Below are 144,179 nucleotides of genomic sequence, written 5' to 3'. Positions count from 1 at the left end.
ATAAATTTATTTTAAATAATAATAATAATTAAATAATGAAATAAAATAAAACATCTATTAAAATCTAAATAATGAAATTAAATAAAATATAAACAAAATTTTAAAATAAAACATCAATAAAATATTTATAAAAAATTATTTTAAAAAATTAAATAAATAAAAAAAATAAAAATTAAATAAAATTATTTTATTTTTAAATTGAGACATTTAAATTTTATTAAATTTTACTAAATCTAATACATAATTAAATATCAGAGGGCAAAAATATAATTTTATTAGCTAATCCCATGGGATGAGTTATCCCATGATTTTTATCCCACCCCCTCCCATGGGATACTATAGTCCCACAAATATGGGACTAATAGTCCGAAGCAAAACTTTTGAAACAAATAACGGATAGTCCAATCCCATGCCCAATCCTTCCAAAACAAACACCCCCTTAGTGTAAATAATTTAGATTTGAACATGATACCCCTTCTTCAAAAAGGTAAATGTCACGACCTAAACTCGTCTCTATAGATTTAGCATCATGACCGACCAGTAATCCTAAGATTACCGAAGGCCTCTTAAATAAATACATAATATTAGGGGCTAAAGGAAACAAAATACAAACATACATTATCTATTGAGCTGTGCAGACTTACATGAGACATAATATTTGAACTTTATTTATTTATTTATATACATATATTATCATATCATTCCTGCGCCATCATATATATACAGATGAGACAAAAGGGACTTAGCCCTATATATAGAATAAACAAAAACTTAAACTTTAATCAAATAGTCTTGGCAGTTGACATATCCAGAATCTCCACAGGAGGCGCATAGGTTGGCTGATAAGAATAGATTCCGAGCAAATACCTCTAAGCCTGGTCACGCGCTTGATCACTTACATACATAAACATATACAGTGAGTTAGAACCCAGTGAATAGGAACAATGTAAAGGGGTTATGAATGATATCCTTACAATATTTAAAACAGTCCATTATCATCAACAAATCAGTTTTTCATTTCAGAATTATACAGTAATCATAGCAGTTATATGTGGTACATCCAACAGTAGAACAGTACAGTAGGTCATAAAGACCGAACAGTTAGAATTGATGGTCATGCCATTAATACAATGAATAGAAGTTTCAAGAATTGGAACTGACAGAAATCTCTGTAACAGTAGTAGTAAATAGTAACAGTAACAGATGCTAAAGATGCCATGAATACAGTTCATAAAACAAGACAATCATTCAATTAGTCAGAAAGTATCATTTAAGAAACAAAACATTTTATAATTAAGAAAATACTCACATATAGCTTTAGAGACAGATTAGACGGACCGTAGCGCGTGACCTACACAAACACATAACAGATACACATTGAAACACAATATCACTACCTTGATCAAACTTAACTTCTCTTGTCCTTTCTGTTAGTTAATTTGTAGTTCTGCTATGCTTATACTTACTTTTTCAATAAACAGGGTTCCCATCTCACGTATTCTTTCATTACTAAATCTTTCTTTTCCAGATAGACTGATTTCTTATTTGTCTTCTTGATCAATATTACTACTAAATCAATGGTTTATTCTTTAACAAACTAATTTATGTTGATTGTTAGCTTATTAATCTTCATTGAGTCATAATTCTTGCTTAGAATTGTTTAGGAGGAGATGAGATAAAAATATGAACACATGACTCAAAAACCTTCTTAATTTGTCCAAAATTAAATTTAATTCATTTTCTTCATATCAAATCCAATTTCAAACTCATAAATTCTAAAACATAAATTAAGTTTTCAAAACCCAATTTCATACTCAAAACTCATGCAAAACTTCATCAAACACATGAAAATAAATATGAACCATGATCAATCTTTAACTAAATTAAATCAAAACTTCCTTTAATTTCAAAATCAAATTGTCAAATTTCATGAACTCATGATTTTCAAAACTTTTTTTTCAAAGTCATTTATATACTCCATTATATGGATCAAATCTTCAAACAATTCTTGTTGCATGTAATTTGTAAAACTCAATTTAAGAATAGTTCTCAAAATTGAACCAAAACTTAACAAATTTAAAGAATTGTTGGTCCATTTTAATATCTTTTATTTATTTATTGATATATCTTGTTCATGAATGGAGTTTCATTACTTTGGTAACCTCTTATCTTGTTCATGAATGGAGAGTAAATAGAATTCATGAATTTGGTAGTGAGTTAGTTTTTGGAGTTACTTCATTTTCTCTAGTTTAACGATCATCTGTATTTTTGGTGTAACTTGTAAGGTCCTAGTGGCCTATAAATAGTCCCTTTCATCTACTCTTTTCTACACCAACACACACCAACTATTTTCTATACAAGAGAGATTACTAGCAAAGAATGGTGTTTTTCTTGGTGGAGCTTTGGGTTCACCATCTTGTGCAGAGTTGGCCTGAACCATATGACAAGTGGTCGGGCTGTTGTATCCTAGAGGGGACAAGTCATAGTTTTGTAACTGATGCATCGATTTTTGGATTTTTCCTACCGCAGTGGGCTTCCTTAAAGAAAACGAGATATCCGTGCCTCAGCCTAATCTATTTATATTTCATTTTCTTTGCATTACTTATCAATAAAATATAATTTTTTCTGGTATTGTCTCTAACAATTTTAAGGAGATCAAACATGGAACAAGTGCCAGAAAAAACCAATAATGGAATTGGAGATCTCAACAAGCCTTTCAAGTTCAAGGGCGTTCATTTTAAGAGGTGGAAAGGAAAAGTTCTTTTTTACCTCATCCTTTTGAAAGTTGCATATGTTCTTACCGAGAAGAACCTAAACAAAATCCCAACCGAGGAGATGAATGATGAAGACTACGAGGCACATGAAGCAAAAGTGGCTTCCTATAATACAGATGAGTATAAATGTCACTTTTATCTCTTAAATTGCTTTGCTGATCAATTTTATGATTACTATGACACCACTTACACTTCTGCAAAGAAAATTTGGAAAGCTTTACAGATTAAGTATGATACTGAAGAGGCAGGAGAAAAAAAGTATGCAACTAGCCGCTTTTTTCGTTTCTAAATGGTAGATGGAAAATCTGTTGTGGAGCAAGCATAAGATTTCCAAATGATAGTTGCAGAAGTAAGATCTGAAGGCATCAAGATTATGACAACTTGATAGTTGCAGGACTTGTTGACAAGCTACCGCCATCTTGGAGAGAATTCCAAAAGAGCATGCGCCACAAACAAAAGGAAACTTCCTTAGAGGCGTTGGTCACTTGCATCTGAGTAGAAAAGGAGGCAAGAGGCCAAGATGCATTAATAACACAAGCGGGTAATGACAATTCTACCACAAAGGTAAACTTTGCTTCAGCAAATAATAACTTACCCAAAGGTCACAATTCCAAGAATGCTTATTTAAAGCCTTATAAAAAGAATATGAAGAATTATGATAAACCTCACAATAAATGGATTAATCCAAATAAAAACCAAGGTCCATCACCTTCCCAAAATTTTACATGCTTTGTCTGTGGCAAAAGTGGGCATATTGCTCGAATTTGTAAATTCAGAAAACGTGCACCTGCCCCAAAGGCTAACATTATCGAGGAGCCATTTGTTGCGATGATTACAGACATTTGCATGGTTAATTATGTGGATGGTTGGTGGGCAAATTCTAGTACCAGTAGACATGTTTGTTATGATCAAGTTTGGTTCAAGGTGTATACTCCCTTTAATGATGAGAAAACAATTATGCTTGGTGACTCTAGTCAAACCAAGATACTTGGGAGTGGTGAGGTTGACCTTAAGTTCATCTTTGGACGTGTGCTTACTTTAAAAGATGTGCTTTATACACCGTCCATGAGGAAGAATTTGATGTCAAGTTATTTGTTAAATAAGGCTAGTTTTAAGCAAACTATGGAATCTGATCAATATGTGATTACCAAGAAGGGTATTTTTGTGGGTAAGGGTTATGCTTGTGATGGAATGTTCAAATTGAATGTTGAGATTAATAAACCATCTACCAATTCAGTTTACATGTTGTCTTCTATTAATTTTTGGCATACTCGCTTGTGTCATATTAACAGTAAATATGTGAAAATCATGAGTAGTTTAGGATTAATTCCTAAAGTGACAAAAAATTTTGAGAAATGTGAAGTTTGCAGTAAAGAAAAAATTACTAAGAGGCCTCATAAAAGTGTTGAAAAAAATACCGAATTGCTAGAATTATTTCATACTGATTTGTGTGAGTTTGAAGGAATTTTAACTCGAGGTGATAACCAATATTTTATCGCTTTTATTGATGATTTTTCAAAATACACAAACGTAGATTTATTAAAAAAATAAAAGTGATGCTTTTGAGAAATTTAAAGAATTCCTTCTTGAAGTGGAAAATCAATTTGGTAAAAAGATTAAAAGAATTAGAAGTGATAGAAGTCGGGAGTATGAATCTCTAGGATTCAACTCTTTTGTTCAGTCATTGGGAATTATTCATGAGACTACTCCACCATATTCACCTTCATCTAATGGTGTAGTTGAAAGAAAAAATAGAACGTTAATTGACTTGACGAATGCTATGCTTATTGATTTAGGTGCTCCCTCAAATCTTTGGGGCGAGGCTATTTTGACAGCTTGCCATGTGATAAATAGAGTGCCACACAAAAAGACTTAAATTGTACCTTATGAGTTGTGGCGGGGGCATAAACCAAATCTAGGTTATTTGACGGTTTGGGGTTGTTTAGTTTTTGTGAGGCTTGCAGATCCTAAACGACCTAAATTGGGTGAATGAGCTACCACCTGTGCTTTTCTTGGTTATGCGTTGCATAGTACAACTAATAGATTTTGTGATATGGAAAATAGTATTATTTTTGAATCAGGTGATGCTATTTTTCATGAAAATAAATTTTCTTTCAAATCTAGAAATAATGCGGGTCAAATAATTTCTGAAAATATTTTATCCATGCCTAGCTCTTCTACTCATTCTCAAGTTTTTCAAGAACAAGAAAATTCTCAAATCCAACCAAGGAGGAGTAAACGAGCTAGAGTTGAAAAAGATTTTGGCCCTGACTATTATCTTTACAATGTAGAAGAAATTTCCCTTACGGTGCAAGAAGTTTTATCATTACCTGATGCTATTTTCTGGAGAGAGGCTGTAAATGATGAGATAGATTCACTACTTTCAAATAAAACATGGAAGCTAGTGGATTTACCTCCAAGTTGTAAAACTATTAGGTGTAAATGGGTCCTTCGTAAAGAACTTAAACCGGATGGAACTATAGATAAATATAAAGCGAGGCTTGTCGCTAAAAGTTTTAAGTAACAAGTTGATCTTGATTTCTTTGATACTTTTTCTCCGGTTTCTAGAGTTACATCCATTAGATTGTTGATTGCAGTGGCTGCAATTCATGATTTAAAAATTCATTAAATGGATGTAAAAATAGCATTTTTAAATGGAGATCTAGATGATGAGATTTACATGGACCAACCCAAAGGCTTTGTGGAGCCTGGCCAAGAAAGCAAGGTGTGTAAGCTAACTAAATCCCTTTATGGTTTAAAACAAGCTCCTAAACAGTGGCATGAGAAATTTGATTCCTGCATACTTGACAATGGCTATAAGACTAATGAATGTGATAAGTGCATATATTATAAAACTTGTGAGAATGCACATGTGATTATTAGCCTATATGTGGATGATTTACTTATCTTTGGCTCTAATTTGCATATCATAAATGAGACTAAAAATATGCTTAATAGCCAATTTGATATGAAAGATCTCGGTGAAGCCAATTTATTTTTGGGAATTAAAATTACCAAGGCTAAGGATGGCATTTTTTTTGATCAGTCGCATTATGTTGAGAAAGTTTTAAAGAAATATAACTTTCTAGACTGTAAACATGCTGCTACTCCTTTTGATGCAAGCATACATTTATCTATTGTAACAAATGAAAAAGAAGTGATTAATCAAAAGGAATATGCTAGCATGATTGGTAGTTTGAGATATGCTACTGACTGTACTAGACCCGACATTGCATATGCTGTTGGAGTGCTTAGCAGGTTTACTAGCAAACCAAGGCAAGATCATTGGCTAGCCATGGGAAGAATTATGAAATATTTATCTGGTACCAAAAATTATGGTTTGTTTTATAACAAGTATCCTGCGGTACTTAAGGGATATAGTGATGCCGATTGGAACACTTTGTCAGGTGATTCTCTCTCTACCTCGAGTTTTATTTTTACCTTGGGTGGTGGTGCTATATGTTGAAAGTCTAAAAAACAAACTATAATTGCTAATTCTACAATGGAAGCTGAGCTTATAGTGTTAGCGTCAGCATGTGAGGAATCGAATTGGTTGAGAGATTTGTTACATGAAATTCCTTTTTGGGAAAAATCAATTCCTCTTGTGTTAATTCGTTGTGATAGCACTGTTTCTATTGGTAGAGTGAACAACCATTTTTATAATGGTAAATCCAGACCTATTCGAAGGAAACACAGTAATGTGAGATCCTATTTGAGTAATGGCATCATAACTGAGAATTATGTAAAATCTTGTGATAATCTTGCGGATCTGTTAACCAAGGCCTTGGCGAGAGATAGGGTCTGGAATACATCAAGGGAGATGGGTTTAAAGCCTATAAAATCATAAACCATGTATGAGGATACTCAACCTAGGGACCAGAGATCATGTAACTAGGTTCAATGGGAAGAACGAATCATATGGTGGTTGTAAAAATGCACTATTTAATATTTTGTTATCCATTCCTATGATGTAAGTGCATTTGTCTTGTAATGTTGGAGGGTTGAGTTTTTATACTCTTAATGAAATTCTGTAGCTCTTGTTGAGTGGGGTGTGTCAATTACAGGAGCATCCTTGACAGATTTCACCTATGTGAGCATGAAATTGGGTCGCTTTCTATGAGAACAAAGCTTATTCTCAAATATGCTAATGAAAACTAGGATTAGCACAAGGCCGTAATGTGCTGGCTAGCAAAGCTCATGTCAACACCTGGACTATTACGTGTGAGCAATAATACTTTATTTCCCCTAAGCAGTCATACTTCAAGTCTGAAACCACTACTGACTCTGGAGTAGAGGTTGTTGTTTCACTAATGAAGGTTCAATGTAGAGCATACCTTCATAATGCATACTAGTCTATCTTTGTTTGGTAATCTCTCTTGTCCTTGTTGATATTAAAATGAGTGGAGGATTGTTGGTCCATTTTAATATCTTTTATTTATTTATTAATATATCTTGTTCATGAATGGAGTTTCATTACTTTGGTAACCTCTTATCTTGTTCATGAATGGAAAGTAATTAGAATTCATGAATTTGGTGGTGAGTTAGTTTTTGGAGTTACTCCATTTTCTCTAGTCTAATGATCATTTTTATTTTTGGTGTAACTTGTAAGGTCCTAGTGGCCTATAAATAGTCTCTCTCATCTACTTTTTTCTACACCAACACACACCAACTATTTTCTATACAAGAGAGATTACTAGCAAAGAAATGTGTTTTTCTTGGTGGAGCTTTGAGTTCACTATCTTGTGCAGAGTTGGCCTGAACCATATGACAAGTGGTTGGGCTGTTGTATCTTGGAGAGGACAAGTCATAGTTTTGTAACTGCTGCATCGGCATTTGGGTTCTTCCTACCGCAGTGGGCTTGATCTCCTTAAAGAAAACGAGATATCTGTGCCTCAGCCTGATCTATTTATATCTCATTTTCTTTGCATTATTTATTAATAAAATATAATTTTTTCTGGTATTGTCTCTAACAAGAATCATTATTCATGTTGTTCAACCTAGATTAATTTAACATCCAAAATCCAATTTCCTATCAATTTATATAATTCATCTTCAAATTACTTCTTAATTTCAACTTTTAGCTAAATTATCTATCAAGTCTAAACTTCAATTTCTTACCTTAAGTCTTCAACGGTCGAATTTCTTGAGTCTCCTTAATGTTAGGATTATATCTAGTCAATAAATAATAAAATTTAATACTTTATACAAGGAACCTTTAAAATTTAAAAAGAAATTTTATTATAATAATATAATACATGTCAAATTTATTAGTTGAAAACATTTATAACATTTTATTTATTTATAGATATTACTATGATTATGAAAAAAAAACTCTAGAATCCACGTATTCATGTTATTGTGCCTGTTTGGCAGAAATTATAATCAGCTTATTTCAGTTTTTAGCTTAATTTAAGCTATTTTGATGTGTTTGGTTTAGCTTATAGCTTATAGCTTATAGCTTTTTGGAAGTCAGAAATCAGCTTATTCTTTGAGTGGGGCAGGAGATGCTTTAAGAATAAGTCAAAATTCAGCTTATGTTAATATTTATAAGCTATAAGCTGTTTAGGCATAAGCTATAAGCACTTTCCCACAGCTCTACCAAACAGGGCTATTGTAAAAAATGCGGAACAATATTCTATTGGGGTGGGTTTGAATTTATTCCTTTTGACATTATCTAACAATATTGTACATAAAAGTACCAAATTATGTTTTCCTCCATCTCCTTATACCGTTTTTAATTTAATGATTTATTTTGAATTATTGCCACATTAATTCAATGCATTTAAGAATCATATAATTATATTAATTTATTCTTGGAGAGTCATATCTAATTTATGATTGTGATATGTTTTTTTTTTTTTTTTGACAGATGTTATGATAATACATTAAAAAAAACATGTATAATTTTTATTGCCAAGATTATATAGAAAGAATCATGTGGGTTTAGGCATTGCCAAGTGGCATAGTTATGGATTAGAGAAATTTTTGGGATACATTTTTTTTGGAGGTTCATGATCCCCAATTTGATTTTAGCCCTTGATGTGTGTGTGGGGTACGCTCATGTATGTATAGGCCCCACATTATGAGTGGTTGGGATGATAGTGGGGGTTGTGGGGGTCATGTATGTATGGGGTTCTGTATCACAATTGTATGGATTATCAGATATATGACAATTGTCAAATTCTTATCAAACACTGCATTAGTGTTTTATGTTATTGTAGACGTCCCCGAACGCCCCGGGAGGGTTGGCTCCCGTTCTGTTCATTTGGGGTCACTACAGCTCGGACTCTTGAAATGTCACGGTTCCTAATCTGAACCAAAGAGTCCAAATCCGGCAAATCATTTTGAGAAACTGATTTTTGAAAAAGTAGTGCCAAACATGGACTGCTTTGCCAGATACAGAGTCGCCACCTAAATATTTTATTTTGGGAAATTTAGGAAACCCTGACTCGGTGCCAAAAGGCCACGTGTCCGTCATCACCAAAGTTGCCTCGGCTCGGGAACTTGGGTACGATTGGGGAAGGTCACTTCGTGAGCACCCCCGCTCGCCCGGTCATAGACCGGCCTCTACTAACCATGATATCAATTTTTGAAAACATTGTGAGTTCTTATTCCGGTTTATTAGCCTAGGTTACTATATGATGCGCACAACATACAAATGTAGACCTGGTCGCCTGAATTGGAACGAAACATTTCATGTTTGTTTTTGAAAATGGTTTGCTACCCGCAGGCAGGCTTGAAACATTTGCTGATTTATTCCAATTTAAGTAACCCAACCTTCACCCACTGGCATTCAGGCAGATATATCAGATAAGCACATAGCCTCATGGTAAGCATGCTATTCATGGCAGTCACTCACACACGTGTAAGGATGCTAAAGCATAAAACTTACCGAGTACTCCAAGCCAAAATAGGAATTTATTAGAAATCATGCATGATCCTAAATATACAGAAATGCCTAATGTGACACATGCAGAATGCAACTATAGCAGGCTCGGCTATTCTAAGATGGTATATGAAATGCTACAACTATCATGTATTCAACTTTGAAATTGAAAGTACAATGCAGTTAGTATGATGCGTCGAGCTCGGTGCATGCAATACAAATGAATGAATGCAAACATGCTGTCGTACTGTATGCTAATTTAAACATGCCCTAATCTAACCATCAAAAGCGGATAAATAAAAGGGAGAAAGACGTGGGGTTGGAAGACATACAACATACACACGCACACTTATTACAGTTGTGGCCCTCGCGCAGAGGGTCCGAATAAATATACAGTCCCAAATAAAAGAATATTACAGTCCAAATATTACAGTCCGAATATGAGAATATTACAGAATCCTAATTAATTAATGAATTAACTAAGAAAGCAAATAAAACTGGCGTGCAAGCCAGGGACTGCCTTGCTTCTGATGGATGATGCATGTCCGGATTGTCTTGCGCGGAAATCCACCGGAATGCCCCAATTAGCCTCTGTTTACACCTGTTCTTGAAATGCGTGCCAAGCCCCAAAAGGTTGCTGATTCCTGATTTTGCTGCAACAGAGAGCAGGAAAGGGGCATAGCAATGTATTTGCACAGATATATGCATGTCTCGATCCTCGTGCCACCAATCACGCATACCGAGGCATAACGGCCGAGGAGTCGAAATGCACAACTCAATATAGGATGAATGCACATGAAACTACAGCTAAAACCTAACTTCATCATGGATAATTCAGAGTGTCGGTGACTAGGGAATTGAGACACATTTCGTCACTCGGAGTACGAAATGTACCTCGCTTCCCGTGCCCGGGCTAACTCCTATCCCGGATACGATGCGATATGCATGATATGCATGAAATGTAACTAAGATACAATCCTAACATACATAATGCTATGGAAATGAAATGCCTCAAAATACGTGCACACGGGCACGCAAACCGAGAAAATGACAGAATGCTGTCTAAGATACAACCTAGTATGCACTATGCTATGAAAATGAGATGCCTCGAAATGCGTGCACACGGGCACACAAACCGAGATGTCTCAAAATGCGTGCACACAGGCACGCAAACTGAGAAAATGCAGAATATGATGAAAATGAGATGTCTCGAAATGCGTGTACACGGGCACGCAAACCGAGGCGATGATAGGTGTCTCGAAATACGTGCACGCGGGCACGCAAACCGAGGCGATGATAGGTGTCTCGAAATGCATGCACGCGGGCACGCAAACCGAGGCGATGATAGGTGTCTCGAAATACGTGCACGCGGGCACGCAAACCGAGGCGATGATAGGTGTCTCGAAATGCGTGCATGCAGGCACGCAAACCGAGGCGATGATAGGTGCAATGAAAACGAGATGCCTCGAAATGCGTGCACACAGGCACGCAAACTGAGGCAATGGTAAATGTAATGAAAACGAGATGCCTCGAAGTGCGTGCACACGGGCACGCAAACTGAGGCAATGGTAAATGCTATGAAAATAAGGTGCCTCGAAATGCGTGCACACGGGCACGCAAACCGAGGCAATGGTAAATGCTATGAAAATGAGGTGCCTCGAAATGCGTGCACACGGGCACGCAAACCGAGGCAATGGTAAATGCTATGAAAATGAGGTGCCTCGAAATGCGTACACACGGGCACGCAAACCGAGGCAATGGTAAAATATGATGAAATGACATGAAAATGACAAATGGGCTTATACCAACATGAGTGAGCCTCAGCCACACTCACATAGGATGCCGGCGGGTGAAAATGAAGTGCCTCAAAATGCGTGCACACGGGCACGCAAACCGAGGCAATGCATACGCAATGCAAATGACATGGAAAATGAAGTATGGACTTATACTAACATGAGAGAGCCTCAGCCGCACTCACATAAGATGCCGATGGCAGAAAATGAAGTGCCTCAAAATGCGTGCACACGGGCACGCAAACCGAGGCAATGCATACGCAATGCGATGAAATGACATGGAATGGATAGCAATCATTCTAATGGAATTTCAGCAGTAAAATATGGGGGAAAACAGTCCCGAAATGAGGCGAAATGACATGAAATGCATGGAATTGTCCCGAAAGGAGAATTTAGGCACCCGAAATGGCCTATAGCTATGCCAAACATGCACAATATGGACATGCAATGCAAAGACAGAAGCTAGACAGTCCCAAAAGATGCACTTTCACAGTTATAAACATGGCCAAACAGCAAGCATAGGTATGGCAAAAATGGCATGCAAGAATAGGGGCCAAAAGAAGGGTAATGAAGCAAGTGATATAAGCAAAACCCAAACTGAAAAATTTCCTTCTACAACATTGAAGAAGGACCAAAAATATGAATATTTACAGTATATGGCAGACCTCAAATCAGTATACAAACATGATAGAAATGTGATGCAAAATAAGGCCCAAAAGTGGCTATAACATGAGGTATACAAAATAATCACCAAACAGCCAAAGACCCTCAATAAAACATGTAGAATGGACCAAAATAAGCACTTTTCCAGAACTGTAAAATGGCCAAAAACAAAAGCATGGTAGGCTAACTAAACATGCAAGAATAGGGAATAAAAGAGAGATATAACATGAAGTGACCTATGGAGACCCCAAACCATGAAAGGACCTAAATGAAACATGAAGTATGGACCAAAATAAGAACTTTTACAGAACTGTAAAATGGCCAAAAACAAAAGCATGGTAGGCTGCCATTGCATGCAAGAATGGGGAAGAAAAGAGGAGTATAAAGGTAGGTATAACATGGAAACCCCAAATGGGGTTGAGCCCTTCTTAAATGTTGAAGAGGGACTCAAAATAAGCCTAATATCAGTTTACAACATGCTCGAAAATAAATTTCTCATGGGCCAAAAATAGTATGCAAAATCATGACATATAAGAGGATCAATGAAGCAAGTGTATTATGGAGGGCTCAAACAGGGTTGAGCCCTTAATGAAAAGTGAAGATGAGCTCAAAATAGGCCCCTTTTCAGTTTTGGTCGGAGCTCAAATTAATAAGCATGTATGGCTTAGAGATGGTGCAAGAATGAGCTAGAAAAGAGGGAAATTGGACTTACCGTTGAAGACCAACACTTTTGTTGCTTCTTGGACCAGATTTGGTGACTCTAAGCTGCTGGAATTCTTCCCCTTGCTGCTGGAATGGAAGGGTGGTGGTAGAGCTTGAAGATGATGAAGAAATGGAACCCAAAACTTGAAGGAAATGGGGTGCTATGTATGTATCTCCTCCAAGCAAGCCTTGTAACCCCTTTTTTTGAGTTGGGAGGCCAGCAAAATGTAAGAGAGAGAGAGAAGAGCCTCCTCTAAAGTCTAGTGAAAAACGAGCCTTTTTCTTCTTTCAAAAGGGGCCCCGGATGTAGATATTTTTTGGGGGAAAACCAAGGCACAGCTGGAATGCACTCAACCTGAAGAAGCAGGCCGGCCAGTTACTTTTTCTGCAGATGGCCGGCCAGCCACTTAACATAGCCGGCCGGCTAGGTCAAAGAAAAAACCGGCCGGCCAGTCACCCGCTAGGATGAAGCCCCAGAAGTTAGATTTCCAATGGCGCAAACCTTGCATTAAAATTCCTCCTGTAGAAAACGTTATGCCCTTTTCCGTGAAGCCGCGCAGATTCAGTCCAAGCGGACTTCAACCAACCACATCTCTCCCCCCCGGACTTGGACTTGGGAGATTCTTGAGTGCAAAATGAAGCCCCGGAAGTAAGCTTTCCAATGGTGGTGGCCTCATATCTTAATTCCTCTTGTGCAAAGAGTTACGCCCGTTTCGGTGAAGCCGCGCAGCTTTTTCTCCTTCCCGGATTCATGCTGAACCACTTTTGACCAAAAAGAAGTTGGCTTTTCGGCAAAATTACTGGCCTCCCACCAACTTTTGGTGTCCTCCCATGTGTGTAGATCACATATATGTGGTTTGGGGTTGGCAACAGTGACTCCAGGGTGTTCAACATTGGCCCAGAAGAGGAGGGGCAAAAATGGAAAGAAAAATTAATGGCCGGCCATAAACTTTTAGGATCCTCCCAAGTGTGTAGATCACAAATATGTGGTTGAAAATTGGCAACACTAACCCCAGGGTGTTCAACATTGGCCCGGAAGAGAGGGGTAAAAAAGTAATTTTACAATTACTGGCCGGCCATGGGTTTTTAGGGTCCTCCCAGGTGTGTAGATCACAAATATGTGGTTGAAAGTTGGCAACACTAACCCCAGGGTGTTCAACATTAGCCCGGAAGTTGGAAAAACGGGCGCCGGGAGGCTCCGGAGGAGAGATAACTGGTTGCTGCAACAATTACTAGCCTCCCACCCTTCAGTGACCTTCCTGGTGATAAAACAGAGGTACCTGCCAAAAATGAACGAAAACCGATGCAAAACGAATGTTCGGGGACCAAAACACGCAGTTCGGGGCCTCGGAAACTGCCCGTTAAACACCGAAAGTGGCGTTCGGCCACGAAGTGGGTTTCTCAGACCCCAGTGTCCCTCAAAAGGGAGAAAATAAGATGTATGCCAAAAATCAGAGCAAACGGAGATGGTTAGGCGGTCCCGAACCGAGGCACACGGCCTGACGGCTCCGAAAACTGGGAACCGGACTCCGAAATGGGCAAAATGGCCTACGGCCACCAAATGTAGCCCACGGCCACTGAGAGATGGTCTACGGGACCTCTCCCTCCCCTCAGGAAAAGAAACAGAGAAAACCGAGTCTGGTTCGCAAACCGAGGCAAGGCACCGAAGAAGGTCCGGAAGTCCGGAGGCGGGGCTCGCAGCCGCGACTCTGAAACTTCTGAACGAGCACATTATGCAATATCACCAAGTGCTCAACTGGTGACGTTTGAGTCTCAAGGTCGGTCAAAAATGGGGTGTCTACAGTTGCCCCTCTTTGACAGAACTCGGAAGTCACAAGTGACGGGAGTGAATGTCAAAGCCCAGAGACGACCCATTTTTGACAAGGCCGAAGACTTAGACAAACATACAAGATAAACAGAGACGTGCCCGCAGGCAGGGGGCAAAATGCAAATGATATGCAAGAAGATTTCGAAGATTGGACTTATACGCTACGTGAAGCCGGTTTGACGAGTGGACTTATACGCTACGCGAAGCCGGTTTGAAAGTTGGACTTATACGCTACGCGAAGCCGATTTTGAAAGTTGGACTTATACGCTACGCGAAGCCGATTTTGAAAGTTGGACTTATACGCTACGCGAAGCCGATTTAACGAGTGGACTTATACGCTACGCGAAGCCAGTTTGAAAGTTGGACTTATACACTAAGCGAAGCCGGTTTGAAGAGTGGACTTATACGCTACGCGAAGCCGGTTTGACGAGTGGACTTATACGCTACGCGAAGCCGGTTTGACGAGTGGACTTATACGCTACGCGAAGCTGGTTTGACGAGTGGACTTATACGCTACGCGAAGCCGGTTTGAAAGTTGGACTTATACGCTACGCGAAGCCGATTTGACGAGTGGACTTATACGCTACGCGAAGCCGGTTTGACGAGTGGACTTATACGCTACGCGAAGCCGGTTTGAAAGTTGGACTTATACGCTACGCGAAGCCGATTTGACGAGTGGACTTATACGCTACGCGAAGCCAAGTTGAAGAGTGGACTTATACGCTACGCGAAGCCAAGTTGAAGAGTGGACTTATACGCTACGCGAAGCCAAATTGAAGAGTGGACTTATACGCTACGCGAAGCCAAGTTGAAGAGTGGACTTATACGCTACGCGAAGCCAAGTTGAAGAGTGGACTTATACGCTACGCGAAGCCAAGTTGAAGAGTGGACTTATACGCTACGCGAAGCCAATTGAAGAGTGGACTTGTACGCTACGCGAAGCCAAGTTGAAGAGTGGACTTATACGTTACGCGAAGCCAAGTTGAAGAGTGGACTTATACGCTACGCGAAGCCAAGTTGAAGAGTGGACTTATACGCTACGCGAAGCCAAGTTGAAGAGTGGACTTATACGCTACGCGAAGCCAAGTTGAAGAGTGGACTTATACGCTACGCGAAGCCAAATTGAAGAGTGGACTTATACGCTACGCGAAGCCAAGTTGAAGAGTGGACTTATACGCTACGCGAAGCCAAATTGAAGAGTGGACTTATACGCTACGCGAAGCCAAGTTGAAGAGTGGACTTATACGCTACGCGAAGCCAAGCTGAACTCATGATTATGCAAAGAGAGCTGTAATGAAGCAATTATGCGAAATAAATGCAACATTTTAAGCGAATGCTAGGCAAGCAAGTAAACTCGAGCCAAACTACACCTCGTGCAGAAAGGATGTAAGAAAATTATGGAATTCTCACTGCGAATACAGTGTGCATGTGTGATAGATACACAGAGCGAACATGTGATTGATACACAAAAAGGTGAGCACAAAGTGTGATAGATGCACTAAGTGAACAAAGTATGATTGATATACTAAATGAATGAAGTGTGATTGATACACTAAATAAATGATCTTAAAACGGAACTTCTTTGAATGAACCGTACATACAATATTGTGCATGAAATGAGAAAGAAACTTGATAGGTACAATGCATTACAATGCATGATGCTTAAGGAAAGCAATAAATGGACAAACCAACACTTTCGAAAGCGCCTCAAGAGGTGAGTGGCGGTGAACCGCTCTGCTCCGATAGGGATTTTCCCCTGTGCTCTTCGAACACTTACCTTCATCTCACAGTACAAAGGTTCTGAAATACTGACAAGGGTTCTTCACGTAGAACACTTTAGATGTTGCCTTTCTTCCTGATCACATTCACAACTTTCCCTATTCTCCAACGGGGTGACAGACTAGGTTGGTTCAGTATCCAGAATTGAGGTGCATACATGCTATCTCAACCTATGGGGCTTCCATACAGATTTCAAGCCGAGGACATGCCTCTGGGTATTTAAACCAGACTTTAGTCTCGGAAATCCCGAACCTTTACGTTCTAGGCATCAGCCATTCGAACTCTAGTTTCCACCGTCGCAGTTGGTCTCCTAGGAACTTATTGCGAACACAGCCAAGATGCCTCTGGCAGGGAATGGTACTCAGGGAGAGCACTTAATCGCCATTCTGGCTTGAAGCAGACTTGATCTTGAGCTTGAGGTAGAGGCACACTCATACTTCGGAGCTTTGGCAAGACTTAAAGAGGTATACATCACGGAATGTAGTCTCGGAACTTACTGAAGTTGAAACAAACTCAGATGCTCGACATTTCCACTTTTGCTTTTGCTTTGCAGTCCGGAACCATATATAGCTTCAGATAGGTCCTGGTTCTACTGTTCTCACATGACCTAGGTTGAACCCTGCGATTTTATGAAAAAATGAATCTTGTTTTGTACACATGTGGAGAATGGCATGGCACTCGGAGCACAAAACGATTTTGTTCTTGAAATTCAGAGATGAGCTTTCGACCAAGTATTGAGCCTATGACTGAACGCAGCAAAACAACTCAACAAGGAAATAAAAGGCACACAACCTAGACACATCGAGTAACACTCGAAACGACTCAAAACAAGAATCGAGATAAAACAAAAAGACACGACACTCAGACGCGCACAGGGAGCCTGTTTCACCGGGTAGTGTTCCCCACCCTCTCTCATTTGTGATCCTCGCATCACTCGGCCCTCAAGCTCTATTTTTCTGAAAAAGCCCTTTTCTCACTTTTTCTCTCATCACACATCTCTCTATTCTTCAATCTCTCATTTTTCATCCCTCCCCTGGGTGGTTGATGGATGAACAGGAAGTTGCGGGCTCATGCCCAACATAATCAGCTCGCGGCTATTTCCTTCGGTGACCTCTGTCGATGCGCCGGATGAGGGAATGGAGCATCTCGATCCATTCCAATTCGTGCTTTGCACTCGGCTTGATACCTCGCTGCTTGGAGGATGAAAGAACTTTCAGCCATTCGTTGTTAACTTCGGTTATCCCCTTTTTTGGCGGGTAGAGTGGCCTTTCTGGCAAGTATGTTGACAATGGGGAAAAGACAGGAAGCCTGACTCAACTGTGCCCGTAGTTCATCATTTTGACCATTTTTTAGTTTTAGTTTTCTCCTAAAAAAAAAAATTTTTTTGACCAAAATGAGAGTTAGATCAACATACTTGTTCAATTTTCTGATTTAAAATCATGCAAGTTAGGCAGTGAGCACTGAGAGTTTTCCTTTTTTGGGTCCAAGAAATGGTCCAGTTTTGAAAATGGAATACTTTTCGAGAAGATTAGTCAACCTCAGTAAAAATTCTCAAAAACTATTTTCGCAAACGACCACTGCTCAACGAGCATGGGACCTACTCTTGAGATGCGCAACCTCGGATCCATGGCAATGGAAAATTGCCCCTTGTCTGAAGGACACTGCATGGCAACGGAATGTTGCCCCTTGTTTGAAATGACACTGCGGCGTTCTGAATGGCAACGGAAAGTTGCCCCTTGTTTGGATAGCACCGCAGCGCATTGAATGGCAACGGAAAGTTGCCCCTTGTTTGAATGACACCGCGGTGCATTGAATGGCAACGGAAAGTTGCCCCTTGTCTGAATGGCACCGTAGTGTATTGTAGTCAGTCCTCAGAGCGACGAACGCAACCAGACTCTCAGATATAGAGAAGGCAAAGATTATCAGAACCATTACATGGACATGATTGAGTTTGAAGTGTTTTACGGCTGGACTTCAGAATGAAGTTGCCTACGTATCCCAAAGATGGGAATCAAGCCTCACGTAGTTCAGGGTTAAGGTACACTCGGGTATTAACCTCTCCTTTTTAGGCTCTAACTTTTGCCAAGGCGCCCGTTGCGGGTTTTCGACCTTACGAGCTTTGTTCTTCTTTTCTTTTCAATTCTTTTCATTTCTTTTTCCTTTTTTGATTTTTTCATTATTTTCTTTGCATCTTTCTTTTTTGTTCTCTTTTTTTTTTTTTGCATTTTTTGCTTCTTTTTTTTTTTGTATTTTTCTCTTGCTCTAACTTTTGCCTGGGTCGCCCTTCCGGGTTTTCGGCCCAGCGAGCCTCTCAAGGGTAAAAGTATAACAAGTCCATGCCAAATGGTTTTGAGATCCTGGAGTCATCTGAATCCAGGAGAATGGCTGCTGCTTTGCTTTGTAAGCTTCTTCTGATGAGATCTGATCTTCTTGACCTGACTTTGGTGCCTCTTGTTGGAGAGCTGCTTCAAATCTAGCCACACAGGCCTCACATCGTAGTTGACCGTCGAACCTTCTGATTTCAAGTTCAAGGTTTGGAAGCGAAGGGGTTGAGTCTCGAGGCTGAGAGCAATCCTAGGCTGCACAATCTCAAGAGCGATTCCATACAGGTCTTCGCAAGACCGCGCAAAACATTTTGTTTTTGAAAGTTTTTAAGAAAGCGACAAATCGCTCGCGCTGAAGGTAGTGTGAAACCAGTCTGGATCAAGCCAGGGTCCTTCTCAGTACTCACGCTAACAGGCATGATTTCATTCATTAAGGGCTTAGCATGCCTCTCTTTCTCTCAAATGATCAAAGTTTTGCAAATCCCGAGGAATTCCTTCCTTTTCGTTTTCACTGCAGCGTTCAAAAAGTTTTGGAAAACTTAGGTCGATGCAATGATTCTGGGGCACAAGAGAGCATGTGGAATGTACTGCCATTTCATTCAGATTCCGTCACAACTAGCACACGGCAGAAGCGAACATAGAAGTGCAAAAATTACTGCTGTTTCATTCAAATCTGTTGGTACAACTGGCTCCCTGGCAGAAACAGACTCAAAACAAAATGAAAAGACAAACACAAAACAAAATGGTGACGCTCGAGGTAACACCCCCCGGAATCACCCGACTCCTGTACAACAGGACTGACTCGATACAACAAGACAGATCCAAAATAAAAAAGAAACTGACTCAAAAAAAAAAAAAAAAAAAGACTCAAAACAGAGCAACAAGACTGACCCAATACCCGAGTCGAAAACCGGCATTCGCCAATGCTCAAAACAGTGCATGCCATCCACCATATCTGGAGTAAACTGAGCGCTGCTCGCAGGTGGTTCATCCCTCCAATCACATCACATTATCCCCTCACAAATTCACTGATCAAGTGCCGATAGGCTTTGCAGGACTTGGTGCGGGGATGACCCCGTTGTCAAACAAATCTTGTACATCATGGCGAAGACGGAAGCAGGCGTTGGTAGTATGGCCAGTTTGTTGATGGTACGGGCAGTACTGGGTAGTATCATGTGTAGCCGGAAGAAGGTTCGGGAGAGGCCGAGGCTCAAGGGGTTTGAGATGGCCTTGTCCAACAAGGATTTGGAGAGCTTTGGACAAAGGCATATAGAGAGCATGGAAGACTCTTTGACCTCGGGGTAGATACATCGAGGTTTGTGGATTTTTGCTGGACGCACCAGTAAAGGGATTGGCAGGTGCTTGCCTGGTTTGTTGATCTCTCCCGAGTGCAGGATTATAACTGAAAGGAACGTTTCTGATACAAAGACCCTTCTCCCGGCTTGCCCCTTGATTCAAAATGCTCTCATTCTGAGTGGCAAAAGTGTCGTCCACAGTTTTTGCAACAACCGCGAGCACTTGCTCTTTGTTCAGTCCCTCGGCTTTCAAAGCCTCAACAGCCAACAGAAGATGTTCATGGGGATCCATGTCCGTCCCTATCTTGTTTTCACCACTTCCCCCCGCTTGGTCAAGGGATCGGCCTTCTTCAAATGCAGCCCGTCCCAAGATTGGGGAGCTTTTTGTCATGAAACTCCTGGCATGTGCTGTGGTCGATGATGGAGCCAATGTCCCAGAAGCTAGATCCGTCACAGTTCTTTGAAGGTCTTCGATCATTCTTTTTAGCTCAGAAGTAGTGGGTTCACGGGTTTGAAATAACTGGGGTTCCCAGATCGGATGTGCGGCAAGTGACCTGGGTGGGTGTGGCACTCCAACATCGGTATCACCCCGCAATGTGATTCCTTGGTCTGATGCGGCTGCCATAACCATAATTTCTTCCGAATTTTGCGTCATCGCGAGTCTGCTGATGATGTGACTGGTGACTGTCGGATCAGATGAACAAAATGAACCCTATCTGGCCCTCATTTGTCTTACCTCAGCGAAGGAACACTGATTTGCCTTTGAACTGAATTTCCGACCTGACAAAGTCTATCAACACGGATCCAATGTACCCGGGGGATATCGGAGCCTTCTGAAGCTATAGTTCCAGGATTACCCTAGCAAAAGAGAAAACGTGCAGCATCTCAGCCTGATTTCACCTGAACAGATATGAGCATAGTTGAATGAGTGTGCTCTCTATTGAATTCTGCCCAAAATTCTGCCGGTGAATTGATACCCTCAGGCAAAACTGATTCCCAGATACTGATTGATGCCTGCAGGCCTGATGCCCAAACTCATACACTGATACGTGCATTCCTGTAGAGACGCACTCTAAAGCACATAACAGATGAGTGAGAGCCAAAACACCCCTATGTTGGGGTAGGGTTTCCCTGTCCTATTTTGTCAGGAGCTAGGGTTTCATTACGCACGCAGCAGTTTCAAACAACCTATAAACGGGTAAGCAACCTGTCCTAGTTTGGAATGGTCACTATGGATCCGAATATGCACTAGGTCGAATGGTCAAAGAGGGTGCCCCGGTAAAATCGGGGTTTGTGTTCCCATACTGGCAGAGCCCACAACCGGTCAACCTTATGGTCATGCCTTGACAAGACAAGCCTCCGGCAAACCGTTCAGGAATAGCAGATGGCAAACACGGTGTCCTAGGCGCACCAATGCAAATGCAATGCAAAGAAGCACACAAGTGTAGTCAAAAACAGATATCATGAGTTCGAGTCAAGTTCTCTAAATCCCCAGCAGAGTCGCCAGAAACTGTAGACGTCCCCGAACGCCCCGGGAGGGTTGGCTCCCGTTCTGTTCACTTGGGGTCACTACAGCTCGGACTCTTGAAATGTCACGGTTCCTAATCTGAACCAAAGAGTCCAAATCCGGCAAATCATTTTGAGAAACTGATTTTTGAAAAAGTAGTGCCAAACATGGACTGCTTTGCCAGATACAGAGTCGCCACCTAAATATTTTATTTTGGGAAATTTAGGAAACCCTGACTCGGTGCCAAAAGGCCACGTGTCCGTCATCACCAAAGTTGCCTCGGCTCGGGAACTTGGGTACGATTGGGGAAGGTCACTTCGTGAGCACCCCCGCTCGCCCGGTCATAGATCGGCCTCTACTAACCATGATATCAATTTTTGAAAACATTGTGAGTTCTTATTCCGGTTTATTAGCCTAGGTTACTATATGATGCGCACAGCATACAAATGTAGACCGGGTCGCCTGAATTGGAACGAAACATTTCATGTTTGTTTTTGAAAATGGTTTGCTACCCGCAGGCAGGCTTGAAACATTTGATGATTTATTCCAATTTAAGTAACCCAACCTTCACCCACTGGCATTCAGGCAGATATATCAGATAAGCACATAGCCTCATGGTAAGCATGCTATTCATGGCAGTCACTCACACACGTGTAAGGATGCTAAAGCATAAAACTTACCGAGTACTCCAAGCCAAAATAGGAATTTATTAGAAATCATGCATGATCCTAAATATACAGAAATGCCTAATGTGACACATGCAGAATGCAACTATAGCAGGCTCGGCTATTCTAAGATGGTATATGAAATGCTACAACTATCATGTATTCAACTTTGAAATTGAAAGTACAATGCAGTTAGTATGATGCGTCGAGCCCGGTGCATGCAATACAAATGAATGAATGCAAACATGCTGTCGTACTGTATGCTAATTTAAACATGCCCTAATCTAACCATCAAAAGCGGATAAATAAAAGGGAGAAAGACGTGGGGTTGGAAGACATACAACATACACACGCACACTTATTACAGTTGTGGCCCTCGCGCAGAGGGTCCGAATAAATATACAGTCCCAAATAAAAGAATATTACAGTCCAAATATTACAGTCCGAATATGAGAATATTACAGAATCCTAATTAATTAATGAATTAACTAAGAAAGCAAATAAAACTGGCGTGCAAGCCAGGGACTGCCTTGCTTCTGATGGATGATGCATGTCCGGATTGTCTTGCGCGGAAATCCACCGGAATGCCCCAATTAGCCTCTGTTTACACCTGTTCTTAAAATGCGTGCCAAGCCCCAAAAGGTTGCTGATTCCTGGTTTTGCTGCAACAGAGAGCAGGAAAGGGGCATAGCAATGTATTTGCACAGATATATGCATGTCTCGATCCTCGTGCCACCAATCACGCATACGGAGACATGATGGCCGAGGAGTCGAAATGCACAACTTAATATAGGATGAATGCACATGAAACTACAGCTAAAACCTAACTTCATCATGGATAATTCAGAGTGTCGGTGACTAGGGAATTGAGACACATTTCGTCACTCGGAGTACGAAATGTACCTCGCTTCCCGTGCCCGGGCTAACTCCTATCCCGGATACGATGCGATATGCATGATATGCATGAAATGTAACTAAGATACAATCCTAACATACACAATGCTATGGAAATGAAATGCCTCGAAATACGTGCACACGGGCACGCAAACCGAGAAAATGACAGAATGCTGTCTAAGATACAACCTAGTATGCACTATGCTATGAAAATGAGATGCCTCGAAATGCGTGCACACGGGCACGCAAACCGAGATGTCTCAAAATGTGTGCACACAGGCACGCAAACTGAGAAAATACAGAATATGATGAAAATGAGATGTCTCGAAATGCGTGCACACGGGCACGCAAACCGAGGCGATGATAGGTGTGTCGAAATGCGTGCACGCGGGTACGTAAACCGAGGCGATGATAGGTGTCTCGAAATATGTGCACGCAGGCACACAAACCGAGGCGATGATAGGTGTAATGAAAACGAGATGCCTCGAAATGCGTGCACACGGGCACGCAAACCGAGGCAATGGTAAATGCAATGAAAACGAGATGCCTCGAAATGCGTGCACACGGGCACGCAAACCGAGGCAATGGTAAATGCTATGAAAATGAGGTGCCTCGAAATGCGTGCACACGGGCACGCAAACCGAGGCAATGGTAAAATATGATGAAATGACATGGAAATGACAAATGGGCTTATACCAACATGAGTGAGCCTCAGCCACACTCACATAGGATGCCGACGGGTGAAAATGAAGTGCCTCGAAATGCGTGCACACGGGCACGCAAACCGAGGCAATGCATACGCAATGCAAATGACATGGAAAATGAAGTATGGACTTATACTAACATGAGAGAGCCTCAGCCGTACTCACATAAGATGCCGATGGCAGAAAATGAAGTGCCTCGAAATGCGTGCACACGGGCACGCAAACCGAGGCAATGCATACGCAATGCAAATGACATGGAAAATGATGTATGGACTTATACTAACATGAGAGAGCCTCAGCCGCACTCACATAAGATGCCGATGGCAGAAAATGAAGTGCCTCGAAATGCGTGCACACGGGCACGCAAACCGAGGCAATGCATACGCAATGCAAATGACATGGAAAATGAAGTATGGACTTATACTAACATGAGAGAGCCTCAGCCGCACTCACATAAGATGCCAATGGCAGAAAATGAAGTGCCTCAAAATGCGTGCACACGGGCACGCAAACCGAGGCAATGCATACGCAATGCAAATGACATGGAAAATGAAGTATGGACTTATACTAACATGAGAGAGCCTCAGCCGCACTCACATAAGATGCCGATGGCAGAAAATGAAGTGCCTCGAAATGCGTGCACACGGGCACGCAAATCGAGGCAATGCATACGCAATGCAAATGACATGGAAAATGAAGTATGGACTTATACTAACATGAGAGAGCCTCAGCCGCACTCACATAAGATGCCGATGGCGGAAAATGAAGTGCCTCGAAATGCGTTCACACGGGCACGCAAACCGAGGCAATGACGGAATGCGATGAAATGACATGGAATGGAGTATGGACTTATACTAACATGAGAGAGCCTCAGCCGCACTCACATAAGATGCCGATGGCAGAAAATGAAGTGCCTCGAAATGCGTGCACACGGGCACGCAAACCGAGGCAATGCATACGCAATGCAAATGACATGGAAAATGAAGTATGGACTTATACTAACATGAGAGAGCCTCAGCCGCACTCACATAAGATGCCGATGGCAGAAAATGAAGTGCCTCAAAATGCGTGCACACGGGCACGCAAACCGAGGCAATGCATACGCAATGCGATGAAATGACATGGAATGGATAGCAATCATTCTAATGGAATTTCAGCAGTAAAATATGGGGGAAAACAGTCCCGAAATGAGGCGAAATGACATGAAATGCATGGAATTGTCCCGAAAGGCGAATTTAGGCACCCGAAATGGCCTATAGCTATGCCAAACATGCACAATATGGACATGCAATGCAAAGACAGAAGCTAGAAAGTCCCAAAAGATGCACTTTCACAGTTATAAACATGGCCAAACAGCAAGTATAGGTATGGCAAAAATGGCATGCAAGAATAGGGGCCAAAAGAAGGGTAATGAAGCAAGTGATATAAGCAAAACCCAAACTGAAAAATTTCCTTCTACAACATTGAAGAAGGACCAAAAATATGAATATTTACAGTATATGGCAGACCTCAAATCAGTATACAAACATGATAGAAATGTGATGCAAAATAAGGCCCAAAAGTGGCTATAACATGAGGTATACAAAATAATCACCAAACAGCCAAAGACCCTTAATAAAACATGTAGAATGGACCAAAATAAGCACTTTTTCAGAACTGTAAAATGGCCAAAAACAAAAGCATGGTAGGCTAACTAAACATGCAAGAATGGGGAATAAAAGAGAGATATAACATGAAGTGACCTATGGAGACCCCAAACCATGAAAGGACCTAAATGAAACATGAAGTATGGACCAAAATAAGAACTTTTACAGAACTGTAAAATGGCCAAAAACAAAAGCATGGTAGGCTGCCATTGCATGCAAGAATGGGGAAGAAAAGAGGAGTATAAAGGTAGGTATAACATGGAAACCCCAAATGGGGTTGAGCCCTTCTTAAATGTTGAAGAGGGGCTCAAAATAAGCCTAATATCAGTTTACAACATGCTCGAAAATAAATTTCTCATGGGCCAAAAATAGTATGCAAAATCATGACATATAAGAGGATCAATGAAGCAAGTGTATTATGGAGGGCTCAAACAGGGTTGAGCCCTTAATGAAAAGTGAAGATGAGCTCAAAATAGGCCCCTTTTCAGTTTTGGTCGGAGCTCAAATTAATAAGCATGTATGGCTTAGAGATGGTGCAAGAATGAGCTAGAAAAGAGGGAAATTGGACTTACCGTTGAAGACCAACACTTTTGTTGCTTCTTGGACCAGATTTGGTGACTCTAAGCTGCTGGAATTCTTCCCCTTGCTGCTGGAATGGAAGGGTGGTGGTAGAGCTTGAAGATGATGAAGAAATGGAACCCAAAACTTGAAGGAAATGGGGTGCTATGTATGTATCTCCTCCAAGCAAGCCTTGTAACCCCTTTTTTTGAGTTGGGAGGCCAGCAAAATGTAAGAGAGAGAGAGAAGAGCCTCCTCTAAAGTCTAGTGAAAAACGAGCCTTTTTCTTCTTTCAAAAGGGGCCCCGGATGTAGATATTTTTTGGGGGAAAACCAAGGCACAGCTGGAATGCACTCAACCTGAAGAAGCAGGCCGGCCAGTTACTTTTTCTGCAGATGGCCGGCCAGCCACTTAACATAGCCGGCCGGCTAGGTCAAAGAAAAAAACGGCCGGCCGGCCAGAAAAAATGGCCGGTCACCCGCTAGGATGAAGCCCCAGAAGTTAGCTTTCCAATGGCGCAAACCTTGCATTAAAATTCCTCCTGTAGAAAACGTTATGCCCTTTTCCGTGAAGCCGCGCAGATTCAGTCCAAGCGGACTTCAACCAACCACATCTCTCCCCCCCGGACTTGGACTTGGGAGATTCTTGAGTGCAAAATGAAGCCCCGGAAGTAAGCTTTCCAATGGTGGTGGCCTCATATCTTAATTCCTCTTGTGCAAAGAGTTACGCCCGTTTCGGTGAAGCCGCGCAGCTTTTTCTCCTTCCCGGATTCATGCTGAACCACTTTTGACCAAAAAGAAGTTGGCTTTTCGGCAAAATTACTGGCCTCCCACCAACTTTTGGTGTCCTCCCATGTGTGTAGATCACATATATGTGGTTTGGGGTTGGCAACAGTGACTCCAGGGTGTTCAACATTGGCCCAGAAGAGGAGGGGCAAAAATGGAAAGAAAAATTAATGGCCGGCCATAAACTTTTAGGATCCTCCCAAGTGTGTAGATCACAAATATGTGGTTGAAAATTGGCAACACTAACCCCAGGGTGTTCAACATTGGCCCGGAAGAGAGGGGTAAAAAAGTAATTTTACAATTACTGGCCGGCCATGGGTTTTTAGGGTCCTCCCAGGTGTGTAGATCACAAATATGTGGTTGAAAGTTGGCAACACTAACCCCAGGGTGTTCAACATTAGCCCGGAAGTTGGAAAAACGGGCGCCGGGAGGCTCCGGAGGAGAGATAACTGGTTGCTGCAACAATTACTAGCCTCCCACCCTTCAGTGACCTTCCTGGTGATAAAACAGAGGTACCTGCCAAAAATGAACGAAAACCGATGCAAAACGAATGTTCGGGGACCAAAACACGCAGTTCGGGGCCTCGGAAACTGCCCGTTAAACACCGAAAGTGGCGTTCGGCCACGAAGTGGGTTTCTCAGACCCCAGTGTCCCTCAAAAGGGAGAAAATAAGATGTATGCCAAAAATCAGAGCAAACGGAGATGGTTAGGCGGTCCCGAACCGAGGCACACGGCCTGACGGCTCCGAAAACTGGGAACCGGACTCCGAAATGGGCAAAATGGCCTACGGCCACCAAATGTAGCCCACGGCCACTGAGAGATGGTCTACGGGACCTCTCCCTCCCCTCAGGAAAAGAAACAGAGAAAACCGAGTCTGGTTCGCAAACCGAGGCAAGGCACCGAAGAAGGTCCGGAAGTCCGGAGGCGGGGCTCGCAGCCGCGACTCTGAAACTTCTGAACGAGCACATTATGCAATATCACCAAGTGCTCAACTGGTGACGTCTGAGTCTCAAGGTCGGTCAAAAATGGGGTGTCTACAGTTATACAAAACTCATCAGGATATGAAATCTTATCGATATAGAAGTCTTAAACAACTGAAGATTGTTTGGGATAGAACTTTTGGAACATTAAAACTAATTGTGAGGTAAATCACTGGACATTATAAATAGGCAACACCCCATGGCTTAAGGTACGTAATTTCTCTATATGAATAAGTCCATTAAATATTTTGATAATATTGGAGGACTGACTTGGGCGTCGGAGGGCCCCTAGCTACGGCTGGGGGTATTTTGTCTTGCAGATAACGATCTCATGGTGGTGCTGATTATTTTCTTCGTTGAATTTTTTTATCATCAAATACAGTATTTTTTTATGTTTATACAATTGACGTCATCTGTAAAAACGAAAAAAAGAACTCCATAAAGAATATGACATCACCAATTTGGAGTCAATCAACTCGTTGGCATTGAGATTATCTGATGCAAAAGAATATATATATATATATATATGAATTTTGTTTATAGTGCATCTGGCAGCAAGTTTCTTAACATAATTTTACATATGCATTAGTATATTATTGAATTATAATTGATGGGATGATATCAACAAGAGGCGTGTCTACTCGTCTCGCATTTCTCTACACAAGATGATCAACAGGATGAACTTTGTCGCAAGATGGTCGATCATAACTGTGGGGACATATTTTGAGAGTGACAACACGTGACTAAGGTGATACTGAAGTATCAGCCGAGGTGCCACGTGGCCTGGTCACGTTGTTGAGATGATCTTGGCTAGGCCGAGGTTTTCTATGGAGATACCGGAATTCGAGATGAGCGGATAAGGGACAAGAGTCTTAGAATATGGAGGATCTCAGTTTGGATAAAGATAAGGCTCAAAAAGAGTTTATCTCTATCTAGATGAAGGTCCAGAATAAACATTGAGCTTGAGTCCATTGACGTGAGGCTTCTAATGAGATCAGGTCACTACTGGTTATAAAAACAAGGCACTCCCGTGGGTCTGAGGTATGTGTGATATACTGTGAGCAGTAAGTTCTTTCTTGTGAGCTTAAGCGTAATTTGTTATCTTTGAGGGATATTGATTACTAACTTGATCGTTGGAGTGCCCCCGAGTGGACGAACCACTTTCGAATTCTCATCTTCTTGTACAGGTTGTTGGGTTTAATCTATTCTTCCGATGCTTTCCAGCTGAGTTCCTCATTTGGTTGTGTGGTCAGAAATCAACACCCATAATTTGGCGTCGTTTGTGAGAAATTAAGGAGAATAGATGGCCAACATCGGGCAGGGAGAAAAGATTAGGGACGATGTCCCAAGCGGGAGTGGTAAACATGCCGATCCTAACATCGAGAGAGAAAACCATACTGAAGGAGCACGGGATCAGAATCCCGGGGATAAGGACATCGGCAAAGAGGGAAACGCCCCAAAGAAATCAAGTCGAGATGAATGTTACAACGATAGCGACCTCCAGGTATGGAAGGATAGATGCCTGAGGTAAGCAGGTGAGATGAAGGAAATGGCTAACAAGTTGGCAGATCTACAATCGGTTGTCAACTTCATGATGCAGAACAACGTCATGCAACCATCGTTTCCGTTGCAAGACATGCCGATGTTAGGGCCCAAGACTGATGCCCAGAAAGGGGGGCAAAAAACAATCCTAGCAGTCTCGCAGCATGGCAGGGAAAATGAGCCCTCACATCAGCCTTCACAGGATGTCGGGTGAGGAGAGTCGATCAAAGGTGACTTGCAGAGAACGTCTCATACTAGGGGAACTTATGTCAAAGAACCCCGTCATATCCAGGGAAAGGGCCTGTGTTTTGATACGGTGAATGACGAGAAGTCTAAAATGACATATAATGACACCGGGAGCAGTGTACCAAAAAGATTGAAATCTGTTGACAACCGAGTTCCTGGTCGGACTAAGAAGGATTTGAGCGACTACCTCCAGAGGAAGCAGCAGAATGCCGAGGTCACATCACATGTCAAGCCGAGAACGCCTTTCTCAGTAGAGTTTGATAGGTTTGAGGCCTCAAAGAGGTTCTATATGTCGAGGTTCCAGATTTATGATCGTAAGTCTGATCTAAACTTTCACGTTGGCTTATATCTGAATTCAATGACTTTGTATACCAGGAACGAACAGTTGCTGTGCAAGTTGTTCCCTTCATCGTTTGGGGAAATCACATCGGATTGGTTTCACAAGTTGCCGAAAGGAACTGTGAAGAGTTGGGAAGGCCTGACCGAGATGTTTGTGGCCAGGTTTTGTTACAAACAAGTTGCAGCCACTAAAGGTAGACTCCCTATTGGCTCTGAAAATTGGCGTGGGTGAAAGCCTCAGGGCATATGCCAAAAGGTATTATAAGGTGTTTAACCGAATACCGGGATGCAACTAAGAGCTAGCGGTCATTTTTTTTAAGAACGACCTGGAGAATGAATGCCCCCTCCGGAAGTCATTGGCGAAGACTTTACCAAAAGTATGAAGGAGCTTATGGCTCGGATTGAAAAACACGCTAGAGCAGAAGAGGACACGCTGAGAACAAAGGCGCCAAAGCAAGAGAAGAGAAATGGTTTACTGAAGCGAGACCGAGGTAACACTATTTTTAACAAGTAGGAGACAGGGTTGAGGGCTGCACAGGCAGTCACCACTGTGTTCCGGATCCCAGTTTACAAAGTTCTAGAAAGGATCAAGAAGCAGCCGTACTATAGAGCGCCGGAGAAGGTCTTTGGCGAGTTTATGTGAAGGAGCTTTGGGAAACACTGTGCCTACCACAATGAGGATAGACACCTGACTTGGGGGTGTAGAGCCCTGAGATGCACTTGGAAGACCTGGTCAGACAGAGTCACTTGAGGGACCTAGTAGATGAGGCCAGAACGAGGGAAGAGCATGCAAGGATTTCCCCGGCACTAGCGGCACCACCACTGCCACAACCGGTGATCAATGTGATTCATTCAAAGGTTAATGAGAATGATATGCGATGAGAGACCTAAAAGGTGAGGCACTTGCAGCATGTGTATCAGGTCTAGGACAAACGAGTACCAGGGACCAATGGTGTCTTTTACCGAGGCGGACCTAGACATGGTACAGTATCCACACAACGATGCTCTAGTAGTAACCCTTAAGATTGAAGAATGACAGGTAAGGCGCATTCTGATCAACCAAGACAGCTCTTGTGACATTATGTATGTCAGATGTTACAAGGAGCTTGGCCTTTACCGAGATGATTTGGAGTAGTCGGACAGCCTAATGGTCGAGTTCAATGGAATGCCGACATAGCCTCTAGGGGCAATAAATTAGGAGGTGCTGGCAAGCACGAGGAATGCTAGCACAAAATTTATGGTAATTGATACCCCTTCCCCTTACAATGCTATATTGGGAAGGCCATGGTTGCACGCAATGAGGGCTGCTCCCTCAACACTGCACTAGTTGTTATGATTTCCAACTGAAGAGGGGATTGAGGAAGTTATAGGGGATCAAGTGCAGGCAAAGAATTGATCCATGGCAGCAATGAAATCCAACTGCAATATGCAAGAGGCAGAAAAAGTGGAAATCAAGGATGAGGAGATGGAAGTCCTAGATGATGTCGGCAAAGAACTGGTCGAAAAAGCGAGGAAGCCTTGAAGAAAATTCTGGTCCAAGAAGAGGATGAAGAGCGCTTCTTCCTTTTCGACTCAGGCTTGGCCGAGGAGGAAGAAAGGGAGTTAGAGGCTTTCTTACGAGCCAACATAAAAGTATTTGCCTGGACACCATATGAGCTGCCAAGCATTGACCCTGAGGTCACATGCCATATGCTCAATGTAGATAGTTCGGCTAAACCTGTCATTCAGCGGGCAAGAAGGCCGACGTTGATTCATGTGGAGACAGTAGAGGAGGAAGTGGACAAGCTGTTGGAAGCCAAGGCTTTTCGGGGAGGTGAACTACCCAACCTGGCTGTCTAACACAGTAGTTGTGAAAAAGAAAAATGAAAAGTGAAGGGTCTGTGTGGACTTCACCAGTTTGAATAAGACTTGTCCTAAAGACAGCTTCCTTCTACCTAAAATTGATCATCTGGTGGATCCCACTTCAGGGCATGGTAAGTTCCTGGGATGCTTATAGAGGATACCGCCAGATAGCAATGTATCCCCTTGACAAGGAGAAGACTGCATTTATCACCCCAAAAGGGCTGTACTGCTACAGAGTGATGCCTTTTGGGTTGAAAAATACAGGAGCAACCTACCAGAGGTTGGTGACCAAGATATTCAAACATCTGATTGGTAAAACAGTAGAAGTGTACATTGATGACATGGTCGTGAAGACCAAAGAACCTAGGATTCATCTGGCCGACTTGAAGGTAGTTTTTGATATCCTTAGAATATATCGGCTTCGACTCAATGCTATAAAATGCGCAGTTGGAGTTGGGTCTGGTAAGTTCCTGGGATACTTGGTTACTAGAAGGGGCATTGAGGCAAGCTCAGATCAAATCAAGGCCATTCTTGACTTAAAGAGCTCGACGTCAGCCAAGCAAATCCAGATTTTGACCGGCAAGGCGGTAGCCCTGAATAGGTTTATCAGCCGAAGTTCTGATAAATGTAAACCATTTTTTAGTTTGTTAAAGAAGGCCAAAGATTTTTTGTGGACGAAAAAGTGCGTCTTGGTTGACTTGAAAAAGTAGTTGACGACAGCTCCAGTTCTATCAAATCCAGTACCTGGAGAATAATTGCTCCTATACTTGGCACTTTCAGAACACGCAATAAGTGTGGTAGTAATTCGAGAGGAAGAAGGAGAACAAAAAGCGGTATACTATATAAGTAAAACCCTAGCAGGTGCAGAAACCAGGTACTTGCTCTTAGAGAAACTAACACTAGCCCTGGTGATGGCTTCGAAAAAACTGAATCACTACTTCCAAGCCCACAAGATTGTGGTGTTGACGGAGCATCCTTTGAAGTCCCTGTTGCAACAAGGAGATCGGACAGGCAGGGTAGCGAGATGGGCAGTAGTACTGGGCCAATATAACTTGGAATTTAGGCCTAGAACAACAATTAAGGGTCAGTTTCTGGTCGACTTTGTGGCCGAGTTCACCCCTGGTGCCCTCCTGCATCGGACTCCAGTGAGCCGCGGCTTGGGATGACCATGAGAGCAGAAAGAAACCCAACTGGGGCCCAAGAACCCCACTCTAGTAAAACAGAAGAAAGCAGAGAAACCAAAACCCTACGATATTTACATCGGCGACTCCTTCCGCGTGTTTGTTGATAGAAGTTCAAACCGTCAATGAGCGAGGGCAGAAGTAGTTTTAGCATCGCCAGATGGGCGAATGTTGGAGCAATCCATTTGTTTGGGGTTCGAGGCTTTAAACAATGAAGTAGAGTATGAGGCACTGATTGTAGGTTGAAGTTAGAAGCATCAATGGAAGCCGATGAGGTAGTAGTCTTCTGTGACTCCCAACTTATTGTGAATCAGGCAATAGGCGAGTATACAGCCCAAGATGAAAGAATAATAACATATGTTAAATAAGTTGTTAGACTGCTAGCATTGTTCCAGGAGTTCCGGCTACAGTAGGTTAGCCAGGATAATAACAGTCATGCCAATGCCTTGGCTAACCTAGCTAGTGCAATGAAATCAGGGGAGGCAAGGACAATAATGGTCGATTATTTTTCAGGCCCAAGTGTAGAACCATTGATCACAGAGTGCGAAGCAATATGTGTGGAGATGGGACCAAGTTGGATGGATGCAATAGTAATGTTCCTTGGGGATGACAAGCTGTCAAATGACCGAAAAGTGGCGCATAAGACAAGAATGAAGTCGATCAGGTTTAGCCTAATAGCAGAAGGCCATCTCTATAGAAGGTTCTTTACCGGGCCCCTTTTGAGATGTGTACATCCCTCCCAGGTTGAGGACTTATTGTATGAAATTCATGAAGGTGTATGTGAAAGCCATGCTGGGGGCAGATCACTTACTCATAGGGCCATTACTCAAGGGTACTGGTGGCCCTACATGCAAAAGGATACTAAAGCCTACGTCAGAAAGTGCGAGAAGTGTCAAAGGTTTGCACCTTTGATGCATCAACCAGTAGCAGATTCGAATCCAGTATGCAGCCCTTGGCCATTTGCCCAGTGGGGCATGGATCTTGTTGGGCAACTACCCCAAGTAACTGGGCAAATGAAGTTTCTATTGGTAGCAACTAACTACTTGACGAAGTGGGTAGATACTAAACCCCTTGCGAAGATACGAGATATTGATGTGAAGAACTTCATAGGAAAGAACATTATCACCAGGTTTGGGATCCTAAGGGTAATAATGGCAGATAATGGTACATAGTTTGACAGTAAGTTAATCAAAAGCTTCTGTGCAAAGGACAAAATTAAGAACTATTACTCTACTCCAAGTTTTCCTCAGAGCAATGGTGAGATAGAAGTATCTAATAAGACTTTCTTGGATGGGATCAAGAAGAGACTGGAAGCAACAAAAGGGAGGTGGGTGAAAAAGTTTCCCAATGTGCTCTGGGCATATCAGACTACGCCAAGAAGATCAACTAGAGAGTCTTCTTTTGCCATGACTTATGGCACTAAAGCAGTTATCCCACTAGAAGTTGACATCCTTAGAATCAGAACCCAGGGAGTGGAAGATGGGACCAATGAGGCATTCTTAGCCCGAGATCTGAATCTATTAGAAGAAAGAAGGGAGAGAGCAGCAGTTCGGCTGGGGGCATACCAGCAACAACTTACTTGGGCTTACAACAAGAAGGTCAACCCAAAAGAGTTCAAGGTTGGGGACCTCGTCCTAAGAAAAGTTATTGGCAACAAGAAGGATCCTAGGGAGGGCAAAGTTGGCCCAAACTGGGAGGGGCCTTATAGAATCATCTCGATTGCAAGCAATGTGATATATCGGCTTGAAGACACTAATGGCAAGGAGTTGCCAAGACTCTGGAACACTTGCAATTTAAAGTTTTTTTATCATTAGTTTTTTTTTTTCTTCCAAGTTTATGTCATAATTTTATTAGCCGAAGTAATAATAAAATGTTAGTTTGTTTTATTAGTCGAAGTAATAATAAAATGCTAGTTTGATTTTTATGAATTTGAAATTTGTGCGATAGGACTGACCAGTCCTATGGCGATGTTTCCGAATGAAGCAGGATGAATAACTTAGACCTATTATATGGCAGAGTTGAATTATACTTGCATATAATAGAGTTGAACTAAGTTGACGATGTTTCTGAATGAAGCAAGACAAATAACTTAGACTTATTATATGGCAGAGTTGAATTATACTTGCATATAATAGAGTTGAACTAAGTTGGTGATGTTTCGAAATGAAACATGAAGAATAACTTAGACTTATTATATGGAAGAGTTGAATTATACTTGCATATGATCAAGTTGAACTAAGTTGAATTAACTTAAACTTTCCATATCGGTAGAGTTGAACTTAGTTGAATAAAACCAAACTTGCTTAATATGTCGACAGAATGGAACTAAGTTTGCTTTAGTTAGATTAACAGAGAAACCAAGGTCGAACACCTCGGCTAATCTTTGTTTGAATCTGCCTTTGACAAAAGACCATAAACGCATAATGTGAATTTAAGTGGAACTTAGGTTCATATTAGGGGGCAGGGAGTAGGAATGATAAATAAGCTTGAGAGCTTGGCACTTGTTGAAATTTTTAGAAGAAATTTACAAGTTAGACTAAGCTTGACACTTGTTGAAAATTCAGCACAATTTACAAGTTGAAGTTAATCGAGGTAATAAAGGAAGGGGTATCCGAGGTATTCATTACCCAAGATAACCAACAAAGCTGTTAGGGTGAAGTCCTGCTAGAAGATAGCAAGTACAAGTAATAGAAGAACACTTGTAAAAATGTTTTACAAATGTTTGAATCAAATATTTATAAGTGTTGTTTGACCAAGGTCACAATAAAAGGTGAATTCCGAGGAAGTTTGGTCCGAGGTAACCAACTATGGGTGGATCCGATATAATACTTGTCCAAGGTGTTCTAAGCCGAAATAATCAGTCAAAGAAAGTTGTAGAAGTGCAAAAATATTCTAAGTATGGAAGCGTACAATGCACAAAAGAAAAGCAGTAAAACATAAAAAAAACAAGCATGCATTCAACACTTATAAAAAAAGAAGGCATGCATTTAAAGAAGAAACTTGTTCAGATACAAAAAGGCACTTCGGCTTGGTATAAGAGATTACTTGTCCAAGTTACAAAGAAAAATAATAATTGAAAGAGAAAAGTTCAGAGTAAAGAAAAAATCGTAAGTGTTGGAAACATTGGCATTTATGTCCGATTGCTCAACCTCAATTGTTGGCATTGTGTCAGCCTCGGTTGGCAGTAAGGCTTCCTTCTCCGCCGCTATCTCAGTATCTATCTCGAGCAGGGTCTGATCCAAGCTCTTCGTGGCCGCCTGGACTTCGGCCTCAGAGGATGTCTTCTTGGGGGAGGAGATCTTGGGAACCTCGTCCTCCTCATTCTGATTCAGGTCCAGGACCTGATCATTCAGAGTAGGGGACTTGGCCTCAGTCGCAACTTCAGTTTCATCATCAGCCTCTTCTTCAACATCCTCTTCCTTGGCATCAGAGGCTGAGAGAAAGGCACTTGGAGTTGGTTGATATTTCGAAGAGGTGAGTCCATTAAGACAAATAATTAATTAAGTGTCACCGTCTAGCCAAGGTAATAACCTCAGTTACAAGCCTGATTGACTTGTTCTTGTACTGATCTCGGATGGTGGCCTGGCCTTCTTTGAAAGCCTTCTTGTCGGCTGCTTTTACCTCGGCATCTTGGGATTCAACAGCCTCCTTGAGCTTGGCCTCTAACTCAGCTGCCTTGACTTTGGCAGCCTCAACGTCGGCTTTGGCGGCTTCGGCAGTGGCCTCGACTTGGTCTTACGCTGCCTTGGCTTGATCTAGCAGGCTTTTGTTGTTGGCCTCGGTGTGGTTTATTGAGGACAGTAGCTTGGTAGCCTCGTGGATTTTCTTAACCAACTCCTTCCTCGTTATCTTGGTCTTAACTGCATACAAATGCACATGATGGATAGCCTGTAAGGAGTTAAACAGATTAGTGAAATTTGACTAAGTATTGAAAAACCTTAAAACGATAAAGGAAGAGACTTACCAATACAAAGTGCTGCATTATCAGGCCGAAGTTTTCATACTCATGGAGGTCGACCATGTGATTCATGTCTTCAGGTAGGAGCACAACCGCTGACAATGCGACATTGACCTCGATCTCTTGGATCGCGCTGTCGTCGGCTGTCAAAGGTCTGTCCCCTACCATGACTTCGGGCACCCAGATCATGTTACGAGGAAAGCTGCTGCTACTTTCGGTGCGGTTTGACCTCGACTTTTTTTGTTAGGAGAAATTGGGCGTTGTGGCCTCGACTAGCCTCTTCTCGGTAATGGGCGTATTCTTTTCGATCTCGGCCAGTTTGGAGGTTAGCATAGTGTCCTCAGAATCAACCTAAGTCACTACAGCCTTGGCCTTGGCCTTAGCCTTCTTCACTCTCTTAGGCTTTGGTTTGGACTGGGATGGAGAAGAGGAGGACTGGATAGTCACAACCCCAGGAATGTTGGCGAGAAGATCTTCAACGATGGCTGGTTTATGTCCTATCTCGTCGGCTGTTGTTGCAACAGTAACCTTGGTGCCAAAACGAATTGCTAGAAAAGCAATTGGCGGATTTGATGGGTCGGACTTTGAAAGCTCAAGATCTCAGCGTCTCCTATTTCGAGTTCTGTCGGCGGGAGTGTTTACAAGAGCTCGGCCTTGGCGACGGCGCTGGTGCTGGGCTGGAGGAATTAGCTGGGGAGCAGAAGTGGACGACTGGTTTGTAAGATAGGATGTGGAGGCCTGATCTGGCCTAGGAGATGAAGCAACTGGGGGATTTATGGCAGAAAGAGGAGATTTACTTTTAAAAGAAACGTCTGGCAGAGGGCTCCGATATGTTGGTATGTAATTGAGAATGAGTGGGGCTTTGTGGTTGTCGATGGGAAGGCTGTAGACACCCCATCTTTGACGGCCCTTACGACTTAGATGTCCTTGCAGGTACAACCGATGATGAGTCTGTTTGCTCGTCGAGTGCTCGAAGTCCTTAGCGGAACACTACAACTTTGAAATTTTCAAACCTTGCATCCTTTTTGTCTTATTTTTGGACCATGCGCTGGTTTTTCTAGCCTGCAATCTTTGGTGGCCTGCCGGCCATCCTTAGAGGCTGCAGACCATCATTTTTTGTCTGTCGGCCATTGATGTGCCTTGCCGGCCACCAATGATGCCTTGTCGGCCACCAGTGTTTTCTGTAGATATTTTATGCCAGTTGTGCCAGCTGTTTGCATAGATGCATGCATTTGTCTACACGTGGAGGGCAGGATCTCCTTGTAGGAATTTCATGTTTTATATATATAGAGACCCCCTCTCCTTTGTAGAAGGGTTAGAAAATTTTAGTCTAAAAAATTTTCCTCTCTCTCTCTCTCTTTGTGTATAAATTCTCTACACTTTAGCCTACTTACACTACACTTTTGCCTACACTTCCTTAACCAAAGCTGACCACCTTTGAGCTAAGGTTCCTTGAGGCCTTCTTGGAGCTCTTGAAGTTGGTTTTGGCTTGAATTGTTGCCTAGAATCACTCTTCTCTTCAAGAGGTATAATACTAGCATGGTTAGCTTGTTTTGCATGCTTGTTTTTTTACCTTTTCCTACTCTTTTTAGGCTGTTTTTAGGCTATAAAAAACTTTGTTTTTATGGGCTGAAATTGGTGTTTTACGCTATTTAAGGTTAGGGGGGTGGCTCACCTTCTTGATTCTTTGTGTGTAAAGCCTTTTCACCTTTGTTTCCCCTTTTCAAACCATCTTTTTTTGACCTTTAAACACTGAATTTCAGAGTATTTTCAATGGTGAAAATTATGTTTTGAAGTCCAAATTTGGAGGGTTGGCCTCCCCTTCTTGTGTCTTGTTTGCTAGCCTAGTTGGTACCATGCTTTAGTTTATTTTTCTAGCTTGTTGTAGCTTAATTCCAGCATGTTTTAGCCTCTTATTTAGACTGTTTTAACTCTGTTTTGGATTGGTTAAGTCATTTGACTCTCGTTTTGCACGCTTGTAGTGTAATAGTCCTCACAAGCTTGGTGTTTTAGGCCATTAAACATCACTTGTTTGAGTTGATTGTATGTTTTTAGTGCTTTTCACACTTAATTTTAGCACTAATCATCTTTGCAACCTCCCTCATTTTTGGCTTTTACTTTTGCCTTGAAAGTGGTTTCAAGTCACTTGCTTGCCTAAGTGTGAAATTAAGGTTTCATACTTAATGGTTTAATTCCTTAAGGGATTCATTACCAATGGTATGATGCTTTTTTCATCCCCAAAGCAACTTGTATTTTGAGCCCTCTTTCCATTAGAGGACTTTAATTCACCTTTAGGCTTAATTGGATTAAAGGATGATTGGTAAGTTAAAATGAGTAACTAAAATTTGGGATTAAAAAATGAGCAAGATAATAACTTGTGTGTTCAGTCGGACATTAATTGAACACAAGGAAGCTTGGGCCATTTCATACTTACTAGTGATGAAATGATCCAAGTCTCCAAGGTCTACTTCTTCCCTTGATCTTTCATGAAAGGGAGAAGGTTTGTGTCTTATTTTGCATTCATTGAACTTGCACATATTGAATCACAAGCCATCATGCAATGAAATTGCTTGAGTTGGTGGTTTGTGACTTAAGTTCATCACTCCTTGGATTTGCTCATGAAAAGGAGCAGTCAGTTGTTTAGACAACCCTTGAAAATACCCTATATATGCTTTGTTTGTCCTCTATTACAGCAAGATAAACTAGTGCATCAGTGGCCGACATGCCATTTTCCATGGCCGGCAGGTGGCCGACAATATTCACCAGTGGCTGACTGGCCACTGATGCAAGTCTCAACAGAATGTTGGTAAGGTGAAGCAAAATGGTTCTGGAAGTGTTCACCTGTGCAAAAAAAGGCTTTCAGGAGCAAAATGGAGGTCTTTTGGGGTGGAAACCGAGCATGCACATGCACATCTTTCATTTCCAGAGGCAGAATAGTTAATTACTTAGTTTCATTATTAGTTGCAATTGCCTTGTAATTATTTAATTAATTAGTTCATTAGCTAGTTAATTCAAGTATTGTAATAATTAGTTAGTTAGTTTAGCTAGTTATTAATTTTGGTTTGTAATAGTTTGCTTAATTAGCTTAGTTGTTAGTTAGCTTTATCCATTCGGACTTTTCTTCGTGAGAGCGTAATGTAATAATGTGTATGTCTTCCAACCCCACGTCTTTCTTCCTTTTATTTATCCGCTTACGATGGTTAGATTAGGAGCATCACATTTCAATTAGCATTCCTTATGCTTGTATACATTCATCTTGTCTTGCATGCACTGAGGCTCGGCGCATCATTCAAACTGCATTGTCATTTCAATACTTTCTTTGAATAAGTGTTTAACTGCATGTTATCAAATTGCCTTATATGTCGTATTAGTAGCCGAGCCTATTAATTGCACATCGCATGTGTTGCATTAGTCATCTTGTATAGTTAGGAATCATGCATTTTTCTAACTCTTTTGTTTTATCTTGGCTTTGAATACTAGGTGAGCTTTAGTGCTTTAGTACACTTGTATAAGTGTAAGTGATTACCATGTGTAGCATGTTTGCCATGAGGCTAAGTGCTTAATTGCTATAATTTCTTGAATGCGTGTGGATGAAGGCTTGTTGCTTGAATTGAAACAATTTAATGAATGTATGTTTTAAGCCCACTTTGCTGAGTGGCAAATTCAAACCCCTTTCGAAAAACAAACATGAAATTGAATTGTTCCAATTCGGGCAAACTAATCTATACTTGCTTGTGCGCATCACATAATAATGCTAGCTTAATAAACCGGAACAAGAGCATATAATGTACACAAAAAAATCATATCATGATTAGTAGAGGCCGATCTTTGATCAGGCAAGCGGGGGTGCTCGATTCATGACCTTTCCCTCTCGTACCTAAGTTCCTGAGCCGAGGTAACTTTAGTGATGATGGACACGTGGCCTTTGGCACGAGTCATGGGTTTCCTAGATTTCTCAAAAATGTTTAGGTGGCGACTCTGTATCTGGCAAAGCAGTCCATTTTTGGCAATTTGATTCAAAATCGATTTTCCAAAAGATTTGCCGAATTTGGACACTTTGGTATTTATCAATTTCACATTGCACTTGTGAGATTAGATTTAGAACCACGGGAGTCCGAACTGTAGGGCTTCTTTCAAACCTCCAAAAGGGGGCGCAAAAAAGCTGAGCTACAAAGGCGGAGAAGTCGAATCAGGTCTTTACTTGGCACATAGGATTGGCGAAAGTTTTTCTCTGACTGAGGAATAGCTGCAAGGATAAAGAGAGAGTGTTAGAATATACAAAGCAGAAAGATGCCTAAGTAAAGTAATAGAAAGAGGGACTTTGGGGTGGAGGAAACTAAGTCATTACCCTTGTCATCCCTAAAAACTTCTCGAACCAGTGGGTGAAGATGGAGCTCATCATTAGGCATGAACTCCCAATTGCCTGAGACAATTAGGTAGTATGTCAACTATCAACTTGTACTGTGTCATTCTCGCTTTAGGTAGTACGTATAGCTGAAATTAGTTTTTAGGCCACATATAGTGTAGCAGTATTGGATGTCGAATAGTGTAATTCTAGCATTCTGTCGGCGTGCCAGCTCGGCAATGCCGTTGGTGATTCTAAAGGAGTTTATGGCCAGTTGCATGGGGTTAAGCTTGTAGTAATTGAGTACTTCCCTAAAAAGAATGTCTAGAGGAAACCTGACTCGGCCCTTAACTATGGAGACTATGGGAAAGGGCATGTAGTTCGTCCCAGGCATGATAGAGTCATCCTTTCCAGCCAGCTGGAGTTGAACGTCGGCTGCAATGGAAAACTCTTGCCTAAATTACTCAAGTTTGGAATGGGTGTCTACTCTCCACCTAAACATGCCCATTATCTCGGCTAAAGTGGGTTCGGTAAATAGAATTTTGATAAAACGGCTTGACAAAGGGTTAAAGACCTCGGCTAAATCCTAAAGGCACAGGGGCAAGGATTCTGAAGATCTAAAGGAAAACTTGTTTCAGTTTTTCCTAAGTGTGTGGGTTCTAAAGAAAACCCTAATCCTAGAACTACAAAAAACAAGAATTGAAGGCAAAAATCTAGAAAACAAGTCAAAGAGAAATAGAAAAGAACATCATTCAGACTGAAGAAAGAAATAGAGATTCAAGAACACTGAGTAGGTGTGTGTGAATGTGCAAAAGTCAAGAGCAGCGATAAATTGTTAAAGCATCAAACTTATGAACAGTGAGTATGTGTGTGCAAGAACCATGAACAGTGAATATAGACACAGAGATAGATTGAACAGCACAAATCGCAAACAAGCATGTTTGACAATCTAAATGATGAAATTCAAAGCACAGTGAAGATTCAAGAAACCAGAAATGACTCATGATGACCAGAACATGAGAATAGATGAAAAACCTAAAGTGGATTCAATGGAAACATGTGAGGCATTTAAACAGACACAATTTAAAACAATATGACGAAGAACAGTACAAGTTATTCAAAAATATGAACAGAAATACGAATAGAAATCAGAGACTTATCGACTGGAGCTGAAGAAGGAGATGCCGAAGTGAGATACGCCGGAGTCAAACGACTTGAACAAATAGAGTCAAATGATGAGAGGCGTGCCGGTAGTGCCGGAAGAGGCAGTTGTAGAGCTTCGAGGGTATGAAAATGGCGGTTTGGGAAATTTTTAAAGAGAGAGAACTTGAACAGAGAGAATGTGAGAATACAAAGTGAGAAGACGAAGAGAGATAAATAGAGTTTTGTTAAAAACTGAAAAGGCATTAAAACATAATGAATTAGCCTTGGACGACGTGCTTGTTAGGCGGCGTGCGCAGAACCAACGTGACTTGATAGCGCTTGTCAGGTATGATCTAGCGAGGAAGTGACGAGTGGAGGAAACGGTTGGGAAGACTGTGCGTGACAGCTCATGTGCAGTCAAGACTCTTGGAATTCTTGATTAATGAAGCAAAAACCTCGGCTAGAGGAGCGATCTCGGTTAAGATACTCAAAGAACTTGACTCTTGGTTCTTGATCCTAGATAAAGATGGAAAGTTGAGTCTTGGGTACTTGAAACCGACGAGTCATGACCTCGATCGAATAGAAAAATGAAGTTTTGAGCTGACGTATTGGTTAGATAAACGATGTAGGTTCAATCACCTCAGATTACCGAGGTAATAGAACCTGGGGGGCAGATGTGGGGACATATTTTGAGAGTGACAGCACGTGGCTAAGGTGATGTCGAAGTATCAGTTGAGGTGCCACGTGGCCTGGTCACATTGCTAAGATGATCTCGGCTAGGCCGAGGTTTTCTACGGAGGTACTGGAATCCGAGATGAGTGGATAAGGGACAAGAGTTCTAGAACATGGATGATCTCAGTCTAGATAAAAATAAGGCTCAAGAAGAGTTTATCTCTATCTAGATGAAGGTCTAGGATGAGCATTGAGCTCGAGTCCATTGAAGTGAGGCTTTTAATAAGATTAGGTCACTGCTAGTTATAAAAGTAGAGTACCCCCGTAGGTCTGAGGTATATGTGATGTACTGTGAGCAATAAGTTCTTTCTTGTGAGTTTAAGCACAATTTGCTATCTTTTAGAGATATTGATTACTGACTTAATCGTCGGAGTGCCCCGGGTGGACGAACTACCGTTGGATTCTCATCTTCTTGTGCAAGTTGTTGGGCTTAATCTATTCTGCCAGTGCTCTCCAGCTGAGTTTCCCATTTGGTTGTGTGGTCAAAAATCAACACCCACAATAACAATTAGCCAAAGCTCCATTGGACAATAGTGGTCAACAACTCTGCTACACGTCCACCTTTATTTTCCAAAAACGAATTATTGAAGCCGAGCTACACAATCCACCGAGTTCGCAAAGCAGAATTTTTTTTTTATGTGTTATTGTTCCGAGCATGGAGATATTTGTATTGTTTATTATGTCTAATCTTTATTATTTGTAGAGCATAAGATTTTATGCATTATTAATTTGGACATGGAGGTATTACTATCAGTTATTATGCTACGGAGCATAGATTTCATGCATTATACCAAATTTTTATTACATGTGGAACATCAACTTTGTGCACTATTATTTTGATCACAGAGATGTGGAAGATCAATTATATTAGATTTTTATTATTTGCGGTGTATGGGTTTTATGTATTATCATTTTGGACATGGAGGTATTATTATTAGTTATTATGCTACGGAGCATAGATTTTATACATTAGGTTGGATTTTTATTATATGTGGATCATCAACTTTATGCATTATTATTCCGTGTTGGAAAGAGACCGTTATTTGGTCAAATATGCTAAGATGGAGTCCATGCTTTATAGATCACGGGGCAAAATGAATTACGCTACCTCTTGGTTAAAATTTTTATCTTCTTGCCAAGTTGATTTGGGCAACAGATAGGTTGGCAGATTTGACCAACTTGAAAAATATTTATTGAGGGGGTTTTGCTCGGCAAAGTAAGTTGGCAGGTTTGACCAGCATAGAAAATCTTTGTCGAGCAGATTTTGCTTGGCGAAATAGGTTGGCAGGTTTGACTAACTTTAAAAATCTTTGTCGAGCAGGTTTTGTTCAGTAAAGTAAGTTGGGAGGTTTGACTAACTTGAAAAATCTTTGTCGAACGGGTTTTGTTTGGTAAAGTGGGTTGGCAGGTTTGACAAACTTTAAAAATCTTTGCACAGTAGGTTGGTGGTTTGTCCAACAGTGGGATTCCTTGCAGAGTGAGTTTTGCTTGCCAATAAGCAAGTTGGTGTTTTAGTAAGTCCCAACAAGGTAAGACATTTTCGAAATAAGTTGTAACGAGATTAGGCATTCTTGGAATGAATTCTAGTAAGGCTAGGCATTTCCGGAATAAGTCCTAATGAGATTAGGCATTCTTGGAATAAGTTCTAGTAGGACTAGGCATTTTCAGAATAAGTCCAAATAAGATTAGCTATTATTGGAATAAGTCCTAGTGCCCGTACGGTTATTATAGGTCTAGGCATTGCCACGTGGCATGGTTATGGATTATCACATGTATGACAGTTGTCAAATTCTTATCAAATACTGTATTAGTGTTTTATGTTATACAAAACTCATCAGGATATGAAATCTTATCGATATAGAAGTCTTAAACAAATGAAGATTGTTTGGGATAGGACTTCTGGAACATTCAAACTACTTGTAAGGTAAGTCATTGGATATTATAAATAGGCAACACCCGCATGGTTTAAGGTACACAATTTATCTTTATGAATTAATCCATTAAATATTTTAATAATATTGAAAGACTGACTTAGGCGTCGAAGGGCCCCTGGCTATGGCTGGAGGTGTTTTGTCTTGTAGATAGCGATCGCGTGGTGGTATTGATCATCTTCTTCGTTGAATTTCTTTATCATGAAATATGTTTTTTAAAATTTTTTTTTTTAATGTCCGTACAGATTTCCTACTCTTTTTGTTCAAAATCAAGTCACACTACCTTGCCACATTATTACACATTATTTAGAGTAAACCAATGAATTAAATACCAATTTATTAAAATACCAATTAATATGTGATTGCTAAATTCACCTATGGAAGTTATGAACACATTCATTTTGATTATAAATTTAACATTTTTCATTAAATATTATTATGGGATATAACAAGTGTATTAGATAGAAAATGTTGGAAAAATGGTTTGAAAACCATTAATAAGTGAATGAGAAATTGACTCCAAAGTGCACCATTTGAGTATGGTATCAAGACAAAATTTATTTAATTTAAAATTAAATTTATTTGTTATATTTTTCGATCAAAATTGAACCAGATTCGATTCAAAATTAGAATCTATTTGAAAGAACAGTCATATCTGTTCTTTGTACTTATTCCATGGAAGAGTTGCGTCTCTTCATAGAAAATAGATGTGTCTTTTCATTCAAAAGTCACCATGACCTTTTGAAGAGCCATCAATTCACCTATATAAATAGACCCCCATTGCATTCATTAAATATGTAATTCATCTTGTGTTTCTTTTTTTCTACACTCTGTCTTTTCTATAAAAGAATTCTGCACAGTAAGGTTCCCTAGACTTGCTGTGGTAATACTGCTTCTGTAAGGTTCGATTGTTGTATCCTAAGAGATGAACAGCTAATAAAAACTCGTGAGTACCGTAGCGAGGGACGAATTTATCTTAAAGAAATTGTGTCCAACACAAGTCTTGATCAAATTTGTTTTTCGTTTTTAGATTTTTACAATATGTTTGTAAGTTTTCTATTTCTCTGTAAATATTTTTTTGATTCTTGGTATATGGTCTGGCTTGGTTTAACCTAAACAATTTACGTTATATTCAACTTATATTTTTTAAAAATATAATTTAATAATATTGTTGGCTTTTTGTCTTTCGAGGATTAATAATGTAAATTTAAGTGTACCAGCAAGGATCAATCAATCTTTATAGAATTTTAATTGCCAACCAATTATCAGACGATTGTGTTGAAGTTCTTTCAGCCTCAATGAAGAGGACTTTTACTGGTGGCTTGTTTTAGGAGAAATTGATAAGAAATAATAAGTACAGAACAATTCAGAAACTGAATTTCATTAAGCAAATGAGAACTTACAATGAAGTTACAATGATTCAGCCTCACAGAGGTTCACCACAACAATTACTTGAAACTACTCCTAAAAAAGAAAGTGCAGTACATGAATTGAAATGCTGAAATGTAAAAAACTGGAAATGTAAACTGGGAAGAAATATGAAGTAAATAAAATGGTTTCTGGATCTGAGTCTGCCCCTTCATTCTGGGGTCTTCTCTTCTATTTATATTTTTCCATGGCAACCGTCGAAGTGGGTCTTTAACCGTCGAAATATGTTCCCACGATTGCTGATCATGTTCTCTCAATATTAACTCCATTATGCTATTCTTGCAGTTAAGCTTCCCTCCTGGATTTGAATTTAAATTGTAAGTAATCGTTAAGACACGTCACCTCGCGCCTTTCAACTATTCTAATGGTACGCAGATCCACTACTACCAATATGAGTTGCCATGTGTCTATCTTTGATTGGAGACTTACCCTAAATCCCCACATTGTCCTTTTCGTGCCATATGTCGAGCTGGGATTGGCTTTTACAAAATATACAACCAACATTACCCCCCGTACTAATATATTCAATACTTTGATGATATTAGTGGACTTAGCGCACTTTACCCATGTCCCAAGATGTGTATGGACTTTGGTTACTCTGGAAGCGTAACTGTTCTTTGAATAGTGAAGCAATGAACCTCATTAAATACTCATGCTTTGAACTTCTACTATCTGTGTAAACGGAAAGCCCTTTCATTATCTGTATGACACGAACGAACTAGTATATCTCCAATGACCAATCATAATCTCTCTTACATTGATCAAATATATGAGGAGGCTTTGGGAAACGATTACAAACCTTGAAAGAACTTCAATGCACTTATTAGCCACACTTATCCGCCTTTATTTATAGTCATGGATGCTTTTGCCCCATACGAACCTCTGGATCAAGCATTTGCACAAATGGATGTTGAAAGTTCTTTATTTGCTCCAAAACTCTCTTCGTGGGACGAAGCTGCTTCTAAAGCTACTTCCTCCGAAAATACTGGCTGGGGTACTTGGTCACCACAAGCTCAACCTCAAATAAGGGAACAGATTCATTACAGATTTGTTGAATTTGATGATTCCTTTTCGGTTCCTCCATCCTCTCGAAGTTAGGTGGTATCCATTGACTACAATCGCCGTTTGGAGGATAACCTGCTTCTGGCGTGGTATACTTCCTCCATGCCAACGAGGATAGTACAGAAAACTCCTAATCCCACTGAAGCATTGGGATTCACTCCTTTATTTTTGGCCAAAAAGGCCAAGTTTTGCTCTTCTGACTGGCTCGAATGTGTTAATAACCCTCAGTTCTCTTCTTTATTTGGTATGGACCCTTCTGCACCCCCCTTCCTCAGAACCCTCATTGGATGAAGGAATTCAAGCTCACCCTTTTCAAGGGTCGACATTTCTCCCCCTACCAAACCCTAGTTTCTCTAACTGTATTTGAGCGATACAAATCTCAACTTTTCCTCGCCGCATTTTCTCATCTGTCTGTCAACATTCTTGGGGATGAGATTGCTCTGAAGAACTTTCAATGGGCTTGTGACATTATGACTCGAAGTCATGTCCTAAACCCTATAGCCCAGACAAAACTCCAAGCCTTTTTGGACTAACTCCCTCTTTTTCTCCATTGGTATAAAAATTCTCTAGCTATCGTGACTCTTTGGATGAAACCACAACCGATCAAATTCAGACTCAGTATGAAGCAGAGAATCTTCTTGAAGAATATGATGCCTTCAAGAACAAGGACTCAGCATACTGGGAGGATTTGGACTTGGAGGAACCTAAAAGAGACAGAGTTCAAGGTGAAGGCTGAACAACTTTTCCACAAAATAAGAGCTTATCAACTACAGCAAACTGAGTTAGATAGAGTGGAAGATAGAATAAAGAAAGAATACCAGTTCATAGAACACTGTTGGGTTAAATTTAATGAACTTGTTACTTTTTCTATTCCCTATTATTATGAAATTGAATTTGTAGCCAAGTAGGCCTTTCTAATGTAACTACTTATATATCAATAAAACTAGGGGTTTTTTTCCCTTTTTTGCATGATCTGGTTTTATATTCCAATTACACGCTTGTGACCTTATTCCTCACTTTGTTCATACAAAAATAACAGTTTCGAATTAACCAATTTTGCTTCAAAGCCTGGTTTGAATATCTCTAAAGTATGGAATACAAATAACAATTTTTGTCCTATTTTAATCGCATGGTCAACATAATTTGTGTAACTAATAGTTTATTAACCAATTTTGCATCAAAGTTACTTTTAAGTGCTTCGAAGTATGGAACTACATTTAAAAGTAACAAGGTTTCTTCCCCAAAAAGGGTTTATTTTTGACAGAAAATCCAAGAAGGAATTTTTCATGTTCAGGTAAGTCTCTTTGGGTTTTGATCCTTTACTTGACTTAGTATTGGTTTTGTAGTATTTACTTACTTTTAAGTCTAAAACATCAAATAAGAATCAAATTCCAGTTGTAAAATACTTCAAAGTTCCATTCGAAGGATTTTATCTTTTACAGAAAGCCTAAGTGTATGTCCCTAACCCCTTCGAAGTAAATCAAACCCAAACATTCTTGAATTTTAAGTCATAGAGTGTGTTTTGAAGTCAATTGCCTACTTTCAGGGCCCAGCTGGGTGTTTGACGACTGGTTTCGAAGCCAAAATTGTTTTAGAGACTTTGAGAAGAAACTAGCTTCGAAGCCAAAGATGTACTTTCGAAGCCAAATTGGGTATTTGAAACATGTTTCTCTCCCAAGCAATCACTCTCGAGAGAAATTTTTCATGTTGCGTTTTCAGGACCCTTTTGAATTTTAAGTCAAAGGCTTAAACCCATATGGGTTCAAAAATAGTCAAGCAATTATCTCGGGTCTTTTTTACCCCTTTAGGCTGACTGGGCATCTTTTTGGATAGAAAGGTTTAAAAATCCGATCTCTTCGTGCTTTTAACTTACTTGCTTGCCTAAAAACACAAACCCTTTCATTTCTTTTGCTCTCTCTTCATCCTCACTCATTTTCTCAACTTTTTCCTCCAAAAACTTTTGCTAATGGCTTCTTCCTCTTTGAAAGTACCAGTTATTGAGCGTGTAAGCCCATCCATAGCTTTGAAGAGGGTTATTGCTGAAGAATGTGAAAAGTACAAAGTTGGCAAACAGAGTGTTATCGATGGGCGCATTTTCGTTCCCCGCCATCACGAGCAAAGGGAATACGTGCTCGGGCCTATTTTTAAGGAGGCCCTTGCCCAATTTCCTGCTTTATACTCACATTTGGAGGATCACTGTGCCATAACCTAAACCCACCCCTAAGGGTTTAGCATCGTAACTGGCCAGTAATCCGTGATTACCAAAGACCTAATCAACAGTAATAATTAAACAATAAAAAGGGGGCTGGCAAAAGCCTGTACAAATTAAGTCATGATGTCCAAAGAGCTGTGAGGACATAAATGAACAAATAACCTCCATATATATATACCAATGCACACAAAAGTTCGAGTATATGTCCATCATATACATAAAAGTTTAAGTCCGAAACATCCAAGACATGTTAGGGAGTAAAACCCCAAAGTCAAAAATAAAGCATAAACATTTACTTAGACATTAAATATCTTTCCAAAAAGGGTGGGAAAAGATTGCCCAAAAAGCCTTAACATCAACGGATCGAAGTCTCGTAGTAAGACGTAGTGGGTTGGCTTGACAAAACAAATTCGGGTCAACATTGCTAGCTCCGCTTAGGTGCCTGGTCACCTACATACATATATATAAACAGTGAGTTAAAGTCTAGTGAATAACAAACGCGTAAAGAGGTTAAGAATGAATGTCCTTTCAGTATCTAAAACAGTCATTTGAATCAGTAAATCATTTGATTGATCAATATTTCATACCTTTATATCATATCTATCACATAGGAATCATAGCAGTTATACGTGGTACATCCAATAGCTAAACAGTATAGTAGGTCTTAAGACCAAACAGTCAAATGATGGCCATCATATTAGTAAACAGTCGTTCCAACATTGGAACTGACAGAGATCTCTGTAATAGTAATAGTAATAGTAACAATAATAGTAACAGTAACAGTTGCTATGGATGCCACGAGTACAGTTCACAAATTAGAACAAACATTCATTCAGTAAACAATTCCATTTCAGAAAACAATACAGTCAATCATTCAGAAAATAATTATAATTGAACGTAGCTTTACAACATTGTTACTCATAGTGGGCTCTGTAGAACACGCGCTAATTATGTACTAAAGACGCAGCGTTCGACCTAAACAAACAAATTCAAGCACAATCAACTCAATTATATCAATGTCGGATTCAATCACTTCTATTTCTATTTGCTTCGTTGTTATTCAATCAATTTTTATTCATTAGTTACTTATTCGGTTCTAACTTTCATTCGCTCACACATGAGATGCAATGCACATGAAATCCACTTTAAAACCATGTAAATAGAGGCCTGGAAAGTAGAAAAGATGAAGAAAAGCAAACCGGGGCTGCCCTGTTAGCCGCACGTGCGATTGCCATGGCTGCTAATGCGGTGGCTTGGCCGTACGTGCGGTGGACTTGGCCGCATTAGCGGCGGTCAAGCAGTGTGCACCCTTGGGCTAATGAAGGTGGGCCGCTCGTGCGAGGGCCTAATCTGCTCGAGCGGTCTGGGCTGAAATGGTGTTCGAAAATCTGCCAAGTTTTGGGCTTTATATTTCTCAAAGCCACTTTCATTTCCATACAATTCAAGCCTTAGAATCTTACATAAACATGATAAATAAACAATCTTTACTTCATTTGAAGTCAAGAGACATTCATTTCAAACTCAAAACCCATGCAATGAAGTCAAACTTTTGAATTTGCCATTTGTGTGCATTAAACTTACAAGTTGAGCTCTCATCCTCAATTCTCATGAAATTTCCCCCCCATTTGAAGAACCATACATGAATTTCAATGTGTAAATACAGTCTTCATGAAAATCATGCCATGCATGCATCTATATGAATTTAATTTGTTGAATTCTTCTTTAGCAAAACATGCATAACTTAAACTCTTTATATCATGAACAAACCTTCTACTTGGACTTCAATTCATCCTAAATTAAGCTTTAATCATTAAAGATGATGGATAACAAGTCTCTATATCAAGAAATTAGAAAGAAAAATGCTTACCTTACTTCTTGATTTCTAAGAATCTAAGGCAATTCCTATCTTCCTCTTAAGTTCTTCCTCTATCTGGCCTCTTTCTTCTCTTCCTATTTCTTTTCTTCCTACAACAATTTGCTGGTATCTTAAGTCTCTTTCCCTCTTCTCTTTCTACGTGTAAGTCTATGCAAGTGCAAGAAGGCCACCACTACACTTCTCTCCTATGTTCAATTGGTAAGTGTAATGCATTAAACTTAAATCAATTAGATTAAATAGCTTAAAATCATTTTGACTCAAATTAACTTAATCTTATCATCTTATAATCTTAATTACACTAAATTTAATTATGCTAATATAAATTAGTCTCTAATTCCTTTCCAATTTCCTTAATTCTAATTTGCTAAAATTAGCAAATCAGACAGGTTCAATTCATCCCTTTATGTATATGTTCACAATAACACTACAATATCAATCAATGCAAGTACATCTCATATGGCACATATTTCACATAACACATAATAAGCATATAAGTATATAATTAATTTAATTAACTTATTTAATTAAAGAGGTGGTTGTCACACACTGCCTTCTCTATTAAGGTGGCATTGATTGAGGAAGTTGGAGGATGAACCGACCCCATCGCTGCTGGCCCACAGTAAGGCCAGAATGGGAAGAATGGTACGATCGAGTTATTCCCTCTAGGACATTGGATCTCTAGGAACTTTGCCTTTTCGACGCCCTTCAACTATCCAGGTTCACTATTTCGGAGGATTCATTTTTAATGCCTGTTGCTTTTTGTTTTTGGAACTCTGCTTTTAATTTCTTCCAATTTCAATGTGGTATGATGGCCCCCACTGTCCTTGAAATCTGCCATCTTTTAGGGTTATCACCTATTGGCACTCCCTTTGGTCTGGACTATCCTAACCTTACTGTCCATTTTCTTATTCCCCCTCTAAACTCTTCCTATAGTGACTTTGTCAAATATGAGAATAAAAGGGAAGGTCTTGTGACTGATAAGGAATTATTTTCCTTTTCGTTGTATTGGCTTTGTAAATTCCTCTTCTGTACCTCTTCTCAGAGGATTATGCCTGAGTTTGTCCCTCTCGTCAAAGCTCTTGTCTTGAATAAAAAGGTGGCTTTGGCTCCATATGTTTTGAGCCATGTTTATAGAGCCTGCTCCCAATTCTGTTAAAAACCCATGGATGCTAATCAAGGAGGCCTATTCTGGGTACTCCAACTCTGGCTTTTTGCATACTTCGCAGACTTGCACTCCAAATGTTTAAAATTCCGGTCGTTAGATCTAACCACTTATGGCATGAAGTTTGCCAGAGTCTCTCTTTACCTTTCCAATTTCGCTTTTTACTTTTCTTTTTTCATCAACTTCTGACTTCCCTTCCTTCTTGTCTTTTTTCTACCCCTTCGAAGCCAACATCGGGCCAGCCTGGCTGAGAGCATTCCTGGGTGATAGGTCTTACTCCAAGCCTTAACACAGAGATATGTGGGTTTCTATTCTGATTCCGAGGGAGCTCTTCATTGGCACTATGAATCCTCGAGCTTATAAATGTATTTCTAAACCCTATTGTCCTGCTCAGTTTGCTAGACAATTTGGGCTCATTCAGGGGATCCCTATCCCTCTTTACAGTCAATCTATCTCAAATCTTACAAGCAGAGAACTGAGAATTCTAAGGTCCAGGCTGGATGAGGCAACCTCCAAATTGATCCAAGATTTAATCGGGTTTGAATTCTTCCCCTTCATTCTCCAAGGCACTGTATTGAGGAGGTACCAGAATTGGTGGACAGCCAATATGGAGGTGCACTTGACCATTCCTCCTCAGGACCTGTTGGTGGGGCTAGATGTGCCTTAGGTCAAGTCCAAGGGGATTGGGCTCAACACTTCTTCCACTGCTCCTACTATCCCAACTCTTACCCTTGTTGCCATAGTGGCTGTTCTTACTGCATCATCTCCTTCTCTTAGAGTCATTAGAGCTGCTTCGAAGAAAGATTTGCACTGCTACTTCCTTTATTTTCCTTTTCTCTGTATAATGCCTTGCTTATTTACTTATAACTTTTCTTTGGTGCAAGAGCCTCATAGGAAGACTCTCCTTAAAGAGTTCAAGCTTTGAATATCCTCAGAGGCAAGCAGCGACAACAGAGGAAAAGAAGACTTTTGCTTGAACCTAAGGAAGAGATACTTGAGGCTCACTTGGAAGAGGAAGAAGCAGTGAAGGAGAAATAGACACCATTGAAGAGAAGAAAGAAAAAGACAGTTTCTCCCTCTGACCTTATTGGGGACTCTATTCATGAGATAGTTGCCAAGTAGTGGAAGAAGAGCACTCCAAGGAAATCATTGTATTTCAGAGGTTTGAGAAGAGGAGACAACAACAAATACTAAGGAATGAAGCTGTTGCTGCTAATGCACTTCAAAAGGAGGCTGCAAGAAGGAAACAAACTGCTGAGCACTACTGAAACTGGTAACCTCCTTCAATCCCTTGTGATAATTTTCCTTTCTAGGTTTCAACATGGAATTAACACCCTTTTTTATTTTTTGTTTTTATTTTTTTATTTTAATGCAGCAGTAATTAGTTCATCCCTTCTTTCTTCGACACAGGCCCCTCCTTCTTTATTTGTGGATGAAAGGCCATCTTAGACTTCTGCAGAACTGGAAGCAGCCTCAGAAGGAGAAAGGAAGACTTATAGTGAAGTGCTAATCAAGATAGAGCCTATTCAGGCAATATTTCCACTTCCCAACTCTACACTTTCCATGCCCTTTTCCTCTGCTCGTGTGAGGCAGAGTCTTCCACCTTCTTTGTGTCCGAGCTTAACTCCATATTTATCTCATCTATTCTTTATCCCATCCTAATATACTCCTTATAGTCCTGGCTGCCTCTCTCCCAATTGAGAATACTCCAATTACCACTTCTACTTCAGTGGTCATTGGTCTTCCCAAGGATGACACTAATAGCTCACTAACTTCTTTCCAACCACCCAGCTCTAGTCCTTTTTCTTTAGACTTGCTGGTAGCCAGGACTATTAACTGTGCGAGGGGAACTTCTACTCTTTCACTTATCCCCATACTTCCATCTTTTCCTTCAACTAGTAATTCTTCTGTACTGATAATGTCCAAGGAGGAGATGGACATCTTTGAGGCTCAGCTGGCCAGTTTGTTTAGCATCTCTTCATCAGCTCGGGTACCAAGCAATGAGGCTGAGCCATTAATCCTTGCTGATTCTTTGCTAGAGATTACTGAAAGCTCCTCCACTGTTGCTGAAGTCTTTTTACCTCGAGTGGACTTGGGCACTTGCTTGGATTTACTTCAAACATTTTCAAGGATTCCATTTGAAACTTTACAGAGGCCTATCATTAAGAATGGTTTCTTTAAATGTTGCTAGGCCTTCGAGCAATCCAATCTGGATTTTTCAAGCCATCTATCTCAAGCAGTAGCCACCATAGACTTTTACATCAATATCTGCCAAATGGCTAAGGCTGCAGAAGAAAAACCGTTGAAGGATAAGGAGTTTGTATCCCATATCCATGCTGAAGTGTTTGAATTGAAGGGACAACACTCCTATGCATCCCAGTTTCGATCCCAGCTGTTGGAGAAGAAAGCTCATCTAGAAGAAGAGCTAGCAGCAGTTAACCTAACTTTGGATTGAAATACCAAAAAGTTGTAAATTATTAACCAGGGGTTGGCTGACAAAAGACAAGACATGGCTACAGTCATCCAGTTGTTCCCATCCCTTAGGAGTAAAGAATCAATTATAAGGGAACAACTGAAACATTGTACTTATTTTTGGGCCAATTTGTGGCTGCATGTACTTAATTCTTTATGAAATGAAAACCTTTTATTATCTATGTAAGTGTATCATGCTCTATCATTCTATTATTTAACACTTTCTACACTCTTTGTGTTTCCCACACAGTTGGATAATAAGGTTTCAAGTACCTCACATTAATTCTCTTGGGATGCATATAACCATTTAGGTTTCTTAGATGGTAGGCTCCCCCAGGCAAGACTCTATAAACCTGATATGGTCATTCCTAATTAGGTGACCATTTGCCAAATTTATGGCTCTTAGTGCCTATTGGAAGTATTGTTTTCTATACCAAGTCATCTTCATCAAAGCTAATGTACTTAACTTTCTTATTATAGCTCTTGGTTGCCTTCTTCTTTTGAAAAAGAATGCTATTTAATGCCAATATTCTAGCTTCATCTATATTCTCTACTTCTAAGAACATACTTTGATGGTACTATTCAGAAGTTAATTGATCTTGACATTTTACCTTTAAGGACTTAATATTAATTTCTACAAGCAATACTTTATCATGCCCACATACTAAGGCATAAGGAGTAATCCCTGTACTTGACCTTAGAGAAGTCCTGTATGTAAACACCCTATCCTACATCGGAAGTTTGCATGGGTGATTTTGGGCATATAAAGCACCACTACCTTGCCTACTAAATAACTTGGACATAAGCTTTTGGGTATTGCTGGTCAACCCACAAGTTACTTGGGCCAGCAAGTAGTGGGGCATTACAAAATGGTATCAAAGCCGACCCATGCACACAACAATGTGGGCCACTTATTTTGGACTAGCCACAAGCTTGTCGCGGTATTCTGATTGATTATAGACCCTCGCGAGGACGCGAGGATTTATAAGTGGGGGAGTTTATAAACACCCTGTCCCACATCGAAAGTTTGCATGGGTGATTTTGGGCATATAAACCACCACTACCTTGCCTACTAAACTTGGATTCAAGCTTTTGGGTATTATTGGTTAACCCACAAGTTATTTGGGCTAGCAAGTAGTGGGTCGTTACACTCTAAGCCAACAATTCATCTAATAACAAATTGTGTCAATCCCTAGGATTATCTTCCATAACTCTTTGTATTCCTTTTTTCAAGGACTCGTTAGATGATTCTACTTGACCATTTGCTTGTGCATAATAGGGGGTGGAATTGATAAGACTAATTCCAAATTCTGCTGCGAAAGACTTCATAATTTTTCCATCAAACACAGTCCTATTATCCACAGTTATGGTCTGAGAGACGCCAAACCTATGGATTAATTCTCTGATAAATCCAATAACCTCAGTCTGATCCACAGCCTTATAAGGCTTAGCTTCAACACATTTAGTGAAGTAATTTGTGGCCACTAGAATAAAACAATGATGTTTCGAATACGGTGGATATATTTTTCCTATCATATCCATTGCCCATCCTCTAAATGGCCATGGCTTCACTACTGCATGCAAATCAGCTATTGGCACATGTCTTATCATACCATACTTTTGGCATGCTTGACATCCTTTTGCATACTCTATGCAATCCTTTAGGATAGTTGACCAATAGTATGAGTGCCTTCGAAGCAATCATCTCATATTCATATCAGGCTAATGGGCACCACAAATACTTTCATGCACCTCAGCCATAGTAGTCAATGCTTTCTTTGGCCCTAAACATTCCAACAACAATAACCCATCTGCTCCCCTTTTGTAAAGAGTATTGTTATACACTATATATTGCATAGACTGTAATTTAATTTTTCTATTGGCTTTCGAAGATGGGCCAGTTAAATATTGAATGATTGGATGTCTCCAATCATGCTCTTCTAAGTTATTCTGGTTAACTTCTACCATGATACCCCTTTTAGCCAAAGATGGTATTAACTTCTGATATGTTGCTTGACTTATGTCCACTTGGGTATTCCCCTTTCTTCTGAAATTCGAGGCCTTTTGAGCTACATCATTGGCCTTATAGTTCATAAATCTTGGGATATAAGTCACATTGGTTATCTGAAACTGAGAAAACAAATGCAGTATAACAACATAATATGGTAACATGCTTGCACTTTGATATTTGAAGATTCATTTTACTTGGTTGATTACCAATTAGGAATCTCCAAATATATCAACTGCATAAGCTTGTAATCCAATAAGTATCTTAAGTCCCATTATTAAAGCTTCATATTCAGCTTGATTATTGGAACAGGTAGTTTCATCCACTCTGAAACCATGTGTGGTTTCTCCCCCCTGTGGTGATTTAATTATAACACTAATTCTAACCAAACCATTGGCTTTTGATCCATCGAACCACATTTGTCATCGCTCAACATTGAACATACCAAGGTCCATTATCTCTTGGCTTTCTATTTGACATGGATGATCTGCCAAGAAGTTAGTCAAAACTTGTCATTTTACTGCCTTTTAGGAGATATATTCTAGATGAAATTCTGATAAAGCTAATATCCATTTGCCAATTCTTCCTCTCAATATAGGTCTCGATAACATGTAGTTAACCAAGTTTGTGGTTGCAATTACCAAAACAATAGTAGGCAAAAGATAATATTTTAATTTCATTGCTGTAAAATACAATGCAAGACACAGCTTTTCTACAACTGAGTATTTACATTCACAAGAATTTAAAAACCTACTAAGGTAATAAACTGCTTGCTCCTTGCCTTCTTCATTATTTTGGGCTAAGAAAACTCCTGATGAATCTTCTACTACAACAATGTATAACTTCAAGGGCTTGTCTCTCCTTGGTGGCATTAACACTAGAGGCTTGGCCAAGTAGGCTTTAATTCCTTCGAAAGCAGCTTGATACTCTGCTGTCCAAACAAACTCTTCTTCATTTTTCAACTTTAACAAAGAAGAAAATACTTTAGTTTTCCTTGCAGTGTTAGAAATAAATCTTTGAAGGAAATTAACCTGACCAAAGAACTTTTGTAATTCTTTCTTACTTGATGGAGGTTTGGCCTTAATGATGGCTTTGGCTCTATTTTGATCAATTTGTATTCCCTTCTTGTGCACTACATACCCCAAGAAGTTTCCAGCTGATACACCAAAAGCACATTTGAGAGGATTAAGCTTCAACTTGAACTTTCTCATTCTTTCGAAAGTTGTTACCAAGTGAACCAAGTGTTCCTCTATAGACCAGGACTTTACAACAATGTCATTAATGTAACACTCTAGGTATCCTCTAATAAGATCATGAAAGATAGTATTTATTGTCCTCTGATATGTTGCCCCAACATTCTTTAGACCAAATAGCATTTTCACCCATTCTAAGGTGTCAATATTCCCAGGACACCTAAATGCTGTCTTGTGGACATCTTCCTCTGCAATGCAGATCTGATTATAACTAGAATGCCTATCCATCATAGACAAAATCTTATGCCTTGCTGAACTATTCACCAATAAATCAACTGTAGGCATGGGGTATTAATCTTTTGGAGTTGCCAAATTCAAATTTCTAAAATCGATGCATACCCTCATCTTGCCATTCTTTTTAACCACAGGCACAATGTTAGACAACCATTCAACATACCTGGTTGTTCTAATGAAGCCTACTTTAAGGAGCTTGAGAATCTCCTCTTTCACTTTCTGAACCACTTCAGGGCTCATTCGTCTTGGTTTTTGCTTGTGTGGCTTGAAGTTAGGCTTCATAGGGAGCCTATGTTCCACTAATGACCTATCCAATCCAGGCAGTTCATTATATGACCACGCAAAACAATCCTTATATTACTTTAGGACTACCAACAACTGGTTCCTATTAATTGGACTTAACCAAACACTGATATCAGTGGGTTGCTGTACAGAACATTCCCATAAATTGACTTCTTCCAAGGGGTCTTGTACTTGAGCACTTACTAATGCTTCTCCTTTGACTTATTCTTCCTTCAAAGCAACTTCTTCATTTTGTTCTGCTCCCACCTTCTCTGGTTCAACATCTTTGCTTTCTTTATCATAGACAAAATCTGTTCATAAGGCTTATTCTTCCTGTATTTCCTAGAATTTTGTATTGATGTCCAATGCACAACACTTATCAAAGGCCAAAGGCCTGGCCTTTTATTGCTCTTAATTACAGCTAACCACCATGGCTTCCTTCTCTTGTTCCTGAACCTTCTGGACTATTGACCTTACGTCCAATATTAAAAACTTGACTAAAGCCAAGGGTCTGGCTTCTTGGTTCTTACCTTCTTGCCTACAACTAGGCATCATTGTCATGTTTGGTGACGAACTCTTCATCAGCACTCTCCTACACTAAGTGCTTCAGGTGTGTTACTTCCTTATCAGCCGTCACTTCGGCTATTCTATCAGGCTTCCTCAGTACACTGAGTGGTGTCACTCCTTTAGTATATAACTTGGTCTCTGCAAAATCAGCACAAGGGATAAAGGGTTTAGGGTCTGCATTGATCTCCTCTGTCTCTCTATTGCATAGTGCTATCGTTATTTTCTAATGTAGAGAGAAAGACACACATTTGTTGGTGTGGGTCCAATTCTTGCCAAGCAAAGCATTATACTTGGCATTATTGTCTATAACAAAGAATGCTGTCATGCAATCTCTAGTCCCCATACTTAGGTTGATGGATAGAATGTCCTGAGCCATCTGCTTATCCCCAGGGAAACCAGCAATGGTTATGCTGGTTAGGATTAATCTGGGGTTTCTTTTTCCTAATTTCTTCAAGGAGGACTTTGGAAGCAGGTTCACTGCTGCTCCATTGTCCACTAACACCTTGTTCATTTGTATCCCATCGAAGTAAACCTTGATATACAAGGGCTTAACGTGCTGAGTCATTGATGTTGTAGGGTACTCGAAGGGATATGAGAGGTTAATACTCATCTCCTTATTTTCTTCTTCAATTACCATTGGTGTGGCCACTTTAGACTCATCTTGAATTATGCTGGCCTGTGAATCTTCACTAGAAACCGGAATAGGGTCACCTTCTTGACCTTCTTGGTTTCCCTCTTTAGCTTGGAAAACCTGTGGCAGTATATATACCATGTTTACTGACATTAGAGGAAATGAGTCAAACTGAACTGCTGGCTGTACTTGTTTCCCTTCTAAACTAGCTTGTTCTGTTGTTTCGAAAGCATCTTTCATGCTGTATTCTGGTACCTCTGTGCTAGCAGGTTTCTTTAAAGTAGCCTGTTGGTGATCTATCTCTGTTGGCTTGTTAACCAAAAAGGTTTTTTCAGCCATGAAGGCCTCAAACATTCCATCTTCAGCCAATGTTCTCTCTTGGCCTAGCTCAGTCCATCCATCTGTTTCATCATCACTTTCCATTAAAGCCTTCTTTAGGCCTGCTAAACTGGATTTTTCTTTGGCTCTAAGTTCAGCATGAACTTTAGCCAACTACTCTATACTGGCACTCCTCTTGATCTTGGGAGCAGGCTTCAAACTTATTATTCCATCTGTCTGGTCTTTTGCTTGTACCATGGAAGTGCTCTCTTCACTTCTTTTAGATCCGTCTAATACTGGGTGTATCTTCGTTGGATCTTCCTCATTTGAGACCTAGAAATTATAGAAACCACATCTGGCTTCCTTGTTTTTTGATTCTTTAATAACACCTGTTATTTGGAGCCACCAAGGGAGGTTTGATCATTCTTCTCTGGTCTCCAAAAACCTATTTGAGTAGGCATTTCCTTAGGTTTATTCTACATGACAAACCAATCTAGAACTCCTGAGATCCATAAGCCCACTGGTCTAATTGCTAGACATGCCACTCCACGTTTTGAAGCAGTCTTCGAAGTAGTCCTCGGCGGCCAATTATCACTCATGGTCGCATGCCTTGCACTGAATCCATGCTTCCTTTCAAGCTAGTTATTTACTCTGTAATAATGGGGTGGCCTAGTTTCATATAGAGGCCTCTTTCCTTTTAATTGTATCCTGGTATCTGGTGAGGCTACCAAGGATGAATGCTGTCTAGGACTAGTTAGGTATGGCCTTTTGTTATGGGTGCTGGTTATTCGGTCCCTCTGCACCTCTTTGTAATGTTGTTTCTTATCAATTGGAAGCCCTTTCAGTCATTTGTAACATATCCTGCACCTAGGACATATCCTCTACATTAGAATAGCTTTGAGAGAGTCATCATCCAACATCTTTTCACCAGAGTCTTTTTTTAGGCCTGCAAAGCTTTGTTTATCAGCTAGTGAACTTCTTGGGTTCTTCTTAAAGTAGCCTGGCGAGCCACATGTATTTGCACAGTAATTTCCTCTAATTCTTTTAAGGATAGGTTTTGAAAATCTGGCATGCCAACATTGGTTGCACCTTCCCTAATCTCTGGAAACGGGTTGGTGTCAATTCCCATAGCTTTCTTAGACTTCACCGGAAACTTTAGCCTCCGCTTTCGAATCTGTTCTTGGATCCTGTCTCAAAAAACAATACAGTTTTTAGTTGAATGAGACCAAGAATTGTGCCATTTACAATATAGTTTTCCTTTAAGTTTTTCAAGGGTAGGAATCTTGACTCCCTTTGGTAACTTTAGAAAATTTGCTGCAAGCAAATGATTAAAAATGTCATTTGCTTTTGTTAAGTCAAAGAATACTTCCTATGCAGGTCTTTCTTTTTAAACTGGTGGTCTATTGTACTGTCTTTCTGAATTAATTCCTCACAAGTCATTGGTTCTTTTTCTACTATCTCTGCTGCATCAATTTCATATTTAAGGTCCCTATAATAGGTCTTATATGATGCATTATTTTGATCTTGTTCTTCCTCGAGTTAAGTTTCACATCTAGACACCTTATATGTTAACTCTACTAAGTTTCGAAACTCAGTTGAGTCAAACTTCTTTCGAAGCTTAAACTCCAAACCATTTTGAGCCGATCTTATAAATTTAGGCTCTGGTAACATGACCCTACATTCGTTTCGTGCCCTTTTAAATCTGGTAATAAACTGAGCAGCCTTTTCATTAGGCCTTTGGCTCAATCTTGCCAAGTTTGCCATGGAAACTTCAGGTTCTGTTTGAAAAAATTAGGCATGAAAAACTTCTTCCATTTGCTGCCAAGTTTGGATAGAGCCAGGTGTAAAGTTTATGTACCTTATAAAGTCTGCTTCAGTTAAAGAATTTGAAAAAAGTCTCAGTTTGATGTAATTATTATTAGCAAACTCACCACACTTGCTTATGAATCTAGCAATGTGTTCCATTGTTGACTGATTTCCATTCCATAAAAGAGGGCAAAGTCTAGTATTCTAAACCCCCTAGGATATTCATGTGCCCTATCCACTTACTCTGGGCAAGATTTTCTGTATATTGATGTCTGGACCCCCCGAGCCATAAGTCCACACATTTCTCTAACTATATCAGCAATTTGGTCCCTTGAAACCATATTTTGTGCTAGTTGAACCATTACTGGTGGGACAAACACAGGGTTTGGAGGAACACCATGTGCTTAAGGGCCTCTTGGTCCGTATATAGGTACATTCAAGACTGGTTGCCCTTGTTGTACTGGTTGTCGTTAGAGGTATAGGCTTTCCTCTTGGATTTGAATTTAAATTGTAAGTAACCTTTAAGACACTTCATCTCGTGCCTTTCAACTGTTCCACTGCTACGCAGATCCACTACTACCAATATGAGTTGCCACGTGTCTGTCTTTGATGTTGGAACAATCTTCTGTGTAAATAAAATAACTAGAAATAAATTCAAACAAAATAAATAAATAACATACCGGATTTATTTCGTCGAACCAAATAAAATTACAAGACCAAGTCGAGTGTGTGACACTCTGTCCTTAAGACAGATTCGCCCCGCTATGGTACTTACGGTTGAGTGGCGTCTATCTCCCAAGATACAATGATCTTCACAAATTTATAGAAGTACTTCAAATAAATTTGTTCGGCGAACCAAACCTGTGATCTATACTCTCTGAATATTTTTTCTAAAATTAGAATGAAGAATAATGCAAAAGAAAAAAAAAACAGGACAACAATGAGATCAAATAAGACAGATTTTCGGATGTGAAAAACTTAGATCTTAACCTGCTAGAATAGCTGGTATATATATAGGCAGGAAAAGGTCCGAACAGGTACCAATATAAAGAAATGAAAAGGTGCCTTATTCAATTCAAATAAAGGTGACTCTTTGATCTCAAATTCAAATATTTGAAGAAGTGTTCCGTTAGAAAATAAATCTGTAGGTAATTTATTATTTAAACTATTTCAAATATATATATATATATTAAATTAATTAAATATATATATATATATATATTAAACTATTGAAATAATTAAATAAATAAAGAAATACAATCTTTAGGAAACCACTTAGGAATCAAAAATTTTGAATTTTAGAATTAATTTAAATTCTCACAATTACAAACTTTAGGAAACCACTCAAGAATCCAAAATTTGAATTTAGAATTAAATTAAATTCTCACAATAATTCTTATTGAAAAAATTCAAATGAATTTTATCTAAAAAATTAATATTAGATCCGAAAACGACGTTAACTTCCCATTCACTCATAAATGGTTTTGACGTTCCGTCTTCACCGTGTGACTTGCCACGAGGCAAGGAACACGTCACCTCTTCGGACTCACCCCAAAGACGTTTGGGACCCACTCAAATAGAGCTAAAAAAATATGCCTATATAAAACCATTTTTCCAACAATCCCCCACATGAATGGAAGTTGACGGAGAGAAAAATGCAACAACATGATCTAATCAGAGAGTACAGAAATTGAAAATATTCCGCAAAGGATAGGTAGCTTTTGGCTTTGAACCTTCCCTTGTGAGACACTATCGGATTTACTAGCTAACCAGTGAACATGATGTCTTGAACTGTTCAGCCGTTTATGTAAACCAAGACAATAGAACTCACACAGTATATTCTCAGGCACAGTTTAGTTCTCACTATTGTGTTCATTTTGGCCCTAAACAACCTGATCTTTCATGAGTGCTCTAAAGACTTGTAGCCCTTCACAAATCTTATAGAACCGGCCCAGTTCACACTCACATAGGTGATTCTTATGAAAAGTATCCTGCCATACTCCACTAGGTTTACCTAGATATAAGAATCATTAAAATTTTACTTAACCTCAAACGCTGCAGACATCACTTATTTTATCATAGAAATGGGTAGGAGTTGGACTCCACAGTGATCCTTCTGAGTCAATCACAACTCGGTTGTCCCTTTGAACCTAGATCTTGGGATCTCCAGTCAACTAGGTTGGGTTGCCGTTGTGGTAACTCTTATTTAATAGGCTTTAATCCCATTCCCCTCGATGAATTCTCAACTAACTCTCTTGCTAACCCTTTGGTTAGTGGATCCGCTATGTTGTCTTTAGACTTAACATATTCTATGGAAATAATTCCATTAGAGAGTAGTTGTCTCACGGTGTTATGTCGACGACGAATGTGTCGTGACTTACCGTTATACATATGACTTTGTGCTCTACCAATTGCTGATTGACTATCACAATGTATGCATATAGCAGGCACCGGTTTTGGCCATATTGGAATATCTTCAAGGAAGTGGCGAAGCCATTCTGCCTCTTCCCCTGCTTTGTCTAAAGCTATGAATTCAGATTCCATAGTAGACCTAGCAATACAAGTCTGTTTGGAAGATTTCCAAGATACAGCCGCCCCACCAAGAGTAAAGACATACCCACTGGTGGACTTCGAGTCTCTTGTATCCAATATCCAATTTGCATCACAGTATCCTTCAAGTACTGCAGGATATCTAGTATAATTCAGCCCAATGTTACGAGTAAATCGGAGATATTTTAGAACCCTTATAATTGCTTTCCAGCGTTCTACCCCCGGATTACTCGTATATCTACTTAATTTACTTACTGCATAAGCTATATCTGGGCGAGTGCAGTTCATCAAGTACATTAAGCTTCCAATAATTTGGGCATACTCTAATTGAGAAATACTTTCCTGTACATTTTTAGAAAGATACAAATTAACATCTACAGGAGTTCTAGCAAGATGATCATCATCTTTGCTGAATTTGTCAAGTATTTTCTCAATGTAATGAGATTGTGACAAAGTATATCCTTCTGATGTTTTGGTAATTTTCATACCAAGTATTACATCAGCAATGCCCATGTCCTTCATGTCAAAATGTTTATTCAACATTTTCTTGGTAGTTTTAATCATGTCATTATTACTACCAATGATGAGCATATCATCTACATAAAGACATATAATGACATAACCTTTATCTGTGTTTTTAATATAAACACATTTGTCACACTCATTAATTTTAAATCCATTTGACATCATTGCCTTGTCAAATTTCTCATGCCATTGCTTTGGCGCTTGTTTTAAACCATATAATGATTTAACCAATTTACACACTTTCTTTTCTTTCCCTGGAACAGAAAACCCTTCTGGTTGTTCCATGTAAATTTCTTCATTTAACTCACCATTTAAGAAAGCGGTTTTAACATCCATTTGATGAATTTCTAGATTGTATAGAGATGCAATGGCAATTAGCATTCTAATGGATGTTATTCTAGTAACCGGTGAGTACGTGTCAAAGTAATCAAGACCTTCTTTTTGTCTAAATCCTTTGACTACAAGTCTTGCCTTGTATTTGTCAATTGATCCATCCGCTTTCATTTTCCTTTTGAAAATCCATTTATATCCAAGAGGTTTACAACCTGGTGGTAAATCCACTAATTCCCAAGTGTGATTTTGTAAGATGGATTCAACTTCACTGTTGACAGCTTCTTTCCATAAAGGAGCTTCAGGACTGGACATAGCCTCTTTAAAAGTTAAAGGCTCATTTTCTACCATATATGTTAGAAAATCTGAACCAAAAGATTTTGAGGTTCTAGCACGTTTACTACGCCTAGGTTCTTCTTCCTCATTTTGATCTAACTCTTGTTCTTGATCATGTTCTTGATCATTACTAGTAATAGCATCAAAAGATCTTTTCTTATTACTAGTCTCTTGTCCAATCTTATTCGGAAATACATGTTCAAAGAACGATGCATTCCGAGATTCAATAATAGTATTTACATGCATTTCGGAATGTTCTGATTTATGAATCAAAAACCGATATGCACTACTATTCTTGGCATAACCAATGAAAATGCAATCAATGGTCTTAGGACCTATCTTAGTCTTTTTAGGACTAGGAATAGCCACTTTAGCCAAACACCCCCACACTTTTAAGTATTTGTAGGATGGTACTCTTCCATGCCATAATTCATAAGGTGTTTGATTTATTTTCTTTCGGGGTACTTTATTTAAAATATAATTAGCAGAAAGTATTGCTTCCCCCCACAAGTTCTGAGGTAATCCAGAACTAATTTACATGGCATTCATCATTTCTTTTAAAGTCCTATTTTTCCTTTCAGCAATTCCATTTTGCTGAGGTGAGTAAGGAGCAGTGGTTTGATGAATTATTCCATGTTCTTTACAAAACTCACCAAAAGGTGATTCATATTCACCACCTCTATCACTTCTAAGTTTCTTGATTTTCTTACCAAGTTGATTTTCTACTTCATTCTTATATTGAATGAAAGTTTCCAAAGCTTCATCCTTGGTTCGAATTAAATAAATATAACTATATCTAGTATAGTCATCTATAAAAGTGATTACATACTTTTTTCCACCTCTGGTTTGAATTGATTTAAAATCACAAATGTCACTATGAATTAATTCAAGTGGTTCCGTACTTCTTTCAATTGAATGAAAAGGAGTTTTAGATAATTTTGCCTCAACACAAATTTCACATTTATGATTTGAATCAATGTCAAATTTAGGTAAACATTCCATATTAATTAATCTACACAAAGATCCATAATTAACATGTCCTAGTCTACCATGCCATAAATTTGAAGACTCAAGCAAGTAAGAAGAAGATGTAGTATTATTAATTACTAAGGGTACAACGGTCATTACATTTAACTTGAAAAGGCCATCAGACATGTAACCTTTTCCTACATACATCCCATTCTTAGTAAGTACAAATTTATCACTCTTAAATACTAGCCTAAACCCATTCTTACTCAACAAAGATCCGGAAACAAGATTCTTGCGAATGTCCGGTACATGCAGCACATTGTTGAGAGTGAGTTCCTTTCCAGATGTCATCTTGAGTACAATCTTTCCTTGTCCTTCAACTTTGGAAGTTGAGGAGTTGCCCATAAAAAGTTGTTCACCATTATCCACTGTAGAATAAGATGTGAACATCTTTTTGTCGGCACAGATATGGCGAGTAGCACCAGTGTCCACCCACCATTCTTTAGGATTTCCGACAAGATTTGCCTCGGAAACAACTGCAGAAAGATTGATGTCATCGACACCATTGGAAATATTATCCACTTCGGTCATGTGGGCTTGAGCAGGCTTCTTGCTTGTTCTTTTCTTATTTTTGCCTTTGCTACGGCAATCTTTGGCCCGATGTCCCTCTTTGTCACAGATGTAACATTTGCCATTAAACTTGTACTTTTTATTATCCCCCCCTTTAGAGCCTTGTGATGAACTTTCTCCAGAAGACTTTCGTTTCTTGGTTTTTGAAGTATGTTCCACCACATTTGCTTTAGACTCCATAGGATGCTTACCAGCCCGCTTTTCAGAATTGCGGTTGTCCTCCTCAATTCTCAAACGCACAATTAATTCGTCCATAGAAATTTCTTTGCGCTTGTGTTTGAGGTAGTTCTTGAATTCCTTCCAGCCTTTTGGTAATTTTTCAATTAAGGCTGCAACTTGAAAGGATTCACTGAGAACCATACCTTCTGCGTGAATGTCATGCAGAATGAGTTGGAAATCTTGAGCTTGGCTGATCACAGTTTTTGAATCAACCATTACAAAATCCAAGAATCTGCCAACCACAAATTTCTTTGAGTCGGCATCTTCCGTTTTGTACTTTTTCTCCAACGATTCCCAAAGTTCCTTTGCAGTTTTGATTGGACTGTAGACATTGTATAATGTGTTGTCAAGTCCGTTCAAGACATAATTCCGGCAAAGGAAATCCGCATGTTTCCAGGCATCAACCGCAGCAACCACTTGCCGGTCGGTTTCATCCTCTTTCAGGATAGGAGCATCTTCACGGAGAAAACGAGCCAGATTCATAGTTGTAAGATAGAACAACATTTTTTGTTGCCATCTTTTAAAGTCAGTTCCTAAGAACTTCTCTGGCTTTTCACCGTGATTTACCGGTACTGTTACAACAGGAGAGGGGGTTGGCGTCATTGCAGTCACCACAGTAGTACTTGTTTGGGCATTTGTTTCAGTAGCCATCAATTCTAATATATAAAACAAAATTATAATTAGAATTTACACTACACAGAAAATTAAACCAAATTCACAGAATTAAATTCTGTAAAAATAAAAGAAACAAGAATGTAACTTTTATTTTCCAATTAATTTGAAAATAAAATAAAATTTTATTTAAACAAATTAATTCCACACAGAAAATTAAATTCTAAAAAAATAAAAGAAATAAGAAAATAACTTTTATTTTTCAATTAATTTGGAAATAAAATAAAATTTCATTTAACCAAATTAATTCCATACAATAAATTAAATTCTGTAAAATAAAAGAAATAAGAAAATAACTTTTATTTTTCAATTAATTTGAAAATAAAATAAAATTTTATTTAACCAAATTAATTCCACACAGAAAATTAATTTCAGTAACCCTTCAATAATTAAAATACTGAAACATAATTTTAATTAATGAAAACTCAGAAAATAATTTCTAAAACCCAAAATTAATTTCCGAAAAAAAATTCCACAAAAATATATTCTTAATTGTTAATGACACCAGTATCGTACTACTAGTTGTTGTCAAAGAAAAGAGACAGTATATTACTACTATCTGTCAAATAGCATATAATCACTATTTGTTTTTCCAACCAGAATATTATTTTGTAAATTCACAGAAAATAATTTTTCTTCCGAAATTATTTACAAAGAATGAAAAAAGGGAAACAAACGAAAAATTCTGTAAACAGAATAATTCGGATCTGTCTTAAGATTGTTGGAACAATCTTCTGTGTAAATAAAATAACTAGAAATAAATTCAAACAAAATAAATAAATAACATACCGGATTTATTTCGTCGAACCAAATAAAATTACAAGACCAAGTCGAGTGTGTGACACTCTGTCCTTAAGACAGATTCGCCCCGCTATGGTACTTACGGTTGAGTGGCGTCTATCTCCCAAGATACAATGATCTTCACAAATTTATAGAAGTACTTCAAATAAATTTGTTCGGCGAACCAAACCTGTGATCTATACTCTCTGAATATTTTTTCTAAAATTAGAATGAAGAATAATGCAAAAGAAAAAAAAAACAGGACAACAATGAGATCAAATAAGACAGATTTTCGGATGTGAAAAACTTAGATCTTAACCTGCTAGAATAGATGGTATATATATAGGCAGGAAAAGGTCCGAACAGGTACCAATATAAAGAAATGAAAAGGTGCCTTATTCAATTCAAATAAAGGTGACTCTTTGATCTCAAATTCAAATATTTGAAGAAGTGTTCCGTTAGAAAATAAATCTGTAGGTAATTTATTATTTAAACTATTTCAAATATATATATATATATTAAACTATTGAAATAATTAAATAAATAAATAAATAAAGAAATACAATCTTTAGGAAACCACTTAGGAATCAAAAATTTTGAATTTTAGAATTAATTTAAATTCTCACAATTACAAACTTTAGGAAACCACTCAAGAATCCAAAATTTGAATTTAGAATTAAATTAAATTCTCACAATAATTCTTATTGAAAAAATTTAAATGAATTTTATCTAAAAAATTAATATTAGATCCGAAAACGACGTTAACTTCCCATTCACTCATAAATGGTTTTGACGTTCCGTCTTCACCGTGTGACTTGCCACGAGGCAAGGAACACGTCACCTCTTCAGACTCACCCCAAAGACGTTTGGGACCCACTCAAATAGAGCTAAAAAAAATATGCCTATATAAAACCATTTTTCCAACATTTGATTGGAGACTTACCCTAAATCCCCACATTGCCCTTTTTGTGCCACGTATCGAGTTAGGATTGGCTTTTACAAAATATACAACCAACAAATATATTTGGTTCAATTATTACATATTATAATTGTTCACATAAGATTTATTCCAAAAAAAAAATCATAAATTAAAGTCTCACATCAAGAGGATGCACCATATGAGCTCATTAGAATGGGAAGGCCAAATTGCAAAACCAAATATGTAAATAATAAATAAATAGGAAAAATAGATGGACAAAGACAATGAAGGGCAAGTCGCCAATTAGTTTGATTGATGTGCTGACAATAAAGCGACGCCATTCTGTGTAGCACTAAAATAATGACCAAGTCGTTATTGAGAAAGGTATCGGATGTGTTGGTTTGCTTTTGAGAGAGTAATTTTTTTAAAAAAAAATAGGTAGAGAGTTTAGAAATTTTTTTAATTTGTTTGATTGCATATTTTGAAAGTAATTTTTAAGTTTAGGAGTTTGGAATGATTTGACATTTTGTTATAATTGAGTAGATGTGTGTGAGAGAAAAAGTGATTGAGAATGAGAGATAAGAGAGAAAAAATGATTGATTGATGTGTAAAAGAGAGAAAGTGAATTTGAAATTTTTTTTGAGAAAAACCATAAACTAAACAAAATTTTGAATTTTTTTTTTAAAAAACAACTCGCCCAAAAGAAAACCAAACAAGAGAAACACAATTAAATGATAATACTTGAGAATATAATAGGGATCGGAGAGACACAACTAAAACATGAAACAATCTCCACCGAAAAAAAATAAATAATCATATAAGCACATAGTCCCTATTCTTGATTATAGAAGAAAATATACTAACTTGACCGTCAAAACGTTCTTCTGATCAAACATCATCAATCAGGTGATTTTTATGATTGTGTTATATTGCAAAAAAATAAAAACAATATATTTCTTTTATTTGGAAGCTCTAAAAAGTATATTAATGATGTGAAAAATTCAAAAAAAAAAAATTAAAACTAATCAAGGTCAAAATATCACATCACATGAGACACACACCAATTAAAACTATTAAAATCTTTAATTTAGAGTTCACAATTTTTTTAAAAAAAACTATACGGACTCGAACTTTTAACACATTTGACATTTTTAAGTACGTATTCAAGCTCACTAGTTGTTTGGTAACAAAATCATAATAGACAGTTTATTGAACCACTATTCTACTTGTTTCAAGCGTTAAGCGAATATTGAAAAATAATTGTATAAAATTAATTCATAAAAAATATATTATAATATAAAATATTTAATGCCATAACAAACTGAACCACGTCTACTACTAGTCAAAAGAAAACCAATGATTAGCTAACACAAATGCAGACTTAGGACTACCATGAAAGGGTAAATGATAACAATATGCTCTTTTTTTCAAAAAAAAAGGTAGCGTTGGCCATGACCTTGTCAAAATAGTATAATTTCGACAAAGACTACTAGGATTCTTTCGCCAGAAACAAACATAAATAGTTTCTGGGCTCCCTCGTCCAGCAAGTATTTAGCCCGATAATGGGCTTCCACTACAATCCCAGGCCCATCTCCTCCTCTGGTTGATGATTTAGGAGCGTTTTGAAGAATTGGTAAAAAATTAATTTTTTAATTTTTTTAATGATTTTTTTAGTAAAAATTTAGATTCTTTTGAATAAAAAAGTTGGTATTTTTAACTAAAAAAATTAAAAAATTAACTTTTTAATTTGTTGCCAAAATGCTCAAATTAATAAAAAATTAATTTTTTACTTTTTTTTTTAATTTATTTTATCTTTTTATGAATAAAAAATATTAAAGATAATGTACAAATCCGTTTGGGAAGTTGGTTCGTGGACTCTTTTTTTTTTAGTAAAATAGTCACAAAAAATAAAATAGATTTTTTAGTTTATTAAGACAAAACATTCCATTTAACTTATAATCATTACATTTTTTTTTTTTACAAAAAAATCAAAAAAATTAAAAAAAAAGTCAAAAATCATTCCCAAACTAGACATTTTAATCCCAAATTAAAATAATTAAAAAAATCAAAAATCAACCCACCGATGGGAGCTAAAATAAGAAAAATGTTAAAAACTATTTTTTATTTGCTTTCCAAAAAAATCCCTCACCGTCGTTCATCGTTGAAACTCCGGAGAGAGAAAAACCCAGACACAAGAGAGAGGAACTAAACACACAGAGAGAGATTCAGATATATATATAGGGAGGGAGAGAGAGAGAGAGAGAGAATATGGGTGTAGACTACTACAAGATTCTTCAGGTGGACCGAAGCGCCAAAGACGATGACTTGAAGAAAGCTTATCGAAAGCTCGCCATGAAATGGCACCCAGATAAAAACCCTAATAACAAGAAAGATTCCGAAGCCAAATTCAAGCAAATCTCCGAAGCCTACGATGTATACACATTCACATTTTCATCCATCTATCTAGCTATCTCTGATTTGCAAAACCCTAATTTCAAATCTCACTTCTTTTTTTTTTTTTTTTTTTAGGTTTTGAGTGATCCGCAAAAGCGAGCGGTCTATGATCAGTACGGCGAAGAAGCATTGAAGGGACAGGTGCCACCACCAGGTGCCTCCAGTGGATTTTACGGCGCCTCCGACAGTGGTGGTGGTGGGTCGACGACGTTCCGGTTCAATCCTCGTAGCGCCGATGATATATTCTCGGAGTTTTTCGGGTTTTCTACCCCCTTCGGAGGGATGGGAGACATGGGAGGCTCGCGAGCCAGCGCTTCTGGGTTTCCCAGGAGTATGTTTGCTGAGGATATATTTGCTTCTTTTCGGGACAGAGGCGGCGATGGGTCCAGTAATGCGCCTCGCAAGGCGGCTTCAATAGAGCGGACTTTGCCGTGTAGTATGGAGGATTTGTACAAGGGGACTACTAAGAAGATGAAGATTTCAAGAGATGTCATTGATTCTAGTGGGTAAGCTTAGAATTTAATATTTAGTGGTTCCAAAATTTAAATTGCTTGAATTGGTTCAATTGAGCTTGTTGTGGAAATGGATGTTTAGTTGATATATTGATGCATAATGGGTTGTTTTTAGCTGCATTATGTGATTTAATATGTCGCCGAAAATACCAGCTTTATGTATAATCTGTAGAACTTATTTGAGATTGGGTAAGCTTAGAATTTAATATTTAATGGTTCCAAAGTTTAAAGTGCTTGAATTGGTTCAATTGAGATTATTGTGCAATTGGGTATTTAATTGATACATTGATGTGTAAAGGGTTGTTTTTAGCTGCATTATATGATTTGATATGTTGCCTAAAATACCAGCTTTTTATCTATAATCTGTAGGACTTATTTGAGATTAGCATGCCAAATCACTATCCTGTGAAACTATTAAGAAATTTATACTTTTGTTATTAAGTACTCTTTATGATTTCTTCGGTGTGCATATATGAAATTTAATGTACTTATTTGAGATTTCGTGAATTCTCGTGCTCATTCTTCCCGTGCCTAGATTTAAAAAGTTTCTACTCCCTTGTGGCCATATCACAGTTACATTTTGCATCAATTTTCTCAAATGTTTTTATGTTTGTTTGTTTGTTTGTTTTTTTTTTTTTTTTTTTTTTTTTTTTTTTTTTTTTCCGTTTTAAACTTTATTATCGATGCAAATCTTTTATGTGATTTACAATGTACTTTTCAAACTGAATTTGAGTCACCTAGTTGTGGTTTCTTCGTATACTCATGTGTGCTTTGAACTGTGATTCTATGACCAGTTTTGTTTGTAAATCATTCTCTACTTTTATCCTATCTTGTCTCACTTTCACATGTGTGGTTTGGCTGGAATAAAGCTGTGCTCATGCTTCTGTAGTGTTTACGTTTGTGTTTTCCTTATTTTAGTTTTTTACTCTTCTTTCTTCACAGTTCTCGTATTCATCACAGAAGGTGTTCTTCAATGATTCAATTTATCAAGGAGTGCAGTTTAGTTTGAGTTTTGGCCTTATGCTTGTTTCTAATTTCTTTTCTCATCTATATTCTTGCATGGCTTATGACATCGCAGGATTGTATATTGTGTATTTTGTGTTTCAAGTTTGTGCTTCTATCTGTTTTTCTTACCTACCAGTTTGGTCAGATGTTTGTGGAGCTTTCACGTGGAAATTCCAATGAATTAAGTTTAGTTTGTGGATATTCAATTGAGAAACCTGCCTTCGTGCCAGATAATTATCACTTCTCACCAATGGTGGGTATTTGGATCGGGTGCCTTGCAGGTCTGATTTTGATGTTTCCAACTCAGTTGATGGAGTTCATTTGCGTGGTGAATCTCTGATCATGCTAGCATCATAGCTTTTTTTATTTTTATTTTGATTTTTACTAATGCTGACATGTGAAAAGCTTGCAAGATTTTGAGTGAAAAGCTCTCCTTGGGAAGTTTGGAAGCATTGAGAGGAGTATAATAAGTTGTGGATGAGGGAAATAGTTGCAAGTATTCTGGGAATTGTTGGCACCTTACGGTTGCTAGCTTGGATATCTAATTTTCAGGTTGCTGATGTTAGCATTTGGCGTAATTTTTTTGGTTGGTTTTGGAAAAATGTTTTGAGATTTTAGAAGTATTTGGTTTAAATGCATGACATGATGGAAAGTCACCTGGACTTATTTAGGTTACCCAATAAAGGAATTATTGCATGCCATTGCAAGGCTTATTCTGATCAAGGTTTGAGCATGTTCTTGTACATTCAGAGAATTAAGGAACTTCAAGGGAGTGGTTAGAAGGCTTCTGTTTCTAATCAGGTGATTGGGTGCTGTGGTTGATGGCATATGACAAGTAGGAGTGGTTGTTGGGAAAATCAGATTTACCAAAGTTGTCTTGCAGGCACTGACCAATGATATTTTCTTTTCCTTTGTTCTTAGGTGTCGCAAAGGATTTGTTTGGTTTGAAGGAAAAAATGTTGAAAATTTTATTTAATAGAAAGTGAAGTACATGAAAGGAAGATGATAAGAAGAAAAATTTTCAATAAGCATTTGTTTGGGTAGAGTAAAGTTTTGGAAGGACATGATGTTTGAGGGAAGTTTTCCTATATCTCTAGCAGAGTGTGGGACTCTATCTACTATGGGAGTGGTGTGGGGCACGTTTGTTCCGAAGGGCATTTTGCAGGGTCGGGAAATGGTGTTAGTGGAGTGACTGGAGTCGTTCTGTCTATGCTCCAAGGGGTCTCACAATGAATTTTTTTCAATAGCGTCTTTCTACTCGTTCATGATATGCCTTGTTTGTAGGGTTGTGCCCATGGTTTTTAGTGCTCTTTAATGAAATTACTTCTTATCGAATCTTGCCTAAATTAACCTTATCCATGCATCACAAGAGAGAATGTAAATACATGTAGAGTCAATGAAGTGGGAATTTATATAGTATAGACCAACTTCCACAGGAAACAAAATTATTCTTTTGTCGTTTTTTAGGAACCAATTAGTCATGTTTTCTAGAAAATAAAGTGGTTACATGGTTCTATTTTCCCAAAATCTTTTCCTTTCTTGCTAATTGAACTCCTAAAAAACTACAGATATTTTTCCTTTCTTCCACATTCTAGTAGTAGTAAGTCATGTTTTTCCAAGGGGTACTGTTGACACTCGTTTGACTCTAGTTTCCAAGCCACAATCTTCCATGCGCAGATCCTAGGCTCTGCTCTCAGCCTAGGTACTTCTTCTGAGACCAAGTGTTAGGCAAATAGATGATTGCAAATTGGGATTGATCTTACTTGTTAACTATCTTGGAGAAGTCATGGAGATAACCAATTGGAGATCCACTTATGGCAATCTAACTGAGCCAAGGTAAGGCAATTCAGCGAGAGTGATCTGAAGAAGGTGATTCGGAAAGGGAGGTCCTGAGAGGGCACGCAAGAAATCAAGAGGCATGTACCTACACTCAAAAATTCATTTTTTTGTTTGGTACCCATAAAAATCCATTAGTTGTTAAAAATTCCATTCCTCTTTCTCAACCAAAATCCTAAATCGAAATATAGCATTAGTTGTTTACTTACATTTTTGTTCTATATTTTCATGGATCCTATGTTTATATTTGTAACTTGAACCCCATAAGTTGGAATCGGGATTACAGAGGACAATTTTTTTCTCAGGAATTTCCTTTTTGTTAATTCTCACAAGTCTTTACTTTGGGAACTACATTAAAGAACTGCAAAGTGTGCTGGGAAAGTAAGACAGATGGTAATGGGATTACCAATTTGTGAGCTAGATTTATTTTAAACCAAACTCATTATCATTTTTTGTGTTTATGTAGTTTATGCTCTTTTTATTATTATTTTCTCATGTAGGAGACCCACCACAATGGAGGAAATTCTTACAATTGAGATCAAGCCAGGTTGGAAGAAGGGAACAAAAATAACTTTTCCGGAGAAGGGAAATGAACAACGAGGTGTTATACCCTCAGACCTTGTCTTCATTATTGATGAGAAGCCTCACAGCCTCTTCAAGAGGGACGGCAATGATCTCGTTGTCACCCAGAAGATTTCCCTCGTGGAAGCTCTGACAGGTTACACTACACAGATCACCACCCTTGATGGGCGAAATCTGACTGTTCCTATCAATGCCATCATCAGTCCCACCTATGAAGAAGTTGTTAAAGGGGAGGGCATGCCAATCCCCAAGGAACCTTCCAGAAAGGGAAACTTGAGAATCAAGTTCATCATCAAGTTCCCTACGAGGCTTACATCAGAGCAGAAAACCGGCATAAAGAGATTGTTGACATCCTCATGAACGTTTGTGGTAGTGCTTTCTACCCGACACATGTAAGCTTGCATTTGCTGTAGTTTGCTTTGATTTGCTCTGGAAAGAAAAATCATATATTACTGAATAGGGGATTTCATCGAAACCGTTGCTTCGGGTTTTGTTTTTTTTAAAAATTTATTTATTGTTTTCTATGTTTATTTATCAAAAAAAAAAAAAAATTTGTTTCCTATTTGGCAGCTATCTTGTATACTTTCCAGTTTAGTTTGTGAGTTAAAATTTCCTTGTATTTCCAGCATAAAAAGAAAAAAAGAAATTTTGCTGAACCTCCTTGTCTGGACAATTGTTAGACCATTGGCATCTTAATTTGGTTTCTATTCTCAGTTGGTTGTTGGTTTTAGCCGTTTAGGTCCAAGTGCAGGTGATGTTTGCTGTCTAGAGTAGCTAGGGACACCAGTTTTATTGGGATTGAAGTTTTTATTTTTTTATTTTTTTGTTAGTGTTGGGATTATGTGCCTGTAAAAATATGCCCTGTACAACATATTTGAGTTTTCATATTTGATTTACACAGTTTCAGTAAACCATTGTTGACTTGCATTGATCTCCAGGAGTATGGTGAAATCAGTTTTTGGCTGTGAATGTATGCTTTGGACTCGGATAACTGTTAAGAGAGAGAGAGAGAGAGAGAGAGGCATATTGGTTATCCTGTAGATTTTGAGGAATGCTTGACATATTGGTTATCCTGTAGAATTTTGGAAACAATCTTGTCAAACAATATATGTGAAACAGATTTTGTATTTTGATCACACGTTTGTGAGGCAGATGATAAAGTGGCCAGAGTTGGTTGGATGTTCTGAGATTAGAGGGGCATGGCTGGCAAATAATAAACACTAGGCAAGATCAAGTAGGACAGAGTATAACGCAGGGGTGGTGGCATTGTGGTTAAGGCTTGGGGTTTAAACCCAAGGTCACAGGTTCAATTCTCTCTCTTCTGAGCCAATCTTTTGGGCGAAGCATAGTTGGTTAGGAGGTTGGATCTCAAGTTGTCTAATCAACACTTGGTGTGGGTTCAATACTCTCCCGTTGTGCGAATCCTGACTTAAGCGGAGCTTGTCTTGGGAGGTCTTCTCCCCCGTTGTGTGAGTCCTGACTTAAGCGGAGCTTGTCTTGGGAAGTCAGGACAAGTTCTCAGGTTATGGTTTCCTCGTTCGGAATAGCTAACAAGACACCCTGATGATCTTTGCAAGAGGCGCTGCCTTGGCCTTGCGGGAGGGTAGGGAGGATTTTCCTATAACAAAAAAAAAAAAAAAAAAAAAAAGGTAGGACAGAGTCAGGCTCTATGTTCTCTTTAACCGTTGGTTGGATAGCCTAATCAAACGGTGACTTTTAGGATTAGACTATAATGAAACTAAAGTTAGAGGTCACTCTATAGTGTTATATAATATAATTATTTAACTATATAGCGGTAAGTTGTGCAAGATTCAAACTTACAATTCGACTTTGAAGATGATTTGTCTATACTTGAAATATTCGTCCCATTAATTATATATGTTGTAGTTTGAATGAATGATCTTAGGAAGAATTGAATTTGGGACCTTGGGGAAAACACCCTAAAGTCTTACCCCTCGACCACACCCCTTGGTTGATTGGATTGGCCTCTTATCATGTCGATTGTTTTGTTCATGGAAAATCGTAATTTGTTTTGGGAGCAAATACATACAATGTGCTTACTTGAATTTTATTAAGTAAAACAGTGGGATCTATCACTTTTTTATTTTATTTTATTTTTTTAAAAGAGACAGCATGACAAGCCTCTCAAGATGAGTAGTGCTCCAATACCACCCAAATAAAAAAAATGATAACGCTACGTAGCTCAAATTTTGTGGCTCAAAAGTGGCTCAAATGGCCAAAACGACGTCGTTTTGAGTACAGAACAACATAAAAATGGCCAAAACGACGTCGTTTTGGCCATTTGAGCCACTTTTGAGCCACAAAATTTGAGCTACGAGACATTTTCCTAAAAAAAATTTCCACCGCATTTTCTCTCCTCTTGGTTTGCATATAAAATAATTAAACTTAAGCTTGACTTGTTAAAAATTTATTTGAGATTAATTATTCACTTCTAAACAAATTTTAAAACTTCGTAGTTTTTTTTGTTTTTTTTGTGAAATTGGGCTTGTACTTGGTTTGATGAACTTGATTTGGATATTGTTATTTTGAGTTTCGTTTATAACTGGTTCAATTAAAATTAATTTGAAAAGTTCTTGAGAGCGGGTTCAGTGGTTAGGAATTAGTTCAAAAATGCTTTCACTCAAATTTGATCCTCCATTGTCCCTTGGCATGACGCTCTTATACGTTGCCTCAAGCAATGTCTTAGTTCGAGGGTGGAGACTCGTGGAGTTTGTGCGATCTTTACGCAAAAAAATCCCGGGGTTTCGCACCTTTTTTATTTTAAAACTCAAGTTTTCAATTTCGATAAATTAAATCACATCATTTCACTCATTTTTCAATCTGACCCTTTTGTCCATTTCCGTCATATTATTAGACTAATGAAAATCTAGGCAGAATTTCAGATTCAAATCCACATGTTCAAACATTTATATTTCTCTCATCGTAATTTCGTTTTGCCTCATTTTACGTCGTTGGATTCACCTTATGGCCTAATTGTCATTCCAACCCTCATGTGCCTTGTTTCACCTCTTTTTGCGTGTCGTCAGGGATCCAAAAATTGGCTAAAAATGAGATGTTTCTCTCTTTGGACAAAATTTTCAGATTCAAACTCACATGTTTAAGAATTTGTATCTCCCTCGTCGTAACTCCGTTTTGCCTTATTTTCATGCCGTTGGATTCACCTCATGGCCTAGTTCTCATTCATTCCTCATACGCCTTATTTAACCTCTTTTTGCATACCTCAAAGCTCTGAAAATTGGTCCAAAATAAGAATTTTTGTTTTCCCCCTCCTCTTTTATCTTCTATCTCCATGTTTCTTCCTTCCTCATTCTTTTCCACAATTATTCTCTCTTTTCCTCTTCCTTCATAGCCCTCCACTAAGCTCATGGTGGCCACCGAACTTTTGACGGTGTCAATCCCGTCAAGTATGGAGGTATATGACTTACAAGAAGTGAAAGAAACATAAGAGTGGGGGAAAGGCTATGAAAAAAGAGGAAAATAGAGAATAATTGTGGAAAGAAAGGAGAAAGGAAGAAGCAAGAAGCATGGAGATAGAAAATAGAGGGGAAAAAATGAGAAAAAAATCTTATTTTCAGCCAACTTTTGAAGTTTCGACGGTACGCAAAAAGAAGTGAAACAAGGTATACGAGGGATAGAATGAAAAGTAGGTCATGAAGTGAATCAAACGACATAAATACGATAAGGGAGATACAAATTCTTAAACGTGTGAGTTCGAATTTGAAAATGTTGCCTAAAGAGAAAAAAATCTTATTTTTAGCAAACTTTTAGAGCTCCGACATTACACAAAAAGAGGTAGAATAAGACATATGAGGGGTATGATGAAAACTAAGCCGTGAAGTGAATCCAACGACGCAAAAATGAGGTGAAACGGAATTACGATACAAGTATTTAAATATGAAGTTCTGCTCAGATTTTTATTTGTTTAATATAACGGAAATGGATGGAGGGATCAGATTGAAACACGAGTGAAAGAATAGGGTTTAATTTGTCAAAATTGAAAATCTGAGGTTTAAAATGAAAAAATGCGAAATCCTAAGTTTTTTTTTTTTTTTTTGTGGGTGTAATTAATCAAAAAAACAAAAGAAGTTAATTTGAAAAAATAAATAATTGAAATTTGACGAATGCATCCACGTGGACAATCTGTTTGACTCTTGATTACATTATTGTCTCAATAAATTTTTTTTTTTTTTTTTGAGTTGTGTATTTAATAAATCGTAATTTGTAGACAATTTTTTTTAAAAAAATTAATTTAAAAAAATAAATAATTAAAATTTGACAGATGCATCCCACGTGCACAGTCTGTTTGGCTATTGATCACATTATTGTGTCAATACAAATTTTTTTTTTTTTTTGAATTGCGTATTTAATAAATCTTAATTTGAAGATGATAGTTTTTGTAAATTACTAAAAACATCTATGAAAATAGAATTATTCATATATATATACATATATATTTTGAAAGTTTGTTCTTTAAAAAAAAAAAGAGGGATTTATTTCAAAACTTAGCGACTGTTTGATAAAATTAAAAATTAACTATTAAAAATCGAATATTGAATTTTTTAAGTTAAAAAGTTATTTGATAAAAAATTTGAGTGCTGCATTAAAAATAAATTATTTGATACGTATAAAATCAAATTTAAAATTTATTATTTTTTAATTATATATTTTATTTTTTATATTATGATGATAGTGTTGGTAGTGACATAATGGTGGTGGTGCTGGTGGTGGTAGTTGTGGTGGTAATAGTGGCAGTGGTAATGACATAGTGATTGTGGTGATAGTAATGATGGTAGTAATAGTAAATGATGGTGCTATTTATAACAATAATGACAATAATAATAAAGGTGATGGAAGTAATAATAGTGGTGGTGGTAATGGTGGCGATAGCATGGCGGTGGTGGTAATAGCGATAGTGATGGTGGTAGTAGTGGCGGTGGCATGACGTTGGTGGTGATAGTGGTGGCGGTGTCATGATGGTGATGGTGGTGGTAGTGGTAGTGATGGTGAATTTATAATAGTGTATATTGATATTATATTTAGTATTTATAAATTTAGTTAGAATTAAATAAATTTTATATGAGTTAATTTTTTTAAAAAAATTTCAGCCTACATTTTAAGGGACGATTAATTTTTTAAGTAATATTAATTATGATCATCAAACGAACTTATTTAATTATCACTTAGTCAATTCAATTTTAAGTAAATATCCCTCATAACCTGGCTTATAAGTTTGAGGGATGATTTATAAACTTATTTTTTTTACTCATGACAATATATATATATATATATATATATAAAATAAAAGAAAAAAATAATATCATCTAAATATTATAAATCATCTAAAATAAAATCAACAAACAACTTATAAATCATGTTTCCAAATATTACTTATTCTTTACTTATTCTTATGATAAGACCCACTTAGATTTTACAAAGGGACAAAACTAAACTGGAAAACCAATCATCAAACTTTGAAAAAAAAACAAAAAATTAAGGTAGCGTTTGGACGACTGGAAATGTCCTGGTGGAAGACGATTAGATAAACCAAATTTACTTTTTTTTAAAATTTAAAATTCAAAAACTTACTATACTCCCAAATAAATTTTTAAATGAATTTTGAAAAATAACTTGAAATCAATTTTAAAAAATTTAAATAAAAAAATATGTTAAAAATAACTCTAAAATTAAAATTTCAGAACTATACCAAACAAAGCCTAAATAATTTTTTTTACTAGGTACACACACCACATTGCTTTTGGATCTCCATGGTCCTCCTTCTGTCCTTCATCAAACAAGTGGTATGCAAAGCAGTAAAACCAGGATCTCAAATACACAAAAACCACCGATTGCGTCATTCGCGTTTATTCTCTTCTCGCTCAGTTTTTGATTCTCTCTCTCTCTCTCTCTCTTTCTCTCTCTCACTTTACTTTCCAATTTGCTCCTCTCTCTAAATCAATGCTCGCGATCACAACCTACTCGAACTCATCCAATTCCAATTGTATCGATCTGTGTATATATATATATATGTTAACCAAGGCTTAGTTAATTGAATTCTACTTTTATTTGTTAATCTAAGTTTTTTTTTTTACATGGAAATGGCTTCAATTTCTTCGAGTCCTCGTTCTGTAGAAGAGATCTTCAAAGATTATAGCGGTAGACGAGCCGGCATAGTTCGTGCTTTGACTTCCGGTACTCTCTCTCTCTCTCTCTCTAAAATCTCACTTTCTCCCTCTAAAAATCTCTCACCACGGTGTGTTTGTATTTCAGATGTTGATGAATTTTATGGACTCTGTGATCCAGGTAATATTCAATTTTATTTTATTTTATTTTTAAAATTATTTTTTTTATTTTTTGTAATTGCAGATCGGCTTTCTTGTTCGGTGAATTGAAGTTCTGGTTTTTGGTTCTTGAGCTTTGAATATTCGTTTTTGTCTTATATGTATGTATATGTGTAAGTATGCATATGCAGAATTGTATGTGTGTATATATATGACATATGAATTTTGATGGTTAGGTTAATTTGAGCTTAAGTGCCCTGTTTTTGGCTATTGAGAGAGAAGAGGAAAGTGTAAAGAGAAAAAATTTAATGTTTTACATGCCTTGGGCTCTTCATAGGACCTGTAATTCTCTTGCCCTAGCTTGTTTTCGAAATGGAATCATTAATTGACAGTTTTTCCAGCAATTTGGTACGAGGAAGAGTGGGAAATGTTAATATTTAAATGCTTAATTGAATTCTCCAATTCGGCCCCCATTTGGCTGCAACTTTGGAATTCAAACTAGTATAGTTCCAAAATCCTCTTAATTTATGGGTGAGTGTAGATTCCCCTTGTTCCATTGCAAACTAGGATAGAAAAAATTTTAAATTCATTTATTTTCCTTTCCCTAATTTTCATTTCTAGATGAAGTGGGTGGGTGGGAACTTCTAGCAAATGTGAACTCAACTCAGCCAAACAGTTGTTTGATATATATGTCTGTTAATTGTTGTTATTTATCAAATTTCTTGAACCAAATCAACAGCTAAAGTTGTTTACTTTTCGTTTATTTTGTGGTGGTTTTTTGCTTTGTTTATTTTTGGTTTAGACAAGGAGAACTTGTGTCTATATGGACATCCAAATGAAACTTGGGAAGTCACTCTTCCAGCAGAGGAAGTTCCCCCAGAGCTTCCTGAGCCTGCGCTTGGGATCAATTTTGCCAGAGATGGTATGAACCGTAGAGATTGGCTTTCGCTGGTTGCAGTGCATAGCGACTGTTGGTTGCTCTCTGTGGCTTTCTATCTTGGAGCCCAGCTTAACCGTAATGAAAGGTACTCTATTTTTTTTCATTGTTTCTTTACATGTAGCAGATTGTGCATTTCGTTCATGCTTATTTGTTGCTCAAGAAAGTTATACTGGCTCTTTTGCCGTGACGCCATATTGTTGGTTTATCAGCAGTATTGCTTAAATTTGTTCTTTGATTTGCTCGGTTGACTTATAAGGATGACTAGTTTGTGCCATGGATTTCTGTGTTAACAAGTGCAATGGTATTCGGTTGCCTCTAAGTTTTCATTGTCCACCCTAATAATGTTGGACATGCTCAAGTAGTTAATTGATAGTTAAAATGAACCATGGTTCATTTCAGGGGGGAAAACATTGTTGGACAGAAGTGACAGATTGAGTGGAAGGTTCACCTTTGGTTCATTTTTTTCTGTCCTTTTAACAAGTGTAAAGCTATGTTGCATGGATTCGGGTGGGGTGTCGGGTGCGGTTATGTGTCCATGTGTTGGGTTTATCTTATTTTCATGTCCAAGGATCTTACGACACAACTAGATTTCATTTTTCTTAAATCTTGTTAGGGTGAAATGGTGTTTAAAAACTAACATTCAAGGTTTTAAAAAGCGGCCGCAATCGTTACGTAACGCCGTTATGTAACGGTTTTGGTGGTTACCGCCACCCGTTACGGCCGCTTTTGCAGTGTGATTGAGATTCACAGATATGTCGGCCGTAGCGGCTGCTGTAGCGGTCATAACGGTGTCGTAACAGCTGTAACGGCCTATTACGTATCGTTATGTAACAGTTCCAAACTATTTCTTTCGAAAAAACACAAAAAAAAAAAAAGTTGAAAATGGGGGAAGAGGGATAGAGAAGAGGGAAGATAAAGAAAGAAAATGGAGGAGCAAGAGATAGAGAGAGAGAAAAGGGAAGATGAAGAATATGTTATTGATTTGTTGAAACTGTAAGACCCATGCTATTCTATTCAGCTGTTATCACTAAACCATTTTGTTTGTGTGTCTATCTATATATTGTTTGAAAATAATAATAATAATAAGTGTGGTCATTATCTATTTGGTTTGGTTAAAATATGTATATATATATATATATATATATATTTAGGCTCTTATAAATTATTAAAATAAAATGTAAAAAACTCAATTTATAGTGATTTAAAAATATGAAATATATTGGATCATACTTAAAAATTTACAAAAATTGATCAATATTTATTTTTAACCCAATAAATATGATCATGGAAAAAAAATATGTGTATCGGTAAGTTTTTTTTCAAATTGTGCGAAAAATAAAAAAATTCACGGTTCCGGTTATCGTAACCGTTACACTACGGCCTTTACACTCCGCAACCGCAATCGCATCACCGCCACCGTTACGGCGACTGCAACCGCTTTTTAGAACCTTTAACATTGGATATTATGAATAAATAGGAGACCTATGTGTAACTTGGGCATACCGTCTCTGTGGATAAAATAGGTCTTATATAAAGTTGTATAGTAAACTTGACTACTTAGGCTTACTTAAAGAGTGCATGTCTGACTAAACATGCCGGACACATATCTTAATACTTGTTCCAGTGTCAATTGTTCAATATGGTTTCTTCACAAATGTGGAATTTCATGTAACATGGGTGCAAAGATATATTTGTGATTCTATCAATTAATTTTTGAAATAAATCCTCTGTCGATATTTTCTTATATTTTGTGAAATTTTGTAATCACCTAAGAAATGCAATGGGTTCTCTTGATAGAGATGTAAGTGATGCAAGAACAATGCTCACAAGGCATTAGTTTTAATATCTATGTATGTTAGTATTTTTACCAATTAGGGTTACTTGTTTAGTTGTGGGTCATTTATTTATTTTTTATCCTAGATTGGAATTAGTGAAGTCACTATCAGAGCATTGAAAGCTTTTGTGAGGTTCTTTAATTTTTAATTTTGTAGAGTTTCATTTATGTCAATAGCCTTCTTGTGGTATTATATATATCATATATGTAATCTTTTTATATGATTTTTGTGCTGGTGTGGTAAACATTTCTTTACCCCGTGGATGACTAAAACTTAATAGAGTCTAAAAATTAAACCTCAAGGAAAGTTTACCTTTTATCCATACATGCAGTTCCAACTCACCATTTTATGACTAAAATATTATTGTGATTCACCTCTGGCTGGTAGAACTTCATTGACTAAATGTGGATCAGTGAAATTGTGGATGATAGTTTGTGTACTGCATGCGTTATTGTTCACGCCTCATGGTAGTTGGCATACCTCACTATGCACCTACATGTGAAGTGCTCCAAATGGGAGACACATGAAAGTACTTATAACTTCATATGAAAAAAGGAGACACAGGAAAGTAGCGAGAGTGAGATTGGATCAGAGGAAGTTAAACTATGAGATAATACGATAATTTAACCCTTTTTTGTTCCCCTTCCTTTAAAACCAGAACTGTGTAATTTTTATTTTGTTCAACTAACAGATCTTTGTCTAGTTGGTACACGGGTTCATTGATGGCTGCCAATCTAGTTGGAGACTTGGAGCCCGAATTAGTAAGTATGACACCCATGATCCCAAGAGGGAGGCCCACTGCATTTAGGCCATGCAGAGGCTTCCTGCTGTGCAGAATCTTCATGATGTATTGCCCCTTCTTTATGTAGGGGGGAGGGTATAGTTTATATAGCAGTGTTATTCCTAGTAAGGTTTTTTCTGAAGAACTGGCATTGTTTTTTGATGGACAGGAAACGCCTCTTTAGCATGATCAATGATCTACCCACTGTTTTCGAAGTTGTGACAGAAAGGAAGCCTGTGAAAGACAAGCCCAGTGCAGACAGTGGAAGCAAATTCCATGGCAGCATCAAGGTAAGACTTAAAAACGACCAAAACTGATTTACAATTTTTTCCTTCCCCTCCCCTTTCCTCACATGTCTTATTTGTTTAGAAAATTTAAATTGGAGAGCAACTGATACCCAAGAAATATTGCTAAATAAGACGTGCACATAATCACATGCTATTGTTATTTTATTGAAGTAAAGGATGGTATGAAGTGAATGAGACTTCGGAGAAAAAAAAACATGATATCTGAACACGGACTTGCTAACAAGAACTAAGAAACTTTTTTTTCCCCTCCGTTGAATCCATTGAACTTGGATTTGCTTTTTCTTTAGAAACTGATAAACCGTTATCTGTCATGTTGATATGGATCCCTTTTTGTGTAGAGATCAAGCGATGGACAGGTGAAAAGTAATCCGAAGCTTGCAGATGAGAGTTACGAGGAGGATGAAAATGAACATAGTGAAACCCTCTGTGGGAGCTGTGGTGGGAATTATAGTGCGGATGAGTTTTGGATTGGCTGCGACATCTGTGAGAGGTGGTACCACGGGAAGTGTGTGAAGATCACTCCGGCTAAAGCTGAGAGTATCAAACAATACAAATGCCCATCTTGCATGAAGCGAGGCAGGCTGTAGTTCCTTCTAAAACCAGCAAAAGGGCATTGAACAGCAGCTGACAAAGTAGTATAGAAAATATTATCCTTCTTATGCTTGTAATTGGATTTGTCATGGTGCTTGTTTATAGTGAATGGTCTCAGATAGTTGGAGATGGCCTTTGTCCCTCCAAATCTCCGTGTTCATGCTTATATTTATGTGTTGTCGTATTTTCTTAATTATTGCAGATAACATTTGATGCTTGTGGAGTTATCCCCATTCCCCGTCTCCCTCATCCTTATTATTTGTGGAGTGCAACTGTTTTTACTAACAGACTAGATCTGTATCATGCAACAGTCATATTCGAATACAGGTATCACGGCTATTAAGAGAGCACCTTGTATTGCACAACAGTCCAACTCAAATTGAGGTATCATGCCTGTTAAGAGACCACCTCATTTACCAGACTGGTAGGGCCGGGGAGGAAACGACTTGGTTGCCGTCCTCTCTTCCGGGGTCTCGAGTGCAAGGAAGGTTGGTTAGGCAATTGGGAACTTGACAGGTGGTTGCTTATCTTTTAAGATTTTCATGTGGGTCATTGTCTTAGGCTTCTTCGCCAGGTGAGTTAACCTAGGCAGAACAAGTTATTGAGTTTGAAAATTTTGGGAATCTGTTGACTTGGTTAAGTCCGAAAATTTTAGACGTTTCAGGGCATCTTTCACCTACCAAACTATCTTTTAGACCCCATCGCCTCTCCAATTAGTTTTTTATATGGTTGACAGCTGTTTTTTGGGGTTATACTGTTTCTATTAACTCGTAGAGTTGGGTCATTTAATTTGGCGATGCCCGGTGAGGGTGGTTGCTCGGATGCTTGATTCTGATATGGGTTCGAGTCGTTCGGATGGTGTGGGAAAAGAGCGGTTGAAATGGACTCAAGAGCTGCATGATCTGTTTGAAAGGGCTGTCAATCAGCTCGGCGGTCCCGATAGTAAGTTCAGAAACATGAACTCTGGAACTACCTTGCTTGCATTGCCTGGGTTTTTTTAGCCTGTGTTGATGTGTAATATTTTCTCTTCTTGTGGTCACTGATGGGTTGTTTACGAAATGCGAATGCAGGAGCGACGCCGAAAGGCATACTGAAGACAATGGGGATTCCAGTGTTAACCATATACCATGTCAAAAGCCACTTGCAGGTTTTCTCTCGCATTTTATGATGAAATTTTAATAATTTTTTTATTATTTACACTTAAATAATATTTATTAATTCTTTGTATTTTATTTTTTTAGGTAAAATTAAATTTTCTATTCTTGTAAATAAAATTTTGGAGTTCATCTGCAATCTTTACTATTGGAGCCTTAAGTCAAGAAAGTTCTTTTTTTGTTGAGTCTTTGTATGAGGAGATTTTTTGAAAAAATTTAGCTTATCTTGGCTTTTTAATTTTTTTTGGAATATTTAATTTTCTTTTGTACTTTTTAGATTTGTCTACTTAAGACGGATTCGAAAAATAAAAAAGTGACATAATTTTGAAAAAGTCACTAAAGACAAAAAAAAAAAATGTGACTTATTTGAAAGTTCTCAAACTTTCCCTAAACATATGGATGAGAAATAATTTTTTTTAGCCATTAAGCAAGAATTTTTATTTTTATTTTTAAAATTTTTATGGGTCCTTGGACAAAAAATTTATTACGCTTTGGACAATAAATGTTTTTCAATATTTGTGATTGGGAATTTTTCGTAATGATTTTTTTTTTTTTTTTTCTGTAGATAAGATTTATTTTTTCTTCTCCACTCCTAAATAAAGAGTAATTTGTTTAAGCCTTGAACAAAGAGAGTTACAACAGTGACCTTCCAAAATTGAGGGTCTAAGGGGTTCCTAATTATAATCTTTTGTCTCTTTAGAGGTAACGTCAAATAAAATTGCTCTTTTGGTAAGCTTTTAAATGGATATCTGCTGAAAGTAAATAATATTCATGAAATCATTGTCTTAAAAAGTAAGTTAATGTAATCCTTTTAACCTAATATATATAGGAAAATGAGTGGGAGTACTAATTAGTGTGACCACTAATGATGTGGCTGTGGGTGGGACCCACTGCCACAATGTTATTGTGTCTTTTTTTTTTAAAAGTGGATACCGCATCATTAGTGGTTGCTTTAGAGCATCACTTTTAGTGGTCTCTATCATTGTCTATATATATATATATATTTATATATTTTATATGTAGCAGGATTTAAAAATTTGTTGAATTGCTCCCCAAACATCTAATATTTTTTTATTTGGGTCCACACACATTATTTGAAGCGTGCATGGGCCCTGTTCTGTGAGTTTAGATTCTCTAGAATGAGTTAAAAAAAATAATTTTAGAGTAATTTTTTAGGTGGTTGAGATTTAATTCCATAAAAATTGAAAATAGAATAGCTGAAAGTTGAGGGTACAACAATTATACAAAATATCACTTCAGACGATTCAAACTCATATTCTATTGGTGGGAAGAAAGGAAAAACGAAAAGAAAGTCGTATTTCTTTTTTTTGTTGGTTGGATAATTTATGAGAGAAATGAATTTGAAAAAAAAAAAAAAAAACTGTATAATGTAAGAGAAACGGAAACCCATTTCTTGTGAAAATTAGGGCAAAATTGATAATTACTAATTTTATTACTTTTTTTTTTCCTTCTAAATCAAAGCATGAGAATTTTTTTTTTTTTTTTCATTTTTTATCTCAAAATCTCTCTGTCACTTGTCTCAATGTAATGATTGGATCATCTCTCTAGATTTCTATGTCGATATTAATTCATGATTAACTAAGAATATATTGGTGAAATAATACAAAGGGTGCTTTGCCAACCAAATAACAAGTCAACTTTTAACTTTTTACTCATTTTGAGTTGCATTGTCTCTTATTTTTTTTATTTACAAAAAGATAAAATAGAATAAAAAAAAGTTAAAAAGTCAACTTTTTACTAACTTCTCAAAACATCACATAGAGACAAGATCTTACTCTTTTAATTCTGCAGAAATAAAAATAGAGTATGTTTAAAGAGAGTTATTTTTCCTATTTCTCTTCTATCCTCTATTCAAATTGAAAAAAAAAATTCCATACCCATTTACACTACTAAAGAGAGGGGTCTCTCAATGGGTGTAGAGATGAGTGTAATAGTAGTATTGTTGAATAAATTGGTGATTTGAGAGTAGAGATTCAAAATTTTTTTTTTCTTTCCAAATCACTCAGTATAAACAAGTACGTGCTATCGTAAATCCATCGTTTGGGTTAAAGCCTACACCATTACGTACATATTTTTTTTCCATAAAGTTTTTTGATTAGTGTTCTTTTGTTTTATATTTTTCCAGAAATACAGGATGTCAAAGTTCATTCCAGAATCCTCGACTAGTAAGTTGTGACCAAAACTATCTATCCATCATTTACGAATTTCTTCTTAAAAATTTTACTTTACTTTTCTATTTTATTTTTAATGGAAACCGAATAACAATTAATTTTTAGCAGTTAAATGAAGACAAGAATAAAATATTAACTCTTTGATAATGTTTAAATTAATCTTGTTGTTTTCTTTATAACATGCAGGAGGCAAATTTGAAAGGAGAAACATTTCTGAAATACTGCCTAACTTCAGCACAACATCGTGAGTTGTTTTGCTCATTTCTGTGTATATATCTCCATGCTTCTTGAAATCTATATGCTGCAATAACTTGAGATTTTAGTGTTAAAAATTTAGAAACAAAATCACATTTTAGACACAAAATTATTATTATTGTCTTTTTATAGACAAAATTTACTATTTAGTGATGAATACCAAAGTTTTTCATCTCAAAAAATAAACTTTTTTTTGTACGAAATTATTTTGTTTTTAAAGTGCATTTATTAAATACATTTTCAAAATTTTGTCCCAGAAAACCTTTTTTTTTTTTTTATTTATAAAAACTTTTCACAATGAGTTTTTAGTGACGAATCTCATATCTCATAATGAAAAGAATTGATCTTTGAATATCTTTTGCAATAAAAAATTTACTTTTGGAGACAAATTTTTTGTCTCTAAAACCCTGATATTTTGTAGTGATTGGTAAGAATGTAAAATGAATCAAGTAGTAAATTGATCATGGAATCATGCTTAGTTTGAAAATTTAAAAACTTAAAAATGTGTTCAAGTTTAATTTATAAATTTTTCCAACTAATCTCAAATGAGTTTTAATTGCCTTGCTCATGAATTGATCTTAAGTGATTTTTTTTTTTAATGTAAATTTGTAGTATTTATAAACTTACATAACCAAGTTCAAGCTAATAATTAATCATGGATGGTTGGCTTAGTGGGTGACGATTAGCGCCTGGAGTTTTGCTCCTTCCCAGGTCTCAGGTTCAAATCTCTTAGTCAGCAAACCCATACATTGGGGCTACGGACTGCAAGACATAAGTACTCTTTCAGAAGGCTTGCTCGGGTCCTAGGAACTTAGGCCCCGTTTGTTTTAAGAGGTAGAATGAGAGAGATGGATAGTGAGGAGATTAAGTAAAATTGTGTTTGTTTTGATGATAGTTGTTAGTGTAGGAATTGTTAAATTATTTTTATATAAAATTATAAAACAAATAAAAAAATATAAAAAATTAAACATTAATGTTTAAAAAAATTTCCCAATAGTAAAAAATAAAAAAATTTCAAATCCCCTCACTATTAAGTAAAATTGTGTTTGTTTTGATAATAGTTGTTAGTGTAGGAATTGTTAAATTATTTTTAGGGAAAATTGGTCTAAGGTCCCTCTCCCACTTTTCATAATGGAAGAGATCCACAAAATTATTTTTTGATGTCTAAGATCCCTAAACATATAACAGAGAAATTTCAGTCATTTATACTATCTTCATCATCTGACCCACTGCCATCCCCAACAACCCGACTCTCAGTCCTCCTCATCTTCCAATACTTCCCAAAGCTTTACCCAGTGGAGATTCCCGGCCTCGTTCTCCTTCTCTCATTTCCTCTCATCGCAATCGCATACATCTTCATCTCCGAAGCCCTCGTGATCCAGGCGATCATCTTCATCTCCTACACCGGACTGAAGATCCGCGACATCGAGCTACTTCGTCGGCTCTGGACATGTGTTTTGGTGCAGCGTTGATCCAGGTTCGCTTCCGACGGTGCTGGGTTATACTCTATGATATTTTTGATCGGCACTGGTTGCGTCAATAGTATTTCACTTAAGTTCACTTCTGAAGATTCTTCTAGGTGAAGTCGTCTTTGTTGAAGATTACAGTTTATATCTAACACAGTAATTATTTTGTTTGATGAACTTCCAATAAAGATGGATACCCGTATGGAGTCAAGTACTTGGTGTGGTTCTACTTTGTTCTAAGTTACACATACAGTTCTGTGTATTTGTTCTCTTTTAGCATTTCCAATTATGTTTTGACAAAAAGCAATACATTGACTATTGAAATGTTGGTGTGCTGTTGTACTGGAGGATCTGAATCCTATATTCTTAAGTTCACAAAAATAGAAAATTGAAGCCAAGTGTAGATTAATGAGAAAAGTGATCTTCTGGTTGAAACTAGAGAAATTCTTTGATTTTTTAACTGAATTTGCTCTGGGTTGAAACCAAAGAAATTCTCTGGTTTTTGAACTCAATCACCAAGTTCTGTTCATAAAAATACAACTTTACTGTAAATAGAGAGAATTTCTCTGGTTTGTCTGGTTTGAAGAGAATTTCTCTGGTTTTGAACCAGAGAAATTTGTGGGTTTGTGGGTTTGTTAGACATGGGTTTAATTGTAGTTAATAGAGCCAGAGAAATTTGCGAAGTCAAAGAAATTTCCTGGATAGCCATACAAATTTCCTTTCCACAATTTTCTCTGGATTTATTTGGTACTCAGAGAAATTTCAATTTTCTCTGGAGATAATTTCTTTGGAACTGAAATTTCTCTGGATGTGTATTTGTTCTCTTTTAGCATTTCCAATTATGTTTTGACAAAAAGCAATACATTGACTATTGAAATGTTGGTGTGCAGTTGTACTGGAGGATCTAAATCCTATATTCTTAAGTTCACAAAAATAGAAATTGAAGCCAAGTGTAGACTAATGAGAAAAGTGATCTTCTGGTTGAAACTAGAGAAATTCTTTGATTTTTTAACTGAATTTTCTCTAGGTTGAAACCAGAGAAATTCTCTGGTTTTTGAACTCAATCACCAAGTTCTGTTCATAAAAATACAACTTTACTGTAAATAGAGAGAATTTCTCTGGTTTGTCTTGTTTGAAGAGAATTTCTCTGGTTTTGAACCAGAGAAATTTGTAGGTTTGTGGGTTTGTTAGACATGGGTTTAATTGTAGTTAATAGAGCTAGAGAAATTTGCGAAGTCAAAGAAATTTCCTGGATAGCCATACAAATTTCCTTTCCACAATTTTCTCTGGATTTATTTGGTACTTAGAGAAATTTCAATTTTCTCTGGAGAGAATTTCTTTGGAACTGAAATTTCTCTAGATTTCAATTTTCTCTGGAGAGAATTTCTCTGGGACTAAAATTTCTCTGGATTTCAATTTTCTCTGGAGAGAATTTCTCTGGGATTGAAATTTCTCTGGATGCTGTTAAGGGACCTTAGACATCATGAAAATATTTGATGTCCTTTATACTATAAAATCATAATATCAGGGACCTTAAAAAAAATACCCCTTATTTTTATATAAAATAATAAAACAAATAAAAAAATATAAAAAAATTAAACATTAATGTTTAAAAAAATTTCCCAATAGTAAAAAATAAAAAAATTTCAAATCCCCTCACTATTTTTCTAATACCACCTCCTCTGTCACAATTCCCCTTCCAACCTCCATCTTAATCCCCTCCTTCATCCTAATTCATTCCCCAACTCTACAAACAAACACAATACTAAATAATTCCACCTACATCCTAATCCCCTCCCATCTATTACACCCCAAAACAAACGGGGCCTTAGTCTGGTGCGTGTAAGCTGGCTCAGAATACCCTACATAACCAAAAAAAAAAAGAAAAAAAGATAAGGTTCAAGCCAATGAGTTTTAAAATGTATTTAACATGACTCGTTTATATACGAATCGTTTTTAAATGAATTGTTAATGTGTAGAAAACAAGTCGAGTTTGACTAATTTAATTTATTTAACAGTCATTAATACTGGCTCATTCTATACTGGGTAAACTACCAATAGTTCCTAATAATTGAACTTAATTCCCATCAAGTCCTATTAAAAATAAGTTTTGATAAAATTGTTGTTAAAAATAATTTTTTTGTGATAATTTTTTACATACGTTGCTAAAAATTGACAATTAGTGACTTTTTCTTCTCATAATTTTTATAAATTGTCGCTAAAACTTACAATTAGTGAAATTTTTTATGACAAATTTTTCTCATAGGACCTATTAAACAATAAATTCACTTATTAAGACCTACCCGTAAGTATCCCTTCTATATTTGCCATGATTGTGTAATTTTTGTAGGGGTGCTCAGCTTAATGAAGCATTGCAAATGCAGAAGGAAGCAGAAAAGCGATTGAGTGATCAAAATGAGGTTGAGTAGTTTGATTTGTATTTGTGTGTGTGTGTGTGTGTGTGTTTTTTTTTTTTGTTACAGTTTTATAGTGCCTAATAAACATGTCGAGTCGAACTCAAAAAATTAATAAATTTTAAATTACGTTTAAATTTAACTTATTTATATAATAACAAGTCGATTTTTAATTAATTTTTATTGAACACAACACGATGGAGATGGAGTAAGTTTTATGGGTAACTCATTAATTTCTAAGCAATAACATAAGGAAAAAAAAGAAAAAAGAACACCTAAAACAATTTCAATAACTAGTAAGATCATTTTACATTAATTTTTTTTTTCCTTCTCTAATTAAAGGTGCAAAGGAGCTTGAAACTTAAAATTGAAGCACAATCAAGATTTCTGGAGAGAATTGCAGTGGATTTTAAAAATCGAGTGGGCATCATGAAACCTAGCAAACCCTTTTCAACGATATCACTGCCTTCCCTCTGTGAAGAATCAGAGTCAAACGCCAAGGAATTCGAATCCGATTCAGAGATTGACAAAATTGAATTACACTCAGAAGATGAATTCCAAGCTCACAAGAGGCTGAAGAGGAACACCGACATTTTTCATCCACGTTACAATATTGCATCACTTGATTCCGGATCATACAACCAAAACATGCTTCTTCCCAAAGCATCGAAGGCTATGTATCCATCCTATGAAACCAACATTCCATGGAATGTCGGGTCATGCCAATCATCCCTGATGCCACCTTTATATAACTGGAATTAGCCCTATACATATTTTTTCGGTAAAATAAACTCCCAACATTAGCGGCGTTTGATGATTATGCCGGTGTTGAACATGTTGGTTTTGTCACAATAATCTGCCCACCTCGGTGACTAAGTACAAATTATCAGATTTTGTACCTAGTATCAAGATGGGTTTGGTTTAGTTGTTCACTCATAAAAAAAGAAGAAGAAGGGATTGCTTGTACCTTACAGATGATTAATAATCGTGTTTGTTATATATAATATTTGTTTGTCTAAATTTTGTGCACTTTAGAATGAATTATTCTAGATGTATTTTCTAATAATGATTATGTGTATGTGGATTCAATTTGACTATAAATTGCTTGAATTTACCTAAAAGCATTCTGTTTCCTCTCTTTAAATTGCTTGAGAACACAAAAATAAATAAATTTGGCAATGTAAGTAAATTACAAGGATGCATTTTGTCTGAAAATTGGTTTTAACAAACAACATGGCTTAAAAATTGGGCATTTATATATATTGAAGGACTTAGGGGTTGTTTGGGGTGTTCTAAATAAGTACAGTTTTTGTCTTTTTAGACTAAAAAATTGAGGTTGAAAATATGGATGTTTGGGTTAACTTTTTGACTTTTTATGGAAAAATGTGTAATAAAAAATTGTAAAAATTGATTTGTAGGAAAAAATTCGAATTGGGAGTTGTGCAGCCGTAATTGTTGACTTTTGGTGAATAGTATTAACTTTTTAACTTTTTGAGTAACTTTTTGATTTTTTGATTTTTTTACAAGTTCCCAAACTTGGCCTTAATGCATACTCATGAGAAATGGAAATGCAAGACAACTATAAAGATTTGATACTTTATGGTATACAATGTTGTTGGATAGTTTAAAAGAGGATAAAATTTTGCTGACTTCTCCAGAGTAAATTATACAATTAGTTCAATAATTTTGGTATAAATTTCATAATGCAAGGAATTAATAGGATCAAGACCATTCTTTTTGAGACTAAGGGCTTGACTCTGATCCAATGGATAGAAAGCGATGATGTTATCATTTTTTAGACTAAAATCTATATTTTATCTTTCATCATCTTTATATACAAATATCATTTGCATCCAAACCCTCATTTTACATGTTTAAACAATACACACCATTGAGATAATGAGGATAATTAGGGGGAGGTCAATGCAATTTATCTTTAATGAAAAATATAATTAAAATGGAATAATAATATAAATTATGGAGTTTATTAACAAACGCTGGAAATAATTATTTATTGAGAAGTTTTGTAAAAACGCTGGTAAAAAAGTGCCAGTAAAAGTTTTTTTTTTTTTTTTTTTGTTGTAGGTGACATTACTTACGTGATGGTTCTAACCTACCCAATGTTTCAAAACCGAAAAAAACGTAAAAGGTCCAAGCCCAGAAAATTCGGGTTGGGTCGGGTCAAACCATGATTGTTTTAGACTCAACCTACAACTGTAGATATAACATATAATTAAAGATAAAACAAAGAAAAATCAATTTTAAGATATATAGGTCAATCATGAAGAACCATTATAACTACAACAATGATTCATCCCACTAAAAATATCATCACTAATAACACTAATGCATTAAAAAAGTATAAAAAAAAAAAATACAACTCCAAGACCAAAACATCACATCATTAATGGCGAGACTCACTGCCACCTAATTAGTAGGAGCACTAATTAGTGCTCCCAAGCATTTTTCTTATAACTACTCTTTTGTTAGAATGGGTTACACTAATCACACTTGAGAGTGATGGAAGTTGACTAGAAAGATGACAAATTTTGACATGCGATTCAGGGTGTTTTGAGAAGTTGATAAAAAGTTAATTTTTGGTTTTTTACCAAGCTTTTTAGCTTTTTGAAAAGTGATTTGAGAAGTTGGTAAAAAGCTGACTTTTTGCTTTTTAGTTTAATATTTATTTATGGTGTCAAATCAAATTAAAATGACTAAAATATCCTTACCCAACATAAGAAATTTTTTTTTTAATTTTTTTTTCATAGGCCCTAATTTGTAATTTTACACCTGCGTTTTTAGCACTTGTCAAACCAATTTTCTGGCCTTTTTGGCACTTGTGTTTTTTAGCATTTTATCTAAAAACGTAACTTTTTGCTATGTTCCCAAAATGGCGCTCACATACACACACTTATGCTAATCCCAATCCTTAACAAATCAGAATTAACATTTTTTGTCCCAGGTTAGTCAATGAGCCAGATGCACGCGCCCATAAAATATAGAAATTTTAAGGATATGGGAGAGAAGCATGATTACTAAATTTTTAAAATTTGTTGGGCTTCTCTGTATAGGAACGTAATTTATTTGATTTGGTTAAGGTTAAGAGAAAATTTAGCACTGAGTTGAATTCTTCAATTTGATTGATGGAAAAACCAAAACGGATTATATGCTATGATTCTATTTTGTTAGCTTTGAGTTTAGGATAATGGAGAGATTCATACGAGTCTTTTAGAGTTTTACAATTATAAAATCATAATTGAAAATAAATAAAGAGAGATGGTGGAAATTAGTATATAAAAACCTACCTCCTTGCCGAAAACATTATTGCAAAATGTTTGATGTTTGTCTGTTATTATCTTTCTAATACTAAAAAAATATTTAACTATAATATTTCAATTGATTCCAGGGATATTAGTATAAAATTTTCATAAACAAAACAAATAATGCCTTAAAAATTAAAATTTCAACCTGCAATGAATTTAGGCCTCGTTTGAGAACATGCTAATTTAGTAATTTTTTGGCTATTAGGCTAAATTATGAGCTAAAAAAAACTAGTGTGTTTGGGATGATATTTTGGCTTTTTACGAAAAGTTATGCAAAAAGTAGAGAGAAAATAGAATTTTTGACTTTTTGATATAGGTTTTAGCTTTTTGACTAATAATATTTTAACTTTTTGACTAAAAAATTCAGTTGTCAAACGAGACCTTAGTTTCACTCATCTTCTTGTCAACCTATGTCTATAGTCTAGGTGCTCAAAAAGTTTATCACACAAATTATTCAGAATGACACGAGCTCTCCAATAATACCAAACAACCAAAAGTGAAATGTCAAAAGTTTTGAATTTTGACCAATAGGATTAGAGAGCACTAATTAAACGTGTGCTAGGAAAAATTATTTAGTAGATTAAAGCAAGATTATTTAGGAATTGGTTGGGATTATCTAAATAAGTGTATTTTTTAACTTTTTATGAAATATAACTTGAGTTTGAACTTATGTGTTAGAGAGGTGATGTGAGCTAAATAAGATGATGTGACTTAAATCACCAAGGATCCTCTAAAGTGAAACTTCCCTAAAGTTTCCTAGAGTACTACATTGTGTGGTTGAGATTTACTGGCAAGTCACATCAGAAAAATTGATGTGACTTGCCAGTAAATCTCAACCACACAATGTAGCACTCTAGGAAACTTTAGGAAAAAATCACTCTAGAGGATCCTTGCTCGACTTAAATAGGATTGCGACTTTTTGACTTTTTAAATTTTTTTAAACATGCCAAACTAGCCTTTAGTCTTCGTTTGAGAAGAGCTAAAATAGCTTGGTTTTTGACTTTTTAGTTATTTTAACTTGACTTTTTTAGCTTAGTTTGGTTTTTGTTTTTGATTTTTTTGACTTTTGTAGGAGAAAATGTGTAATGATTGTGGTTTGCATATAATATTTTGTCTTATTGACTTATGTAGCCAATTTTATCTTTCGTGTCTTTTTAGCCAAAAAGCTATAACCAAAAATAATTTTAGTATTATGACTTGTTAAAACAGTGAAATTCAATACTTTTTATTGAGTTTTTAAGAAATGATTTAACAAGTGTCAAGTTATAAATAATGCAAAACATTAATTACTTCAAGATCACCAAATAACTCTCCGAAAACAATTGGAAAAATTGCACTACAATGTAAGTTTTCAACAAAAAAAAAAAAAATTACAAATTTATGATAAATTTTATCAATTTTAAACCATCACTGATTATTGATTTTTTCAAAATTATTTCCTTTGAGACTATAAATCTTTTTTCTATTAATAATTGAAAAATCTAGAAATCTTCTAGATATTGATATAATAACCCCAACCCCTAATGAACGTTAAGTCATGATTAAGTATGCCTAATAGTGATTTAGAAGAAATCTGGAATTTAATTTGCATATGTATTGCATCATTTTTGTGTTTTTATCTGTTCAGTGTTAAATTATCTATTTGCGTTTCATGTTTTAAATTGAGAATTGAAGGCCTTATCGGCGACCGAACCGAAAATTGATTAATGTTTTATGATCGCCGGAATTTATATGATTTTATGGCATGTTTAATTGAGATGTGTTTGGGTATGATTAAATTAGATCAAATGAGCTAAAATTACATAGTTGGTCTTAATTACAATTTTGCCAAGATAGTGGGCCACTTTGTCTAAACATGTTGAAGCCTTAGCACACCCCATTCAAACACATTTCCTCAGCTCATTTTTGTTGTCCTAACCGACTAGAGGGAGAGGAATAGGAGAAATCTTGTGGTCTTCAGAGAATTGCTTGGAGTTTAGGAGGATTGAAGGAGTCTTGCATATTTGAACTTGTATATCTTGCATTCAAGGCTTAAGGTAAGGGAATTCATCTTTTTAGTTATGAATTTAAGTCACTTCATACTTGGTCCATGATAGATTGGTGACTGGAGCTAGAAATTGGTTTATAATGTTGATTTGGGTAGAGATTCATGCATGTATGTTCATAACATAGCATATGGAAGTGTTTTTATGAGAATTCTTTGCATACAAGGCCATATTGAAGTTATAGTCCATGAGTTCATCATGAATTGGAGTTTAATTTTGCATTTGGACATATTGTGGAGCATTGGATTTCAAATAAACACTTACATATTTCATACACATCGTGTTCTTTAAAGTATTGTCGAAATTAAATTTAATTGAACTACCTCTGAGTTTCATTTCTCAAATTGATCTTCAAAGCATGTTATTCTATGAGTTTGAAAGGGTTTTCCAGAAAATTAGCCCAAAAGGATCGAAATTGATGCATTAGAACTTGGTTTTGAGCTTGAAGGTCCAATCTGGAATTTCCAGAATTTGGACTTATGCTCGAGCGGGGAAAGTGACGCTCGAGCGGGGAATTCGACCATCCAGTACTTTGCACTGTTTTACAGTCCGCTCGAGCTGGATAATTCACGCTCGAGCGGGGACCTGAGTCACACGCTCGAGCAAGGGTCGAGCGCCCATCGAGCATGATTTTCACCCATCTAGTACTTTTGTCATGTTTTGCAGACCGCTCGAGCGGGAAAGTTTACGCTCGAACGGGGACTTTTGGTTGCATTTCATCTCGAGCGGGAAATACCACGCTCAAGCGGGACCCCTATTTTCTGAAAATTATGAAAATATTTTCTAAGGCATTTTTGCATCCTCATTCTATCCTAGGCATTCCTAGGCCATGTTTAAGACTCCATAATGAGATTAATAGTTAAACACACACTAAGAATAACGAAGTGCATTACGTCTAACTCGGGCATGTGTTTCAAGCGGGTAATTGTATGCGTGTTCGTGTAGGTCACGCACCTCAGGACAAGTGAAGAGCCATTGTCACGACCCAAACCCGGCCCTATGGGTTTAGCACCGTAACCGGCCAGTAATCCAAGATTACCGAAGGCCTGCAGAACAATAATACAGTAAAACAGAGTACAGGGCCTGGCGGAAGCTAATACAGTAAATAAATAGTGTCCATTGAGCTGTGACAGTCTGTATGCAAAAAGGCTTTTCATACATTTATACATAAACAGTACAGAACAGTATACACAATATTTACAATCATCAGACTAGGGACTCGACCCTAAATAACAGTACAGTAACACTCAGTCTATACAGAACAGTAAAACAGTACAGAAGGGGGAATTGTAAAAGACCCCTGAGCCTTAACAGATAGGCTCGGAACCTCGCAGTGAGGCACAAAGGTTGGCTTGACAAAACTGGAGTCTAACTCACGCTCCTAGCTCCGATCTGGTGGCTGAGCACCTACATATATATATAAACAGTGAGCTAAAGCCCAGTGAATAACATAAAGCGTAAAGGGGTTTAGAATGAATGTCCTTACAGTAATGAAAACAGTTCAATTCAATCAGTATTTCAGTTGTTCAGTACAGTAAACAGTCATATGTGGTACATCCATTAGCAAAACAGTAACAGTAGGTCTTAAAAGACCGAACAGTAATGATGGCCATCAGTCAGTAAACAGTAGTGGTTCCACGAGGGAACCGACAGAGATCTCTGTAACAGTAACAGTAACAGTAGACAATAGGTACTAAGGATGCCACAGTACAGTTCAGAAATAAAGGACATACATTCATTCAGTAATACCAGTTCAGTAAACAGTTCAGTTCAGTATTCAAAAGATATCAGTTGAACATATCTTTACACAATTGTTACTCACAGAGTTTGGGCTACAGTATGCTAGAGCGTGTCTCCCCAGTTGCCAACCCTACACAGTTCACAGGTTGAACACACACTAAGCTACACAGCTGGGAAATATCATAACTTAATCCCTAGTTTGCCTTGGTGTGTTCTACAACGATATCCTCATCTAAATGTCTTAAACTAGGCCTAAGAATGCCTAGGATGGGATGAGGATGCAAAAATACACTTAGAAAACATTTTGCAAACTTTGCTGAAAATAGGAGCCTCGCTCGAGCGGGACTTTCTTCGCTCGAGCGGAAGTCCAAAATCAAAGGCTTCGCTCGAGCGAGGAATCCTTCGCTCGAGCGGTCTGCAAAACAGTAAAAATACTGGATGCTGAGATTTTACGCGCGATGGTCGCTCGATGGTCGCTCGAGCGGAGCCCTGGACAAAGGTGCTCGCTCGAGCGGGGAACCCTTCGCTCGAGCGAGGAAGCCAAATCTGGAATTTCCAAATTTGCCTCCCAAGCTCAAACCAAGCATTCAACCACTCCAAACTCGACCTCTTGGGCCCAAATTCTGGAAAACATAACTAAATTCAATGTATAACAAGTTTCAAAGCTCAATTTATGAATTCAAGCCCCAAAGGTGAGTCAATTAAAACCATATTCAAACCCATTTTCAAGAACAACATTCAAACATGCATGGATGAGTTTTAAACCAAATTAAAGCTCCAAAGCTTGCTCAAATGAGCTCATTTCTTTTCAAAACCAGATGAAAACATGGTCTATAACAACAATATGAGCATGCATGTACTAATGTCCATGTAATCAACCTCAAAATGCAACAATACTAACATGCATGCAAGAGATGAGCTTCAATCCACCATTAATGAACCAAATCATGACTTAGCTCTACAAATTAACATGAACCATGCATGAATCAACTTAAAGACAAAATCAAAAGATGAAATTCATACCTAGGTTCCTCGAATGCAAGTCTAGAGGTTCAATATAGCAATCTACACTTCAATTCCAAGCAATTCAAGCCAAATCAACAAGAACAATTCTCTCTCTCTCTAACTCTCCTCTCATGGTCGGCTAAGCTCAGGAGAAATGGCTGATGGAAATGTTTTGAGTCAAGGATGCAAGGCTCTAGCATCACTAGGTAGTGTGCCACTAAGGGTGGCAATATGGTAAATAAACCAAACTCTTTAATTAGCTTATTTTAATCTAATTTAATCATGCCTAATCAGTTTTCAGATAATTATACTATAAAATCACATAAATTATGTTGATCATTAAACATCAATCAATTTTGGATTCGGCCGCCGATAAGGCCTTCCATTAGCAGTTTAAACATATAAGTATGAACAGATAATCATACAGTCAAACAGATAGAATGCAATTTAACTAACATATACTCAATCAATTCGGTTTCCAATTTCAGTCAGTCAGTTCAGTACTTTTAATCAGTTCAATTATCAGTCAGTTATCAGTCATTATCAGTTCCGTTTAACAGTAATCGGTGATTATCGGTAATCAATCGGTCATTAATTAGTAAACAGTATGGGGGTTGTTACAGTCTCCCCTCCTTATAAAGAGTTTAGTCCTCTAAACTCGAGTTACCTTCATTCTGGAAGAAAACAGGATTCAGTGGAAACAGTTCAGGATATCGTTTGGCCATGTCATCTTCCCTTTCCCAAGTGGCATACACGCCACCGTGGTTCTGCCAGTCAACTTTCACTAACGGGATCTCTTTGTTCCTCAGTTTCTTGATCCGTCGGTTTACAATCTGTATAGGCCGTTCCTCGTAAGTGTAGTCATCACTCAACACTACGTGGGTAGGCTCTATTACATGGAACGGATCCCGGAGATAATCTCGTAACATAGAAATGTGAAAAACATTATGCATGTGTTCCATTTCAGGAGGGAGCGCAACTTGATACGCCACCGGATTGATTTTCTCAATAATCTCATACGGTCCGACATATCTCGGCGCTAACTTGCCCTTGACTCCAAAACGAGTCTGGCCTTTCATTGGTGTCACTTTCACAAAAACGTGATCACCCACTTCATACTCTCTGTCCCGTCTTCTGACATCTGCATAACTTTTCTGTCTACTCTGTGCAGTTTTCAGTCTTTGCTGTATCAGTTTCACCTTTTTAGTTGTTTCATACACAATCTCGGGCCCAAGCAAAGGCCCATCTCCAACTTCTGCCCAGCAAATTGGAGACCTACATTTCCTGCCATACAATGCCTCGAAAGGCGCCATACCTATACTCGAATGGTAGCTGTTGTTGTAGGCGAATTCATCTAATGGCAGATGACTTTCCCAGTCTCCCTGAAAATCAAGGACACACATTCTCAGTAAATCCTCCAGAGTTTGGATGGTCCTTTCTGATTGGCCATCTGTCTGAGGATGATAGGCACTACTCAGTCTCAGTTCAGTATCCAGTGCAGTTTGTAGGCTTTGCCAAAACCTCGATGTAAACTTCGAATCCCTGTCAGAAACAATAGACACAGGCACTCCATGCAGTCTTACAATCTCATCAATATAGATAACGGCCAATTTGTCCGCGTTATAGATTGTCTTGACAGGTAAGAAGTGAGCAGATTTGGTTAGTCTATCAACAATAACCCAAATTGAATCCATACCTTTTCTGGAGCGAGGTAATCCCACAATAAAATCCATGGTGATATGCTCCCATTTCCATTCTGGTATGGGTAGGGGTTGCAATAGTCCGGCAGGTCGTTTATGTTCAGCTTTGACCTGTTGGCAATGAAGACATTTGGATACAAAATCAGCAATTTCTTTCTTCATTCCCGGCCACCAGAAATTCTGTTTCAGATCTTGATACATTTTCGTATTCCCCGGATGGATAGACAATTTCGAATTGTGGCCTTCTTGCAGAACTCTTCTTTTTAGTTCGGTATCATTTGGTACACACAGTCTTTCTTGAAATTTCAGTACATTATTCTCAAATTTGAATCCCGGTCTCGGTTTAGATTCTCTTTCTTCGATGATCTTCTTCGAGAAGTCATCCAGTTGCTGTTTCTCTTTAATTTCTTCAATCAGTGCCGGTTGAGCAGAAATAGCAGCTAAGGTTCCACCTTGTTCTCGTGAAACAATTTCAATTTCAGATTTTTCAAGGTCACAAAGCAACTCTTTCTGTCCTGTAAGCAAACAAGCTAAGTTTCCAATCGATTTCCGGCTCAATGCATCGGCAACGGTATTGGCTTTTCCTGGATGGTACAATATCTGTAGGTCATAGTCTTTAATCAGTTCCAGCCATCTCCGTTGTCTCATGTTCAGTTCTTTCTGTGTGAAGAAATACTTTAAGCTCTTGTGGTCGGTGTATACTTCACATGTCACCCCATACAGATAGTGACGCCAGATTTTCAGTGCAAACACCACTGCAGCAAGTTCCAGGTCATGGGTCGGGTAGTTCTTTTCATGTGGTCTCAGCTGTCGGGAAGCATAAGCAATAACTCTCCCATTCTGCATTAAAACACACCCCAAACCCTTATGAGAAGCATCACTAAATACAGTATAACCATCCGTACCTGAAGGTAAGGTAAGAACCGGTGCAGTCACTAATCGAGTTTTCAACTCCTGAAAAGCAGATTCTCTTTGGTCAGTCCAGTCAAATGATGTCCCCTTTTGAGTTAACTGAGTCAATGGTAGGGCAATTTTGGAGAAATCTTTGACAAATCTTCTGTAATATCCAGCCAGTCCCAAAAAGCTTCGGACTTCAGTCACATTGGTCGGTCTAGGCCAGTTCACTACAGCTTCAATTTTCTGCGGATCAACAGAAATTCCATTTTTGCTAACAACATGCCCCAGAAACATAACATGGTCAAGCCAAAATTCACATTTAGACAGTTTAGCATACAGTTTCTGTTCTCTTAAGGTTTGTAGGGCAAGTCTCAGATGATGTTCATGCTGTTCTATACTTTTGGAGTAAATCAATATGTCATCGATAAATACAACAATAAAGTCATCAAGGTACGGTTTAAAAATTCTGTTCATGAGATCCATAAAAGCAGCAGGGGCATTTGTGACTCTGAATGGCATAACTAAGAATTCATAATGGCCATACCTTGTTCTAAAAGCAGTTTTATCAATGTCTTCTGGTTTAACCTTCAGTTGATGATACCCCGATCTGAGATCGATTTTGGAAAACACTTGTGCACCCTGTAACTGATCAAATAAATCATCAATACGCGGTAATGGGTATTTATTCTTTACAGTTACCTTATTCAGTTCACGGTAGTCAATGCACAGTCTCAGTGAGCCATCTTTCTTCTTGACAAACAAAACAGGAGCACCCCATGGCGAAGTGCTAGGTCTGATGAACTTTTTGTCTAACAGTTCTTGCAATTGCACTTTCAGTTCTTTCAGTTCAGTTGGAGCCATTCGGTAAGGAGCTTTAGAAACTGGTTGTGTTCCGGGAATCACATCAACGGTAAATTCAATCTCCCTGTCAGTCAAATCTCCTGGAAGATTATCTGGAAAAACATCTGGAAACTCTCCGACTATAGGAATACAATTCACATCAGTTTTAATACTATCAACAGTAGACACAGTCAGTACAGAACACAGATATCCTTTACATCCCTTTCTAATTAATTTAACAGCTTTCACTGACGAAATCAAATACGGAGGAGGTACTACTCCACTCCCATTAAACACAAATTCAGGCAAACCAGGTGGACGGAAAACAACTTGCTTGGTCACACAGTCAATAGTGGCATGATATTTTTGTAACCAATCCATCCCCAATATTACATCAAAATGATCAATGTTCAATGGCAGTAAATTAATAAACAGATGCATATCCCCAACAATAATTTCACACGCGGGGTACATATAAGCACATGTCATGGATCCCCCTACGGGTGATGATACGGCTAGCAGATAGTTCATAGGTTCTAAGGGTCTATTCAATTTCCGTGAGAAAGCATGCGATACATAAGAATGTGTAGACCCCGAATCAATCAATACATATGAATTTTGCGTACAGATAGAGAGGATACCTGACACAACGGTCTCAGTATTCTGCACGTCTCCCGGTACTAGGGCGAACACTTGGCCCTGCCTCACAGGCTCTTTCCCGGTAGCTCTGGGGTTAGGCTTTGGTGCTACAGTTGATGCTGCTGCGCTTGGTGCAGCTTTACTACTGGCTTGTGGAGTAGAGGGGCAGTCTTTAACCATGTGGCCCACCTTGCCACACCTGTAACAGGCTCCAGATATTCTGTAGCAGACCCCCTTGTGCTTCTTGCCACACTCAGGACAGGGTGGTATGAAACCACTCCCTTGGCTGGGGTTAGTTGTCAACCCCGTATTCTGTTTCTTGTTGGCTGGGTTGTGCTTGCCTTTCTTGAATTTGAAACCCTGCCTTTTTCCATGCCATTCAGTTGTTGGTGTTTCATATTGTTTCACTGCTACAATGTTCGACTCGGCCATCAATGCCCGGTCGAGAACACCCACAAAAGTCGGTAATTTCAAAACATTTATCCGGTCAAGTATTGCCACATTAAGGCCACCTTCAAATTTTCTGGCCTTCTTATATTCAGTATCCACCATGTGCGGCGTATAACGGGCAAGTTCAGTAAATTTTGTTTCGTACTCTGCAACGGACATTGTGCCCTGCTTCAGCTGTTCAAATTCAGTCACTTTTCTATCCCTGACACACTGAGGGAAGTACTTTTCAAAGAAGGACTCCTTGAATTGAGCCCAAGTCATAACAGTATTTGTATCACGGATTAACATCCACCACCTTCTAGCCTCTTCTTGTAGGGTGAAGGTAGCCAACAATACTTTGTTCGCTTCTGAGCACGGAAACACTTCGAATAATTTTTCTGTTTCCAGAACCCAAGCTTCAGCTTTTAACGGTTCAAGGCCTCCCTGAAAGGATGGCGGTTTCATCTTGCTGAATTTATGGGTGAGAGCAATAATATCCCCATCATCCACATTCGCATTAGGTTCCGGCTGTACCGGAGGAGGAGGAGGTGGGGGCTGTTGGTTCTGTTGTTGTTCCAGTCTAGCAGTTATCAGTTCTATCATTCTTTCCATTCTTTCCATTCTTGCCTCGGTAGACGAGGATTCAGGTTCATTTGCATTGTCCATTTCACTATAAGCAGTTATAACAGTTTTAAACATAAGCAGTCATTTGTTTAACAGTTTACCACATCAGTATGTATTCAGTCATAACATAACCACACACTTATCATGCTCATGAGATGCCCTAATAACTTTTCTAGGACACCCTATAGCTCATTTGGACACGTGTGTGCGGTATAACTCGTGGTAAGTATCGCTCTGATACCACTCTGTCACGACCCAAACCCGGCCCTATGGGTTTAGCACCGTAACCGGCCAGTAATCCGAGATTACCGAAGGCCTGCAGAACAATAATACAGTAAAACAGAGTACAGGGCCTGGCGGAAGCCAATACAGTAAATAAATAGTGTCCATTGAGCTGTGACAGTCTGTATGCAAAAAGGCTTTTCATACATTTATACATAAACAGTACAGAACAGTATACACAATATTTACAATCATTCAGACTAGGGACTCGACCCTAAATAACAGTACAGTAACACTCAGTCTATACAGAACAGTAAAACAGTACAGAAGGGGGAATTGTAAAAGACCCCTGAGCCTTAACAGATAGGCTCGGAACCTCGCAGTGAGGCACAAAGGCTGGCTTGACAAAACTGGAGTCTAACTCACGCTCCTAGCTCCGATCTGGTGGCTGAGCACCTACATATATATATAAACAGTGAGCTAAAGCCCAGTGAATAACATAAAGCGTAAAGGGGTTTAAAATGAATGTCCTTACAGTAATGAAAACAGTTCAATTCAATCAGTATTTCAGTTGTTCAGTACAGTAAACAGTCATATGTGGTACATCCATTAGCAAAACAGTAACAGTAGGTCTTAAAAGACCGAACAGTAATGATGGCCATCAGTCAGTAAACAGTAGTGGTTCCACGAGGGAACCGACAGAGATCTCTGTAACAGTAACAGTAACAGTAGACAGTAGGTACTAAGGATGCCACAGTACAGTTCAGAAATAAAGGACATACATTCATTCAGTAATACCAGTTCAGTAAACAGTTCAGTTCAGTATTCAAAAGATATCAGTTGAACATATCTTTACACAATTGTTACTCACAGAGTTTGGGCTACAGTATGCTAGAGCGTGTCTCCCCAGTTGCCAACCCTACACAGTTCACAGGTTGAACACACACTAAGCTACACAGTTGGGAAATATCATAACTTAATCCCTAGTTTGCCTTGGTGTGTTCTACAACGATATCCTCATCTAAATGTCTTAAACTAGGCCTAAGAATGCCTAGGATGGGATGAGGATGCAAAAATACACTTAGAAAACATTTTGCAAACTTTGCTGAAAATAGGAGCCTCGCTCGAGCGGGACTTTCTTCGCTCGAGCGGAAGTCCAAAATCAAAGGCTTCGCTCGAGCGAGGAATCCTTCGCTCGAGCGGTCTGCAAAACAGTAAAAATACTGGATGCTAAGATTTTACGGGCGATGGTCGCTCGATGGTCGCTCGAGCGGAGCCCTGGACAAAGGTGCTCGCTCGAGCGGGGAACCCTTCGCTCGAGCGAGGAAGCCAAATCTGGAATTTCCAAATTTGCCTCCCAAGCTCAAACCAAGCATTCAACCACTCCAAACTCGACCTCTTGGGCCCAAATTCTGGAAAACATAACTAAATTCAATGTATAACAAGTTTCAAAGCTCAATTTATGAATTCAAGCCCCAAAGGTGAGTCAATTAAAACCATATTCAAACCCATTTTCAAGAACAACATTCAAACATGCATGGATGAGTTTTAAACCAAATTAAAGCTCCAAAGCTTACTCAAATGAGCTCATTTCTTTTCAAAACCAGATGAAAACATGGTCTATAACAACAATATGAGCATGCATGTACTAATGTCCATGTAATCAACCTCAAAATGCAACAATACTAACATGCATGCAAGAGATGAGCTTCAATCCACCATTAATGAACCAAATCATGACTTAGCTCTACAAATTAACATGAACCATGCATGAATCAACTTAAAGACAAAATCAAAAGATGAAATTCATACCTAGGTTCCTCGAATGCAAGTCTAGAGGTTCAATATAGCAATCTACACTTCAATTCCAAGCAATTCAAGCCAAATCAACAAGAACAATTCTCTCTCTCTCTAACTCTCCTCTCATGGTCGGCTAAGCTCAGGAGAAATGGCTGATGGAAATGTTTTGAGTCAAGGATGCAAGGCTCTAGCATCACTAGGTAGTGTGCCACTAAGGGTGGCAATATGGTAAATAAACCAAACTCTTTAATTAGCTTATTTTAATCTAATTTAATCATGCCTAATCAGTTTTCAGATAATTATACTATAAAATCACATAAATTATGTTGATCATTAAACATCAATCAATTTTGGATTCGGCCGCCGATAAGGCCTTCCATTAGCAGTTTAAACATATAAGTATGAACAGATAATCATACAGTCAAACAGATAGAATGCAATTTAACTAACATATACTCAATCAATTCGGTTTCCAATTTCAGTCAGTCAGTTCAGTACTTTTAATCAGTTCAATTATCAGTCAGTTATCAGTCATTATCAGTTCCGTTTAACAGTAATCGGTGATTATCGGTAATCAATCGGTCATTAATCAGTAAACAGTATGGGGGTTGTTACAGCCATTTGACCATCTAGTGAGCCGACCAATTGTTGTGAGTAATAACTCTGTAAAGTTATGTTTAACTTTAATTATTTTCCAATGACATGAGATGATAAGTTCTGAAATGCTATGTTTGAATGAATGAATAATAGTCCAATTTTCCTTGGTTTGTAAACGCAGTATCCCTAGCCGAGGCCCTCGCCGAGGGGACACAATACTGAGGCACATGGTCATGAGGCCCTCGCCCGGGGGAAAGAATACTGTGGCATAGGCCCTCGCCCAAGGGAAACAATACCGTGGCATAGATATGTTACCTGGTACCGGAGGTTCCATTATGGGACTTATTATGCTTGACCAACATGATATGTTATGCTAAGGGAGGTGTACCACACATGATTTGAATATGGATATGGCTGTAGTTCCTTTCTGATACGAATATGAATATGAATATGCCTACGTTTCTGATCTGATAAGAGATTGATTTTCTGATTTCTGCATTCAATATGGTCATCATTCATTAAACCCCCTTTATGCTGTTATTATTCACTGGGCTTTAGCTCACTCCTTATATTATGTATGTAGGTGAGCAAGTACAAGACCAGGCTCGGGGTTGATGACCTGCACCCCAGTTTTGTCAGTCAACCGTTGCGCCTCCCGAGGAGGTTCCAGTTGAAGTCAATTACCATGGCTGTTTTTGTAGTTATGCTAGTCTCCGTCTGTTTGTAAAGTCAGAACCTGGGAACTACAATCTGTAAATAATATTGTAAATATTGGTGTCCCTTGACTAGCATGCTTATGATCATAAATAAATTTGACTTACTCTGTCCCATGTACGTCATCACAGCTCATTAGACTTTGTTTATTTTGTCTAGTTGCTTCCACAGCCCCTTAATACTTGCTAATCTGCTAAGAGGCCTTTGGTAATCCAAGGATTACTGGCCGGTTACAACGCTAAACCTATAGGGGCGGGTTTGGGTCGTGACAGAGTGGTATCAGAGCACGAGTTATACCGCACACACAAGTCCATATGAGCTCAGGATGTTCTAGTGAGAAGTAGGGACATTTCATCTGCATGTCTTTATGCATTGCCTGAAAGTGAAAGCGTATAAGTATATCCATGTGAACTTGAATAAAATAATGAAGACTATTTGCCCATGTTTATAAATCTATGTTTACCTATAGCAAATGGACAATGCAAGAGGTGATGACACAGCGGGCTCCTCAGATGCCCGAATGAACAGAATGGAACAAATGCTTGCCACTTTAACTGAAGTACTAATGTAACAACAGAGGCGACAACCTTCGCCACCTCCACCCCCACCAGCTCAAGTTGAAATGGGCAACAACGACATAATTAACATGACTAAAAAATTCATGAAGATGAAACCGCCAACCTTCTTAGGCGGCATTGAACCACTGAAGGCAGAAACTTGGCTACTAGAGATGGAAAAATTGTTTGAAGTGTTTCCCTACTCTGAAGTACAGAAGGTTTTATTGGCCACCTACACTCTAAAAGACGAAGCTTAAAAATGGTGGTTACTAGTTCGAAATGGTAATGAGAATATGACATGGACTCAATTCAACTCAGTTTTCTACGACAAGTACTTTCCTCAGTGCTTCCGAGACCGGAAAGTTTCAGAATTTCAGGAACTTAAACAAGATAGAATGGCCGTAGCTGAATATGAAGCTAAGTTTACCGAACTGGCTCGTTTTTCCCCACACATGGTGGACACGGATTACAAGAAGGCACGAAAGTTTGAGGGAGGCCTGGATTTGGAGGTATTTGATCGAGTGGGTGTCCTGAAATTGCCTACTTACGTGGAGGTACTTAACAGGGCATTAATGGCAGAAGCTACTATAGCAGCAAAGAAACAGATTGTAAACCCACCAACCGAATGGAAGGGCAAGAGGACCGGGTTCAATTTTAGACGGGGTCGATCGTCTTCAAAGAGAAAAAACACGGAATCCTCCAGCAGTTCCAGCCAAAGTAGTGGGTCTATACCGACTTGTGCAGACTGTGGCAGGGGGCATAGAGGAGTATGCCAGCGCGCGTCAAGTGCTTGTTACCGATGTGACAAAATGGGCCATATGATAAAAGATTGTCCAATGGGATTAGGGAATACCAGTCACCCCGCAGCCAGTTCAGCAGGGTCTGCTTCAATAACCAAATCAAACTTCAGAGGCAATGCCAAAGGCAACAATGTGAATGAAGCATTGAGACAAGGGAGAGTATTCGCTTTAGTGCCCGGAGACGTGCAAAATATTGAATAGGTAGTGTCAGGTACTATTTCTATTTGTGCTCAGAATGCGTATGTGCTGATTGATTCTGCTCCACACATTCATTCGTATCGCATGTTTTTTCTCGAAAATTAACTAGACCGTTAGAATCCATGAATTGCTTACTATCTGTATCTATCCTAGCTGGGGATTCCATGATGTGTGCTTGTGCTTATCTGGTATGTGATCTTGTAATTGGAGAGATGACGTTGTATGTCGATTTAATACCCTTGAACATTACTCACTTTGATTGTATTTTGGGAATGGACTGGTTGACTAAATACTGTGCTACTATTGATTGTGCAAGTAAGTATGTTGTGTTTAAGCCATCGGGTATATCCGAATTTACCTTTATTGGGGTCGGGGTAGTTTCTCTCCCATATCTGATTTCAGCCCTGAAAGCCAGAAAATTGCTTAGGAAAGGATGTAGGGGATACTTGTGCTGTATACTGATTGCACCGTCTGATGACACTAAGGTAGAAGCTATTCCCGTGGCCTGTGATTTTCCTGATGTGTTTCCCAATGATCTGCCTAGGGACTTGATTGATAGGGAAATAGAGTTTACCATTGATATAACACCTAGAACACAACCCATCTCCAAGACTCCATAAAGGATGTCGACTTCTGAACTGAAAGAACTGAAAGCCCAATTTCAGGAACTCCTGAACAAGAAATTTATTCGTCCAAGTACCTCACCTTGGGGTGCTCCGGTACTATTTGTTAAAAAGAAAGAAGGATCCTTGAAACTGTGCATTGACTGCTGGGAATTGAACAGGGTGACCATTGAGAACAAATATCCATTACCCCAAATAGATGATTTATTTGACCAACTCCAAGGAGCCAAAGTGTTCTCAAAAATTGACATTCAATCCGGATATCATCAGTTAAAGGTTAAGGCAGAAGATGTAGAGAAAACTGCATTCAGAACTAGATACAGTCATTATGAGTTTTTAGTAATGCCTTTTGGGGTAACAAATGCACCCACAGCCTTTATGGACCTAATGAACAGGGCTTTCAAACAATATCTTGATGAATTCATTGTTGTGTTTATTAATGACATTCTGATTTACTCTAAGGACAGGAAGGAACACGAAAACATTTGAGAACTGCCTTGCAGATTTTGAGAGAAAAGAGGCTGTATGCTAAATTATCCAAATGCGAATTCTGGTTTAACAGTGTAGCATTCTTGGGCCATGTAATTAATGAGGATGGTGTTTCTGTAGACCCTCAGAAGATTGAAGCTATTGTGGATTGGCTTAGACCGACGAATGTGATAGAAGTTAGAAGTTTTCTGGGGTTGGCTGGGTATTATAGGAGATTTGTGAAAGATTTCTCAAAGCTTGCAATGCCATTAACACAATTGACATAGAAGAATGTACAGTTTGACTGGAATGATCAGCGTGAATCAACCTTCCAAGAACTAAAGACCAGGCTGGTAATTGCACCAATCTTAACCTTACCTAATGGTACTGATGGGTTTCAGATTTACAGTGATGCTTCATATAAAGGGTTAGGCTGTGTACTGATGCAAAAAGGGAAAATCATCGCCTATGCTTCTCGACAACTTCGTCCTCATGAAAAGAATTACCCGACACACGACCTTGAACTAGCAGTTGTAGTGTTCGCTTTGAAAATCTGGCGTCATTACTTGTATGGGGTAACTTGTCAAGTATATACCGACCATAAAAGCCTGAAATACTTCTTCACCCAAAAAGAATTGAACATGAGACAGAGGTGGTGGTTAGAACTGATCAAGGACTATGACTTACAAATTTTGTATCACCCAAGGAAAGCTAATACTGTGGCAGATGCTTTGAGCCGAAATCAATGGGAAGTTTGTCATGCCTGCTTACTAGCCAGAGAGAACTGTTGTGTGATTTGGAAAGGAATGAAATCGAGATTGTGATACGAGAACAGGGCAGAATACTAGCCGCTATCTCTGCACAGCCTGTGATCATTGAAGAAATCTGAGAAAGGCACCTTGAAGACGAATACATGAAAAAGATCATGGAAGAACTTGATTACAAGCCGAGGCCAGGGTTTGTATTTGAAAATAATGTGCTGAAATTCCAGAGCCATCTTTGTGTACCTGATTGTGGTGACTTGAGGAAACGTGTTATGACCGAAACCCACAGTAATAAATTTGGCATGCATCCGGGGAACACGAAGATGTATCATAATTTGAAACAGAATTTTTGGTGGCCTGGAATGAAAAAGAATATTGCTGACTTTGTGGCTAGATGTCTATAGTGCCAACAGATAAAAGTTGAACACCAACGACCCGCTGGTTTGCTACAACCACTCCTAATACCGGAATGGAAATGGAAGCACATCACCATGGACTTCATTGTGGGATTGCCTCGTTCTTCTCTAGGTATGGACTCTATCTGGGTTATAGTTGACCGTTTAACTAAGTCTGCCCATTTTCTGCCTGCCAAAACCATTTATAATGCTGAAAAATTGGCCAATATCTATATGACTGAAGTTGTGAGATTGCATAGAGTGCCAGTATCTATAGTGTCTAATAGGGACTCAAAGTTTGTATCAAGATTTTGACAAAGTTTGCAACAGGCTTTATGGACCGAATTGAGATTGCGTAGTGCCTACCACCCACAGACGGATGGCCAAACTGAACGAACGAACCAAACTTTAGAAGATATGCTCAGAATGTGTGTGTTAGACTTTCAAGGGAATTGGGAGACTTACTTGCCATTGGCCGAATTTGTATACAACAACAGCTACCATTCAAGTATTGAAATGGCACCTTATAAGGCCTTGTATGGAAGGAAGTGCCGTTCTCCGATATGTTGGGCTGAAGTAGGTGACAGACCTTTGTTGGGGCCAGAACTTGTGCAAGAAACAACTGAGAAAGTGAAACTGATACAGCAACGTTTGAAAACTGCGCAGAGTCGGCAAAAAAGTTATGCTGATGTCCGCAGGAGAGATAGGGAATACGAAGTTGGGGACCACGTGTTCATCAAGGTGACCTCGATGAAGGGTCAAACTCGGTTCGGTGTGAGAGGAAAACTGGCGCTAAGGTATGTTGGATCTTACGAGGTTCTCGAAAAGATCAATCCAGTGTCGTACCGGATAGCCTTAGTTGATTGGCAAAACCACGGCGGAACCTATGCAACTTGGGAAACGGAGGAAGATATGATGAAAAGATACCCGAAATTATTCCCATTGAACCCGGTGTCCTTCCAGAATGAAGGTAATGCAAGTTTGGGGACGAAACTCTTTTAAGGGGGGAAGACTGTAACAACCCCGACCCCTAATGAACGTTAAGTCATGATTAAGTATGCCTAATAGTGATTTAGAAGAAATCTGGAATTTAATTTGCATATGTATTGCATCATTTTTGTGTTTTTATCTGTTCAGTGTTAAATTATCTGTTTGCGTTTCATGTTTTAAATTGAGAATTGAAGGCCTTATCGGCGGCCGAACCGGAAATTGATTAATGTTTTATGATCGTCGGAATTTATATGATTTTATGGCATGTTTAATTGAGATGTGTTTGGGTATGATTAAATTAGATCAAATGAGCTAAAATTACATAGTTGGTCTTAATTACAATTTTGCCAAGATAATGGGCCACTTTGTCTAAACATGTTGAAGCCTTAGCACACCCCATTCAAACACATTTCCTCAGCTCATTTTTGTTGTCCTAACCGACTAGAGGGAGAGGAATAGGAGAAATCTTGCGGTCTTCAAAGAATTGCTTGGAGTTTAGGAGGATTGAAGGAGTCTTGCATATTTGAACTTGTACATCTTGCATTCAAGGCTTAAGGTAAGGGAATTCATCTTTTTAGTTATGAATTTAACTCACTTCATATTTGGTCCATGATAGATTGGTGACTGGAGCTAGAAATTGGTTTATAATGTTGATTTGGGTAGAGATTCATGCATGTATGTTCATAACATAGCATTTGGAATTGTTTTCATGAGAATTCTTTGCATGCAAGGCCATATTGAAGTTATAGTCCATGAGTTCATCATGAATTGGAGTTTAATCTTGCATTTGGACACATTGTGGAGCATTGGATTTCAAATAAACACTTGCATGTTTCATACACATCGTGTTCTTTAAAGTATTGTCGAAATTATATTTAATTGAACTACCTTTGGGTTTTCATTTCTCAAATTGATCTTCAAAACATGTTATTCTATGAGTTTAAAAGGGTTTTCCAGAAAATTAGCCCAAAAGGATCGAAATTGATGCATTAGAACTTGGTTTTGAGCTTGAAGGTCCAATCTGGAATTTCCAGAATTTGGACTCACGCTTGAGTGGGGAAAGTGGCGCTTGAGCGTGGAATTCGACCATCCAGTACTTTACACTGTTTTACAGTCCGCTCGAGTGGGATAAGTCACGCTCAAGCGGGGACCTGAGTCACACGCTCGAGCGAGGGTCGAGCGCCCGTCGAGCGTGATTTTCACCCATTCAGTACTTTTGTCATGTTTTGCAGACCGCTCGAGCGGGGACTTTTGGTTGCATGTCATCTCGAGCAGGGAATACCACGCTCGAGCGAGACCCCTGTTTTCTGAAAATTATGAAAAATATTTTCTAAGGCATTTTTGCATCCTCATTCCATCCTAGGCATTCCTAGGCCATGTTTAAGACTCCATAATGAGGTTAATAGTTAAACACACACTAAGAATAACGAAGTGCATTACGTTTAACTCGGGCGTGTGTTTCAAGCGGGTAATTGTATGCGTGTTCGTGTAGGTCACGCACCTCAGGACAAGTGAAGAGCCATTTGACCATCTAGTGAGCCGACCAATTGTTGTGAGTAATAACTCTATAAATTTATGTTTAACTTTAATTATTTTCCAATGACATGAGATGATAAGTTCTGAAATGCTATGTTTGAATGAATGAATGATAGTCCAATATTCCTTGAAATGTAAACGCGGTAACCCTAGCCGAGGCCCTCGCCCAGGGGACACAATATTGAGGCACATGGTCATGAGGCCCTCGCCCGGGGGAAAAAATACCGTGGCACAGGCCCTTGCCCGGGGGAAAGAATACTGTGGCACAGGCCCTCGCCCGGGGGAAACAATACCGTGGCATAAATATGTTACCTGGTACCGGAGGTTCCATTATGGGACTTATTACGCTTGACCAACATGATATGTTATGCTAAGGGAGGTTTACCACACATGATTTGAATATGGATATGGCTGTAGTTCCTTTCTGATACGAATATGAATATGAATATGCCTACGTTTCCGATCTGATAAGAGATTGATTTTCTGATTTTTGCATTCAATATGGTCATCATTCATTAAACCCCCTTTACGCTGTTATTATTCATTGGGATTTAGCTCACTCCTTATATTATGTATGTGGGTGAGCAAGTACGAGACCAGGCCCGGGGTTGATAACCTGCACTCCAGTTTTGTCAGTCAACCGTTGCGCCTCCCGAGAAAGTTCCAGTTGAAGTCAATTGCCAGGGCTGTTTTTGTAGTTATGCTAGTCTCCGTCTGTTTGTAAAGTCAGGACCTGGGAACTACAGTCTGTAAATAATATTGTAAGTATTGGTGTCCCTTGACTAGCATGCTTATGATCATAAATAAATTTGACTTACTCTGTCCCATGTACGTTATCACAGCTCATTGGACTTTGTTTATTTTGTCTAGTTGCTTCCTCAGCCCCTTAATACTTGCTAATCTGCTAAAAGGCCTTTGATAATCCGAGGATTACTGGCCGGTTACGACGCTAAACCTATAGGGGCGGTTTGGGTCGTGACAGTTGATTTGTGATTATGTATCAATTTTAAGCAGTATATAACAATCCCAATCAAACAATCAAGACAAATCGACACAATGATTTTACGTGAAAAAACCACAATTGGACACCTCCAATTGTGATAAAAAAAACCACGGCTAACAGCCACAAAACAATCCACTAAGAAAATATAAAGGAATTACACAGGTATACTTTCAATTACCTAGCGAATTCACGCCCGAATTGAACCAACCTCTATGTGCCTCTTCCAACCCCGTCTTCACCTCAGAATTGTCTTAACGATGAGCCACTCCGGAATCCACCAAAGCTTCAGGCTCGAATTCTTCAGAATCCACCGAAAAACAACTCTCTCTTTTGTATAGAATGAACAAACAAACCTTTGATGTATACTGTTTAAACCATGAGTTGAATACTCAACGAAAACATCAAAGAAAACTAGCAAAATATCCCCAGATATAAACCTTAGAATCCAAAAAGAAGATCTGGAGGACTTGTCCAAGTTTTGGGAGAAAACCAACTACTTATAGAAAAGCAAAGTAATCCTAGTTTTGGAAGAAAACCAATTCCTTATAGAAATCGAAGAATCTGTGTTCGCGCGGTCCGCTCGAGCGTGGGAATTCCCGCTCGAGCGGAGGCTTCAAAATTGTGTGATTCATATAGGCTTCACGATCGAGCATAAGTTTCCACACTCGAGCGTCGAATCACACCATCCAATACTTTTTCAGGCGAAACAGAGATGCTGTGAGCTTACAATCCCCGCTCGAGCGTTACTTTCCCCACTCGAGCGGGACAACCAAAATTGGAAAATCTGGAAAACTTGATCCTATTATAACCTCGGTTTTGATCTATAGAAATTGACAAAGGCACGATTCGGGTTGGATTCGCATCTAATAAACTCATAGCCTCACTGAAATAAAAGGTGCGAAAACAAATACAACTGAAAGGAGTTTTGTCAAATGGGGTTGCCAAGAATAAAACTTAACAATCTCTCCCTTTGGCAATGTCGTGACAAAACACACCTAACAAATAAAATCCTAAACACCCCAACCCATTACAGCCAACAAAACCCAACTTCTTTCTCAAGGTCTTGATCTGCAAAATAGTTATTAGTGCTACAATCTCCAAAACAACTATTAGTCCCACAAGAGTATATGAAAAAGCAATAGACATATGGCACGATTGTCTTGAAACATGAGATGAAAAACATGAATAGATGAAAACTAAGTCTTCATGAAAAACAACTCTCGATCAACAAAAGCAAGATCATAAACCAACCCAAGTCAAGATGAACCAAACTCCCCCTCACTAAAAGCAACCACAAACACTGAAAACAGTGAACAAGAAAAAAACGAAAAAAATAATATGGTGGAGTAAGCAAGAAATTTCAGATTAGTACCTTAAAACACACAAGACTATCCAAGAAGCACAATTACTAGTAAACACAATGTGCACAGTCTGTAGAAGATTCCTCATGAAAGAAAGTGATACATTATGTGAAAAACATAGATCCCATGATAAAAGTGTGTGTGTGACTCTTGGAGTTCGACAAACACTAGATTCAATCCTAGTAGTGATCTAAAAGTTGGACCTCCGACAAGAGAATCTAAGCACAACAAAGGAAAGTCAAACCATTAGGAATCAAGGGGTATTTGGTGAGTAAAGGCGGAGGCCCCCCCTCAATCAATGAATATTTTTTTTTTCTTTCTTTTGCACATTTTTTCTTTCTTTTGCATATTGTTTCTTCTGCTCTTTCTTTTCTTTTTCTTTTTCTTCTTTCTTTTTCTTTTTCTTTTTCTTCTTTTTTTTCTTTTGCACACTCATTGGCGACTGACACGCTCAAGAGTATGGAAACCGAACCAGAGAAGCATGGATATAATAAGGATGGCCTGTTTGGTGACTCTGAGGTAGCCTTTTCCTCATGGCTGGACTACAAAGAATTGAGGGGAAAGCCGTGGAGGTGTAAAAAGATGGAAGGTGGTTAAGAGACTCAACATCACCCATGATATGCTAGTATAGGTCAATTCCTCTAGAAAAACAAAAGATACAATGCCAGAAGTCCATAAAAAAAATAATCACTAAGGCGGAAGACTCTGATGTTTGCTAATCCAAGAGTGTGTACAGAATGAGACATACTAATAAAAAAACACGCACTCCAAAATGAGTAATGACCACAGAAAGCACACATATATTAACATGTAATGGATATTCTCATCAATTCCAATATGCACCAAGGACCACTCAAAAATTTCAAGCTTGCAAAACCATACTAAGAAAATCTTTTTGATTTTTTTTTTAAAAAAAAAATAAAGCAAGACAAAAAAATGAACAAGCACACATGTAATGACAAAACAAACACACAGAAACCCAAAAACTAAAATGACAAAACAAATTAACACAAGTCAAGTTTTCTCACCCAAACTGCTTTAGTACGAACAAAGTTGTGAGAATTGTAATTCTTGGATGGTGTCTTGACGTTGTGGTTCCCTTCCCTTTCAATGGGGACCTGTCTCGACATGGTTTCCAACTTCTTATTTCTAGGTCTAGGCAAATACACTCTCCCATGCAACTTATAACAATAAGGGCGAATATGACCATGCATACCACAATGATGACAAATAAAAACAGGGTGTACCTTCTTTTCTTTTACCTTACCAACTCTAGGAAGTTTGAGAAGTCCATCCTTATGTTGAATTTTTTGTTCTCCCTTTCCTTGAGTTCTTATATCATGAGATGTTGAAGCACTCTGTTTTTGCTCTTTTTTACCACCAAAGCCAATGCCACTCTTATTAGAACAGATTTGTTGAGACCCAATGATATTGTCCAAAGTCTTTGATCCTTTGTTCCAAAGACCAATGGCAACCATGGCACATTTGAGTTCTTTCTCTTTCTTGATCATTAGTTCTTCCAAAGCAACTTGAGACATCTCCAGAGTTTCAATTTTTTCTTCATATGTTGCATAGATTTGTTGTAGCTTGTTCCTCTCTCTCTCACAAGTCAAGAGTTTTGCTCAAAGAGCTTGTCGATCATTAGCTATCTTGATGGAATCAAGCCTAGCCTCAGAAATCTCCTCATTTAGTTTGACATTCTCACTTTCACATACTGTGAGTTTTATAGTGAGTTTGTCATTCAATTTGGATAACTTAAGAGATTCCTTATACAACTTTTCATAAGCTTGCTCAAGCTCTTCATCATCACTTCCCGAGGATTCATCATCAGTGGTATTCTCAACCGGGCTCTTCGAATACTCTATTTTTCCTTTAGTTTCAGAAGCCACCATGAAAGCAAGGAATTATTTGTCCCTCTTCGCCTTGATCTTTGTTGTCACTTTCATCTTCATCAGATTCTGATTCATCATCCCAGGTGATGGCGAGGGCTTTCTTCTTCTTCAAACGAGTGGAGCATGCTGAAACAAAGTGGCCATATCCTTGGCATTCATAGCATTGGACTCTTTCAGAGTTCTCTCCTTCTTGGCTATAGAATTAATTTTGAATTTATCTTTGCCTTTAGATTTATGAGTATGAGTAGATTCCAAAAGATTATGATTCTTTTTCAAAAAGGATTTTTTAAATTGTTTAACAAAAGCAGCCGTAATCTTGGAATCTATCTCACAATCCTCATCAGAATCCTCTCCAACTCTATGAGCACTACTAAAAATAATATCTTTTTATTTCTTTTTAAAGTTTCTATGTACCTCATAAGTTTGGAGATTTTCAATCAACTGATCCAGCTTGAGGTTGTCAACATCTTGAGCCTCCTCAATAGCCGTAACTTTTGGTTGGAACCGATCGGGTAAGGATCTCAAAAATTTTCCCATAACTTTGGATTCTGGTATTTTTTTCACCTAAATTGAAACTGGAATTTACAATGTCACTCAACTTCGCATAAAATTCATTAAAGCTCTCACTATCTTTCATTGAAAGGTTTTCGAAACTAGATGTGAGCCTTTAAAGTTTTGATCGTTTCACCGAAGGAGTGCCTTCATGAATAGTTTGTAAGATATCTCAAACCTCTTTTGCGACTTCACAATTGCAAATACGACTAAACTCTTCAGGTGTGACAGTGCAAAAGAGAGAATTGATAGCATTACTATTCCAGCTACTATTTTGGTAATCAATTGCGTCCCACTTTTCAATTGGTTTGGGGAAAGTTACTCCATCAACGGTAATTGTTGGTTCGGTCCACCCATTCATGACAGATTGCCAAACTTTTTCATCTATAGATTTCAAAAACGATCTCATCCGAGCTTTTAAAAAAGAATAATTGGATCCATCAAGTAGGGGTGGTCGAACAATAGAGTTTTCCTCACGAATTGAATCCGTTATCACAAATCAAACAAGATCTCATTCAAAAGTTTTTTTAAAAAATAAACGAGCAACCTGCTCTGATACCAATTGAAAAATCTAGAAATCTCTTAGATGTTGATTTATGATTATGTATCAATTTTAAGCAGTATATAACAATCCCAATCAAACAATCAAGACAAATCGACACAACAATTTTACGTGAAAAAATCACAATTGGACACCTCCAATTGTGATAAAAAAAAACCACGGCCAACAGCCACAAAACAATCCACTAAGAAGATATAAAGGAATTACACAGGTATACTCTCAATTACCTAGCGAATCCACGCCCGAATTGAACCAACCTCTATGTGCTTCTTCTAACCCCGTCTTCACCTCGGAATTGTCTTGACGATGAGCCACTCTGGAATCTACCAAAGTTTCGGGCTCGAATTCTTCAGAATCCACCGAAGAACAACTCTCTCTTTTGTGTAGAATGAACAAACAAACCTTTGATGTATACTGTTTAAACCATGAGTTGAATACTCAACGAAAACATCAAAGAAAACTAGCAAAATATCCCCAGATATAAACCTTAGAATCCAAAAAGAAGATTTGAAGGACTTGTCCAAGTTTTGGGAGAAAACCAACTACTTATAGAAAACCAAAGTAATCCTAGTTTTGAAAGAAAAGCAATTCCTTGTAGAAATCGAAGAATCTGTGTTCGCGCGGTTCGCTCGAGCGTGGGAATTCTTGCTCGAGCGGAGGCTTCAAAATTGTGTGATTCATATAAGCGTCACGCTCAAGCAGAAGTTTCTACGCTCGAGCGTCGAATCACTCCATCTAGTACTTTTTCAGGCGAAACAGAAATGTCGTGAGCTTGCAATCTCCGCTCGAGCGGGACAACCAAAATTGAAAAATCTGAAAAACTTGATCCTATTACAACCTCGGTTTTGATCCATAGAAATTGATAAAGGCACGATTCGGGTTGGATTTGTATTTAATAAACTCATAGTCTTATTGAAATAAAAAGTACAAAAATAAATATAACTGAAAAAAATTTTATCAAACGAAATTGTCAATAACAAAACCTAACAATAATATTAACAACAATGATTCATCCCCCCTTTTCCCCCCACCCCCTTTGACCCCCTCTCTCTCTCATTGGTTACATTTTCTTTTTCTTTTTCTTTTTTTTCTTACTCCTCCAATCACCACCCGTCACGTGACAAAGGGGGTGAGGAGGTGACCCCAAAAGAAAATCTCAAGCATTATTCTAATATTAATCAAACAAGGCGTAGTAATATAGTGGTACGTCTACGACTTTTCCAAGTTATCTTTTTCCATCACCCAATTTTGGTGTATTGCCGCATAAAAATCACGCGTGAATTTACATGCATTTTGAAACTTTTTATTCCTTCTATGACGATAATTTTTTTAAAAAAATTACGTATAAGTTGTACAATTTTAAAATAATTATATTACAAGTAAATTCTTTTTTGGCACTAGACTGATACAAAAGAAAATTTTGCACCAAATACAAAAAAAAAAAAAAAAAAAAAAAAAAAAAAAAAAATTGTATCATACAATTTCCTCCTTTTTTATTTTATTTTATTTTTTATTTTCTTCTTCATATTTTATTTATCACATGTCAATATTGTAATAATGATAAATGAGTAGTGATGCCCAATAAATAAGGTTTCAATTTATCTCAAGTTCAAATTCATCGATTTGTGAGGCTAGTATGGATCATATTTCAATAATTTAAATTATTTATTTTGTAAGATTTTTCGTATATAGTATTTATAAAAAAAAATTAAGTCGATCTGATAATCGTAACATTTTTATTTTATCGCGTTTGTCTCCAAATTTTAAAAAATAAACAATGTTTTTCAAAAATTAGAACATCAGGTTTTTTGAAAACAATTGTGATAAATAAAAAATCTCAAATTCAAATAGAGACAAAATATTTTGTAAAATAAACTATTCAAATTATTAAAACAAATTTTGTAATAGATATCCCATAAACTAGAACAATTCTTTCAAATTTATATTTCAACTAGTCAAATTCTGAAGTAATAGTGTCAGTAGTAAATTAATTATGGTAAAAAAATACTATCAATTCATTTGGGATATGAGTTGGCTTTTTAACTATTTTAATTTGGGGTTAAAAAGTCTCGTTTGGAATATATATTTTTAACTTTTTTTACTCTTGTAAGAGAAAAAATAAAATGATTATGAATTGAATGTAATATTTTATTCTATTTAACGAAAATAACATATTTTATTTCGTACGACTATTTTAGTCCAAATAGATATCCCACATGGAGCTTATATATAACATTTATTTAGTTATTTTTATATTATATGAAAAATTACTAAAGATTTTTACTTTTTAACAAGTGATGAGCTGACACGTAGTACAGGCTATACAGGCTAGGAACAAAAATGGTACAAATTAGGCCACGTTCAAAATAATAACGGAAATGATAATATGATTTTTATATTATATGAAATTACTAATTGGAGTGGCTTGTTTTTTTTTTTTTTTTTTTGATGTTTTTTATTATTTTAGTCTGGACTAAAAAGTTTAATTTATTAATAATTTTTTGGCCTTTTGATTTTTTTGACTTTTTTTTTAAGAGAAAAGTGTAATGATTACGAATTGAATGTGATGTTTTATTTTTTATAATTAAAATAATCTATTTTTTCTTTTATAATTAAAATAGTTAAAAAAAACTTGATTTAGCTCTTTTTTAAACCGAGCCTAAAGATTTTGAGTCCGGATTCTCAGCCCCCCAAAACGACGTCGTTTTGGGGGTTTTTTTGATTTTTTTTTTTTTTTCTTTCTTCTTCCTCGTTCGAACAGAACCAGAGGGGAGGGGAGGGGAGGGGAGGGGAAGAAGAGAGAGAGGAAGGGAGAAGAAGAGAGAGCCGCCGGTGGGTTGGACTGGAGGGGGCCATAATCACCGGGGGAGGAGGAGGAGGAGGAGGAGGAGGAGGAGGCGGAGGCGGGCCGGAGGCGGAGGCGACGGGCGACGATCGGATGGCTGGCGAGCTCGACGACCTGCGACGGCGAGCTCGACAACCTGCGGCGGCGAGTCTTCGGCGAATTCGGACCCTCTCGAGGGCCCTTCCTCTCTCTCTTCTTCCCCTCCCCTCCCCTCCCCTCTGGTTCTGCGAAGAAGGAAGAAGAAAGAAAAAAAAAAAAAAAAAAACGAAAAAATCCCCAAAACGACGTCGTTTTGGGGGGCTGCTGGGAACGGTCGCCGAGAAGGGCGGCCGAGGATCCGGATTCAAAGATTTTTACTTTTTCACAAGGGATGAGCTGACACGTAATACAGGCTAGGAATAAAATGGTACAAATTAGGCCACGTTCAAAATGATAACGGAAATGATAATATTGCCGACAGTTACATGTGCATTTCACACACCACTTAATTGTGATGTTTTGAAAAATTGATAAAAAAAATTTGATTGTTTAATTTTTTAAAATTTTTTTTTAACTTTTTATAAAGAAAAAATATAAAAAATAATATGACTCAAAATAGATAAAAAAATTAAAAATTAACTTTTTATTTGCTCCCCAAACGTCAAATGACTTTACAAATGACATTTTACAAACAAAATCCACGTGACGGCATGAGATCTTTTATCATAGTAATTTTTTAATTTTTAATGAGAGAATTACTTATCATGATGATTCTAATAAATTTATAGATGGGTACTTAAAATTTAAGTTTCAAAAATTTTATTAAAGAAAAATTAAATTAATTAATATTTGAACTTTTCTACCTTCAAGTAAAATAATTTTTTAATAAAATATTATGGTCTTAACATAAAAAGAAATACATTATGCTTAGTTTTGGTTTTCAGAATTCACTTTTCAAAAAAATTTATTTTTTTATTTTTCGTATATTTTTTGTTTTCATTGAATTTTTTTTAATATTTTAAACAATTTTTTTTAATTTTTAGACACACCAAACATAAATATACTTTAAAGGTATAATTTTTGTGAAAACAAATATTTAAAAAATTCACTAAATACCAAAAATACAAAAAAATAAAATAAAATTTTAGTATATTTTTTGTATTTTTGTGTATATATTATTTTTTATAATATTTTTTTACAAATATTTTACTTTTTAGATGCATTTAAGTAAGATGTATATAAAAAAAATATAAAAAAATTGCTTAAAATTTTAAAAATATTCACTAAAAACAAAAAAAAAGAAAAATAAAAAACTCAATTTTTAAAAAATTGAATTCAAAAAATTAAAACCAACACACTGATAAACTTTTACAATTGCATTCGACGAGGTGTCATTTTTTTAAAAATTATTACAAGATAATCTCATTGTCAATAATATCAAACACATTCTTTTTATATACGTGATCAAGAGTCATTCAATCATTGTCTCTTATTTGATTTGAATATTGAGAAGAGAAACATAATACAGAAAGACTAGGCTCCTAATAAGTTTTGATTCTAAATGATGGGGTTCCTTATATTTTTAATACTCAATTAGTTATCAAATAAAAATTTAACCATAATAATAAAAATAAAAATAAAAATAAAAACTAACACTTTTTGGTAGGGTGATGGGTGGATGGAGCCCCATCATTTATTAGCGTCGCCTCTGTTACTGGTGGTCCAAAAAAATTATTTACAAAGAATAGTAAATATTATAAATATTAATAATTATATATATTTTTTCTAATGTTTAATAATTTTAAAAAACTTTCCTGAATGATATTTTTTTCTTTTTTATAGAGTTAATTAAATTGAGAATCACAAACTGAATTAAAGCAAAACTTGAAAGATTAGCGATTGGTAGTAATCTGTTTTTTTTTATTTAAAACATTGAAGGGGTTTTTTTGCCGCTGAAGAAACGATAATTTGATGTATTAATCTGTTTTTTGTTTTTGTTTTTGTTTTTGTTTAAGTTGGTAGAGGATTCAAGATGAGGGGTTTTAGCTTTTTCAATTTTATGAAAATGGGGTGTAACTGGACAAGGGGTATCTTCCTTATTATATGTTTTTGACAAGAACTAATAAATTTTTATTTGCTGATAAAATCATAATAATAATAATTGTCACGCGACAGCTAAATTTGGATCCAAACCTAATCTGACATTCAACAAGTACACATAGTTTTTTTAATAAAAGATTAATTTAAATAATGTTATGAAGTATCATTTAATATGTTACTAATAGATTAATTTAATAAGCTACACCATGTCACTTTCACTCTTAGTTGGTGACACACCATATGATTGATCATATTTATCGAAATTTGAATTATTACTATAAATAAACAAACAAATACACACAATTATACAATTCTTACTTCCGCTTGTGAAAAAGCTACTTCACTGACTTTGATCATCGGTGAAAGAGTTGTTTTACCAAACCCATGCAATTTTAAAATCTTAATTCTTAAATTCAAGCATTTTTTAATTTATTTTCTAAATTTATGTTGTTTTGTGAATTCGTATTGTAAAATTCGGACTATAGGGTTGAAAACATGGTTTCAAAATATTTGCAATAAGTTATTTGAAAATTATATTTTCAAAATACAACTTAAAAATTGAAGTTGTATTTTCATTCAACAATTCCAACAAACATCATGCCTTTGAAAAATTTAATTACAACAATATGTGTAAGGGAAATAAAATTTATCTGTTTAGCAACTAAAAACTCACATTTTTTCTAATTTTTTTTTTCTTATAGTGAAATTTGTTTTAAAAATTTATGAAATATATTTATCAGGTCCATCTAGTTTAAAAAATATATATTTTTTTTAATTTTAAAAAAATCAGTAATGACCAAAAACAAGTAAAAATCAACTTTTTGTGTGTGTGGTTCTTTAGTTAATTTTTTTTTCAAACTATTATTATTATTATTGGCGTGGTTAGGCCCATAAAGATCATAGCCCACTATGAACAACCCAAACACATCACTTAGAACCCAACACATAACCCAACTGATAAGATCCTGAACAGCTGGAAGCCAACATGGCACGAAGAACCAATGATATTCAGACATGTGGCAGGTAAAGGACAAGCCACATCAGCAGACAAAGATCTGTAAAGTTATTGCCATTGCACATCGCCATTAATGCAGTCCATCACAGCATTTATTACGACAACACCTCTCCGTCGGAACAACACCCCCTCACCCTAAACAAGGTAAGCTACAGCATAGACTTTCGGCCAAGGTGGCAGGTCGGAAGGGACGGCGAAATGATTACCAGAGGATATAAGCAGACGTTGAAGACAAGAAGAAGGTTAAGTTTTTCTATCTCTAATTCATATCTTTACATTACACTTCTCTCTCTCTAACTTGCTCGTCGGAGGGTTCGTTGGGGGACTCCCTGTTCCCCTGTTGAACTTGTGTACAGGTTCTCTGGTGGGCTTGAACACTCAGTTACCGGTTGAAGAAGCGCGGATTAGTCCGATCCATTCCACCTGGGACCCATTGTGTAGTAACTGTATCATCAATTATTATTATTATTATTATTATTTCTTTAGTAAGAACTAAAAATGCATTAATAATTAAAAAATTCAATAAAAATTGTTTAAAAAATTGTCAAACCCAACAATGTTTTTTTTGAAGATAATTACTTGACAGTGTATTAGAGAAAAAAAATTATAATATTAATTATTATTATTTATAATATTTTTTACTTTTTGATGAATATGTTTTGCTGATATCATGTCAAAGTAATTCTTTCTTCTTTTTTTTAAATAGATTGTATATATCTATTCTATTTTTAATAAGGTGAGAAATTAAATAAAAGTTAAAGAAATTATACATCAACCATATCTCATGTTGGTCAAATCGTTTGGCAAATTTCAACTTCGTGGAAAGAGAGAGAGAGAGAGAGAGAGAGAGTTGAACAAAAAGTACATGTACGAAAGTCACGAGTATGATTTTTGATCAAAGTAATTGACTAAGGACTTGTTTGGCAATCGTATTTTTTAATTAAAAAATTAAAAAATTATTAAATTAGTTAAAAAATTAATAATTCATATAAAAAAGTTAAAGTTTTTTTTTTTCTACTTTTTGCATATTTTTTCGTAAAAAGTTAAAAAGTCATTCCAAACATACTAGTTTTTTTTAGCTCATATTTTAGTCAAATAGCCAAAAAGTTACTAAATTAGCCTGTTCCCAAACGAGGCCTATGTGATTGTTTGGTATGTTATTTTTGCATATTATTTTATTTAAGTCATAATTATTTTATTTAAATCACATTACTTTTTTATCATATCATTTCAAATTCAACACATATTTTACGTTTTTTTTAGTAAAAAATCAAAAAATATACGAATCTATTACTTTCCAAACAATTCCTAAATTTGTTTTAGAAAATTAGTTAAAAATTAAAATTAAAATTTTTGATTTTTTTATATTTTTAAAAAAAATATAAAAAAACAAAAAAAAATATAATCTAAAATAAATTAAAAATTAATTTTTAATCATATTTTCAAAACATCCCTAACTCAAACGTATTTTTTCTCATACACATGTCATGTTAGGCGTCAAAGTGGACTTCCAAAGCCCATCTCATGTTTTTGGTTTGTTTCATTTGGTTCAATCATCATCAACCTCAAATGAATAAATAAATAAAATAAAACACGTGTTTTTAATTTGCTACCATATATCTCACCACCGCACCAACATAGCAAAGCAAAGCAATCAATTGCCTATCGCACGGAAGACGAGTCAAATATTGGTGGGTGCTTTTCGTAGAAATATGATTATTGTACGTTAACCCATGTTTTAAATCTGATTTTAAAAAAATACTAACATACACAGTTAAAAATGATATATTATATACATTTTCAATTATACTATTATTTTAATTATGATATTATTTTAATTATAATTCATAAATTTTTTAATTTGGCTCTTATATTTGTATTTGGTTATAATTTTTTTTTTAATTATGGCTCAAAAAATATAAATTTACGACATTTTCTTCTTTAATTATAAGATCCATATAGTACACACTCTTAGTGTTTTTCATGATTTTATCTTAAAAAATATAACATTTTTTCATTAATTTTTTTAACAACAGTGCTACCTTTACTTAAAACTTTCCTCTCAAACCCACCAAATGATGTGCCAAGATTGGCATAAAGGTTTTGAGAGGACATAAATATAAAAGCGTGGGTCAATAATTTATATATTTTTTTTTTAACTCATCATTCTGTGGATTTGTGAAGAAAAAATTATGTAGATGAAATAGTTTTTATTTTTGTGCTTTTGATAAACAAAAAAAAAAAAAATTGCAATAAACACGGAAATGAACTTGCATACAAGAAACTTGCATTATCATGAACACTACTCTACTGAAATAATTAAAGAAACTTTAAAGACACCAAAATAGGCACAACTCTTTTCTGGGAGTGTATGATTTACATATTAAATGGGTCGTACTTCATGTAAGAGGTTTTTGCCGACTAGTGCTTTGTTTGGTTTAGTTTTCAGAATTTGTTTCTTAAAAAAATTTAAAAAATTTGTTTGGTGAGAAAAAATGAAAAAAAAAAAAATCATTATTTTTATATCATTTTATCTTTTTTGGGACAAAAATAAATTTAGAACTTTGAAAAAAAATTATGTGTTTGATTTTGTTAAATTAACTCGTAATGTTTTGAAATTTTTTCAAAAAGAGATTCGGAAAACTCAATCAAATAGAGTCTAATTTTTTGTTATTTTATTTTGTTTGTTATTTGTCTTAGAAGTTAAATGTTAATACGTAGAACTTACTATATTCAATATATATATATACATATCATAACAACATAAAAACTGAGGTTCAATAAAATATGCTGACAATATATTTCAACCTCAAAGTTGAAAAGATGTTTTGGAATTTGCAATATGATCTAGATATGAACAGTTAAATTAGTCTTATTATGGTTCACACGAGTAATTATTCAGTAATTTTAAAATATAAGCTTGTGATTGGTAGAGAAGATATGTAAGTAAAATATTGTGTTGTGTAATTAGAGAATATGAAGAGACATATTGAATAATAATTAGTTAAAGAGTACGGACACATAGTGTTCCAAAAATATTCTATAATTTCCTGATTCACACTCTGACTAGGTTAGGAGCGAAGTTAGGATTTCATCCTTGAGGAGTTTAGCATTTTGTAAAATAATTCTATAACTATGTAGACCATATATTTATATTTTTTTAGATCCTAATTTATAATTTATTAAAATATTCCAGACAAAGTATTAAATATAATCAAATATATAGTAGATGACAAGACAAAAGCAAACAATTTGTCATCTATAGAATTTTTTTCCCCCGACAGAATATAATAAGGCTTATAAGGAAAACGTGACAAAATATAAAAAAACCAAACTTCTTGAGGAGGATAGCTGTTGCTTATTTTTCCACCAAGAAAAATATCATAAAAGTAAGTGTGTTAGTAAAGATTGAAAAAATTTTACAGATTAAATTTAAGTTAATTATCAAATGATTACGTTGATGGTTCTTTTGCCTTAATGAAGAGGACTTTAAAATTACCAAATGTAGATAAAAGAAAAATTAAAAGAAGAATGAGGAAGACGGAGTAAGATGATTGAGTGAATAATTGGAGTGATTGAGTGAACAATCAAACTAACCATTAATTTATTTCTCTACTCATATGCTTTGAAAAGAAAGTGCATAAAATAAAGTGTAGAAAATTTACCTCTATTGCTATGCTTTGAAAATGAAGTGCATAAAATAAAATACAGAAAATTAAGTACAAGAAATATAAATGATAAGAAAAATAGAAATCAATTGTTTTTTTATTTGAATTATGGATCTATTACAATGTAGCCATGAATGACTATTTATAGACAAGCATTTGTAGAAAAAGCTACCAAATAACTACCATATCCTTCTATCTCCCACACTTCACAATCTATAATCTTCCACTTCATCTCTATGTCTCCATAACTTTCTTTAACTTCCAATTCATGCTCTATATTTTTCACTTTATCTTCCATCATCTTTTTACAGGTGTTTAATGATTCATAACTTCTTATAATCTCTAAATGAGTAGGAGAGAGTCACATATCCTGCAATCATATAGATAATAATTAATAATAAAATTATTTATTTATGGTGCCAACAATAACTAATTCCAAAACCTCCATTTCATAATTTAATTTCTCTGGCTGTGTTGGTCCATTTGAAAACAGAGAAATGACTGCATTTTCAAGGGCTCACAGGTAGATTTTGAGAGTTTGTGTGAATCTATCAAGCTGAGGATTGCATTATGTGCCAAATCTTCATGCCCCTCTTTGAGTTACTCAATTAATGATATTATCTATAACCTGTAACAAGTCAAATTCTGCATCAAGGGAGTTGGTTGAGCAGCACAGGTGGGTTCTTTAAATTCTGCACCAAGGGAGTTGCCAATTGGTTGTGTCTGCTGCTGGGTTGACTCTCTTTTGGGTCGGCAACTTGGTGTTTTGTCTGTTTTATGCTTAAGGCTTTGGTTGTTTGTTCTTTTTTTAAAGTGGGGTGGGTTGTGTTTGTTGTTGGTTCCTCACCAAATGATTGGATATTTTTTGCCGTATCAACTTAGTTAGAATTGTAATGTCTTTACTTCAATGTTCTTTATATTTCTCTTTCTTTATTGACGTAATTAATCTTATATAAAATGTATATTTTTTTCATCAATAAAATTTATTTTTACTAATAAAAAAAAAGTTAAAATTCACAAACTATGCTATTAATCGTTGAAATATTATGTGACGTTTATGTAATAACATCTAATACTTTTTACTATATTGTCCTTGCTTAAAAAACTTTTGGCATATATTACACATGACTCGTTACTCGATAATATAATTGTGAAATAAACTAAATTATTTAAATTCGATTTGTGTGACTCATTAAAAATTCGTTCAAAATAAGTTTAATATGTAAACAAGACAAAATCAAACATATGTTGAAATTCATTAATTTTTTGAATTTGTTACAATAAGTTTATTTTCATTCTAGACTATATAAAAATAAAAAATACTTGAGTCTAATTTGACCAAAGCTTTTTTGAAATTAGCTTCCAAAGTCAAATAAACTAATCTTAAACACATTTTCAAATTCATTAAAACCTTTTAACCAAATTTAAACAATCAAATACTCAGTTCAAATTGATTCAGTTAGAGACTTACTGAGTCATATCTATATCATTTCAGTTGTTCCAATGCTTGTAATTTTTACCCAAAACTTTATCTATAAATATCAATGTATGGTCCAAATTAATTCAATACATGAATCCCACAATACATCAATTCAATCTCCATTGTTGACATTGTTCAAAGTATCTAACTTTTACCTTAGTCCATGCAATGAATCGTAAAGATCAGATTACAAGCATTGAAACTATTCATATATTGTTGAATTCAAAGGATAGACCAACCAAACAAAGTTTGATTTTGCTAGAAGCAGAGGAAAACTAATCCAATTTGCACCAGTTTAATTTGCCAATTACATTGAAATTTTAAAAGACAAAATTAGATTCATATTATTATTATTAATGTTGGGATTTTAGTGATTCAACTTGAGATTTGCCACAAGGACCCCTTGTCCTAATGAACAATCTGTACTCATTAAATGTCATTGCCGGATACAGCGCCGGTCGGTCTTCGGAGACGAGTTTTTCGGCCGGTTTGATCGGAATTTTCCCATTGGGATTGTAGAAGAAGGCAAGTGATACTCTCTCTTTGGCTGAATTCACAATCACCCTATGCTCCACACTCTTGTAATTTGCATTGCTTAGAACCTAAAATTAACCATTCAATAATTTTAGTTAGTTACATCAACATGATGAAGCAAGCAAAATGGAAAATTATATATGCACATGATTATCTAGAAAGTAATAGGACCCATTATTATATTTTTAATGCTATAGATTTTACATGTACTCATAGAAAATAAAGAGGTATTAAAAAAAAATGAAACTCATCATAGCAACCCTTCATAACAAAATGTAACTGTGCTCTGTTCTTTTATATATATATATATGTATCTTTTTTTTCTTAAATTGTGTCAAAAATAATTTTAGAAAGTTAAAAAAATTACAATTTTTCATGTGGGTGAGACTCACATATTTGAAATGGTCCACACATTTTTTTTTTTTTTGATCGGCAAATGGTCCACATATATGAGAGGATGGAGTTAAATTATGTGCACTTAGATTTTTAAAAGATTTGGATATTATTTGTTTGGGGAGTAATTATTTTAACTAAAAAATCAAAAAGTTAATATAAGTTATCACATCACTCTCTTTATTTTTCTGTACAACTTTTCGTAAAAAGTTAAAAAATTATTAAAATAGTTTATTTCCAAATAAGGCAGAGAATTTTTTTTTAATTGTTCATTAATTATTAGCTTTCAACTTGGAAGAAATTGTACAGTTTGCACCACAACTTTAAGGGGTTAGAATGGTTTTCAGCTTCCAAATTTAGGTTCCTTGTTCTCGTCTTCTTGCAACAAAATTGAAACAAGACACTAACGAAGTGAGAGAGGACCTGAATTTGATCGCCAATATTGACAATGAAAGCATTAGGGGCAGGCTTGACTGTGACCCAGCCATGGCCACGGCGGACTTGGAGGCCAGAGACATTTTCATCGGGGAGGAGAAGGGTCATGCCGCCGGGGTCAGAGTGTGGGGAGAGACCCAGAGCCAGGTCTGGTTGTGGACATTTTGGATAGAAATTCACCCTCAAACAAGCACCAATGTCCTCTCCTCCAAAGGCTTTTTGAAGACAATCTTCTTCCAATCCAAGGTTTATTGAAAACACTTTCATCAATATTCCACATAGCCTCACCAATTCTTCCCCATATTGTGCAACCAATTCCCTACAAAATTTAATTACCAAATTAGGACCAGGTCAATTTTCCCATATGCTGTATGAAAATCACATGCATTGTTCAATCAAAATTTTTGTTCTCTATAGTTTTTAGTTTAAACCAAAAAAAAATAAAAATAAAAATAAATGAAGTGTCAAAGAGATGACTAGTGAGCTCCTACCCGCTAAGAACAAGACAAAAAGTCTACATGAGCCAACAAAAAATAGAGATTCACAAATACTTTCCCAAGAGAGAGGTTCATAGCCTGACCCAGTCTTATTAAATCCTATTAAGGGTATAATGAATAACTGATGACTGAAGATTAATTATTGCAACTTACAAGTGAGACTTGAACTCAACATTTGTCTGCTAGAGAAAAATGTATTTTCTTTTTCACTTATTAAAAAATGATAAATGTTATTATGTATAGAAAATTTATCTATGAAAATAGAAAATAATTAAGATTTTAAATGTTAATATTAATAAAGTTTATTACTCATTTGTTTTTGTTTTTTTTAACTTACACTAAATTATAATTTCTCTTATTTTCTTTTTCATATATATGAAAAATTACTTGTTTTATGAGTACATGCATGAACCCCGAGAAGGGTATTATCAAAGAAGCCAACCGTTTGATATGATAATCAAATAATTGATCTTACTTGCATCATGATTTGATATTGGGTCAAGGGCACATGTTAAGAATGTATTTAATTATCTTAGCTACCTCCACTTGTATGGGAGAATGTAAAACATAAACAAAAATAAATATGATAATTTTCAAAAGCTTAGATATTTTTGTATACGGATGAAAATGTCCTCACATTTGAAATAACGAAATTAACTTATTTATAAAATATATATATATATATATATATAACAAAGTGGTGTTTTGGAAAATTAGTAAAAAGTTGACTTTTTGACTTTTTAGCTTTTTTGGTGGCTTTTTTGGCATAAAGCTGGGTTGTTTTGAGTAAAAAAACTAATTTTTTTGGCTAAAAAAAACTAAAAAGCCAAAAAGTTGGATTTTTTCCATTGTTCCCAAAAGATAACATGATACTAACCTCTTCAATAAAAAAAAAACAAAAAACATTAATATTTCATTATAAATAAAAAAATAAATTTATAAATCACATAAAATAATATTACTTTCTTTATTTGGAAGCTCATTTAACTTGAAACAATTCTTTGAAATAGATTGTTGAATTTCACTTACAATTAGATTTCAATCTATTAATTTTATAATTTTAGAACCAAAAAAAAAAAAAAATCCATTGATGCACAACAACAACAACAACAACAAAAAATGCATTTCAATTTATTTCAAAAAATAATAAACCAAATAAATAAAAATACTTTATTTAAAATTCTATAACCACTGTATTTGTTGCAAATTAAAATATATATAACTATGATAAAATAAAATAATCGAAGCCAAATTAATAAATAAAATTGAGTATAAGGAGAGTATTTTGGTCTCTATGTTTAAAAAAAAAAAAAATCATTAATTGTAACAGTCTTAAAAGTTTTTCCTACTCCCTATACAAATTGAAAATTCCTTAACATATAACAAAAGCCTTTGACATTTTACCAACGGTTTGGAATACCATATGAACGGTTTGATATGATAATCTCAGTTTGATTGACTAAATTCTTTGAACCTTTTCGTACAAGTAAAGATTCAATGAAAGGAAATTAATTACTAAAGCACATGCAATGATAAAATATTGTGCAATGATATTAAAAAAAAAATTTAATTATTGAAAAGTAAAGAAAGAAATATTTTTAATTGAAAAATACTACAGACTCTAAAAGTTTTACTAAATTTTTTATCAAAGTTCTCACATAGATATGAGACCCACAACTTTATCGGTCACATGTAGATCTTACATCGTGAGATATTTGGTAGAAAATTTGATAAAACTTTTGAAGTCTTTAACATTACTTTTTTTAATTTTTATCTTTTTAATTATCATTTTTGAGCTTACAAAAATTGTCACCAAACAAGTCTTATGTTGTTCGGAGGAAGGGAAACATCTTTCTAACAAATGGATAAGAAAATGGATATTATATACCCTTGCTTTGTGGAAAGTAAATTACTTTTTAAGGAATAAAAAGATAATTTTATATTAAAAAATGGGACTTCCTCCTCTCTACCCCCAAAAAAAAAAAGCAAAAAAAAAGGAGATGATTCTTTCACAAAAATGATGGTGTTACATAAATTTAATCATAGAAAAAATTACTTTTTTTTAACCCAACAAAGTCATATTGTAAGTGTTGATCTCTCTTTAACACGGACGGGAGAATAATGCAATATAAATAGAGTGACATGATTGATTTATTATTTTTCATTTTAGAACAAAAGATTTTTTAATTACAAATATGCTATTATCAAAGTTCTTGTATAATAATTCAAAGCAGTATAACTTTCGAAATGGGTAATATTATACAAAGAAAATTTATATAATTTTTTTTTTTTTTTTTACAAAATGATATGACATTATGTGATATTTTTATTCTGAGACAAAACAATTACGAGTGTGATTCAAAATTATAAAAATATTATTATCATATCATTTTGTGAAAATTTTATGTATATAAATTATATTTTCTTTTTGAATTGTAGGAGATGCTCTCTCTGACATAAATTCCCTCTCTATTCTATAATCAGTCTCTCTAATTCTTGTTGAGTATAGACACATAATTTTTTACACTATTTTATACTGCCTATTTGTAATACGAGTGGGTGGCCTATTCCCATTATAAACATGAAGTGTAAAATTATAGTGCGTTTGTAATCTTAATCATTATGATTTTCAGAAAACCTAGATTAATTGATATGAAAAGTTTCAAGGGAAAGAATCTGATGACATAATTTTTTTATATAAGGTGAAATTTATTAAAAGTTTGTTTGAAAAATAATTTTTTAATTAAAATATAAAGTGAAAAAAATGAAAATATTTCATAATAAATAAATAAATAAACTTTCAAAAATAAAGAGAATGAGAATAACTCTTTTATTTTTTTTATTTTTTGATTGAAAAATGATATACAAGTCTTTTTAGATCTAATGGTGGATAAATGAGAGGATTGACAAATGATTGAAAAGATACAAGGAAGAGATTTGCCAAAATAATACTCTTTTTAATTTTTGACTTTTTTAAATAATAAAAATTATTCAGTGGGTTTGGTTTGACTTTTTTAGATTAAGTTTTTTAAAAAATGAGTTTTTTATTTTCGTTTTTTTATTTTGTTTTTAGTGAATATTTTTAAAATTTTAAACAATTTTTTTTTTACTTTTTTATGTGTACCTTACTTAGATGTATCTAAAAAGTAAAAAATTTGTGAAAAAATATTTTAAAAAATTAATAAATATATAAAAATGTAAAAAATGTATTGAATTCACGTATTTTTTTATATTTTTAGTATTTAGTGAATTTTTAAATGGTTTTTTTCATAAATTTTTTATTTTTTAGGTATATTTATGTTAGGTATGTCTAAAATTTTTTAAAAAATTGCTTAAAGTATTAAAAAATTTAGTAAAAATAAAAAAATACAGAAAACAAAAAAAGTAAAATTTTTTAAAAAGTATTTTTAGAAAACTGTAACCAAACAAAGTGATTATTTTTTAAAGAGAAAATTTAGAGATCATGAATGATCATGAAAGAACTATGATCCTTGGGTTACCTTGATTAGTGTGTGGTGGTTTATTCTAAGTGTAATGCAAAGGTCACAAAACTTTCATGATTATTTTCATAAAAGGTTTTTCATGATACCTAACATGACTGTTTTTTAAACTATTTTAACCACTTGCTAAACCAAACATAAAATCACATGTGAGTAATCAATTATGAAGTGTTTTGAGAAGGTGGTTAAAAGTTTATTTTTTAATTTTTTTAAAATAAATATATAAAAAATATAAAAAATAATTTGATTTAAAATTGATCAAAAAAATTAAGAAATGAGTTTTAATCCACCCATTAAAAAAAAGGTGTATGTGACTAGTGGGTCCGAGGATCTAGTTTCCTTGCAAGACTCAAATAGTGTTAACACTTATTCTACGAGGCGGCGCAGTGGATTTACCTGCACGACGGAGGAAACATCGGCCACTTCTTCTGGTCCCTCAGCGACTTGGGAAGAAAATGAAGAAAAAAATAGTCACTCCAATCCAGCTTCATCCCTTTCTCGACTCCGAGCCGGCTTCCGTACCCCTCGTAAGTCGCCGGAGAGTTCGCATATGCTATCTTCTCCTCCACGGGCAAGTGAAAGAACTCGCGCCACACCTCCCGAGTCCGGCTCATCAACTCGTGGCTCACGCCGTGGTTCACCACCTGAAAGAATCCCCACTCGCGGCACGCGCTTGAAATTAGGCTTAAAGTTTCATCGCGGAGAGAGTCATCGCCGGAGAAGATGTTGGAGAGGTCAATGACCGGGATGTTGACCTCGGTCTCTGGTGGCGATTCTACAGGAGATGGCGGTTCGGAGAGCCGTTTAATGTAGCGGTCGGGGATTACGGTCATGCCGCTGTCGGAGAGAGATTGGACTCGGACGATTGGCTCCGGCCATGATTGTAAGCAACTCATTGTTTCTAGAGGTGGTGGTAGTGTTGGAAAAATTAAACAGTACTTACTGTCAGAAGAAAATACTAAACTAAAAATATTATTAGAGAGAAAATTTAGAAAAACCTGTTGAGTGGTGGAGATGAGTCTATAAGTGTAATGGTATAGTTTAAAAGTGAAGTGGGCATGAAACTGAATGTGATATGCATGGGATGTGAAAGTAAGTATATATATATATATATAGAGAGAGAGAGAGAGAGAGAGAGAGAGAGAGAGTTATGGTGGGTGGTAGTGAGAGGTGCATGAAGAGTGAGGGAGATATATATAGACACTTGTAGATTCAAAGATGAACTAAATTCTGCGCCGTGATAATCTTGATTGCTCTCACCCTATTGTCTATGGTGGACCACTAGTGCTTCCTCAGAAATATGATTTACTCTACATTGAATTAAGTCAAACCCATTTTTTGCATTCACAGATTTTGATTATACAATCGCACATTTCGAAGGGACTGAGTTAAGGAATATGAAATAATAAATAAAAATTTATCACTATTTTAAATTTGAAAAGAATAATTATAAATTTTTAAATAATGTAATGAAGAGATTTCGTTACAATTTTGAAATGGAAATGATTACAATCTTGATTAAAAATTGTAAAACCTAAAAGTGTTTAAGATTATTTTAATGAAAAAAAAAATGAGATATAAACAAAATTTATATGCATAGCAATGTGCCTACATAGAAGATTATTTTAAAACAATGTAATTGATATTTAATTATTAAAATATCACTTTCACATTATATTAGTAAAAAATTTGTAACATTTTTTTTTTTATAAATTAAATACAAACACAACTTTTACTATATAATTTACACTTATATCATGTATGTATTGTATATATGTGGTATAATCTACAAGACACCTAAGATGATCATGACATATTTTGTCACCTTGAAAAAGAGATTTACGTTTCCTCAAAAAAATAAAAATAAAAGAACTTTTTTGAGTTACACAATTGACCATTCGTACCTTTGCTTTTGAAGAATGTATTTTGAGAATTATCTCATATGCCTCCACTTTTTTGTTGGTGCAGAATTTTAATAAAGGAAGAACAAGATGGAAGGAATGTTTCACATTACAATAGATTTGTTTGGTGGAGCTTATATCAGATTATTTGTAATTTTTCTTTTTTTCTTTTTCAAAAGTTATGTCAGAATATTTGATACAAAATTTGCTTATAACTTGTTGAACCATTTTAATATCTTACATTTATTTATTGATTTATCTTTTTCATAAATGAGATTTCATTACTTTGGTAACCTCTTGGTTATAAATGGAGGTTAAATAGAATTCATGAACTTGGTTAATGGTCATTATTTTGGTGTAACCATTTTCTCTTATTTAATGGTCATTATTTTTTGGTGTAACTGATAGGTCCTAATGGCCTATAAATAGTCCCTCTCATCTATTCTTTTTTACACCACTAACACACACCAACTATTTTCTATACAAGAGAGATTACTAGCAAAGAAATGTGTTTTTATTGGTAGAGCTTTGGGTTCACCATCTTGTATAGAGTTGGCCTGAACCATACGACAAGTAAGTGAGCTTTGGGTTCACCATCTTGTATCCTGAAGGGGACAAGTCATAATTTTGTGACTGCTGCATCGGTATTGGAGTTCTTCCTGGGCTTGATCTCCTTAAAGAAAACGAGATATCTGTGCCTCAGCCTGATCTATTTGTGTCTCATTTTCTTTGCATCATTTATCAATAAAATATAATTTTTTCTGGTATTTTCACCAACATAACTTATGAAATAAAAATAACTTAAATAAGTTGAACAAAATTTATTATTGAGAATAAGTGAAAACAATGTGGTTAGCTTATAGTTTTAGTTCACATGAAATTACACCAAATAGGCCTATACATGCTCACTTTCTTAACGCAATATTCGCCTCCAATAGATAGGGTCATTGAGTTATCTCCACGATAATCTCATATTCAATCTGTTGTCTAACGGTTATATGCACACCCAAATTCAGATTTGTATATCCTCATAGATTTTAGTTTCTCAAGAATTTAGAAGTTTATTTCTACTAAGAACTCTAATGTAAGAAATATGATGGGTGTAAATAGAACTCTATTGTACTTTATAATTCAATATTTATATACATAACTAGATATACGTGCATATCTAAGATAACTAGAAATTTAGATAGGGAGCTAATTCAAAATAAGGTATGTAGTCATTTTTTTAGGTAGGGAGCTAATTCAAAATAAGGTATGTAGTCATTGCTCCTTGGGCAATGGAGTACTATAATTAAAATTACCGTTTGACTATTTTTAATACGTGTTTCATATTCATTTTAAGTGTAGTGGAGATTATATTTAAAATAAATCTAAATAATGTATAGTTTTTTTTTGGGGGGGTACATTTTTTAATTTTCTTTCAACATTTAAACATTACTACCAAGGTATAGAGTCATTGTTCCTTCAGAAATGGGGTACTATAATTAAAATTACATATTAACCATTTTTAAATATAGAGGAGAGTACATTTAAAATAAATCGAAATCATATATAATTATCAGAGATCACATGGACATTGGATCACTGGTTTTATCGTTGCATTGGTACTGCCACAGCCAACGTGGCTGAGTTGTGGTCCCTTCGTGATGGGCTAAACCTTGTTACGAATTTAGTGCTCCTACAAAACCTAACTCAACACATGCTAAGTAGTATATATAATCTTTGATTGCATGTACTGGGTGATGCACTGCTATAGAGAGGCTAATCAATATGCAGATCTTAGAGTATCTCCAATGGTAGTAGGCATTTTACCTATCTAAATATTACTATAAAGTATATATTTTATTTTGCCTATCAACTGTTTTATGTTTTTACTCTAACCATGCTCTTTATTTTAGCTATTAGTCCAAATACTATTAATTTTATAGAATGCCACGTCAACAACAAAGATGGAGGGAAATGATCCTAATGATTGAATACATTTTGCCTAGCGTTGAAGGCTAGCTACATGTAACTAGTGAATATGAGTTGAGCCAAAATGCCTAATCATATGCCTAGTGCGTTGGAATTGAAAAAAGTGAATCACACTAGGCATTTTAACTAACAAGTATTATATGCCTAGTGCATGTATGGCAAATTTGGCAACACATTGGAGATAGGTGTTCGTATTTTAAATACTCTCTTTATGCAATCAATTGGCTACGTGTACTTGGACTCATTTAAAGGGGTCTTGGCCCTCCAAAAAAAAATAATTGTCCCACTTTTCTATATTTCTAAAAATTTGAGAAATCTTATGTAATGACCCCTTTATATCAATCTAATTCCACTCAAAATTGTAAAAAATTCACTCTACATAAGAATTGCCCTCCCAAATGTAATAATAATTGCAAAAGTTTAATAGGAACCTTGTTAAAATCCATTAGTAACCACATAGAGAGACAAATGTTTGGTAGCCTAAATATCATGTTCCACTGTCAAGTGGATATTAAGGCAGTGGCTGTCAAATTCTTTAGTAGCATAAATAACACAATGGTGATACATACCACTAAAAAGAGAGCACTAAACCAGCTTTAATGAGCTGGCAAAAAAAAAAAAAAAAAAAAACCAAAGAGTTAAACATCAAATCAATTGAAGTTACAGTGTATT

General features: G+C 36.8%; 5 protein-coding genes across 5 annotated transcripts; 4 read left to right on the top strand and 1 right to left on the bottom strand.

Moving 5' to 3' along the window:
• Positions 1-71,866: 71,866 nt before the first annotated feature.
• Positions 71,867-77,328, top strand: LOC114292850 (uncharacterized). Its single transcript, XM_028236867.2, has 3 exons — positions 71,867-72,716; positions 72,813-73,243; positions 76,591-77,328. Exons 1-3 carry the CDS (start codon positions 72,552-72,554, stop codon positions 77,030-77,032), a joined length of 1,038 nt encoding a protein of 345 aa, XP_028092668.1. The 5' UTR covers positions 71,867-72,551; the 3' UTR covers positions 77,033-77,328.
• A 3,402-nt stretch (positions 77,329-80,730) lies between these two features.
• LOC114292840 (PHD finger protein ALFIN-LIKE 1) lies at positions 80,731-87,659 on the top strand. The gene is made up of 5 exons (XM_028236861.2): positions 80,731-82,882; positions 82,961-82,993; positions 83,774-83,996; positions 86,697-86,817; positions 87,174-87,659. The coding sequence occupies exons 1-5, from the start codon at positions 82,783-82,785 to the stop codon at positions 87,420-87,422; spliced, it is 726 nt and encodes a 241-aa protein (XP_028092662.1). The 5' UTR covers positions 80,731-82,782; the 3' UTR covers positions 87,423-87,659.
• Positions 87,660-87,799: 140 nt separating this feature from the next.
• On the top strand, positions 87,800-95,927 carry LOC114292830 (myb family transcription factor RLI1). The gene is made up of 6 exons (XM_028236853.2): positions 87,800-88,368; positions 88,497-88,573; positions 90,727-90,766; positions 90,959-91,016; positions 94,844-94,913; positions 95,250-95,927. The coding sequence occupies exons 1-6, from the start codon at positions 88,248-88,250 to the stop codon at positions 95,667-95,669; spliced, it is 786 nt and encodes a 261-aa protein (XP_028092654.2). The 5' UTR covers positions 87,800-88,247; the 3' UTR covers positions 95,670-95,927.
• A 17,232-nt stretch (positions 95,928-113,159) lies between these two features.
• Positions 113,160-113,657, top strand: LOC145821308 (uncharacterized). The gene has a single exon (XM_082917813.1). The coding sequence runs from the start codon at positions 113,160-113,162 to the stop codon at positions 113,655-113,657; it is 498 nt and encodes a 165-aa protein (XP_082773939.1).
• Positions 113,658-134,457: 20,800 nt separating this feature from the next.
• LOC114278172 (jasmonate-induced oxygenase 2) lies at positions 134,458-141,233 on the bottom strand. The gene is made up of 3 exons (XM_028220181.2): positions 140,026-141,233; positions 135,621-135,951; positions 134,458-134,872 (listed from the first exon to the last, which is right to left on the bottom strand). Exons 1-3 carry the CDS (start codon positions 140,523-140,525, stop codon positions 134,624-134,626), a joined length of 1,080 nt encoding a protein of 359 aa, XP_028075982.1. The 5' UTR covers positions 140,526-141,233; the 3' UTR covers positions 134,458-134,623.
• Positions 141,234-144,179: the final 2,946 nt, after the last annotated feature.

The sequence above is a fragment of the Camellia sinensis genome, chromosome 3 (genome assembly GCF_055761805.1).
Source record: "Camellia sinensis isolate YWXY chromosome 3, ASM5576180v1, whole genome shotgun sequence".
NCBI lineage: Eukaryota > Viridiplantae > Streptophyta > Magnoliopsida > Ericales > Theaceae > Camellia > Camellia sinensis.
Note: the sequence above shows the minus strand (reverse complement) of the source record. Positions and strands in the feature narration are given on the sequence as shown.

Coding starts and splice junctions, on each gene's coding strand:
- LOC114292850 (XM_028236867.2), top strand. CDS start 72,552: ATGGGTGTAGACTACTACAAGATTCTTCAGGTGGACCGAAGCGCCAAA. Junction 72,717..72,812: donor AAATCTCCGAAGCCTACGAT/GTATACACATTC, acceptor TTTTTTTTTTAG/GTTTTGAGTGATCCGCAAAA. Junction 73,244..76,590: donor GATGTCATTGATTCTAGTGG/GTAAGCTTAGAA, acceptor TTTCTCATGTAG/GAGACCCACCACAATGGAGG.
- LOC114292840 (XM_028236861.2), top strand. CDS start 82,783: ATGGAAATGGCTTCAATTTCTTCGAGTCCTCGTTCTGTAGAAGAGATC. Junction 82,883..82,960: donor AGTTCGTGCTTTGACTTCCG/GTACTCTCTCTC, acceptor TTTGTATTTCAG/ATGTTGATGAATTTTATGGA. Junction 82,994..83,773: donor TTATGGACTCTGTGATCCAG/GTAATATTCAAT, acceptor TTTTTGGTTTAG/ACAAGGAGAACTTGTGTCTA.
- LOC114292830 (XM_028236853.2), top strand. CDS start 88,248: ATGCTTGATTCTGATATGGGTTCGAGTCGTTCGGATGGTGTGGGAAAA. Junction 88,574..90,726: donor ATGTCAAAAGCCACTTGCAG/GTTTTCTCTCGC, acceptor ATATTTTTCCAG/AAATACAGGATGTCAAAGTT. Junction 91,017..94,843: donor CCTAACTTCAGCACAACATC/GTGAGTTGTTTT, acceptor TAATTTTTGTAG/GGGTGCTCAGCTTAATGAAG.
- LOC145821308 (XM_082917813.1), top strand. CDS start 113,160: ATGAATTGCTTACTATCTGTATCTATCCTAGCTGGGGATTCCATGATG.
- LOC114278172 (XM_028220181.2), bottom strand. CDS start 140,525: ATGAGTTGCTTACAATCATGGCCGGAGCCAATCGTCCGAGTCCAATCT. Junction 135,952..140,025: donor ATGTTTCCTCCGTCGTGCAG/GTAAATCCACTG, acceptor TAAATTTTGTAG/GGAATTGGTTGCACAATATG. Junction 134,873..135,620: donor ATATTGGCGATCAAATTCAG/GTCCTCTCTCAC, acceptor GGTTAATTTTAG/GTTCTAAGCAATGCAAATTA.